The sequence below is a fragment of the Xenopus tropicalis genome, chromosome 6, assembly GCF_000004195.4.
Source record: "Xenopus tropicalis strain Nigerian chromosome 6, UCB_Xtro_10.0, whole genome shotgun sequence".
In the NCBI taxonomy this organism is placed as follows: Eukaryota; Metazoa; Chordata; class Amphibia; order Anura; family Pipidae; genus Xenopus; species Xenopus tropicalis.
This window is the reverse complement of record NC_030682.2, coordinates 7,605,783-7,749,961: the sequence shown is the minus strand read 5'-3', so window position 1 is coordinate 7,749,961 and position 144,179 is coordinate 7,605,783. Positions and strand designations below refer to the sequence as shown.

The 144,179-nt window shown below is 45.6% G+C and overlaps 2 protein-coding genes across 4 annotated transcripts; both read left to right on the top strand.

Moving 5' to 3' along the window:
• The first annotated feature begins 53,754 nt into the window (after nucleotides 1-53,754).
• Nucleotides 53,755-91,074, top strand: ctdspl (CTD small phosphatase like). 3 transcript variants are annotated; one of them, XM_031903502.1, is made up of 9 exons: nucleotides 53,755-54,702; nucleotides 54,886-56,204; nucleotides 80,877-81,034; nucleotides 82,172-82,204; nucleotides 84,461-84,562; nucleotides 84,915-84,971; nucleotides 86,074-86,166; nucleotides 89,007-89,192; nucleotides 89,996-91,074. In XM_031903502.1, exons 2-9 carry the CDS (start codon nucleotides 56,129-56,131, stop codon nucleotides 90,119-90,121), a joined length of 831 nt encoding a protein of 276 aa, XP_031759362.1. In that variant the 5' UTR covers nucleotides 53,755-54,702; nucleotides 54,886-56,128; the 3' UTR covers nucleotides 90,122-91,074. The 3 variants fall into 3 exon arrangements, with proteins under 3 accessions (XP_031759362.1, XP_031759361.1, XP_004915651.1); XM_031903501.1 differs by having other exon boundaries at nucleotides 53,755-55,067; nucleotides 55,250-56,204; XM_004915594.4 differs by lacking the exon at nucleotides 82,172-82,204 and having other exon boundaries at nucleotides 53,755-56,204.
• Nucleotides 91,075-108,503: 17,429 nt separating this feature from the next.
• vill (villin like) lies at nucleotides 108,504-142,235 on the top strand. The gene is given in 20 exon segments (NM_001005657.1): nucleotides 108,504-108,594; nucleotides 123,457-123,528; nucleotides 124,184-124,258; nucleotides 126,331-126,527; nucleotides 126,967-127,075; nucleotides 128,021-128,131; nucleotides 128,799-128,998; nucleotides 129,792-129,870; nucleotides 130,189-130,287; nucleotides 130,871-131,024; nucleotides 131,708-131,808; nucleotides 132,775-132,912; nucleotides 133,453-133,611; nucleotides 134,682-134,861; nucleotides 135,144-135,289; nucleotides 137,245-137,389; nucleotides 137,925-138,113; nucleotides 139,737-139,805; nucleotides 140,754-141,059; nucleotides 141,824-142,235. Coding segments are annotated over 19 exon segments (2,631 nt in total). The 5' UTR covers nucleotides 108,504-108,594; nucleotides 123,457-123,468; the 3' UTR covers nucleotides 141,938-142,235.
• Nucleotides 142,236-144,179: the final 1,944 nt, after the last annotated feature.

Below are 144,179 nucleotides of genomic sequence, written 5' to 3'. Positions count from 1 at the left end.
GTATTATACATGGAATTGGCACTGTATTTATCCTGCTGTGGGTTCTGGGGTATTATACATGGAATTGGCACTGTATTTATCCTGCTGTGGGTTCTGGGGTATTATACATGGAATTGGCACTGTATTTATCCTGCTGTGGGTTCTGGGGTATTATACATGGAATTGGCACTGTATTTATCCTGCTGTGGGTTCTGGGGTATTATACATGGAATTGGCACTGTATTTATCCCGCTGTGGGTTCTGGGGTATTATACATGGAATTGGCACTGTATTTATCCCGCTGTGGGTTCTGGGGTATTATACATGGAATTGGCACTGTATTTATCCTGCTGTGGGTTCTGGGGTATTATACATGGAATTGGCACTGTATTTATCCTGCTGTGGGTTCTGGGGTATTATACATGGAATTGGCACTGTATTTATCCTGCTGTGGGTTCTGGGGTATTATACATGGAATTGGCACTGTATTTATCCTGCTGTGGGTTCTGGGGTATTATACATGGAATTGGCACTGTATTTATCCCGCTGTGGGTTCTGGGGTATTATACATGGAATTGGCACTGTATTTATCCTGCTGTTGGTTCTGGGGTATTATACATGGAATTGGCACTGTATTTATCCTGCTGTGGGTTCTGGGGTATTATACATGGAATTGGCACTGTATTTATCCTGCTGTGGGTTCTGGGGTATTATACGTGGAATTGGCACTGTATTTATCCTGCTGTGGGTTCTGGGGTATTATACATGGAATTGGCACTGTATTTATCTGCTGTGGGTTCTGGGGTATTATACATGGAATTGGCTCTGTATTTATCCTGCTGTGGGTTCTGGGGTATTATACGTGGAATTGGCACTGTATTTATCTGCTGTGGGTTCTGGGGTATTATACATGGAATTGGCACTGTATTTATCCTGCTGTGGGTTCTGGGGTATTATACATGGAATTGGCACTGTATTTATCCTGCTGTGGGTTCTGGGGTATTATACATGGAATTGGCACTGTATTTATCCTGCTGTGGGTTCTGGGGTATTATACATGGAATTGGCACTGTATTTATCTGCTGTGGGTTCTGGGGTATTATACATGGAATTGGCACTGTATTTATCTGCTGTGGGTTCTGGGGTATTATACATGGAATTGGCACTGTATTTATCTGCTGTGGGTAGAAAATGTCTTTAATTAGCCTCCCCAAACATGAAAATTACCCTCTGTCTATGTTTAAAATACATTGTGAAATCTGAACCCCTAATGTGAGAGAAAATAACACAACACATTTAAATCTGTGTGAAAAAACGAAATAATGTTGTAAAAAGGGGGATTAATTAAGTCACGATTATCCCTTAAAATAGCAACTGCTATGGATGAACATAATATACCTTGTACTTGTGCGGCAAAAACAGGCCGGTGCTTAGGGAACCAATGGGACATTACAGGACTGATGGGTTTGAGTGAGATTGATTGTGTCTTAAGAGCACAGTTGGCAAGCACTGCCCTGAGGGAAGTCTTTATTAGATATGATCAAGGCAATTAGGATGATAGATTGGTGCAATAGACTGATCAATGGAAAGTTATATCAACAGATGGAGGTACTTGTTGGTTAAACCTCTGCACATATTGTAGGGCTGGCTCACAGGGTATCCGTCTCCTGCGTGCCCAGGTCCAACAACTGACTTGGAAAAGAGAATTAGAAGGAAATTTGTAATAAAAGGAGAGGAAAAATGAAAGACAAAAGTCAAGAGGAAGGGAGCAGGCAGCATTAAAAACAGAAGGAAAGATATGAGAGAAATTAAGGGAATAGGAGAGTGATCAAGTTAATCTGCTTCCATACTATCACTGACCAGATGGCGGCACTGGTGGGTCCCCATAGCCATAGCCGGAGCCAACTGCCCAGTGATTGGCAGGAACCAGATGGCGGCACTGGTGGGTCCCCATCGCCATAGCCTGAGCCAAATGCCCAGTGATTGGCAGGAACCAGATGGCGGCACTGGTGGGTCCCCATCGCCATAGCCTGAGCCAAATGCCCAGTGATTGGCAGGAACCAGATGGCGGCACTGGTGGATCCCCATCGCCATAGCCTGAGCCAACTGCCCAGTGATTGGCAGGAACCAGATGGCGGCACTGGTGGATCCCCATCGCCATAGCCTGAGCCAACTGCCCAGTGATTGGCAGGAACCAGATGGCGGCACTGGTGGATCCCCATCACCATAGCCTGAGCCATTCCATGAAGTGCCATTTTTCTGCATCTTCCGCCTTAATTTTTCTGTGTAGTAAACATCTTATTGGTTGCTATGGGATACTAGACCTAAACTTTTTCCTTGCTACACCATCTGTGTGTGCAGCAAATTGTCAAGTTCCACAGTCACTATTTATTGGGCTGGGGGGGGCTGTGTGTACTGTGAAATGCAGGGGCAATGCAGGGCCGGAACTTGGTGCTGGAAGAACGTGCCTAGGGTGCAAGGGAGTGGGGTGTACATACCCCTTCTACCTACCCCTAGTGGCAGTTGAAGATGCTGTCGGTAGGAGGAGCAAACGTCTGCATTTTTGTTAGGGAGGCACTACACCCACTATTTTGGGATTCGGCCGAACCCCGAATCCTTCATGAAAGATTCGGCCGAATTAAAAAATGTTCAGCTTCCGTATTTATCCGTATGGAATCCAAATCCTTCAGAAAAAGGCTGAATCTTGGCTGAATCCTGAACTGAATCCTGGATTTGGGGGGGGCTGGTCGCCAGTTGAGGGTGGGCACTCTCACAGCCTGGGCCGGCAAGTAAATAACCCCACAGCCGTCAGTGTATGAAGCACTTTAGGGTCACACACCACTTTTAAATTATTATTAATATTCCCTAATTGCCTGAAGCTCGTTTGCAGGAACTGAGCCTTTTAAAAAGACTTTTTAAAACCAAACTAAACCCAATAATAAAAACAAATAGGGGCCTTATAGAGGGGCCGGGGCGGGATATTTCCCAGCTGTTATTTCCATGCTCAGACAAGGGAGAAGGAGGCTAATTAGGGGGAAAAGTTTAATATTACACAATTGGAATCCTTTCATTGGTCTGGTATCCAGGAAGCAATTAATCTTCAGCCCATTAGCTGGATCTTCCCCAGGGCTATTAATCCTTATAAGAGACTGAGCGGGGGTCTCGGCTGTGTGAAGGGCACATGTACCCGTGCCAATAGCTCTACGCTGGGATGAACTGCATCTCTCATCATGGGAACCCTTCAGTGCCGCCTGGGGCCTTATTGCTACTTGTATATATATAAAGAACTGATGAAAAGACATGAAACACACATAGAAATACAAAGAGAAAAGACAATAAAGGTGGAAACATCTGAAAGCGCAGTTGATATAAATGATAGGAGCGTGCAGATCACTGGCATATCAAATAACCAGCTTCCTTTTGTTCCATAATACGGAACCTTCGCAATTATTCATGGGACGGACATTATCCGCAGGCGTTCAGGCTGAACCCACTTAAAACTGTTGAGAGAATGTTCTTGATAGAACAGCGGCCTGTTATAATTAATTTAGGGCACAGTGGGGCGTTACTGCATTGATTCCATTCAGATGGGGGGCGGGTTCAGAGCTGCTACTGAAATGTCTGTGTGGGACCCGGGGGGGCTGCTTTGTGCAAAGGAACGGCACTTACACTCAGTCGGCAGCACTGGGCTCTATAGGAACACATTACCTGCAAGGCTTACATTTTATTGTGACAAAATAATAGCTGCACGACAAAGTAATAGCCGCGGGTGACAAAATAATAGCCACTGGTAACAAAATAATAGCCACTGGTGACAAAATAATAGCCACGGGTGACAAAATAATAGCTGCACGACAAAATAATAGCCGCGGGTGACAAAATAATAGCCACGGGCGACAAAATAATAGCTGCACGACAAAATAATAGCCGCGGGTGACAAAATAATAGCCGCGGGCGATAAAATAATAGCCGCGGGCGACAAAAGAATAGCCGTGCAACGAAATAATAGCCCCGGTGACAAAATAATAGCCGCGGGCGACAAAATAATAGCCGCACGACAAAATAATAGCCGCGGGCGACTAAAGAATAGCCGTGGGCTCTCCCTCGCTTGTGGGTACATGAACAACTAGTCATGGGGTGAACGTAGACTAGACACCAACCTGTAAATTCTACAACCTGGCTGAAACTGTAGGTGTGGCTTAGCCTCACTGCACATGTGCAAGGGCCGCCCAACATCGCTGAACTGCACCGCCCCATCCACGCCACTGAAAGCTCTCGCCACGGGCCATCTATTAAGTAGGCTGGGGGGCTGCCAAAGCCGGGGGATAGTATATAGTGACGGGAGGTCAGGGGGCAGAGGTCTAAATCTGAAATGACATTTATATGTGGTTCATAGGGCAGTTGGTAATACAGGGCTCCATTGCTATCTGTTCATTGGGGGTCACTGACCCCAGCAACTACAAAACCTGATAACCTGCAAATCTTACATTTTATTGGGACTCTTTTATTGCTTATCTTTATTATTCATTTTCCATTCTGACTTTCCTGGATACATTATAATGAGGAGGGCTTTAAATGGGTCGTTCACCATTAAAGGGGAAGGAAAGGTACAAACTCAGTAGCTTTATCAGAAAGGTGCCATAAGCACTCACAAAAACGCTGCACTGAGTCCTCTATCAAAAGATTTGTTGTGTCTGTTTTCCTCTGCTAGAGACACGCAGCTCTTTCCTCTCTCCCCCCCCTTAGGAATGTGGATCTGAGCCAATCAGCAGGAAGCTGACTCATAGTCTAACTAACTGAGCATGTACACCGGTCTTGGTGCAGGAGTGAGGCATTATGGGAACTTTCTTTAAACAGCTCAGCGTTTTTTCTTCCTGTTTGGCTTCTGATCATCTGAACGGGTGAAATATGGGGAGACTTAAGGGCACTATTGAGAGAACTCAAGGTATGCCTGCATATACTCTTTATTAGCCTAACTTTTAAAATGTTATAGAATGGCCAATTTCAAGCAACTTTTCAATTGGTCTTCAGTATTTATTTTTTATAGTTTTTGAATTATTTGCCTTCTTCTAACTCCTTGTAGCTTTCCAATGGGGGTCACTGACCCCGGCAGCCAAAACCTATTGCTCTGTGAGGCTCCAGTTTTATTGTTCTTGTTACTTTTTGTAACTTTCTTTTCTATTCAGCCCCTCTCCTATTCATATACCGGTCTCTCATCCAAACCATTCTCTGGTTGCTAAGGTAACTTGGACCATAGCAGCCAAATAGATGCTGAAACTCCAAACGAAAGAGCTTCTGAACTGAAAATGAAATAACTAAAAAACTACAAATAATAAATAATGGAGACCAATTGCAAATTGTCTCAGAATATCATGTATTTCTCCGATACGCTGGTATCAACAGATGGAGCAGGCTCATGTGAATGGGTATCTGTTCCACGCAGCCACACTAAGCTGTCGGGTTCCATCTTCCCATATAAAGCTCCAATAGACTTCCTATTGCAATAAACAGTGCGCCATTAACATTATATGCGCCAGATGCACCAATAGCGTCGGCTCCATCTGTGAATGTCATCACCCACTATAACAAGATCCATTTTCCCTGTTACCCCTGAGGATCCCCTTAAGACATTGGCTATATAATCAGAGTATTACACCACGGCGATGACTTTCTGTACTGAATCGCTAATCTCTTTAGCAGAGCGAGGAGGACTCGGCGGTTTCTATCTCTACGGGCTTCGTCCTCCCTTTCCTGAAATTACACAAGAAAATGTTGTTTTTTTCATATAAATATAAAGCTGTCTAGTCTGTGGCATAGAAGGATGTGGGTCAAGTGGGGACAGTTGGAAAGGTATCACATTTACTGTGGGGGCCTTAGCAGCCATAGCACATACCTCCCCGTATTTCTGACAGTTGGTTTCACCCATTTCCGTCTAGACTGTTCCACTCTGTGTCCTATAATTTCCTTCAGTATAAAAGTCAATACAAAGACAACTACTGCCTCTTAGCTCCGCCCCTGAGGAGCAGTTTAACTCTAGGATATAGGGGTGACCCTTGAGATGGTAAACAACCCAGTGAGCAGCCTACTTCTTTTTCCATGTATGCCTATCCTACTACACTGTACAGGTGTAGGACATTTTGTCCAGAATGCTTTGGACCTGGGGTTTTCTTGATAAAGGGGTCTTTCTGTAATTTGGATCTCCATACCGTATAGCTACTAAAAATTATTTAAAACATTAAATAAACCCAATAGGGCTGTTCTGCCCCAATAAGGGGTAATTATATCTTAGTTGGGATCAAGTACAGGTACTGTTTTATTATTACAGAGAAAAGGGAATCATTTAACCATTAAATAAACCCAATAGGGCTGTTCTGCCCCAATAAGGGGTAATTATATCTTAGTTGGGATCAAGTACAGGTACTGTTTTATTATTACAGAGAAAAGGGAATCATTTAACCATTAAATAAACCCAATAGGGCTGTTCTGCCCCAATAAGGGGTAATTATATCTTAGTTGGGATCAAGTACAGGTACTGTTTTATTATTACAGAGAAAAGGGAATCATTTAACCATTAAATAAACCCAATAGGGCTGTTCTGCTCCCAATAAGGGGTAATTATATCTTAGTTGGGATCAAGTACAGGTACTGTTTTATTATTACAGAGAAAAGGGAATCATTTAACCATTAAATAAACCCAATAGGGCTGTTCTGCCCCCAATAAGGGGTAATTATATCTTAGTTGGGATCAAGTACAGGTACTGTTTTATTATTACAGAGAAAAGGGAATCATTTAACCATTAAATAAACCCAATAGGGCTGTTCTGCCCCAATAAGGGGTAATTATATCTTAGTTGGGATCAAGTACAGGTACTGTTTTATTATTACAGAGAAAAGGGATTTTTTAAATATTTTATTTGATTAAATAGAATCTGTGGGAGACGGCTTTCCAATAATTCGGCGCTTTCTGAATAATGGGTTTCCGGATTACAGTTACTGTTAAAGATTACTTAAACAGACATGTAGTTGCCTTGGGCCCTATAACACTACCCTGTGAATAAAGATGCCACTTTCCCATTATTCCAACCCGCTCGGCATGGCTGGGATTTAACTGCATACTATTTAATTTTAATGCTAATTATGTTTTTGCCTCTACATTCTTTATTAGCAACAGAAGGACAGGAAAGAAACATCATCTGCCATAGTAGGATCCAAGTCTTACATCTCCTGTCTGTGAAGCATCTGGCGCATTGCTCAACATACCCAATCAGAGCATGTTATATGCACCCAGTTTATAGAGACAGCCATGCCAAATAGCTCCATCCCCAGCTCAGATGGTCTGACGTTCCTCCTGTTAGATTATTGGCATTTTATCAATGCAAAGCAGAGAATAGAGTGTCAGATCAAATATATAGTTGGAAGAGAATAACGTGATGCATAGACTAAATACCCCATACCCCCCCCCCCCCATAGCAAATACAATATAGGGATCTCTTCCCTCTCCATTAGGGTTGCCACCTTCTGTCTTTGGCAACTCAGCGCAGGGAGTGGGTCGGTAATTACCCCTTATTGGGGGCAGAACAGCCCTATTGGGTTTATTTCATGGTTAAATGATTCCCTTTTCTCTGTAATAATAAAACAGTACCTGTACTTGATCCCAACTAAGATATAATTACCCCTTATTGGGGCAGAACAGCCCTATTGGGTTTATTTCATGGTTAAATGATTCCCTTTTCTCTGTAATAATAAAACAGTACCTGTACTTGATCCCAACTAAGATATAATTACCCCTTATTGGGGGCAGAACAGCCCTATTGGGTTTATTTAATGGTTAAATGATTCCCTTTTCTCTGTAATAATAAAACAATACCTGTACTTGATCCCAACTAAGATATAATTACCCCTTATTGGGGCAGAACAGCCCTATTGGGTTTATTTAATGGTTAAATGATTCCCTTTTCTCTGTAATAATAAAACAGTACCTGTACTTGATCCCAACTAAGATATAATTACCCCTTATTGGGGGCAGAACAGCCCTATTGGGTTTATTTCATGGTTAAATGATTCCCTTTTCTCTGTAATAATAAAACAGTACCTGTACTTGATCCCAACTAAGATATAATTACCCCTTATTGGGGGCAGAACAGCCCTATTGGGTTTATTTAATGGTTAAATGATTCCCTTTTCTCTGTAATAATAAAACAGTACCTGTACTTGATCCCAACTAAGATATAATTACCCCTTATTGGGGGGCAGAACAGCCCTATTGGGTTTATTTAATGGTTAAATGATTCCCTTTTCTCTGTAATAATAAAACAGTACCTGTACTTGATCCCAACTAAGATATAATTACCCCTTATTGGGGGCAGAACAGCCCTATTGGGTTTATTTAATGGTTAAATGATTCCCTTTTCTCTGTAATAATAAAACAGTACCTGTACTTGATCCCAACTAAGATATAATTACCCCTTATTGGGGGCAGAACAGCCCTATTGGGCTTATTTAAGGGCCGAGTGTCTCTTTCAAGCACATTTCACAGCCCAGCAGCCTCCATGATGAGACTGAGCCGGAGCCTCGGCGGTTTCCTGGACATTATCTCTAGCGCTGAGATAAATCAATTAGATTTCACAAACAATGAAAAGGAAAATAATTAGTAGATCTGAATAAGGAAAGAATGTGTTGTTCCTGGAGAGCAAGCGAGTAACCAGGCTGAACCATTATTCTCCTTTATCCCTGCACCCACTCTCAGCAAAGATCACATAGTTCTTTTCTTTCTGCATCATTGGAAATCCTGGCAGGGGAGGAGGGACTAAAACACTGATGTTACAAATTGTAACAACTTCCCCACAGCTTACAGACAGCATGCAGGAACTACATCACCCACAATGCATTGCACTGGGATGTTCCTTTCCTTATTGACATCATGTGTGCAGCAGGGGATTGTGGGATTGGGAGGAGGTAGGCTGAAGGCAGACTGAGGACAGGTGACTACTGTTACATTTTATTTGAGTCACGAAGTAGCCAGCCAGATCAGCAGGGGAACAGGGGGCGGGGCTTATGGAACAGGGGGCGGGGCTTAGGGAACTGTTCCAAACCATTTAAACATCATGAAAAGGCTGCAGATTGTTTAATTGATGTATATTGCAAAGTTGCTTGAAATTATGTTTCCTTTTCAAAAAGCTTAAGTTGTGTTTGGGTGGAGTTCCCCTTTAAAAAAGAAGTATTTAACAATATCTGAATACATAGTCAGTATTATAGAGTAGAATGGCTTTTATTGTACAGATGAGAAGGAATTGTTGCTGTGTGATCAAGGCTTGATCAGTGAGTTCTAACCCAGCTATCCCAGGTAACATTGCATCAGTTAGATACATATAAATACATACAAACACATATAAATATATATCTAAAAGCGTCTGTGTTACCCTGGGCCTCAAAGATACAGTTCAGTGTAAAAATGAAACAGTAAAATAGACAGACTGCGCCAAATAAAAAATGTTTTCAATATTAGTTAGGCAATAATATAACCTATAAAGGCTGGAGTGGGCAGATGTCTAACACAATAGCCAGAACACTACTTCCTGCTTTCATGTCTCTAAGCTGTTAGCAGTCCATAACCAATCAGTGCCTTGGGGAGGGGCCATATGAGACATAACTGTCAGTTAGTTTGCATTTGAATCTGACCTGTGGGCTCACAAACTGATTGACAGTTATGTCCCATTTGGCTCCCCTAAAGTCACTAACTAACTAAGAGGTTAGAAAGCTGAAAGCAGGAAGTAGTGTTCTGGCTATTATGTTAGACATCTGCCCACTCCAGCCTTTATAGATGACATTTTTGCCTAACTAACTGTATTAGAAATATTTTATATATTACACAGTCTGTCTGATTTACCCAGTTTTATTTTGACACTGAACTGTTCCTTTACGCCAAGCCCATCTCTTCACATGACCAGGGGACAGCGAATAGGCAGTAACTGGAACCATAGCACATGTTGAGCTGAGAATTTCCTGGAATCTACTGCCGTACGTAGGGAACGTGGCTTTTGTGGCCGCTCTTTCTCATGTATCTTGTTCCTTCCAGTTAAACTCTGCTCTTTCTCATTGGACCCAGCCTACGGTACCTGCCCATGGAACCATTTTGAAGCAATTCAGGACAATTCTGGTGAAACATTAATGAAGTTTCAGTCATTAACAGCGCTGTATAAATATTTTTTGCGGAGATGTTCCCTTAGTTACCGGCACTCATTAACTGAATCTGTCGGGTTGTTACGGTTCAACTTCCACTGAAGATCTTCCCTGCCTAGAAGTCCTGTAGCCTCTGCCTGTATCAGATATTATACGGGCACTATGGAAATATCTGCCAAACCTGTTTGCACAGGTTCCACACTTTAATTCACACTAATAGGCCTTGATAGTGAACACCTCCGTTTTCTGATTGGTCAAAGAACCCAAAAAGAGAATTGGTAACCAGGGTCCCGGTGGGCCCTGGCGGCCCAGACCTGACCCTTGCGGTGCTCCCCCTGCCTGCCCGCTCCTGCCCCAAAGTGTTAAATTTACACGCTCGGAGAAGGATGTTGGGTGGGGGGCCCTACGAGGGGGGTTAGGGGGTCCCTCCAGGGCGGGGGAGGCTATGGGTGCGGGCCATATGGGCAGGCTATGGGCGCAGGCCCTGGTGGGCCTTCACCCCCCAGTCCAACCCTGTTGGTAACCCCTCCACCCCATGAAGGATTACAAAGAGCAGGGTGGCCATAGTAAACACAGATAAATACAGGGTAAGGGCCAATTGGGATATGGTTACATGTAGGCATAACAAATGTTATGGGACATATAGTAACCATTGTTTCCATGTGTTTAATCTATGTGAGCACTTCTGCACCTCAATATTAAGCGCAAATATAATGGTAAAAGGAAGGTTCCTGAGCTGGGTTCCCTAGAATAAGGGAAAAGGAATTTATTTGTTTATTACAAGCAGTTGAACTGCAGCTCTTTTACTGACTTCCTTGTCTAGTGTGAAGCCCCGCCTCCTTTCTGAGAACTCCTTCTGTCTCTGACTATGAGATCAAAGAGGTGCCTACTGGGCATGCTCACTGCCTTTGCTCCAATTAAAATCAATCAAACATTCCCAGAAGGCACCTCTTTAAGGTCTTAATAGTTGGAGAGAGAAGGAGGGCTCAGAAAGCAAAAGGGGTGGAGCTTTGCATTAGACAAGGAAGTCAGTAAAAGAGCTGCAGTTCAGCTGCTTGTTATAGAGCAATTAAATAAATCTGCATGTAGGGAGAAAGTTATTTTATTCTGGGGGCTGTAGAGAATCATTTTAAAGATTAAAAACAAAATGTTACTTATTCTTTACAAGCCAGTCATCCCTTTGTGATCAGTTCCCTTCAGTGTTTAGCGAATCCATTCCATAAACAGTTAATAATAATTTCCCCTTGAAGTAGTACACAGCACAGTAATTAATGGGAAGTATCAAGAGTTCACCATCCGGCTTCTATATTAGTAGAACAGAGGATTTGTTTCCTGCCCTGAATATAACACATGGGAGCAGCCAGTCGATAACGGGGCCATGGGATGCGCAACGTGTAAATAGGCTCTCCCTTCCTCCCCAGAGCAGCCCTGTTTAATTTAATAATATGGTTTGGAACAGTCCCCTAAACCCCGCCCCCTGTTCCCTAAGCCCCGCGCCCTGTTCCCTATGCCCCGCGCCCTGTTCCCTATGCTCCGCCCCCTGTTCCCTAAGCTCCACCCCCCCTGCTAATCTGGCTGGCTACTTTGTGACTCAAATAAAATGTAACAGTAGTCGCCTGTCCTCAGCCTGCCTCCTCCCAATCCCACAATCCCCTGCTGCACACGTGATGTCAATAAGGAAAGGAACATCCCAGTGCAATGCATTGTGGGTTATGTAGTTCCGCATAGGATATACCCTCTCTAACTTCCAGCTGCCCCCCACGCACTACATGGGGCCCCAAAGGAGGGAGCAGCCATACAGATTAGCAAGCTATGAAATATAAGGATTGAATATATAGAGATTTTAATGAAGGATTAAAAGCTGCGCGTTGGGCTTTGGGCTGATTCAATGGAAATTGCCGCTGATAAAGGGAAAGTGAGGGGATCCGGAGAATTCCATGTCAGAAATGGGCTTCGCCCTCAACTGTGCAGTTATACGGAATTGGCTTATTCTTATACTGTAGCTCCCCGGCAGGTAAAGCCGATCTCTCTTCTCCCCTCTAGAGCCCTCAGAACTGTTACTGAGCTTATTAGTAATTACAGGAATTCTCGCTACAAAAGGGAGATACAGACGCCGCCTGTATTTAACCCTTTGCCTGAAGCTGAACCGGCTTTCTATTTACTGTCAAGATAAAAGATGCAAAATTCCATTTATTTTGCCCATAATGTTTCCTTTTCCAAGAATTCAAGTGCTGTTTCATGAGCTCAAGTGGCCTAACTTGTATGTGATTGGCCAATACAAACCAGCATCTCCTTTTATATTTGACAAGTAACCTGCATGGTGTCAGTAATGGCCTAGTGTGTAATTCCCAGTCAGAGATATACAGACCAACCGGGTGGATACTGTACATAGAAAGCTACATGGAGATAGTGCCTATAGTAGCAGTGGGGGGATAATAGCCTCTGGGAAGGGACTGGGGCTGTGGGATAGCAGGTATAGTAGGGAGAGATGGCGCCTATAGTAGCAGTGGGGGGATAATAGCCTCTGGGAAGGGACTGTGGCTGTGGGATAGCAGGTATAGTAGGGAGAGATGGCGCCTATAGTAGCAGTGGGGGGATAATAGCCTCTGGGAAGGGACTGGGGCTGTGGGATAGCAGGTATAGTAGGGAGAGATGGTGCCTATAGTAGCAGTGGGGGGATAATAGCCTCTGGGAAGGGACTGGGGCTGTGGGATAGCAGGTATAGTAGGGAGAGATGGTGCCTATAGTAGCAGTGGGGGGATAATAGCCTCTGGGAAGGGACTGGGGCTGTGGGATAGCAGGTATAGTAGGGAGAGATGGTGCCTATAGTACCAGTGGGGGATAATAGCCTCTGGGAAGGGACTGGGGCCGTGGGATAGCAGGTATAGTAGGGAGAGATGGTGCCTATAGTAGCAGTGGGATAATAGCCTCTGGGAAGGGACTGGGGCTGTGGGATAGCAGGTATAGTAGGGAGAGATGGTGCCTATAGTAGCAGTGGGGGGATAATAGCCTCTGGGAAGGGACTGGGGCTGTGGGATAGCAGGTATAGTAGGGAGAGATGGTGCCTATAGTAGCAGTGGGATAATAGCCTCTGGGAAGGGACTGGGGCTGTGGGATAGCAGGTATAGTAGGGAGAGATGGTGCCTTTAGTAGCAGTGGGGGGATAATAGCCTCTGGGAAGGGACTGGGGCTGTGGGATAGCAGGTATAGTAGGGAGAGATGGTGCCTATAGTAGCAGTGGGGGGATAATAGCCTCTGGGAAGGGACTGGGGCTGTGGGATAGCAGGTATAGTAGGGAGAGATGGTGCCTATAGTAGCAGTGGGGGGATAATAGCCTCTGGGAAGGGGCTGGGGCTGTGGGATAGCAGGTATAGTAGGGAGAGATGGTGCCTATAGTAGCAGTGGGATAATAGCCTCTGGGAAGGGACTGGGGCTGTGGGATAGCAGGTATAGTAGGGAGAGATGGTGCCTATAGTAGCAGTGGGGGGATAATAGCCTCTGGGAAGGGACTGGGGCTGTGGGATAGCGGGTATAGTAGGGAGAGATGGTGCCTATAGTAGCAGTGGGGGGATAATAGCCTCTGGGAAGGGACTGGGGCTGTGGGATAGCAGGTATAGTAGGGAGAGATGGTGCCTATAGTAGCAGTGGGGGGATAATAGCCTCTGGGAAGGGACTGGGGCTGTGGGATAGCAGGTATAGTAGGGAGAGATGGTGCCTATAGTAGCAGTGGGGGGATAATAGCCTCTGGGAAGGGACTGGGGCTGTGGGATAGCAGGTATAGTAGGGAGAGATGGTGCCCATAGTAGCAGTGGGATAATAGCCTCTGGGAAGGGACTGGGGCTGTGGGATAGCAGGTATAGTAGGGAGAGATGGTGCCTATAGTAGCAGTGGGGGGATAATAGCCTCTGGGAAGGGACTGGGGCTGTGGGATAGCAGGTATAGTAGGGAGAGATGGTGCCTATAGTAGCAGTGGGATAATAGCCTCTGGGAAGGGACTGGGGCTGTGGGATAGCAGGTATAGTAGGGAGAGATGGTGCCTATAGTAGCAGTGGGGGGATAATAGCCTCTGGGAAGGGACTGGGGCTGTGGGATAGCAGGTATAGTAGGGAGAGATGGTGCCTATAGTAGCAGTGGGGGGGATAATAGCCTCTGGGAAGGGACTGGGGCTGTGGGATAGCAGGTATAGTAGGGAGAGATGGTGCCTATAGTAGCAGTGGGGGGATAATAGCCTCTGGGAAGGGACTGGGGCTGTGGGATAGCAGGTATAGTAGGGAGAGATGGTGCCTATAGTAGCAGTGGGGGGGATAATAGCCTCTGGGAAGGGACTGGGGCTGTGGGATAGCAGGTATAGTAGGGAGAGATGGTGCCTATAGTAGCAGTGGGGGGATAATAGCCTCTGGGAAGGGACTGGGGCTGTGGGATAGCAGGTATAGTAGGGAGAGATGGTGCCTATAGTAGCAGTGGGATAATAGCCTCATACAAAACTGATAGATGTTATAATATACATTATGTATCAAACTAGAGAGACTGCAGAGGCTATTGGAGTGCAGATCTAGCAGTACATGATTTATTCAGGAGCCAATCGTAGCCTAGCGTGTAACAGATATGTAACCAATCCATGAAGCAGTCCATGTTCTACCTGCCCCAGAGCCCCGGTTACAATAGAGCGCAGATACACGGCGCTGCGAGACATTGGGCTCATTGGAGGTTTGTTGCAGAGACAGAATCCCACGCAGGAACAGAACCGCTTCCCTTACAAGTCGGCAGAAGTTAATTACATATTTTGATATTCTGGTTTCTGACTATTATGCAGCACAGCGACACGCGGCTGCGGTTACAGTTGGCAGAGCAGATGTCAAGAGCACTCGCAGTTCCAACGGTTCCAGGGGAATAGAACGAGAGTTCATCAAATCCGGGAAACGTTTGAAATGTGGGAAACATTCTCAGCCGAGTCAGTCACACTGTTACTGAACGCTGGTTGCTATAGGTTACTAGACCTGGAGCTTTGCTAAATTACCCCCGCCTCCTTAGATATTTGCTTTACCCATAATGATCCCCAAGCTGGGAAGTATTAAGGTCCAGTGCCGAGTTTTCGAGTTTTTTCTCGAAAAATTTGGATTAATTTATAAAAAAAACCACGAACATTCAAGATTTATGAAACTTTATGTGACTTTTTTAGACTGACAAAAAGCACGGAAGGTTTAAGTTCCGAGAACCATTGAGTTGTATGAAGGCTACGAAGAAATAGAATAGTTAAAAAACACAAAGAAATAGAATAGTAAGCGACAGTCTGTTCTTGACATATTTTCAAGGGCAACTTAAACACATTATTGTTTTCTATTATCCACATTTTTAAGTGGGACTCAAAAACCAGGAGTGCCCAGACTTTTTCCCCCAGCGATCGACTTTTGGCTCCTTACCGCGTACGCATAACCAATAACCAATGCGTGGTCGGACTGGAAAAATCCCAGTGGGCCCCGGATCTAGTGGGCCCCGGCAGCCCAGACCCGACCCTTGCCGGCGCTCCCCCTGCCCGACCGCTCCTGCCCTGACGCGTTAAATTTATGCGCTTGGGCTAGGATGTCGGGTGGGGGGGCCCTGCGATGGGGGTTGGGGGGGAACGTGGGCACCTGCAAGGCCCCTGGGGCAGGAGCACCGGTTGGCCCTTCACCCCCCAGTCCGACCCTGCGCGGAACCGCCACATTTCCCAGCTTCAACGCAGTCCCCCAGAAATCCATGGGGGATCGACCAGTGGACCAGGATCGACTGGTGGACCAGGGTTGACGTTGTGGCCACCCCTGTTCTAACCTGTCATACGATCAACTTACAAATTATTAATAAATAGATCATTATTCAAATGCTAAAAGTCGCAGACAAAAATCCGACCATTCGCCATCTAAAACTTGCCGAGTTCGCGTAGAAGTCAATGGCAGAGGTCCCTTCACTTGCCTGGAAGATCCTTCTTTTGTCTCGAAAAATTCTAGTTTTTTGCATCTTTTCCATAGACTTTTCCAACTGGATTTTTTAGTAAATGTTGGACATTCCAGGAAATGAGTTTAGTTTGAAAATTAAAAAAATTAAAAATGATAGAGTTTTGTTAAGGTCCCCATACACCTTCAGATCCACTCGCTTGGCGATGTCGCCAAGTGAGCGGATCTTCTCCCGATATCGCCACCTACGGGGGCCAAACGATCGATTTATAACGACGGGTATAGGCAAAGTCGGTCTGGGGACCGCATCAACGAGGCGATGTGGTCCCCGATACGACTAGATTTTTTAACCTGCCTGGTCGAGATCTGCCCGATTTCAGGCCAGATATCGGTCGGGCAGGCCCCTCGTTTCTGCCCCTACACGGGCCGATAAGCTGCCAAATCGGTCTAAGGGACCCATATCAGCAGCTACAATCGGCCCGTGTATGGGGACCTTTATAGAGTTTTGATAGAATAAATGTGCCCCTTAGCATTGAAAGGAGAGAGACAGCTTCTTCTTCATCCCCTAGTGTATTTCTGCACCAGTTGCTCCAGTGCCGCTGATGGCATTTATTGGTCCGTCCTGCGTTCATTGCCATCAGCCGTGACAAAGCCACCAAGCAGCCGTGTCATCATGAAACGTTCCATTTGTCTGGGGCTGACCTGCCAGGTCAGGTGGAACTTTTCCAACCAACAGGGATAACAGTTACCAAAGCAACTTTCCATTGTACGCGGTGGGAAGACAAAAGCTGAACGAAGGGAAGGGGAAGTTAAACAGAGAGCAGATAATGGGAATGGGAAAGCGCCGGAGGAAGGTCAAAGATTACAGCGTCCGGTTGGTTGGAAAATGATATCAATATGTAACATGAATCAAAGGAATGATTAGCACCTGTAAGTACAAGGGGGGCCCAATTCAGTAGGTACCCCAGTACTTGGGAAGGTTGGGTTGCACATCTTGCCTGTGCCGGACACATATGTACATTGTGAGGTGTGGCTTCCCAAGCAGAACGTATAGGGAGCTACATCTACACTTTTCCTATAACTGTACAACCGTTTGGAGTTGTGGGTTAGCCTTGGATAAAGTCATTGGTTACTATGGGTAACTAGATTTGATAGAACTTATTAAAATTGGAGGAGTAGGGTGAATATAGTTGACAAAGAAACCTCAGGTCACTGATCCGTCTCCTCTTGTCTGTTCCCTTACTTTCTGGTTTTGATCCAATTTTTAGATTGAGGGAAACGATCATATCATACAGTGGACCTACATGGATCCAATGAATGAGGACTGGTGATACTCATAGTAACATAGTAAGTTAGGTTGAAAAAAGACGTACGTCCATCACGTTCAACCATAATGCCTATATATAACCTGCCTAACTACTAGTTGCCCCAGAGGAAGGCAAAAACCCCATCTGAAGCCTCTCTAATTTGCCCCAGAGGGGAAAAATTCCTTCCTGACTCCAAGGTGGCAATCGGACCAGTCCCTGGGGCAACTTGTACTAAGAGCTATCTCTTGCGCAGGGCCCCATATGGCTCAATAAGTCAATAAGTTGCCAACTTGTTCTTCTTCCTCTGACTATGAAGACCTCAAAGAGGTGCCTACTGTGCCCGCCTGATTGATTTTAATGGGAGCAGAGGCAGTGAGCATAAGGTCTCCATAGTCAGAGAAAGAAGGAGGGTGGAGCTTCATGCCGTACAGAGTAATTTTAGGGATTGTAAAATAAAAGGCTTACTTAAGAGAGACCTTAAATTCCTACTTGTAGAGATCCCTAGAGCACAAATGGGTTTAGGGATGGTCACCAGGCTTAGGGACACACCATGTTGCAAATGGACAAGGGCTGCAGATGTCAGGCATATGGGTAGACTAGGGACCTACAGACTACTGAGCCCACCAGGAGATCCCCCGCTGTTCTTGCCTGTCCCTGTTGACCCTGTGAGAAGAAGAACTTTAGATAGAAATTCTTTAAATAGAGCAGTGCTCTTAGCAGTTATGGGGATCAGGGAACATGGGCTGGGACCACGGCCAATCAGCAGGGTAAAAATGAGGTTAATTGTTACACAGCAAAGGTTATTATATTCACCATTGCCAGGCAATCAATCTTCTGTTATGCAACACAACCATTGTGCCATTTAATATATTAGTATTGTTTTATTTATAGTTATGTCTAATTTTGGGTTGAAAGACTCAATTCACTGGCTTCTCACTCTTGCATTCCACTGGATAGGGATGAAAATCACAAGACACAACTTTATAATTCCATTGTACTCAGTGGCGCCGCTGCCATAAGGCGGCAAAAAGCTGCTCCTGTAATTTGTATATAGTAATTGGCCCAAAGCAGCTATAGGGAAGAGCATCTTTGGGCACAAGCACAACTGCAACAGTAGCTGTGGTGGAGGTGAATGAGTTCAGTTATTTTGCACTTAGCGTTGTTTGGGGGGGGGGGCGTTGTTGCCCAGATAAAATATAGGGTTAATAGATGACACTTCACCGGGATGTCTGCAGTGGCTAGCATTAGTACAAGGAGGTTGGCAGTAGGACAAGGTGGCTAGCAGTAGGACAAGGAGGTTGGCAGTAGGACAAGGTGGCTAGCAGTAGGACAAGGGGGTTGGCAGTAGGACAGGTTGGCCAGCAGTAGGACAAGGAGGTTGGCAGTAGGACAAGGTGGCCAGCAGTAGGACAAGGAGGTTGGCAGTAGGACAAGGTGGCCAGCAGTAGGACAAGGAGGTTGGCAGTAGGACAAGTTGGCCAGCAGTAGGACAAGGAGGTTGGCAGTAGAACAAGTTGGCCAGCAGTAGGACAAGGAGGTTGGCAGTAGGACAAGGTGGCTAGCAGTAGGACAAGGAGGTTGGCAGTAGGACAAGGTGGCCGGTAGTAGGACAAGGAGGTTGGCAGTAGGACAAGGTGGCCGGTAGTAGGACAAGGAGGTTGGCAGTAGGACAAGGTGGCCGGTAGTAGGACAAGGAGGTTGGTAGTAGGACAAGGTGGCCAGCAGTAGAACAAGGAGGTTGGCAGTAGGACAAGTTGGCCAGCAGTAGGACAAGGAGGTTGGCAGTAGGACAAGGTGGCCGGTAGTAGGACAAGGAGGTTGGCAGTAGGACAAGGTGTCTAGCAGTAGGACAAGGAGGTTGGCAGTAGGACAAGTTGGCTAGCAGTGGGACAAGGAGGATGGCAGTAGGACAAGTTGGCTAGCAGTAGGACAAGGAGGTTGGCAGTAGGACAAGTTGGCTAGCAGTAGGACAAGGAGGATGGCAGTAGGACAAGTTGGCTAGCAGTAGGACAAGGAGGTTGGCAGTAGGACAAGTTGGCTAGCAGTCGGACAAGGAGGTTGGCAGTAGGACAAGGTGGCTAGCAGTAGGACAAGGAGGTTGGCAGTAGGACAGGGTGGCCAGCAGTAGGACAAGGAGGTTGGCAGTAGGACAAGGTGGCTAGCAGTAGGACAAGGTGGCTAGCAGTAGGAAGTTGATTTGTTGAGAAATGTCCTTTAACAAATGGAACAAGAACAAATCCAACAAGAATGGAAATTTGCTCTTCTAGATACACCTGAAAGCCCAGCTTGAGGAATGATAAATAACCCAAAAACCTCTATAAAACCAGTGACAAAAACACTGCGTTACATACCCCAGTCATTCACTCATTATTCTCTTTGTGTCACATGGTATACCTGAATCAGCGAAGGCAAAATACACCCATCTATGATGACCACCTTGTATCAGTGCATCTTTGTCTGTTCACTAGTGTGCCTGCCTGCTGATTAGGGATGCACCGGATGTAAAGGATTTGGCCGGATCCTAAAATAGTGGATTTGGTGCATCCCTACTTTTTTATATGTTTGTTTGATATTCCTCTGTATCATCTGACACTTTAACAAGACAGAGAATTCTTTAGAAATTTACACTTCAATTCCAAGGACTGTCACTGTATCTGCACAAGCTGTATTTTATCTAGACGTTTCCTGCAGCGAACCCATCGGAACAATAACCTTTTGTCTTAGGATAATATTTTGCTTTGATCCTGACAATACATTCTAACCATTAGCTTGCATTCTTTGTGATAGTAATTACACAGCGTGCGTTCTGTGAGGCACTTGCCCGAGTGTTTATGTGCCGGAGGTGAGTCACAGCTCGCTGAACAACAATCAGACACACAGCAAATGAGGAATTTTTCTGAAGGATATTCTAAAAGGAGCCCACTCATGTTCCCAGACTGCCATAGCTTTTAACAGCATAGGTAGCAAGGAGTACAGGTACTGGGGTGGGGAAAACAAGCACAGTAGGGGAAATGGTGACAGTAGGGCAAGATGGAGACAGTAGGAAAAGATGAAGACAGTAGGGCAAGATGGGGACAGTAGGGCAAGATGGAGACAGCAGGGAATGATAGAGACAGTAGGGCAAGATGGAGACAGTAGGGAATGATAGAGACAGTAGGGCAAGATGGGGACAGTAGGGTAAGGTGAAGACAGTATAGAAAGATGGAGATAATAGAGCAAGATGGAGACAGTAGGGCAAGATGGAGACAGTAGGTCAAGATGGAGACAGTAGGGCAAGATGGAGACAGTAGGGCAAGATGGATACAGTAGGGCAAGATGGAGACAGTAGGGCAAGATGAAGACAGTAGAACAATATGGGGACAGTAGGGCAAGATGGGGACAGTAGGACAAGATGGAGACAGTAGGGCAAGATGGAGACAGTAGGACAAGATGGAGACAGTAGGGCAAGATGGAGAAAGTAGGACAAGATGGAGACAGTAGGGCAAGATGGAGACAGTAGGGCAAGATGAAGACAGTAGAACAAGATGGAGACGGTAGGACAAGATGGAGACAGTAGGGCAAGCTGGAGACAGTAGGGCAAGATAAAGACAGTAGAACAAGATGGAGACAGTAGAGGAAGATGGGGGCAGTAGGGCAAGATGGAGACAGTAGGGCAAGATGGAGACAGTAGGGCAAGATGGAGACAGTAGGGCAAGATGGAGACAGTAGGGCAAGATAAAGACAGTAGAACAAGATGGGAGACAGTAGGTCAAGATAAAGACAGTAGAACAAGATGGGAGACAGTAGGGCAAGATAAAGACAGTAGAACAAGATGGGAGACAGTAGGGCAAGATAAAGACAGTAGAACAAGATGGGAGACAGTAGGGCAAGATAAAGACAGTAGAACAAGATGGGAGACAGTAGGGCAAGATAAAGACAGTAGAACAAGATGGGAGACAGTAGGCCAAGATAAAGACAGTAGAACAAGATGGGAGACAGTAGGCCAAGATAAAGACAGTAGAACAAGATGGGAGACAGTAGGGCAAGGTAAAAATTGTATGTCAGTAACCTGTGGCCCTTCAGCTGCAACTGAAGTACAACTTCCAGCACCCAGTATCAGGCTGTTGAAGAAAGAGGATAGAAAATAATGCCGTCCCACAAGTGTGAACACAAGACAAGTTTTATGACACTTACACTCTCAGTAATACTATGTGGCACACTGAAACTGGTCAGCACCATACACAGCGCCTAAGGAGCGCTTTCGGCAACAGTTATTGTTTGGTAAAGCCGAACAACCGATCTGCCATTTTTTCCTAACAATACGCCCACAAGAGGGCACCGTTTCCTTATAGTTTATGAGCGAGGTAACAACATGGCTGCTCCCACTGATAGAAATAAAAACAAAAATTCAGATAAATGCGGCTCCCTGGGAGGAATAACCTATGCTAATATATTTTACTACGTAATTATGGGTAAAAAGAGAATATAAACCTGCTTTATAATTAAGAGCACATTTTCCCTTAAAGTGGGCCCAGTTGGTCTCTGCTGGTTTAAACTACTGTCCCACAGTACACAATGCTACTCTCCAAGCCACACAAATACACACCTACATTCCATTGCCCTCTCACACACACACACACACATACACACGGGTGCAGAACAGGTCTATTTGTATGTAGCTGCATAAGTGAAGTAGAAAAATGACTGCACATTGAATCCAGTGAGATAAAAGCAAAGGAATGTGAGCAGGCAGAAACAATGGTGTTATCTGATTCGGTGAGACAGGCAGGCGCTGAGGGAGGAAGCAGAGGAGGAGGAGGTGAAGTCAAACATCTCGTACTTAGCGCACTGCTAAATCACTTTTCTCCAGTGGGAAGGAATCTGTGACATTACTCTGTGTGTGTGTTTATCTCTCTTGAACACTGTAAGTATCACACTTAAAGGGGAACCCCACCCCAAAACAACTTGAGCTTTTTAAAAAGTAAAACATGTTTTAGTCCCTCCTCCCCTGCCAGGATTTCAAATGATGCAGAAAGGGAAGAGCTGTTTTGCAGCAGGATTTCAGCATATAAACATGGGATTTATTCCTACTGTTTGAAGGAACAGATTACAGGGATAGGGATATTAGGGGTTTCTGGGTTGTGTGGGGCTCTTTAACAAATTTTGGTAAAGATGTCGTAGTGTATTTTAGTCCGATTTACCTGTAATTCACCTTTTCCTGTCCCACTCTGAGCTGGGGAAATGCAAAGAAATGTCCAAAGTAAGAACTTTTCCTGCTGCTGCTGCCCTTGTTGTTGCCTTCTGAACCAGCCTTTAACATACACTGGAAGTACAAGCATGACAGAGTTTGCTTACAAGGCTCTAAAGGGGCTAACCCCTATGGGTGTAAAAGCTCCTTAGTGGCCTGGTGGTAGTCAGATAATAACCTCTATGGGCAGCATTAGCCAGGACTTCCTGGTACGGGCAGCATTAGCCAGGACTTCCTGGTACGGGCAGCATTAGCCAGGACTTCCTGGTACGGGCAGCATTAGCCAGGACTTCCTGGTACGGGCAACATTAGCCAGGACTTCCTGGTACGGGCAGCATTAGCCAGGACTTCCTGGTACGGGCAACATTAGCCAGGACTTCCTGGTACGGGCAGCATTAGCCAGGACTTCCTGGTACGGGCAGCATTAGCCAGGACTTCCTGGTACGGGCAGCATTAGCCAGGACTTCCTGGTACGGGCAGCATTAGCCAGGACTTCCTGGAACGGGCAGCATTAGCCAGGACTTCCTGGTACGGGCAACATTAGCCAGGACTTCCTGGTACGGGCAGCATTAGCCAGGACTTCCTGGTGCGGGCAACATTAGCCAGGACTTCCTGGTGCGGGCAACATTAGCCAGGACTTCCTGGTACGGGCAACATTAGCCAGGACTTCCTGGTACGGGCAGCATTAGCCAGGACTTCCTGGTACGGGCAACATTAGCCAGGACTTCCTGGTACGGGCAGCATTAGCCAGGACTTCCTGGTACGGGCAGCATTAGCCAGGACTTCCTGGTACGGGCAGCATTAGCCAGGACTTCTGGACGGGCAACATTAGCCAGGACTTCCTGGTACGGGCATGCCAGGACTTCCTGTACGGCACATTAGCCAGGACTTCCTGGTACGGGCAGCATTAGCCAGGACTTCCTGGTACGGGCAGCATTAGCCAGGACTTCCTGGTACGGGCAGCATTAGCCAGGACTTCCTGGTACGGGCAGCATTAGCCAGGACTTCCTGGTACGGGCAGCATTAGCCAGGACTTCCTGGTATGGGCAGCTAAACAAAACCATTCCCTATCTAAATACCTGGGACAGACAAAAGGAATTACATAAACAGAATAATCTTTGAAGCTATTTAATAAACACAACTTATAGAAGGTGCATAATGATATTTAAGTTGAGCATTCTGCATCTGTCCATATTTTGGCTTCAAACTCCCAGGATTCCAAGCCAAACCCCACTGGAGCAAAATAAAGCTAAAAGCCCCCCTAAACATTCCTAAGGCACCCACTTAAGTGCATGTGGAGCTGGCAGTACATTTCTAAACATTTTCTTAGAGAAACCGATTGGCATGACTCCTAGTGAAAGGAAATGGTTCACATGGCATGCATTTCAAAATGTCTGACATCACATGACTTCCTGTTTAGTCTCCCATCTGTTGCCAGGTAGTCATGGATATGGAATTCCTTGCTGCACATCAGTTGAAAACAGAGTACTGCCAAAATATGCTTGGCCTCAGTAGCATTTAGCAATGTCCCCCTATCCGGCCCCGTGATATCACCTGAGTGATGGTTTTACGCAGGTTGTTATTAAGGCTTGGCAGGGATCGAATATACAAAGAACTCCAAGATACGGGGGGCACCTTCAATATAAAAGTCCTTTATCATCATTTACCAATGATTATAATATCGACAAACAATATCAGTGTGTATAGCCATTTCAAGTTTCCCACTTACCTACCCTTCCCCCCTATTTTTCCCTTAATAGGTAACTCTTTATGCTATTTCAATGCCTTCCCAATGGCCTATATGTCTGTAGTAGTAGCCTAAGCCTATCCTGTATGTGTCCTTCCATCACAGTTGTTATCATTCTTTATTATAGACATTACATATTTTCCTTATATTTAAATACAGTAGTAGTTGCAGCTCTTAGAATGTTCAAAAAATGTGGCAACTTCTGCCTTCCACAAAAATGTATATGGGATATCATAGGCTGCATGCCCCCCCCCCCCCCCCCCATAAAAGCCCCTATGGCAGCCATATCCAAGAATATTCCTAGAAGTCATAATGGGAGCAATACAAAGCAGTCATAGCAAAGGTATGTGTGCGGGGGGAGCAAGGCACGTACCTCTTCTGTCTGTCTACCCCTAGCCCCAACCCGCTTATCACTTACCTCCCACCCCTGTGCCACCACTGCATGGGTGGGGATGAAGTGGCCAACTGGGTTGTCAAGGGTGCCTGTATGTATACAGTATGGTATATTTATGTATGTGTGTATGTATACAGTATGTGTATATTTGTGTATGTGTGTATGTATACAGTATGTGTATATTTGTGTATGTGTGTATGTATACACTATGTGTATGTTTGTATATCTATGTGCATACTGTATGTTTGTCTATGTGTGTGCATACTGTATGTTTGTGTATAGATGTATGTATATAGTATGTGTATACAGTATTTGTCTATCTATCTATCTATCTATATATGCTATATGCATACTGTATGTTTATGTATATGTGTGTGTATACAGTGTGTGTATGTTTGCGTATGTGTGTGCATACTGTATGTTTGTGTATATGTGTGTGTATACAGTATGTGTATGTTTGCGTATTTGTGTGTGTGTATACTGTATGTTTGTGTATATGTGTGTGTATACAGTATGTGTATGTTTGTGTATGTTTGCGGATGTGTGTGCATACTGTATGTTTGTGTATATGTGTGTATACAGTATGTGTATGTTTGTGTATGTATATAGTATGTGTATATTTGTATATCTATATGCATGCTGTATGTTTGTGTATATGTGTGTGTATACAGTGTGTGTATGTTTGTGTATGTTTGCGTATGTGTGTGCATACTGTATGTTTGTGTATATGTGTGTGTATACAGTATGTGTATGTTTGCGTATGTGTGTGTGCATACTGTATGTTTGTGTATGTGTGTGTATACAGTATGTGTATGTTTGTGTATGTTTGAGTATGTGTGTGCATACTGTATGTTTGTGTATATGTGTGTATACAGTATGTGTATGTTTGTGTATGTTTGCGTATGTGTACATACTGTATGTTTGTGTATATGTTTGTGTATACAGTATGTGTATGTTTGTGTATGTGTGTGTGTATACAGTATGTGTATGTTTGCGCGTGTGTGTGTGCATACTGTATGTTTGTGTATATGTGTGTGTGTATACAGTATGTGTATGTTTGTGTGTGCATACTGTATGTTTGTGTATATGTGTGTGTATACAGTATGTGTATGTTTGTGTATGTTTGCATATGTGTGTGTGTGCATACTGTATGTTTGTGTATATGTGTGTGTGTATACAGTATGTGTATGTTTGTGTTTGTGTGTGCATACTGTATGTTTGTGTATATGTGTGTGTATACAGTATGTGTATGTTTGTGTATGTTTGCATATGTGTGTGTGTGCATACTGTATGTTTGTGTATATGTGTGTGTGTATACAGTATGTGTATGTTTGTGTATGTTTGTGTTTGTGTGTGCATACTGTATGTTTGTGTATATGTTTGTGTATACAGTATGTGTATGTTTGTGTATGTTTGCATATGTGTGTGTGTGCATACTGTATGTTTGTGTATATGTGTGTGTGTATACAGTATGTGTATGTTTGTGTGTGTGTGCATACTGTATGTTTGTGTATATGTGTGTGTGTATGAAGATACAAGTTGCATTTATTTCTACCTTCTCTTTAAAATGGAAAATGAGCGCGTGCCAAGATAAAATGGCATCTGTTATAATCATTGTGTATCTATTGTCTTTCAGAAATAATAAATCTTACAACGGGCAGAAGTGCTTAAGTAGACAGAGGAGACCTGAACTAAAGGGCAGATAATATCTGGGGCTGAGCCGGGGGTGCTGCCGGGCCCCCCGTGCCACAGAGCAGCAGCAGGAAAGAGCACTCGGTACATTGGCTCGTGGCGAAGAACCACTGTTTCTGATTTGTTCAGGTTAAAATGATACAAATTGTGGCAATTTCCTGCAGATGTTTTTCTTGTCTTTACATCTTCTCCCAAAGAAGAGCGCACAATCAAAGCTTTAAACCGCTAATTATAACAGAACGTACGCGGAGTCATTTGCTGGGGGTATTTATCTGCCTGACTCACTGCCAGGTGGGGGCCAACATGGCTGCCTCCGAGTCACAAGCGCCGTGAAAAGGAACCTGAGGCTTAACCAGCATTTATCCTTATTCACTCTTACAGTATTAATGGTTCTGCTTTATTGTACACAAATTTGTCAAAGGGATATACATACAGGACAAGGGATATACATACAGGACAAGGGATATACATACAGGACAAGGGATATACATACAGGGCAAGGGATATACATACAGGGCAAGGGATATACATACAGGGCAAGGGATATACATACAGGGCAAGGGATATACATACAGGGCAAGGGATATACATACAGGGCAAGGGATATACATACAGGACAAGGGATATACATACAGGACAAGGGATATACATACAGGACAAGGGATATACATACAGGACAAGGGATATACATACAGGACAAGGGATATACATACAGGGCAAGGGATATACATACAGGACAAGGGATATACATACAGGACAAGGGATATACATACAGGACAAGGGATATACATACAGGACAAGGGATATACAGTAGGACAACTGCAAGATGTCCCTTGGGCTATCAGCCATGAAGGGCCTAAGTTCTAAATTCAGTTAAAGGAAAACTACACCCCCAGAATGAATACTTAACCAACAGATAGTTTATATCAATACAGTGACCCATAGGGTTTATATGCCCCTATGGCTTTAAACCCTACAACTTCCTTAGTTTGGGCTGTTACCGGGCAAAGACCCATGTATCTAGTTTATCCTTTGCACTTATGCCTTATTGGTTATTTGGTTGACCACTCCCTTTGCACTCCAATATAGTGTTTAGCAAAGGGGTGGGTCTTCCTCTTTGGCTGCCTCTGTGTCTCAGGTGAAGGTCCACTGAGCCTGGGATCAACAGGGCCCCAGTAAAGCCAGAATTTACCCTAAAGTCATCACCTACTCTAGTGAAGTCGGGGACAGGGACTCCGTGAACGAGGACCAGTTAGATAGTTACTCTTGTAGAGCACTTTCTAGGAGAGTGAGATAGAGAGGGAAGGAAGCAAGAGCAGTTTTGGCTCCACCAAGGAAAGTAGTTGGAAGTACCTTCCATACAGGCACTGTTGCCTCAGCATAGGACCACGGTTAAGACATAGGAGACAGGCAGTATCTCAACCCTGATCCACAGTTGGCTGTGGACTCTTAAAGCAAGAGGTATTCAACTTGAGGACTGAGGTATCTATCCTGACTGCTCCCATAGGGGTGCCAAGCTGACCAGGTGCATTTACCCTGCCCAGTCTCCCAAAGACGTGGGATAAACCGGTGTGCATCCTCTCTTGTTGTCCTCAGAGTGTACAGTACTATCATATAACATCTGTACTGTGAGTATATTGAGCTAACCCTGCATCTTTATTTGTCTCTGACAATAAACCCAGTTCTATTGTTCGACTGCAAGAACCTTCTGGCGTCCATTATTGCTAAATTACACTGCACACAGCTACAGTAAGTTGCAGTTACACTACACCCCTGGTTCCTGTGGTTACTTCCATTTAGCGAAGGCCTATCTTGAAGGATTGAGTCGCATGTACCCCATGCTCTAAACCTATACTAGCCGTGCTTTGACTGCTTTACAGCCAAATAGGGTTACATCATATTAAGTGACCTATTAAAGATCTGGTGTATATATATATATATATATATATATATATATTATATATATATATATATATATATATATATAAGTAAATATTGCCCTTTTACATCCTTTCCCTTGAGCCGCCATTTTGTGATGGGCTGTGTGTTCCCTCAGAGATCAGCTGACAGGAAGTGATGCAGCTCTAACTGTAACAGGAAGTAGTGTGTCCATTAATTGCCTGATGTGACCTAAAGTTTCCCCTTGGTTTGTTTGTGTGCACAGTGATTTGTATGATCCCAGGGGGCGGGCCATAGACCTTAAAAATGGCAGTTTTTTATTAAGGATTACCCAGTAGCACATGCTACTAAAAAAGTGTATTTTTATGAAAACAGTTTATTTACATGAAGCCGTATTTTACATATAGGCCATTTTAGGCAGGTATAGGTTTCCTTTATTTATTAATGGTTAGGTTATTCTTAACCAAGGGTAAGACCTCCAAACGGAAGAATCCCAGAGAGTCCTGTCCTTCTGTGTTTGTTTTGGCGGCATCGTCCCAATAGAGAGCATTGATGGCGATCTCCAACCAACCAGATTAAGCACAGAGAAGTCTGTGAGACATCACCCAGAACATTGGGAAACATACTGAGGAATTTCAGAAGAATTTCTAATGGCAGATGCTGCTCCTCATTGGGAATTTCTATTGGGCTGAAAAACAACAGGTGCTCTTTTGAAGTAGACGCTCAAAACAAAATACAGGAGGAGATGGTGGACAGTCGCTGTGTGCCCCTCGGTGTGGCATCTCGCTCGAGGCGCTATCTATAGCTGAACCACCTCATAGCTTGGCCACTTAGCTCACATATACCCTTAAACTGACAAGGAAGAACTGCTAGGCTGGGCCACGTTTAACTGAATGTAATTTAATGTCTGGGTATTTATATTATGCACCTACATAAGGGCATTGAGGCTGGGGAGTACCTGAACAGTTCCAAGACAGTGGCTTCCATACAGATGTGCCCATTGAACTGTGTTCCGTAAACTGACTAAAATCTGACCTCCCAAGAGAGATTTAAAGTTTAGTCTAAGTCCTTTAGACCAATTCAGCAGCTTATCTGGCCATGTATGGGGCCCCCCTGATCGATATATGGCCTAAAAATTAGTCGGGTGTCAATCGGGCAGATTTGATTTTGGGGGGCTGCATCAGCCACGTATAGGGCCACCCTGTATGGATTTAAGTCCTTTAGACCGATTCAGCAGGCGGGTATGGGCCCCCCCCCCCGATCGATATATGGCCTAAAAATCAGCCGGGTGTCAATTGGGCAGATTTGATTGTGGGGGGCTGCATAGGCTCATTGATGTGGTCCTCAGTCTGACGGCTCCTATACCCTTCATTGCAATTCAATCTTTGGCCCTAGGCCCAAACCACTGAATTAGCCCAATATCACCTACCATAAGTGGGCATATCTAGAGAAGATCTCTGGCCAAACAAGCTGATCTTAATGTGTATGGCCACCTTGAAGGGGACATATTGTGTGAAAAACAATGAATTGTGAACGTATAAGGAATGTTCTTTAACATTTATTGAAAATTGCTGTACCCTACTGATATCCCCCATCTGTGCCACTTCCTGCTGCCTCCTTTCCCGGGCTGTGCAGGGGGGGCGGCGGCACTGTAGGATAGGAACCAATCAGCAGCTAGGCTGACCTGATAGGGAACTGAAGCCTGTCTGTGCTTGTGTGACAGCAGGGCTGTGATTGGCTCTCCCCCTCCTACTGTGCTTCTGGCAGGGACCGTTTGGACATGCCCCACCCCTCATTTGAAGTCCTTACTTCACCCCATGGCAGAAAAGCTCTTTATTAATATATAGAAATACATACAGGATTGGTACAAGCAAAGGCAATTCAGGCACCAGCAAATGCACTTCCTTTCTTATGGAGGGAAATACGGTTCTTACAGATACATTTGAAAAACATAAGATATCATTAAATGGGATTTTACCGGCTGAATGGTTCATAAGGTACTCATACTAAGATAAATGCTATGATGGGGTTTCAAATCCCCCTACCTCCCACCTACCTATGGACAAATTGGTGGATGCCCGGAGTTATTTTATCATTCTCTGTATCAGTATAAATAGAAATGAATATATATACAGGTTCCCAGTAAGGTTGGACCTGATTAATGTGTGTTCTTTTTCAGTCTGCGATGTTACAAAATAACTAGAAAGCGCTTGTTGGCTCAGGTGGCTGCTTATTCAGCGCGGATCCCTCCCATGCAGCTGCATTGATGCATTATTGGGGATTATTTGCTGGCAGATACATATTCCAGAGCCCCGCATGGAAAGCTGCCTGCCTGAGAAGGTATTTGCTAAACAAATTCCTATTCCTTGATGGAATGCAGCCTGCGGTTGTACCCAGCGGCAGAGATAGGGGATCCCTTTGTGCAGCAGTTCTTTATTTCTCAGTCGGTATCTGGTAGATAAGATTATTTGCACTGTTTCCATGCTTCCTGGGATTGGTGCTGCAGAGATCTGCCCCCCTTGTCATTCAAATTGTGCCCCAGCATCTCCCAGGTATGCGCTAGGCACTGGCACAAGTTCTACGGCTACAGTCACAGCTAATCATCAGTATTGGTGTCCAATTATCTGCTGCGAAAGCCTCAGTGATGGCGAAACATTGCTGGCAATAGTAATTTTATTTGACATTAAAGGGGCAGTTCACCTTTAAATTAACTATTAGTATGTAGTAGTGAGAGCTATTTAGAGACGGTTTGCTATAGGAATCAAATTGTAGTCACACAGAGAAATAGTTTTTCACTGCTGGGGTCACTGATCCCCATTTGAAAACTAGAAACAGGCCTTAGAGAAAGGCAAATAATTAAAAAAACTATAATAAATATGGTATCTCTCTGTACAGGCTATGATAGAAGGCTGTTCCTGCTGAATTGTGCTTAGTACAGGGGACTCCCTATGTGCCATAGTTTTATGGTATCTCTCTGTACAGGCTATGAGCAAACTTAGGGGGCTGTTCTTGCTGAATTGTGCTTAGTACAGGGGAATCCCTATGTGCCATAGTTTTATGGTATCTCTCTGTACAGGCTATGGGCAAACTTAGGGTGCTGTTCCTGCTGAATTATGCTTAGTACAGGGGAATCCCTATGTGCCATAGTTTTATGGTATCTCTCTGTACAGGCTATGAGCAAACTTAGGGGGCTGTTCCTGCTGAATTGTGCTTAGTACAGGGGAATCCCTATGTGCCATAGTTTTATGGTATCTCTCTGTACAGGCTATGAGCAAACTTAGGGGGCTGTTCCTGCTGAATTGTGCTTAGTACAGGGGAATCCCTATGTGCCATAGTTTTATGGTATCTCTCTGTACAGGCTATGAGCAAACTTAGGGGGCTGTTCCTGCTGAATTGTGCTTAGTACAGGGGAATCCCTATGTGCCATAATTTTATGGTATCTCTCTGTACAGGCTATGGGCAAACTTAGGGGGCTGTTCCTGCTGAATTGTGCTTAGTACAGGGGAATCCCTATGTGCCATAGTTTTATGGTATCTCCCTGTACAGGCTATGAGCAAACTTAGGGGGCTGTTCCTGCTGAATTGTGCTTAGTACAGGGGAATCCCTATGTGCCATAGTTTTATGGTATCTCTCTGTACAGGCTATGGGCAAACTTAGGGGGCTGTTCCTGCTGAATTGTGCTTAGTACAGGGGAATCCCTATGTGCCATAGTTTTATGGTATCTCTCTGTACAGGCTATGGGCAAACTTAGGGGGCTGTTCCTGCTGAATTGTGCTTAGTACAGGGGAATCCCTATGTGCCATAGTTTTATGGTATCTCCCTGTACAGGCTTAAGAGGCTGTATCTTTGGGGGCTGTTTGACAACAACTTCCCTATTGTCACCATTTAGCCCTACTGTATCCCCTATTCCCCAGTGCCGGGGTATCAGCAGGCCCCCGTATTCCAATCCATAGCAGACAGCTCCCCTAGTCCGTAGGCCCCAATACGTTGTGTAAATGACTCGGCTCAGTTGTGCTTAACACACCGGTGCGTCAGTACAAAGTCAGAGCGGAGCATTAAGGCCAAACGCTGCATTTCGCTATCTCAGGAAGAGATTCTGTTTTATCTACAGACTCATTATTGGCTCACAAACTGCCTGGCAATCTCATGGCAACACATTGTGCCAGTGTCACGGAGCCGGGGAAGTTACAATAGAAAGTAATTACAGCGGAGAGATTCCCCACATGCGGCTCACAGCGACTGCAGGAAATCCATGCAAAGGCGGAATGCGGCCGTACACAATGCGCTCGCTAATTATCAGCCGGAGAAGAACATACTCTCTGTTGCCTACAGAAGGGATATGCAGTATATATATATTAAAAATGGCAAAAGATTCATTTTTTTGGAATTTTTGCTGCCATATATGACATACATTGTATATCCTGCATTGGAGGGAGTTCAAGTTCTATATTATTTTCTTGACTTCCCCTTTAGAACATTAGATTTAAAGGACAACTGACAAGGGAAAACATGTTTGTTACAAACCCATCATTCTGCATGCCTCCCCTAAACTTGTGCCGCCCTAGGCCCGGGCCTTTGTGGCCTTTCCACAAATCCGGGCCTCATAAACTTCACTCACACTTTACTGCTGCGCTGCAAGTTGGAGTTATATCCCCCCCCCCTCACCCCCAGCAGCCGATCAGCAGAACAATGGGAAGGGAGCAAGATAGCAGCTCCCAGTAGGTATCAGAATAGCACTCAATAGTAAGAAATCCAAGTCCGGCTTGGGACTCCTCCAGTTACATGGGAGTAGGAGAAACAATAGGTTAGCTGAAAGCAGTTCTAATGTGTAGAGCTGGCTCCTTCTGAAAGCTCAGACTCAGGCACACTTTACTGCTGCGCTGCAAGTTGGAGTGATATCCCCCCCCCAGCAGCCGATCAGCAGAACAATGGGAAGGGAGCAAGATAGCAGCTCCCAGTAGGTATCAGAATAGCACTCAATAGTAAGAAATCCAAGTCCGGCTTGGGACTCCTCCAGTTACATGGAAGTAGGAGAAACAATAGGTTAGCTGAAAGCAGTTCTAATCTGTAGTGCTGGCTGAAAGCTCAGACTCAGGCACACTTTACTGCTGCGCTGCAAGTTGGAGTGATATCCCCCCTCCCCCCAGCAGCCGATCAGCAGAACAATGGGAAGGGAGCAAGATAGCAGCTCCCAGTAGGTATCAGAATAGCACTCAATAGTAAGAAATCCAAGTCCGGCTTGGGACTCCTCCAGTTACATGGGAGTAGGAGAAACAATAGGTTAGCTGAAAGCAGTTCTAATGTGTAGCGCTGGCTGAAAGCTCAGACTCAGGCACACTTTACTGCTGCGCTGCAAGTTGGAGTGATATCCCCCCCTCACCCCCAGCAGCCGATCAGCAGAACAATGGGAAGGGAGCAAGATAGCAGCTCCCAGTAGGTATCAGAATAGCACTCAATAGTAAGAAATCCAAGTCCGGCTTGGGACTCCTCCAGTTACATGGGAGTAGGAGAAACAATAGGTTAGCTGAAAGCAGTTCTAATGTGTAGCGCTGGCTGAAAGCTCAGACTCAGGCACACTTTACTGCTGCGCTGCAAGTTGGACTGATATCCCCCCCTTCACCTACAAGTAAACTTTTAGTATGTTATAGAACGGCCAATTCTAAGCAACTTTTCAATTGATCTTCATTATTTATTTTTTATAGTTTTTGAACTGTTTGCCTTCTTCTTCCAACTCTTTGCAACTTTTAGGGGGTCACTGACCCCGGCAGCCAAAGCCTATTGCTCTGTGAGGCTCCAGTTTTACTGTTATTGTTACTTTTTATAACTTCTCTTTCTATTCAGCCCCTCCCCTATTCATATACCAGCCTCTCATTCAAACCACTCCCTGGTTGCTAAGGTAATGTGAGCCCTAGCAACCAGATAGCTACTGAAACTCCATACTGGAGAGCTGCTGAACAAAACATGAAATAACTAAAAAAATAAAATAATAAAAAATAAAGACCAATTGCAAATTCTTGGCTGGAGAAGAGATGACATCTGCATTACAGTAGTGCGTGTAGTCAGAACCAGCAGTGTCGGGAATATTAATGGAAAGACAGATACTGATTTAAGTAGTGATTCCAACCTGACAATCAGTGAAAATGTGTAATTAATGTATATCTGGAAGCTGATTAAAACAATTGAAAAGTGCAATGCCTGTACAAACTGTCTTTCCATTCACCAGTTCTTAAAAAGAACGGTTTTACTTCCCCTTTAATGCCATATAAATGGTACGGTTTAAGACTAGAAGCAGAGATGGGGTGCCCCTAGGCCATAGCTTGGGAAGTCCATTACTGGCCCTTACTAAGGACGGCATGATAGGCCCTTTAACTGTTGTTTAACCCTATAAATGCCTGTAAATGATGACTGTGTGGCCTTCCCCGGGGGAACGATTCCCAGGAACGCTTTATTGGAAAGGGGATGATTCGTTATTTCATTTTTCCCCTCTCGCAACTGCGCTTACACAGCTAAAAGGTGTTTTTTTTCTGGGAAAGGCAATGCTTAGGTTTTCCTTTGTGATCTTACTCAGGGTGATTTATCACTTTCTCGGTTCTTTTTGTAGAAAAAATATAATAAAGCTGACGGGGCCGTGCAGAAACTGGTTCTGCTGCTTAAAGAATATTTGTTCTAAGAATAGAAGGAAAATGCTCAGTAAACAGCTTAAAGCCATAGCAACACACAGCCTGCAGCCTTGTGCCTTTATATGGGCACAGAACCCCTCAGTGACTGCTAATATCCTTATCATTTACAGTAGGGGGTACATTATCCCTTATAATACATGAGTGATACTCAGAGTTCCCTGTATAACTCAGCCTGCAGCCTTGTGCCTTTATATGGGCACAGAACCCCTCAGTGACTGCTAATATCCTTATCATTTACAGTAGGGGGTACATTATCCCTTATAATACATGAGTGATACTCAGAGTTCCCTGTATAACTCAGCCTGCAGCCTTGTGCCTTTATATGGGCACAGAACCCCTCAGTGACTGCTAATATCCTTATCATTTACAGTAGGGGGTACATTATCCCTTATAATACATGAGTGATACTCAGGGTTCCCTGTATAACTCAGCCTGCAGCCTTGTGCCTTTATATGGGCACAGAACCCCTCAGTGACTGCTAATATCCTTATCATTTACAGTAGGGGGTACATTATCCCTTATAATACATGAGTGAGTACACTAGTGCCGCATCCAAATTCACAAGCATATGCTGCTTTCCAGACCTGCAGTTGGTCTGTTTAATGTCCCTTTAAGGTTGCTAACTGCCAGTTCTTTTATTAGCCCTTACAGTTGCTGCTGCCACCCTTCCCAGCGCCGGCCCCCTGACAGCACCCTACAGCCCCATTCCAAGCAGAGCCCACAGCTGGGCCGCTGCTCATATCTGTGGGAGATGCCTGTCACCATGCCCAGCGCAGTGCCCTTAGCAGAGACATATTAGATGGCAAGTTGGCCTGCCCGGAATGAGCGAGCGGGGTCACGGGACGCGCGGCGCTGCCAGTACTGACAGTACCATGTGCCCCACAGCCTGGGCTTCACACTCTCACCCACATATCTGTCACTGTTTGTCCCGCTGGCTATACTGTACATAGGGCGACAAACGGCCTAGAATCACTACGTGCGCCATTGACCTTAAAGGGGAAGCAACACCAACAAATTAATGTGCGATAAAAATATTAAATTCAATGCTGTCAATTTTTATTTGAAATACCTGTAGTTTTTAGGGTGAAGACACACGGAGCTACTAGTAGCAGCTACTTGTCGTGGCTACTAAAACAGACAATGCTGATCATTTACTGATAACTGTCTCTACATGTGTTTTATCAGAGGCAATTCCCAGTATTGTCTATGGCAGGGGATTTTCTGGAGTTTAGTAGCCGTGACTAGTAGCTGCTACTAGTAGCTCAGTGTGTTTTCACACTGGTTGTGAGTGTATATTATCTGTCGTTCTGTTGAACACAGTAGGCTGGGTTGGGCTTTGTTTAGACAGCAGATAAAGGCAGGGCTGATAACTAATACACTGATATAAAAATCTGGCCTTCTACTTTTATCTGCATGGGAATGAATAGTGAGTCGGCCCAGATGAATAACATTCCTTTCCGTTTTAACACATTTCTGGGGGTTTTGGGGTCTTGTTTTATGTGTTATTACAGTTCCCCCAAGACACCTGTTTAGCTTATTAGTTACATTTGTATCCTGTATTCTGGGCTCTGCCAAAAGCTACTTATCTAATTAAGTTTGAGAAACTTTGTATCTTTTTTAGCATTCAGTGCAAGGGATCAAAGGGAAATGAGGGACTTTTCAGCAAGCATCCGGGACTGGGGGCTGAGCTGTTAAAATCGGGACTGTCCTCCAAAAAATCGGGACAGTTGGGAGGTAAACACATGGCAAACACGTGGGCAGCTCAAGTTAGGAGTGCCTATGGGTATAAGGCGGGTTGCCATCTGCCTGGTTTTGTACCGGACGGTCGGGTTCTTACAGGGGCTGTATGGTTTGGAGTTGCCTGATTGGATTTCAGAAGTCTCAAACCTACACAGGACTCGCCACTGACTGACACTCTATTCAGCCAGTCACAGTGATAGTCCCGCCCTTGACACACCACGCCCTAAACTTCACCAGCCCATTGCTAGGGTTACCCACTCCGCTGCCTTGCCCTCACCCTATTCAGAGCCCTGTAGGTACTGCATTTTAAGAAGGGCATTAATTACAGGAGGCCTGGGCTGGCAATCTGTGCATTCTGGCAAATGCCACAGGGGGCTGACCTTACTATACACTGGGATGGTGGGGGCTGCTTAGTCTAGTGATGTGCTGGTTGGCACCCTACCCTAACCTGCCAACTCCCAAACCAACCCACGGATCCGTGTTTACTTATATACCTGCCCCTGACCCCCCCTATCTCTGACAGAGGGGGCGGGCAGGGCAGGCAATGGAAGCAGTTAGTTTTTGGGCCTCCGTGTAATTGAAATGACAGGGCCTATTCTGAATCCTAGTCTGGGGCTGAATTACAGGACTCCCAGCTGGTAACTCAGGTCCCCCACACAGGTCTGGACTGGGAGTCAAAATAGGCCCTGGCATTCCCAGTACACAGAGGCCCAAACAGCCCCCCCAGCCCAATAAATAGTGACTGTCTATGGCATCGTACAGCAGCCTCTCATATTGCCAGTCTGGGCCTGGACCCACAGGTCTTGGCCTCTGCCTCCCCCTGTGCTGGACGTAAGTGGTCCAGAACATGCAATAGGGGGTGGGCTATGAATCCTTCCTAGGCCCCCATTGTGTGCAGGTCCCCCTGCAGTGCCTACCGCCCCCTGTGACTAAGGGTTCCCTTACCCTACATTCTGCCCATTGATTTAGATGCGCCAACAAAGGCAGAGGGAGCACTGCAGTGCCTAAGCACTGGGCACTGGTCACAACTTGGCACCCCTTAGTGAGGTTGTACTTGCATCTATGGGTTGTGCATGGTGCATTTGTGGGTACACAGGTATGGGTGCATGGAGTAGGTCCCAGAGCTCCCTTGGGATAAGAAGTGTTTGCAGTAAAGCAAACATGGCGTGCTGTGCATATACCCCACAGTGAGTGCCACCTACACAAGCCGGAATATAGATACAGGCACTAACTCAGCCCCTCGCCGACTGCCCGTGCTGAAACGGAACTCAATCGTCACGCCTCGCATTCAGCTATTCTGCTTGTCATAATACTCGCCCGGCATCATTACCCGGACTGCATCGCACTAATCGGCAGCCTTTTGATGGGGAATAATTGTGTTTGGAAAGGGATAAACTGATTCAGTGCCTCTATGCAAGTGTAACCGAGTCATCCATCATCTCCATATCACACAATGCTAAACACTGAATGCCCCCCGCCCCCAAAAGTCTGGATTAATAAAAATAAATATTTAAGCCTTGCAAGAATAAAACTCATTGACGATTCTTGTTCTCACATCCTAATTGTTTTATAATGAGCCCTCTAGTCTGGCCCACACACGCACACACACACACACACACGCAAACCAGCATTGCATTATAGAGTATGAGAGAAAAAGCAACACTTTATAAACAGCTCTCTCTGTACAGGCTATGAGCAAACTTAGGGGGCTGTTCCTGCTGAATTGTGCTTAGTACAGGGGAATCCCTATGTGCCATAGTTTTATGATATCTCTCTGTACAGGCTATGAGCAAACTTAGGGGGCTGTTCCTGCTGAATTGTGCTTAGTACAGGGGAATCCCTATGTGCCATAGTTTTATGGTATCTCTCTGTACAGGCTATGAGCAAACTTAGGGGGCTGTTCCTGCTGAATTGTGCTTAGTACAGGGGAATCCCTATGTGCCATAGTTTTATGGTATCTCTCTGTACAGGCTATGGGCAAACTTAGGGGGCTGTTCCTGCTGAATTGTGCTTAGTACAGGGGAATCCCTATGTGCCATAGTTTTATGATATCTCTCTGTACAGGCTATGAGCAAACTTAGGGGGCTGTTCCTGCTGAATTGTGCTTAGTACAGGGGAATCCCTATGTGCCATAGTTTTATGGTATCTCTCTGTACAGGCTATGAGCAAACTTAGGGGGCTGTTCCTGCTGAATTGTGCTTAGTACAGGGGAATCCCTATGTGCCATAGTTTTATGGTATCTCTCTGTACAGGCTATGGGCAAACTTAGGGGGCTGTTCCTGCTGAATTGTGCTTAGTACAGGGGAATCCCTATGTGCCATAGTTTTATGGTATCTCTCTGTACAAGCTATGGGCAAACTTAGGGGGCTGTTCCTGCTGAATTGTGCTTAGTACAGGGGAATCCATATGTGCCATAGTTTTATGGTATCTCTCTGTACAGGCTATGAGCAAACTTAGGGGGCTGTTCCTGCTGAATTGTGCTTAGTACAGGGGAATCCCTATGTGCCATAGTTTTATGGTATCTCTCTGTACAGGCTATGGGCAAACTTAGGAACTGTTAGATTTTTTTTTTCCTGATTCAGATTTTTAGCGCTAAAAGCCACAGAAAAAATAGTTGTGACTTTTTCAAGATTTGTAATGTGTCCAAATGCCTAAAAATCTGAATTTAACTATTTGCTAGCTAAAAGTTGCAGAGATCGTGTAGAAGCCAATGGCAGAGATCCCTTCCCTTTCGTAAAAGATCCTTCTTTTGCTTCAAAGCTTTAGAGGTATCATTTTTTGGGGGGCAAAAATTGGAAAAGTCAAGGTTTCGGTGCAACAATTAGAAAAATTTGCACTTTTTTCAGCTTTTCTGACCCTGGTTTTTTTCCGTTTCGGCTTTTTAGTAAATGTCAGACATTCTTGGAAATGAATTTAATCAAATGTTGGGGAATCTGCTCCTTAGTGTTTGACTCGGTAGCTGTTAATATAAGGAGACTCATTCCTTCATTTCACACCCCGAGCTTCACAATGGGATTAGCGATATATATATATTAGCAAAATATATAATATCCTTATAATTTACAGCAGGGGGCACATTATCCCTCATATCTTTATAACATATTTTATTATCCCCACGTAGGGTTTCTGTTGCGGAGGAATGGGCTACGTTCTACACGAGCCGCGTAATTCAATGTGCAGAGCTGAGTAAGACCAGTAGCTTCTATGAGAATATGGGTGGCTCGGCTATTTTTACAGGGCAGGGGTTGCTCATTTCTGCTGAACTTTAATGCAATAACTAGTTTGCAAGCCACAAGAGAATGGGTAAACTCCATGCAGTCCCTGAGCGAAACCCCTGCCAAATACGCCTTGGCCGCAGCCGCGCTGCATGTCTGGGGTTTGGCCCGATTCGTCTTACGATCCCCTTGTACCGCTGCCCAGTTCCTTTTGGCAGTTCTTGGGATTTACTGCTAGGAGACCAATTTGTTGGAAATTCAAGACTAAACAATGAATTCATAGTGCCTAATGCTGAAATACACGGAGCAACATCATACTAAACACAGGCCCGGCCCCCAACATTTGTACCACCCAAACCCCCTGAACTAAAACATCACAGATACCTTTATATACTGATATATATATATATATTATTCCCAAGCAGAGTTTCTCAGTTGACAGCTGTACAAACAAGGTGGCAATCTATATGTTGTCAGTGGCAAATATCTAAAAAGGGGGGCAAACTGCAAAAAAACAGGTGCAATCCACCATGGTTCAGTCATTTTGCACCCCCAACAGCTCCCACAGTTGCAGGTTCCCATGTTTCCCCTATAAATACAAAGCTTCCTGTATTCAACAGCACTGTATTCATGAAGGGTAAATAGATACACCCCCCCCCAACTTGTCCATCATTAGGGTAGGGAGCACCTGTGTCTGCAAAGGAGACTTGTACTTACCTCCTGCCCTATGCTCTCTGTGTGTGTTGCAGTAAAGGGCTGCAAATTGGATCAGTACCTGTAAGCTACAGTCTTGCCAGAGGTGCGTACAAGTAAGGGGCAATATCACTAAACACAATGGAAGCAGGCTTCTGGGAAATTGATGAAAAGTTCTATATTTCTCCTACTATGCAGGATTTTGCTCCTAAAAAGAGAAAGAAAGGTAAAAACTTTATAAGAAAGGTCTATGAAAATACAGCCATAAGCACTCACAGAAATGCTGCTCTGAGTCCTCAGTGAAAAGAAACACCACATTTCTTTTCTTTGATTCTGTACACATGTTCTTCTGTGTCAGGCTTCCTGCTCTCAGAAAAATCCTTCAGGGCACGGCCTAAAGGTGGCCATACACCTTCAGATCCGACATCGCCAAGCCAGCAGAACTTCTCCCGATATCCCCCACCTACGGGTATTGGGAGAATCCAGGCTAAATTAGTCGTTTGGCCCTGGGGCCAAACGATCGAATTATAATGAAGGGTATAGGCAAAGTCAGTTCGGGGACCGCATCAATGAGCCGAGCCAATCCGACTAGATTTTTTAACCTGCCCAATCGATATCTGCCCAATTTTAGACCAGATATTGGTCGGGCAGGCCCATCGGTGGTGCCCATACACGGGCCGATTAGCTGCCGAATCGGTCTAAGGGACGGATATCGGCAGCTAGAATCTGCCCGTGTATGGGCACCTTAAGTCTGCTCAGTTTGCTCCTCTCTCCCCGTCCCTTCTCCTCCCATCTCTCCCCCTCCCTTTTCCTCCCATCTCCCCCTCCCTTCTATTCCACCCCCTCCCATCTCTCCTCTCTCCCCCTCCCAACTGTGCTGTTTAATCTGAGCAACCAAATCTGCAGCACAGAAGCTACTGAGACCAAGCTAAAATGGCAACTGCTATTTTAAACCAACAGAGGGGGCTTCTATGGCTCTACAGAATAAATATAGCATTCTACCTTGCAATATTGTGAATAATCTATTGGCAATAAAATGCCAAAATGCTTTTCCTTTTTCTTTAAAGCCAGTAAGCGTCTGTAGTTCTGCCTTTCACCCGGAACTTCGCTGTGGAGCTGAATAACTAAATATGTTTTTCATGATTTCATTTGCCTTTTGTTCATCGTTTAGTAACAGTGCGGATTCCTGCGTCATGACCGTTTCAGGGTTTTATACATTCACATGGAATGGTTATTGTTCATTGCACTGCGTTATGTAACTGTGTGCATTGCAGCTCTGGGGGGATTGCGACACAGATATCAATTATGAGCATCGAACAATACACTTCTTGTTTATTAGTACAGCACTGGGCGTCACTGGGTCAGATTTTCAGGTACTGGGAACCCATTGGGTGCCTGAGCACTGAGCAATGGGATATCTCTAGTGACTGCCCACAAATATATATAACTCTGGCTAAATGGGAGACATTATAACTGGGTGGTCGGGTATAGCTAATCTTGACAAAAAAAAAAGAGGGAAAAGAGATATAGAGAGGTTGTGGAAATGCTGCCAGAGAGACACACAGTAATACGTGCAGGACTGACAGCAGGCAAAGTGAAAGTAAGAAACCACTGTGGGCCTCCAGAATCATTGGTCCCTGGCAGTTGCCCCTATTTATTAAAGCAGCCCGGGTCACACTACAGATCTTGGTCAGATTACATATTGGGCTGACTGAAGTTTATAGCTTGATAGGACCCATTATCCAGAATGCTCGGGACCAAGGGTATTCCGGATAAAGGGTCTTTCTGTAATTTGGATCAATTACAGGTACTGTAATTAAAGGTACTGTTTTATTATTATTATAGGGCTGTTCTGCCCCCAATAAGGGATAATTATATCTTAGTTGGGATCAAGTACAGGTACTGTTTTATTATTACAGAGAAAATGGAATCATTTAACCATGAAATAAACCCAATAGGGCTGTTCTGCCCCAATAAGGGGTAATTATATCTTAGTTGGGATCAAGTACAGGTACTGTTTTATTATTACAGAGAAAAGGGAATCATTTAACCATTAAATAAACCCAATAGGGCTGTTCTGCCCCCAATAAGGGGTAATTATATCTTAGTTGGGATCAAGTACAGGTACTGTTTTATTATTACAGAGAAAAGGGAATCATTTAACCATGAAATAAACCCAATAGGGCTGTTCTGCCCCCAATAAGGGGTAATTATATCTTAGTTGGGATCAAGTACAGGTACTGTTTTATTATTACAGAGAAAAGGGAATCATTTAACCATTAAATAAACCCAATAGGGCTGTTCTGCCCCAATAAGGGGTAATTATATCTTAGTTGGGATCAAGTACAGGTACTGTTTTATTATTACAGAGAAAAGGGAATCATTTAACCATGAAATAAACCCAATAGGGCTGTTCTGCCCCAATAAGGGGTAATTATATCTTAGTTGGGATCAAGTACAGGTACTGTTTTATTATTACAGAGAAAAGGGAATCATTTAACCATTAAATAAACCCAATAGGGCTGTTCTGCCCCAATAAGGGGTAATTATATCTTAGTTGGGATCAAGTACAGGTACTGTTTTATTATTACAGAGAAAAGGGAATCATTTAACCATTAAATAAACCCAATAGGGCTGTTCTGCCCCCAATAAGGGGTAATTATATCTTAGTTGGGATCAAGTACAGGTACTGTTTTATTATTACAGAGAAAAGGGAATCATTTAACCATTAAATAAACCCAATAGGGCTGTTCTGCCCCAATAAGGGGTAATTATATCTTAGTTGGGATCAAGTACAGGTACTGTTTTATTATTACAGAGAAAATGGAATCATTTAACCATGAAATAAACCCAATAGGGCTGTTCTGCCCCAATAAGGGGTAATTATATCTTAGTTGGGATCAAGTACAGGTACTGTTTTATTATTACAGAGAAAAGGGAATCATTTAACCATTAAATAAACCCAATAGGGCTGTTCTGCCCCCAATAAGGGGTAATTATATCTTAGTTGGGATCAAGTACAGGTACTGTTTTATTATTACAGAGAAAAGGGAATCATTTAACCATGAAATAAACCCAATAGGGCTGTTCTGCCCCCAATAAGGGGTAATTATATCTTAGTTGGGATCAAGTACAGGTACTGTTTTATTATTACAGAGAAAAGGGAATCATTTAACCATTAAATAAACCCAATAGGGCTGTTCTGCCCCAATAAGGGGTAATTATATCTTAGTTGGGATCAAGTACAGGTACTGTTTTATTATTACAGAGAAAAGGGAATCATTTAACCATGAAATAAACCCAATAGGGCTGTTCTGCCCCAATAAGGGGTAATTATATCTTAGTTGGGATCAAGTACAGGTACTGTTTTATTATTACAGAGAAAAGGGAATCATTTAACCATTAAATAAACCCAATAGGGCTGTTCTGCCCCAATAAGGGGTAATTATATCTTAGTTGGGATCAAGTACAGGTACTGTTTTATTATTACAGAGAAAAGGGAATCATTTAACCATTAAATAAACCCAATAGGGCTGTTCTGCCCCCAATAAGGGGTAATTATATCTTAGTTGGGATCAAGTACAGGTACTGTTTTATTATTACAGAGAAAAGGGAATCATTTAACCATTAAATAAACCCAATAGGGCTGTTCTGCCCCAATAAGGGGTAATTATATCTTAGTTGGGATCAAGTACAGGTACTGTTTTATTATTACAGAGAAAAAGGAAAGCAGTTTTCAAATTCTGAATTATTTGATTAAAATGGAGTCTATGGGAGATGGGCCTTCTGTAATTCGGAGCTTTCTGGATAATGAGTTTTCCGGATAAGGGATCCCATACCTGTATAAAGCTAGCCAGCTGATTCGGCCACTCCAGACCAGTCAACAGCTTATAACAGCCAGCGCGACTGATTCCAGGCCAGGGGTTGCCCAGATATCTATCAGACAGCTTAGAAAATCCCATTGGAGAGAAACTACCTTCAGCTGTTTAAAGTCCTCTCCCAGCAGGTCTGCATAGGCCTCTGCTATCATACACAATCATTCGATGCTATGGTCCATAAACCTGTATGTCTGCTCCAAAGTCACTCTACGGAGGTGAAAGTCTGTGACAAGTTTGGGACATTGCATTTTTGCACTGGGGATAAATACTGGTCAAAAAAGATTTCAATTTAAAATGCCAAAGGCACAGTATGGCAAGTGAGCGCTGCGATACCTGGAGATACAGGGTGCCTGACGGCTCCATAATAAACCTCTAATAAGGCGGAATGTAAACATAAGCGGCAGAATTCCTTTTTTTTCCCTTTTACAAGAATGGACAGAATTTGGAAGACGACCAAGGACACAATTACAATAATGAATTCTGTAAAATATCCGTCCCAGACTGGCACAGGCATCACAATGTGTCAATCTTTATGGTGCAATTCTGCAATACCGAATCTTTAAATGAAACAATGAAATGAATGAATGAATGGCGCCCAGTGAATCGAGATAAGCCACGTTACACAGTCAGTGGTGTGATGGTTAGCTCTGCTGCCTTGGGCAGTTCCGGAGGCAAAGAGGTGGGGAATGGGACCTTTAATTGTCTGCTGAGATTTCTAAATTAGCTTATAACAAGTATTAATGCTTTAATTAAACAAAAATTGGGTTTCATAGATTTTTTTTCAATAATACCAAGATAATGTAGATAATAAAAGATGGCTGTGTTGTAAATAATAAAACCAAAGATCCTTGTAATTTGTCCATGGCAATTGTGTCAGCACATAGCAGAGATCAGACAGGATTGGGTTAAATACCTGATTCTGCATAGGAACCAGAGTGGGATTTAGCTTAGTTTGGGGTTGTGGTTTGACATGACTGGGTACAGTTAAGGCAGAGCTCAAAAAATAAGCAAATACAATAAATTAACAAAAGCTACTTCTGTTTCGGAAGTGACAGTCACACTTTAAAAAAGACTGGTTTTGAATTTCAAACACAACAGACCAACCTGTATCCAATCAGAGCATTAGAATGATCCCAGGGCTAGACCAACCTGTATCCAATCAGAGCATTAGAATTATCCCAGGGCTAGACCAACCTGTATCCAATCAGAGCATTAGAATGATCCCAGGGCTAGACCAATCTGCATCCAATCAGAGCATTAGAATGATCCCAGGGCTAGACCAACCTGTATCCAATCAGAGCATTAGAATGATCCCAGGGCTAGACCAACCTGTATCCAATCAGAGCATTAGAATGATCCCAGGGCTAGACCAACCTGTATCCAATCAGAGCATTAGAATGATCCCAGGGCTAGACCAACCTGTATCCAATCAGAGCATTAGAATAATCACAGGGCTAGACCAACCTGTATCCAATCAGAGCATTAGAATGATCACAGGGCTAGACCAACCTGTATCCAATCAGAGCATTAGAATGATCCCAGGGCTAGACCAACCTGTATCCAATCAGAGCATTAGAATGATCACAGGGCTAGACCAACCTGTATCCAATCAGAGCATTAGAATGATCACAGGGCTAGACCGACCTGTATCCAATCAGAGCATTAGAATGATCCCAGGGCTAGACCAACCTGTATCCAATCAGAGCATTAGAATGATCCCAGGGCTAGACCAACCTGTATCCAATCAGAGCATTAGAATGATCCCAGGGCTAGACCAACCTGTATCCAATCAGAGCATTAGAATGATCCCAGGGCTAGACCAACCTGTATCCAATCAGAGCATTAGAATGATCCCAGGGCTAGTCCAACCTGTATCCAATCAGAGCATTAGAATGATCACAGGGCTAGACCGACCTGTATCCAATCAGAGCATTAGAATGATCACAGGGCTAGTCCAACCTGTATCCAATCAGAGCATTAAAGGAGCACAAAGTGACCAAACAAAAGGTTAAAGGGCAAATTATGAAAGAGCCAACAGTGATAAAACCATGCGGAATGGCCCAATAACGAAGGCGCCAAACTGCTAACTAAACGGCGCTATGTTGTACCAACCGGCATTATTAGTCAGGCCGTTAGAGAAGCTTTGATTTATCACAACAAAACACTCAGCTGCCAAGATGTTCCACTTGTGGGATAATTATTACATAAATTCTGCCATTAGATGCGGAGACGCATTTAGCCACCGAGTTGTTCACTTTCATTTTAATGACAGTTCAGGTGCTGAATAAACCGCTTCAGAGGCGCAATTTGCGGTACTTGATCTAAACATGTCACTGCCGCCCTTTCCAAATCAGGCTCGGCGCCCTCCAATTATTCCCTCGTGATGTGTGGGCCGCTGGCTGGTACTGCCGGAACCGTATCCGCTACGGCGTCGCTGTTCCTGAAACAGAGGGCTCTTTGGTGATCAATGCGCCTAATGGCGAGACAGGTTACGGGGCACATTTACTAAAACTCTTTTTTATAAAAAAAAATGTAAAATTCATGTTAACTCGAGTCCATGAATGTTTTACATTTACTAAAAATTAGGGATGCACCGAACTCACACAGCAGGATTCGGCCGAACCTCTGAACCCACACAGCAGGATTCGGCCGAACCTCTGAACCCACACAGCAGGATTCGGCCGAACCTCTGAAACCACACAGCAGGATTCGGCCGAACCTCTGAAACCACACAGCGGGATTCGGCCGAACCTCTGAAACCACACAGCGGGATTCGGCCGAACCTCTGAAACCACACAGCGGGATTCGGCCGAACCTCTGAAACCACACAGCGGGATTCGGCCGAACCTCTGAACCCACAAAGCGGGATTCGGCCGAACCTCTGAACCCACACAGCGGGATTCGGCCGAACCTCCGAACCCACACAGCGGGATTCGGCCGAACCTCCGAAACCACACAGCAGGATTCGGCCGAACCTCCGAACCCGCACAGCAGGATTCGGCCGAACCTCCGAACCCGCACAGCAGGATTCGGCCGAACCTCCGAACCCGCACAGCAGGATTCGGCCGAACCTCCGAACCCGCACAGCAGGATTCGGCCGAACCTCCGAACCCGCACAGCAGGATTCGGCCGAACCTCCGAACCCACACAGCAGGATTCGGCCGAACCTCCGAACCCACACAGCAGGATTCGGCCGAACCTCCGAAACCACACAGCAGGATTCGGCCGAACCTCCGAAACCACACAGCATGATTCGGCCGAACCTCCGAAACCACACAGCAGGATTCGGCCGAACCTCCGAACCCACACAGCAGGATTCGGCCGAACCTCCGAACCCACACAGCAGGATTCGGCCGAACCTCCGAACCCACACAGCAGGATTCGGCCGAACCTCCGAACCCACACAGCAGGATTCGGCCGAACCTCTGAACCCACACAGCAGGATTCGATCCCAATTAACATATGATGATTAGGATCGGAAGGGGCGTGCCGAAAAAAAAAAATTTCACTGCCCATTTAACCCTTTCCGAATTCTAATTAGCCCATGCTAATTAGGATTCGGTTCAGCCGGGACCACAGATCCGAGCGAAACCGAATCCTTACAAAACGCTGGGATCTCAAACCGAATCTGGGATTCGGTGCATCCCTACTAAAAAGTCTGAACTAAAAAAGTCCACGTTAGAAAAGTTACAGAAAAATCGCAAAGATCCAGGATTTTTAGACTTTTTCAAACTGTCGCACAAATAAAGTTTTGGTTCTTTCGGGAAAGGGAAGGAACATCTGCCATTTACTTCTACACAATCTCGACAAGTTTTAGTCGGCAAGTTTCAGATTCTGATTATTAGCCGTTTGGTAGCATAGTAAGGGGCTGATTTATCAAAGTCCGAATTTCGGACATTAAAAACTACGAGTTGGCAAAATTTGTATTAAATACAAAAATTTCGGATTGCATTGTGGTCGTACAAAAATATTGTGGTACGATCCTAAAGTTCTGAAATTTTTGTATCTGAACAATCGTAAATGGCGTTTTTGGAAGCCTCCCAGACTCAATGGCACTCTGCAGCTCCAACCCGGCCCAAGGAAAGTCTCCCATAGGGCTCAATGGTACTCTGCAGCTCCAACCTGGCCCAAGGAAAGTCTCCCATAGGGCTCAATGGCACTCTGCAGCTCTAACCTGGCCCAAGGAAAGCCTCCCATAGGGCTCAATAGCACTCTGCAGCTCCAACCCGGCCCAAGGAAAGTCTCCCATAGGGCTCAATGGCACTCTGCAGCTCCAACCCGGCCCAAGGAAAGCCTCCCATAGGGCTCAATAGCACTCTGCAGCTCCAACCCGGCCCAAGGAAAGCCTCCCATAGGGCTCAATGGCACTCTGCAGCTCCAACCCGGCCCAAGGAAAGCCTCCCATAGGGCTCAATGGCACTCTGCAGCTCCAACCCGGCCCAAGGATAGTCTCCCATAGGGCTCAATGGCACTCTGCAGCTCCAACCCGGCCCAAGGAAAGTCTCCCATAGGGCTCAATGGCACTCTGCAGCTCCAACCCGGCCCAAGGAAAGTCTCCCATAGGGCTCAATGGCACTCTGCAGCTCCAACCCGGCCCAAGGAAAGTCTCCCATAGGGCTCAATGGCACTCTGCAGCTCCAACCCGGCCCAAGGAAAGTCTCCCATAGGGCTCAATGGCACTCTGCAGCTCCAACCCGGCCCAAGGAAAGTCTCCCATAGGGCTCAATGGCACTCTGCAGCTCCAACCCGGCCCAAGGAAAGTCTCCCATAGGGCTCAATGGCACTCTGCAGCTCCGACCCGGCCCAAGGAAAGTCTCCCATAGGGCTCAATGGCACTCTGCAGCTCCGACCCGGCCCAAGGAAAGTCTCCCATAGGGCTCAATGGCACTCTGCAGCTCCGACCCGGCCCAAGGAAAGTCTCCCATAGGGCTCAATGGCACTCTGCAGCTCCGACCCGGCCCAAGGAAAGTCTCCCATAGGGCTCAATGGCACTCTGCAGCTCCAACCCGGCCCAAGGAAAGCCTCCCATAGGGCTCAATGGCACTCTGCAGCTCCAACCCGGCCCAAGGAAAGCCTCCCATAGGGCTCAATGGCACTCTGCAGCTCCAACCCGGCCCAAGGAAAGCCTCCCATAGGGCTCAATGGCACTCTGCAGCTCCAACCCGGCCCAAGGAAAGCCTCCCATAGGGCTCAATGGCACTCTGCAGCTCCAACCCGGCCCAAGGAAAGCCTCCCATAGGGCTCAATGGCACTCTGCAGCTCCAACCCGGCCCAAGGAAAGCCTCCCATAGGGCTCAATGGCACTCTGCAGCTCCAACCCGGCCCAAGGAAAGTCTCCCATAGGGCTCAATGGCACTCTGCAGCTCCAACCCGGCCCAAGGAAAGCCTCCCATAGGGCTCAATGGCACTCTGCAGCTCCAACCCGGCCCAAGGAAAGTCTCCCATAGGGCTCAATGGTACTCTGCAGCTCCAACCTGGCCCAAGGAAAGTCACCATAACGAAGCTTGAATGAATCCCAAACTTTCATACTCGTTTCAACAATACGATTTTGTTGCACAAATTGTCGCAAAGCATAAAAAAGTTGTGGAAATTAATGAAAAAAATTGCAGAAAATACGCACAGTTCTAAAACTTACAAATTTTTAGCATTCGTAGCCAATCGTACTTTAATGAATATGCCCTTTAGTCTCAAAAAAGTCACAACTTTTTTTCTTTGTGACTTTAAGTGCTAAAAATCCAAATCAGAAAAAAAAAAATCTGATGGTTCGTAAATGGCCCCCTAAGTTTCCTAAACGCTCATTTCAATGGGTGTCAGCTGAGCATATCAAAGTGCATTTAGTACGACATTTAAATGCAATTAGCTGCACGTTAGAGAATTTAATAGGTGTTGTTGGGATCTCCAATATTTCCAACTAGTGATGAGCAGTGAATTTCCGCATTTCGCCACTGGCGAATTGTTTCACGAAAGTTCCGCGGCGAAAAATTTGTTGTGCGTCAAAAAGAGTCTTGGTCACATCAAATTGGGTGCGGTTGCGGCAAAATAGGCAGTCACGTCGAAAAAACTGCGGGCAACAAAAAAGTTGCGCAACAAGCGCATTTCGCTGATTTTCCACCGATTTGCGCATTTTATGCCAAAGTGAAACAGGACAGGTTCGATCATCACTATTGCCAATGTGTGCCAAATGCACAAAAATCGAGCACTGTGCACTAGGTGGGCTCATACCTTTGTCTCAGGTGATTTACGAGAAACGCAATTGTTTTGACAGAGCATCCTATGATTCCGTAGTATCTGATTATAGGGCAGATTTATTGACATTTGGATTTTCGAGGTTTTAGAGTTCTTTTAAACCACAACTAAACTCATTTTCACTAAAACCACAAATGTCTAGTTGTTTATTAAAAGATCCAAATTGAAAAAGCATGAACGATAAAAGACGCAGAAAAAAACACAAAAAACGCAATTTTTTTGAACTGTCGCACAAATGCAAGCATCAACCCCCCCCCCATAGAAAACCTCTAAAACCACGAAGCAAAGAAAGATCTTTCAGTTGTATAAAGGACATCTGCCATTGGCTTTTACATGATCTCGACGGCTTTTAGATGTTATTTTCTCTCGGATTTGTTGCAGTTTTGATGAATAATATATTAAAAAAATATGAATCGTGAAAATTTAAAAATCAAACGTTATTAAATGCCCCCCTATGTGTCCTTTTTGACAAGTTCATCTGCCAATGTACAATGTTTGCGAGTGCCCAGTGTATCTATAGTCAAGGCAGCTTCTTTTTACTTTCCTTGGCTCAGATTGAACAAGCCATCCAGAAATGAGCAGATCCAGATTGATTTAGAGATCACCAAATCAATGAATTTTCAGAAGGTCTGGCCACCCTAGTGATGGCTGATCCTGAGCCTAAGGCCATATCACATCGTTGCCCTGCCCAGGTTCATCGCTTAAGGACTTAATGCCACCAAAAGGTATAATTTTTCAGCCTTCCCAACCTTAACCTGGCCAAGATATTAATTGGGCCCTATACACAAGCCAATGGGCTGCTGAGTTAGGAAAGAGTGTACTCGTCAGCAGTGTACTTTGCCTTTTGGATCCATACCTACAATCCTTTTACCCTTTTATTTATGCCACTAGCCAGGGCACCAAAGTACTCACCATACCAAGTGGTGTATCTACCAAGAAGGAAGTTCTGGGAGACCCTGTGATGCTGGTGGTTCTTCCTTCACAGCAGGCCCCATCAAAGAAAGTTGAGTGCCCACGCCATTAGTCTATTATAGGAACTTAGTTAGTTAGGTTGAAAAAAGACGCAGGTCCATCACGTTCAACCATAATGCCTATATATAACCTGCCTAACTGCTAGTTGATCCTGAGGAAGGCGAAAACCCATCTGAAGCCTCTCTAATTTGCCACAGAGGGGGAAAAATTCCTTCTTGACTCCAAGATGGCAGTTACTGAATAAGCAGGACATATTTCATTCTAACCTGTGTACCTCTTAAGACGGATGCTACGATTGAGAGCAACAGACTACACGCGGTTAAGTTACCCCCCAAACTGGGCCCAAGTCATGCTTTCAGCTGGCCATACACGCACCGATAATCATAGGAAACGTAGTTTAATACAACTTTCAACAGTGTGGGGCTCCGAATTATCGTCCAAATAATTTTTGCACTATGGCAGCGGTTTTCAACCTGTGGGTCGGGACCCCTTTGGGGGTCGAACGACCCTTTCCCAGGGGTTGCCTAAGACCATCAGAAAACACATATTTCCGATGGTCTTAGGAATAATTTTATGGTTGGGGGTCACCACAACATGAGGAACTGTATTAAAGGGTCACCACTGCACTATGGCGATCAGTTTAGTCAGTTCGGCGGGTTAGAAAATTTCTGTGGGATAAGGATAAAATCTGTGCATGTATTGTGTATCTAACGGTACCCTTGGGGGGCCTACAATGGGGGTCACTTTGGTACGATTGGTGCCTGCAGACTATTTCATGTTCAGAACCTCCTCCCATTGGTTATTTTTAGTGCTTTCTCCTACAATTTGTCTAAGGGGCAGATTTACTATTCCACGAACGGACCGAAAGCGCCCGAACGCGTTTTTTCGGAATGATCGGTGTGTTTGCAACTTTTTCGTCGCCGTTGCGACTTTTTCGTATGTCCCGTGATTTTTTTGTCACCGTCGCGACTCTTTCGTATATTTTCCGCGACTTTTTCATCGCCGTCGCAAAAAATCGGATTGGTTTTTCCGCCGTTTACTATCGCTTAATACGAAAAAATTGCGATGGCGATGAAAAAGTTGCACAAAATATGATAAAGTCGCGACAGCGACAAAAAAGTTGCGACAAATACGAAAAATCGTGACAGCGATGAAAAATTCGCAAAATTTTCATTTCCAATACGATTTTTTCCCTTTCGGGATTCGTAGATTAGTAAATCTGCCCCTAAATGTTGGTTTTAGATTGTTGCACTTAAACATACGATCAATATCTAAACATTTGTTGGAAAAAGCCTAAAATATGAACTTGTACAGCCGCCTTTAGGCCCAGCCATTATTCTCTAACCCCAGCTTTACCTGTGGTACCTCATGAAACATGAACGGTCTTACTAAAATCATACAAGGCAAACTCATACTAAAACATTTTGTTTTCTAACAGTTCCCCAGATACTAGCCAACATTCCCCCCTACTACAAAGCCAGTGTTGGACTTGCCCCCCAGGATACCAAGTGGGCCCTCCTGCTCCTAACCATTTGGCCTGCTTCATGCCCTATGGGAATGGGAACAAATAAGAATAATAGATGGAAATAGATGTATGTAATGTACATATAATGTAATATAGCATAACAATGTTGAGGGAGGAAAGGGGAACAATATATTGGAGAGTGGGCCCCTGGGGTTCCAGTCCTACACTATACAAAACAACACCATAAACCTCCCTGATAAAACACCAAGCTAGCGTCATACGCAGTTTCTTATATATATCCGCAAGTTCCCGCCTCATTACTCCGCCTCTTGCCCTGTGCACCAATCACAAACCGCAACAGTCCGCGCCTTCTTCACACCCTCACAGACAACTCCGCTGACCTACCGCGTCGCCTCTTGCAAGGGGCAAACGGCGCTGATTGGCGCAGCGGCTGGGGAATGGTCTGCTAGCCACGCCTCTTGTTTATGTTGGCGCCGAGGTCGGCCCCTCTCCGCCTCCATGTTGGGAAGGTCAGGCGACAGAAGGAGGAGGGAGAGGCGGAGTCAGTGGCACAGAGAGACGCTAGAGGGGGAGGACGGAGAGAGGAAAAGGAAAGCCTGTCATACCCGCCCACCTCCTGAGGGAAAACAGGGACTCGCTGCGGGCTCCGTAACCCTTGGGACACCGAGCTAGCCGCCCCGGGAGCGCCCTCACACTCGCCCGCACATCCGCTAGGCCTCCGCCCGTTCCTCAGCCCTCCGTTATCGCTCGCCATTAGCAGTGTGTGCGCTCCCAGGGAACCCCCCTCCTTCCCTCACAGCGCCCCGCCTGGGCTTCATGCTGAGCAAGAGAAGGAAAGAGCAGGGAGCCGGCCCGGCCTCGGACATACGGGGGATCCTCAGCCAACCGACACTCTGGGACTTCTCCTCAGGCGGATAGGGCTCTTCCTCCATCTTTCATTTCACCCCTCATCCCCCCCCCCCCACTCACACTCACACTCACAGCATTTGTACCCACAGGGCATAAACACCATTTACTCACCAGCATCAACATACAGACACATATACACACAGTAGCACCTACACATTGCATACCTTACCCCCTCTCTATAAATATATATATATATACACACACACAGCATAGCCTCTAACCCACTATAATACATTGCCCACACCACAGACATTAGGAGTCCATAGATCCCCCCCCTGTGTTTATAGACACTATCAGTGAGTATATACTATACATTACATACCTGCACATACGTTATAGCTAATTGGTAGGTTTCATCAGTTCTCTACGTTACACACACACACAGTATAGCCTCTAACCCACTATAATACATTGCCCACACCAGAGACATTAGGAGTCCAGAGATCCCCCCTGTGTTTATAGACACTATCAGTGAGTAAGTATATACTATACATTACATACCTGCACATACGTTACAGCTAATTGGTAGGTTTCATCAGTTTTCTTGATTACACACACACACAGCATAGCCTCTAACCCAGTGTAATACATTGCCCACACCAGAGACATTAGGAGTTCAGAGATCCCCCCCTGCTGTGTTTATAGACACTATCAGTGAGTGAGTATATACTATACATTACATACCTGCACATACGTTATAGCTAATTGGTAGGTTTCATCAGTTCTCTACGTTACACACACACACAGCATAGCCTCTAACCCACTATAATACATTGCCCACACCAGAGACATTGGGAGTCCATAGATCCCCCCTGCTGTGTTTATAGACACTATCAGTGAGTAAGTATATACTATACATTACATACCTGCACATACGTTACAGCTAATTGGTAGGTTTCATCAGTTTTCTTGATTACACACACACACAGCATAGCCTCTAACCCAGTGTAATACATTGCCCACACCAGAGACATTAGGAGTTCAGAGATCCCCCCTGCTGTGTTTATAGACACTATCAGTGAGTGAGTATATACTATACATTACATACCTGCACATACGTTATAGCTAATTGGTAGGTTTCATCAGTTCTCTACGTTACACACACACACAGCATAGCCTCTAACCCACTATAATACATTGCCCACACCAGAGACATTGGGAGTCCATAGATCCCCCCCCCTGCTGTGTTTATAGACACTATCAGTGAGTAAGTATATACTATACATTACATACCTGCACATACGTTACAGCTAATTGGTAGCTTTCATCAGTTTTCTTGATTACACACACACACAGCATAGCCTCTAACCCACTATAATACATTGCCCACACCAGAGACATTAGGAGTCCATAGATCTCCCCCCTGTGTTTATAGACACTATCAGTGAGTAAGTATATACTATACGCTACATACCTGCACGTACATTACAGATAATTGGTAGGTTTCTCTACATTAGACACACGCACTGTTCATTTACTCTGAGCCTTCGTCCCACAGAATATACAGCATAAAACTGTAGCCCAGCTGTTCCTCCACTGCTCTTGGCCACCCTAGCTACTTATATAATCGGTATTTTAACTGTACGTATAGAATTGGGTCATTTTCCCTTAACATTCACATAGAGCTCACTTCTGGGCAGCGGAACATGTACAGATAGCTCACTGTTTAATATATACACAGCATTGTCTCACCTCCCTACAGACACAGTTTGCACACTGTTTTTTTTTAATTTTGCACATACACCGGCTACTCTCCCCGACACTCCAGGCAGACTGGGCTCCCCGGCAGCAAGCTCTTATACAAGAAACACCTGCCTAACAGCCTTCACCCTCACGGTTGCATCCCCCCACCCCAAAGGCAGACACTTCGTTTCATACATCCGCACCGCATCCCCAATCCAGTCGTCAACTACGGATAAGATAACGAGGACGAGAAGAAAAGCCAATTCGTTTCCATGGACAACACATCTATCATCACCCAGGTCTCTAACCCCAAGGAGGAGGGAATCCTGTCTTGTGCCCAGGAAAAGGGTGAGAATGGGGACACAGAGCTCAGGGGTGGGGGGGCTTAAACTGCTGTGATGGGAGAGGCCCACGGAGGCAGGATTTTGAGTGGCGGCTGTTAGATCGGGCAAGGGTGCATGATATAAGAGGCTTCATGTTGTCAGTAGTTGTTGATTTTTATATTCATGTTTATTTAAGACCTTAATCTGCTTTTATGTAGCAAATGGTGTATATATTTGTGAATACAGTATCATCCTGCTTCTATTTATATTACCCAAAGCTTTCTGCTATTTCAACTATATTCTGACTGTCGGCTGGATACTTGCTTGCTGTCAGGCTGGCGTTGCAGTTCTGTCTGCCTTGACTGGCAAATCTATTCTGTAGAGGCCGGAGACATAATTCAGTATGCACTATACTTATGTTGGTCCCACTGCTCGTCATATGGAGACCTGCTGGGTTTCTGTGATACAGTGGGCCTGTTTACAGTATGGATCAGATTCAGAAGGTTGCAGCCGGGCTTTTCATTCCATAGCGGGACCAGCTTGCTCAGATCAAGTTTCTTGAATGTTTGACAAAGGGCCTTCCTCTGAACTGCCAAAAATGATCGTTATGGCTTCTTAATGCTTGAAATAGTCGCCGAGGTCTTGGTCGGAACCGACTAATCTTTCTCTGACGTTACTGCTCCTCTCATGTTTCCCCCTCTATTGGGCACATATGCCTCTACAGAGGCAAATGTACAGGCTCGGTTAATTGGCTGCCCGGAAGGCCTGTAGTACCCAATCTGTGTGTGTGGGAGGGGCAGGCTTATTTTTATTTACGAGTCAGGCTTCTGGGTCATACCCTATTTTAACACATGACATAATATATTTAGTGTCGTCGTTTGTTGGCATTCCTTGCGCCGCCATCGGCGCTGACCTATGCACTACAGCGTCACGCTTATAGAACTGCCCCTTGGATTTGCCCCTGCACCTAAATGAATGTGCTGCAACGGGATAATTATAATTTATTCCCACAGACTCTGATTGTAATGAAATCATGATGTCGCACGCAAACATCAACAGAAGGGCTGGCAGCCTCAACATCACCTGGAGGTCGGCATCTGGCTGCCAGACTTCCCGCCAGCCCCCCAGACCTGTTCTCATGCCTTACTCATGGGGCGTGTTTTGCAAAATAGCCACACAGCAGCACAGGTGGATCGTTTTTATTTGAAAGTTGGCTAGACACGCTACAAATGACGTGTAATGGGAGGCTACAGACCTTTAACAGTAAAGATCTGTGCCTCTAAAGATGCCCTTGTGTTCAGTTGATTTACAGGACGTATCTTGGCATGCCAGAGGTTAAAGGGGACCTGTTGCCCACACATAAAAAGCTATATAATAGAAGTCATTTAAAAATGAAATGTACCTGATATAAGGGTATTTAAAAATCTGAGCTGTCAATCATATATTGCCTGCCCCACCTCTATGCCTCCAGCATAGAGGCGAGGCAGGCAATATATGATTCTCAACTCAGCTATTTCATTACAGTTACTTTTACTTTCCATTCAGCACTTCCTAGATATCACCTAGATGGCAAATGAATAAGATTTTGGGGGGATACAAAGCTACGGGTAGGCGATATCGGGGAGCGTGTAGACTAATTCCCTGGGGCCAAACGATCAAATTATATTGGCGGCAATGGAGCAGTTGGTTCGGGGGACTGCATCAACGAGCCCATGCGGTCCCCGATCCGACTGAATTTTTTATAACCTGGCCGATCGATATCTGGCCAATTTCAGGCCCCTCATTTCTGCCCCTACACGGGCCGATAAGCTGCCGAATCTGTCCACGGGACCCCTATCTGCAGCTACAATCGGCCCATGTATGGGGACCTTTACTTTAACTTCCCATTCAGCACTTCCTAGATATCACCTAGATGGCAAATGTATAAGATTTTGGGGGGATACAAAGCTTTGCCTTAAAATAACACAAGTGTATACAAAATGGCGCCGGCCTGCTGGCTGTGACTGTAAATTCCAAGACTGAAGGGGGGAAAAAAATGAAATTGTTTATGTAGTGTAAGTAAAGTTTATTTAGCTCAACTAGCGTGGTAGAAAAAAGATTTGGAATTATTTGTTAGGGTGACAGCTCCCACTTTAAAAAATATCAGGTAATATAGAATAAAAAGCTGCAATAAAATGCTCATTAGTAATTAAACATTGGCAGCTCAGTTGCATCAGCTTCCATGGCAGGTTAATTGTCATTTTTGACCCTAAGTTCTGCTCCTCAACTGCTGACCAGAGCAGGCTGGAGTGGGCAGATGTATAACATAACAGCCAGAACACTACTTCCTCCTTTACAGCTCTCTAAGCTGTTAGCGGTCCGTAACCGTAATCAGTGACTTGAGTGGAGGCCATATGTAACATAACTGTTTGCTTTTTAATCTGACTTATGAGCTCGCAAACTAACTTAACAGTTATGTCCCATGCGGGCCCCCCCCTCAAGTCACTAACTAAGAGCTTAGAGAGCTGAAAGCAGGAAGTAGTTTTCTGGCTATTATGTTAGACACCTATTATGTTAGCCTTTATAGATTACATTTTTGCCTAACTAACTATATTACAAATATTTTTTTATTTTGCACAGTCTCTGTCTGTTTTACCCGGTTTCATTTTTACAAAGTGGCAGCCATTTAACAGGAACACATTAGAACTGTTTCAGCTAACCTATTGTTTCTCCTACTCCCATGTAACTGGAGGAGTCCCAAGCCGGACTTGGATTTCTTACTATTGAGTGCTATTCTGATACCTACTGGGAGCTGCTATCTTGCTCACTTCCCATTGTTCTTGTTGTTGTTTTAAGCAGTTTAGCGTTTTGGTAAAAAAAAAATATGTACTTCTCCTTCTATGACTCCAAACCAGAGCTTAGTGCCATCTCTTGCTGTCAGTTGTGAGACACGTATGTTAACATGATTCCTCAGTGTCATTATGAGCTGCACAACATGTTGGTGGTCTATAAATCAATGTAACGGAGCAGCTGCGACAAGATGCCAGACACGGTTCCAAAAGGAAGTCTTCGGGGACCCTGTTGTAGTAAAACATGGACATTTCCATCTTGGAAAGTTGCCTGTACAGTACGCTCTCAGAATCAATAGCACATGTTCTGTCACGGGGACTTGTCCCTGGAAGGGTTCTGGCAAGGTTTGCTTCATGTAGCATAAGCCTCGAACACGTTCCCATTTCATATGAGTTTGGTTATGTGTACGTTGGGCGGGCGATCCTGACCGATGTCTGTAACGCAGATGTTTCATCACCAGACGCACAGTATCCACAAGTGCTCCATATTGGCAGATAAGGAAGCGCAGATGATTCTCGGATCCTATTGGTCTCCTGCTGTCACGATAATTTGGGCTTTTGCATTAAGAGGACCAATAAAAAGGTGGCCAAGCTAAGTAGAAGAGTATTGGCCTGTATGGCCCATATTTAGTCCCTGTTTGGCATTTATTCTAAGCAAATATACACAGGTAAAAGATGTATTATCTTGCTTGGAACCTGGAATTTTCCAGATAAGTGATCTTTCTGTAAAGCTGGCCATACACGTGGCGATCTGTCAGATCCGCCACACACCATTCAGGGCTGAATCGGCAGGTAAGGAGGTAGAAACAATAGGATTTCTACCTCCTTCTGCCGATTCAGCGCTGAAGGAAGAATTTTGGTCAGGCGCCTTCTATGGCGCCCAATCAAAATTTTCAAACTGGTCCGATCGGCCGATATCAGCAGCTTCCTGCGACTCGCCGACATACCATACACGCACCGAATTTCGTACGATATTATCGGTGTGTGTATGGCCACCTTTAGTTGGATCTCCATACTTTGTCTCCATTGGATTGTTTTCCCACCCATATGGATTTATGCAGCTTAGTTAGGGTCACGTAGAAGCTACTGTTTTATTTGCCCCTAAGCACTGGTTAGCCCACATACCTTTTTGTGAAGACCGTTACAGAAACTTGGAAGAAATGACAAATCCCCATAGGATATAAACCCAGAGAAACTTTAACTTGGAGAGTTTAATCCCAGCTCCAGGCAAGATGGAATTTTTCATTCTTTTTCATTTCTCTACGATAAAATTTGACCCCTAACAACTGATTTATTAATATAGTAATCCTTTGCTAATCTGCAGTGTTAAAGGGACACTGTTGTGAGGTTTATGGGGCACTTTTTATCTCTAAATGACACTGTTACACAGCAAATAATTCCCGCAGCCATTTAACCTTTTATTCTTGAACCAACAAATGTATTTGTAGCTGTAATATTGGTGTGTAGGCGCCATCTCAGTGCCTTGTGCCTGAGTCTGAGCTTTCAGCCAGCGCTACACATTAGAACTGCTTTCAGCTAACCTATTGTTTCTCCTACTCCCATGTAACTGGAGGAGTCCCAAGCCGGACTTGGATTTCTTACTATTGAGTGCTATTCTGATACCTACTGGGAGCTGCTATCTTGCTCCCTTCCCATTGTTCTGCTGATCGGCTGCTGGGGGGGGGAGGGGGGATATCACTCCAACTTGCAGCGCAGCAGTAACGTGTGAGTGAAGTTTATCAGAGCACAGGTCACATGGCTGTGGCACCCTAGGAAATGAAGAATATGGCTAGCCCCATGGGAATAACAGATTACAATGCAGGATTCTGCCGGAGAAGCTCTATTAACTGATGGGTTTTCCCATGACTGTGTTCCTTTAAATCTAATGTTCTAAAGGGGAAGTCAAGAAAATAAGCTAGAACTTACTTGATATTGAGAAGTCATTGCTTTGTTTTTATCTTTCCTACCTTCCTTTCTCTCTCACCCTTAATCTGGATATTTTTTGAGATAATGGGCTCTGTATAAACAAAACCCTTCCTTCCTTGTAAGCTGAAGCCCTCAGTCCTGTAATTGGTGCTTTCGGCTCACCCGCACAATGATGCTACAGTTGCGCTGTGTGTATAAGCAGAACACTATGGGACATTACCATCAGGCTGACCCTATTTGACCATTGGTGTTTCCAGCTGTAAGGCCTTGTCTCACTGGTGTGGGAATGTTACTGGCACTGCTCTTTATTTGGATATCATTACATAACGTAATAGTAATGTCTAAAAATTAACGTAAACATTTAAATCCGTGTCTCCACATCCAAATGTTACTGTTTGCATTTTTTAAAAGGCCTAATTTGTTAGAGTGTAATACAGTAATTCACTAGATTTGTCCTGGTGATTGGTTCCAAGGGGATTGTCTAATAAGTCTAAATGCAGTTGTTTGCCATGGAGGAAGGCTCTGAAATGCATTGGCCTTATTGGGGAGTTAAATAGGTCATTTCCTTCCTCGCAAGAATACAATATTTTGGGTGTATTTTACATCAGACACAGGTTTTGATCTCCCCTTCTGCATTCACTGTTATATATTATGTTTCATGTTCTGTCAAACACTCGGCACAGAACTCCTAGAGCTCAGCAGTCTGGCTTCTTAGTGAGAGCTTGAAAGCCATACAAGTTGTACTAGATATACTCACAGGCCTGTGCTATTCTGAAGCATTTATCTACATTTATATTAGTGAATCTTAAGCCATACATGGGCTGGTTCTAGCTGCCGATATCAGTCCTTCAGACCGATTTGGCAGCTTATCTGCCCACATATGGGCACAAACGACGGGCCTACCTGACCAATATGTGACATAAAATTGGCCAGATCTCGATCGGGAAGGTTTAATTTTCCCATCGGATCGGGGAACACATCGGCTTATTGATGCGGCCCTCAGTCTGATGGTCCATATACCCACCATTTTAATTCGATCTCTTGACCCTAGGGCCAGACAATCAAATTAGCCCGCTATCACCCACTGCTTGTTAAAAGTGACCCCGGCACAGACATGTTTTGATTGAAGCCCTTCTTGGAGGTCAAGCTCTTTTTATAGGTGATACCAAGAGCTCAGCTGGCCAATCACAGGTGGATCTACTCGTTAGTCGCCAGATGAGTGCACATGGGCCTGATTTGGCCACCCATGTGCTTGGATCATACAGAGGGGCCTACGGAGACCCACTGAACAAGCATCAAAGCACCAACGCACTCCTTGTCTGATAACCGGCCCAATATCACCCTAACTGTGGCCTTCACTCTGCCACTTTCTTCCTCTTCAAATGCCAACGCTACTGTTTGGGATCCACTGCCTAAAGATATTTAAATGCCCTCCATTTCATTGTATCTATTAACTGCAGCATGTAGCTAATAGATCTCCACTTGTTGATGTTCCCAGTTCAGTACCTGTGTGCCGTATAATTCCCATACAGTGTAGGATCAAATGCCCATTGGTTGTGCTCGGTGTATTGTTATTGCTGGATGTTTTATTATTCTATCGGATCAGGGACTGTATTGGCATGTTGGCCCCAAATGACCGAGTTAGCCACCTGTAGGTAGGGATATCTGTAGAGTTGAGCAGATCTTACTGTGTTTGGCCTTTATTAGCCAGTTTCAGATGAAAATGGCATTTTTACTAGAATGGCTGAACTGAATCCGTACCCCAATATCAGTTGACTTTTTTTTTTTTTTAATTGTTACAAGACTTTAGACTGGAATTCGACTACATTTTTCTGCTGCTCATTTTCAAATCGTTTGTGGTAGATTAAGTGTTCAACCCAATCCTAAAACTATATATTCCCACCTACTATAATTATATGGGCATAACGGGGCCTGTATTGGCCAGTTTGTCTTATATCCTGTGTAACCAAATTGGCTTCTGATGTGCCAACTCTCCTGGCCAATAAGAATTGGTTTTGCTCTTCCCAACCTCTTCTCAAAAGCACCGGTGAAATATATATATATATATATATATATATATATATATATATATATATATATATATATATATATATATATAATATATACACGTTCCAAATAGTCTTCAGCATTGAAATCCAGTGCCTAAGTGATTTATGTATTGCTCACCTCTGCAGTACGGAATGGGCTTAATGCACTTTCAATGATCCCTTTATAAAATGTTTTTTTTCTTTAAAGGTTCAATTTCATTAGGCCCCCGGCACATACTGCTAAAGGAAAGAGGCCTTGCCAGACTAAATTAGGTCTTACGGTTGGAGCTGATCCCAGTGATACATCTAACGGAATGTTCCAGATAATCTGGAGTGGTGGTTACTTTGCTGAATTTCTCTCTCCCAGCAGTGCTTTACTCCCTTTCCCTTCCTAAGATAAAGGATATGTTTAAATATCAGGAATTCAGGAATTTGGCATGGGAAAAATAAATGACATTCCCCTTTGTAACAACTTTCATTGACTTATGTATCTGGATTAAAATGATGGGGCCCACATAACCCCCTGTCATTTGTGCAAAGGATTTCCTCCCCTAGCGAATTCAAGCTCCGACGTGACCAGACAAGAGCCGAATTCTAGGTGTCTTCCGCTCCACACTCAAGCCTTGGGAATTGCCAAGCAATGAGATAAAAAAAACTCCCCAAAAGTCTATATATATATATATAATATACTGTGAGGTTTAGACCTTTGGTTTTTTGATAGAGGTCACGGGACAGACTGTATTAGTAATCGCTCTATTCCATTGCTACATTTTTTCTGCTGTTTTTATTACCTCTATGTGGTTCTCATTATGGTGTCTGGTTTTGTTTTCTCCTTGGTACTGGGTTCTTTCTGGTGTTTTAATATGACTAGAATAACTTGTGCCATTGGATGGGGGTTTGTGCTTTTAACTATTTATACCTTTGATGGTTTTTACATGTTTAAGGTCTTGACAAAGGCCCAAGATGGGGGCCGAAACGTTGACCTATTTTTCCATGTACTAAGTTTTTTATATATTACAATAATAGCTAATTTTTAAAGGATTCCTGGTGTGCACCGTTATACCCTTGGACTGTATATATATATATATATATATATGTATATATGTATATATGTGTGTGTGTGTGTTTATATAATCTCTAATTACAAGTATAGCTAGGCAATGATTTCATTTACTTTTTCCATTTTTTTTTTTTCAATTTGTAGGACAGATTTGATGCTTGATAGCACTAAGTGTCATATAAAGACTACGGGTGACGACACACGGGGCTACATAGTAGCAGCTACTTTTTCAGCTGCAAAACTCCAGAAAATCCCCTGCCATAGACAATAGTGAGAATTGCCTCTGTTAAAACACACGTAGAGACAGTTATCAGTAAATGATCAGCATTGTCTGTTTTAGTAGCCATGACAAGTAGCTGCTACTAGTAGCTCCGTGTGTCTTCACCCTAATTTTAAAGTGTGGCTTAGTTTAACTTTTTTTCCCTCTGACTGAGTTGCCCTTTTTGGTTTTCTATATGTTTGCTTCATGTACGTATTAAAGGGGTAAAACTAACCATATAAAATAAAATAAATTAGATTGTAATATACATGAATATAATGTAAATTATGTGCTTATAAAGATGTCATCAGTTATGATCTGGATGTAATTTGTGTCACATGGCTAAAACATTTCTGTCATAAAAACATTTTTATAAGGTATGAGGATATTAGAAGCCACTTTGGCATTTCATGACCTATAAAGAAGCACTCAGCCTGCAGCCTTGTGCCTTTATATGGGCACAGAACCCCTCAGTGACTGCTAATATCCTTATCATTTACAGTAGGGGGTACATTATCCCTTATAATACACGAGTGATACTCAGAGTTCCCTGTATAACTCAGCCTGCAGCTTTGTGCCTTTATATGGGCACAGAACCCCTCAGTGACTGCTAATATCCTTATCATTTACAGTGGGGGGTACATTATTCCCAATATAATACCTTGCTATGAAGATTGCAGTAGAGCAGAGAAATGTCCGTGGTTTTTGAGTATCTTCTTTTCCTTTCATTGTTTTCAGAAAACATGTGTGTTTGTTGTATAAATAGTGACAGTACCATACACAAGCAAAAGAACAATAAGAGATCCTGATAACTTCAGCTGCCTTCTAAAATTCTTTTATGAACTACCAGAAACCCTTGCGCCGTTGATGATCTACAGTTGGGGTGGGGGGGCCCCACTAAGAGCGGTCACTTGCACTGATGTGGCTATGGCTTGGTCAGTGGGGAGGAATTATTTTCAGTTTTGCTGCCGGTAACTCTCGGCGAGGAGTGTGTGTGTTTTAGCAAGTAATGGCTTGGCCAGCGCTCAGCCTCCTGAGACGTTACTGCTGACATCTCAACAAGACTGAAGCGCTATGTAACCTGCTTGCATTATGTTCCTAAATGATGATTGGTCTGTTGGATTGGAATCTCTCAGTTTGATGGCAGAATTAAGGTGCCCATACACCTTCAGATCCGCTCGCTTGGCGATGTCGCCAAGCGAGGGGATCTGAAGGTGTATGGGCACATTGAGCCTGAATTCTCCTGATATCGCCCATGTACGCGTGTGCGATATCTGGAGAATTCAGGCTAATTATAATTACGGGTATAGGCAAAGTCGGTCCGGGGACTGCATCAGCAATGCGGTAGATTTTTTTAACCTGCCTGATCGATATCTGGCCGATTTGAGGCCAAGCCCGTCGGTAGTGCCCATACACGGGCCGATAAGCTGCCGAATCAGTCTAAGGGACCCATATCGACAGCTAGAATCGGCCCGTGTATGGGCACCTTTAGGTCTTTTAGTTACGAGTGGCTAATTTTGACTTTCCCATCTTACTACTTTGGTTAAACACAAAGGAAAGTTGGCCATACACAGGTAGATTTCAGCAACCAATTCAGGTTCTTCATAGCGTTTCTTTCAAGAGTTGTTGATGGCCACTTTAAAAGTGGCCCCGGCACAGACATGTTTTGGTTAAAGCCCTTCTTTGAGGTCAGGCTCTTTTTATAGGTGATACCAAGAGCTCAGCTGGCCAATCACAGGTGGATCTACTCGTTAGGCACCCGATGAGTGCACATGGGTCTTATTTGGCCACCCGTGTACTTACATACAGAGGGGCCTACGGAGACTCATTGAACAAGCATAAAAGCACCAACGCACTCCTTGTCTGATACCCGGCCCAATATCACCCTAACTGTGGCCTTCACTCTGCCACTTTCTTCCTCTTCAAATGCCAATGCTACTGTTTGGGATCCACTGCCTAAAGATATTGGGTCAGTATTGGTTGCCTTCCATTTCATGGGATCTATTAACTACTGCATGTAGCTCACAGACCTCCAGCTTGTTCCAGTACCTGTGTGCCATATGGTTCCCATACAGTGTAGGATCCAATGCCCATTGGTTGTGCTTGGTGTATGATTGCCATTGCTGGATGTGAGGAGCCCGGTAGGCATTAATGTAATACATTATCAGCCAAGAAAGCTTAACAGCAGGCACTACATTAATTAGTGGTTTCTGGGACTGGAATATTTATGGTCTTGTCGATTATATATTTATTGCATTTTACAAAACATTTCAATAACAATCGGCTTGTATCTACCTTGGGATATTGCATTGCAATGGAAATGTATTACTTTGTTATTAATTAATAAGTAGAGTTTGTTGTCCATTTATTTCACCTTAGAATAGGCCTTACAGTAAGGGAAATGCTGGTTGTGTGCCCAGAAGATGATTTTTCCACATATTTGCAGAGCGGAAACAATTAGCCATATTCTCATGCGCTAATTCCTCATGGAAAATAAATGGGGTGGATAAGCTTCACCCATAAAAAGGCTCTTTTTTCCTTAAAGTCCTGTATTAACGTGCGTTTGATTTGCTTAATGTCGGCGGCACGCCTAGAGCCGATAGAAACTGGCCTTGGCTTGGGATTTAGCAGCTTCTGACTTGGCATAGGCTTTGAGCAGTATGTTACAGTTTGGCCATATTCACATACATGGAAATCCAGAGGAATTTTTAAAATGCATATTTGATATACTGTTTATTGATTGGTGATAAACACAGCCATATTAACCGTTAAGACTTTTGGTTTGGAAGAGGGAGCAAGTGTAAAGGTGGCCATACATGCGAGCTCGCCAAGCAAGCGGATCCCAGTAATCCCCACCTATGGGTGGGCGATATTGGGGGCCCCCCCAGGGCCAAATGACCGAATTAGAGTGGTGAGTATAGGTGCTGTCGGTTCAGGAACCGCATCTGTACGAGTTACAGAAACCGCCCCGCTTGTGCTCTGTTGAATTTATCAAGGAACAATGAAATGCGTGTCACTCACAGCTGCTCATCCTCCCTTTGTTCAGTGGGTCTGCATGGCGGCTATTCATTCCCTGAATGGAGGGGAAGGAGAGTGACAGTTCTGCTTGCAGCTATTTGGCCCACACTAAGGGCTGTTTGCTTAGTCCCAATCTCAGCTTTATAATGACGCAAACAGTGGGGGCCCTGTTTAATGTGACAGAAATTGCCTTTAAGCATTATTTAGGGTCTTAATAGGCAGTTATTAGGTGACAATGTTGGGTTGGCTTCTCCTGACCAACTTGGCAGTTGGTTGGCCCATGTATGGCACCAAGACAATCCTCTTTCGCTCTCGGGTAGGGGGCTTATTAGGCATGGACTCTCATACATGGCCCAATGGGAACCTTTAAACCATATTACTTTGTGCCCCACTGGAGAGGTTGTATTGGGCAACATCCTGGCATAATAAAAATTACATTTTGATTAAATGTACAGGTATGGGATCAGTTAACCAGAAACCTATTATCCAGAAAGCTCAGAATTACAAGACCATGTCCCATAGACTCTACTTTAATCAAATAATTCAAATTTTTAAAAGTGATCCCCTTTTCTCTGTAATAATAAAACGGTACCTGTACTTGATCCCAACTAAGATATAATTACCCCTTATTGGGGGCAGAACAGCCCTATTGGGTTTATTTCATGGTTAAATGATTCCCTTTTCTCTGTAATAATAAAACAGTACCTGTACTTGATCCCAACTAAGATATAATTACCCCTTATTGGGGGCAGAACAGCCCTATTGGGTTTATTTCATGGTTAAATGATTCCCTTTTCTCTGTAATAATAAAACAGTACCTGTACTTGATCCCAACTAAGATATAATTACCCCTTATTGGGGCAGAACAGCCCTATTGGGTTTATTTAATGGTTAAATGATTCCCTTTTCTCTGTAATAATAAAACAGTACCTGTACTTGATCCCAACTAAGATATAATTACCCCTTATTGGGGCAGAACAGCCCTATTGGGTTTATTTAATGGTTAAATGATTCCCTTTTCTCTGTAATAATAAAACAGTACTTGTACTTGATCCCAACTAAGATATAATTACCCCTTATTGGGGGCAGAACAGCCCTATTGGGTTTATTTCATGGTTAAATGATTTTTTTAGTTTGAAGATCCAAATTATGGAAAGACCCCCTTGGAACACCCCAGCATTTGAATAAAAGGCCCTTTTTTAATAAGAGATATAGAAGGAGGAGCCTGGCTCCCTATTCCCTGATTGTTCCCACCAGGCCACACATTTTGCATTGGATTTCATTTACTAAACAAATGTCCCAAAATAATAGCAAAAGCCCCACTAACTGGTTGTGTTTGTAACGTTAGATGATGAAAGAGCTGCTTTCAGCGCCACTGCTCTCTGTTCCACTGATGTATTTCTAGATTGCGAGGTCGCGGGGCCACATATCTCGGCCATGTCATCCGAGCAGCTGTTTTCCTGTTTCCAAAGCTGAGCCGGCCCATGTCATGCCTTCCTGATACAGAATGTGTAGCCAAGCGCCAGTCTCTTTCCCTTACAACTGCCGGCCCATGGATACCGAGCCGCTCCAGTGATTGACGTCGGTCAGATGGAATGCGTGTTAAAATGCTGTTATAAATACATGGTACGAGTGCGACATGTATTTATGGAATAATAGTGTTCATGTGTGTTGAAATTGTATTGTGTTTGACATATTCTAAATGCAGGTTGTGGGTGGCTTTCCTGGTGGAGAATGCGCTTACGGCAGTCTAATAGCCAATAAGGAGGTTACGTGTGCGGGGTCCCCATGGGTGCTCATGTAGCTGCCCTTGTGTGTTGCAATTTGCCCACCATTGCCCCTTTTAAAGGGGACACACACTTGTTAGCAGAAGACGTTCTATTTAAAAATGTGCCCATCCTATGTGGTTACCCCTAGAGTACTTTAAAGGGGAACTCTGGCTTCCTCTGAAACCCCACAAATTATATCACTGTAATCTGTTCCTTCAAAAAGTAGGAATAAATATCAATTTTTATATGCTGAGATCCAGCTGCAAAACAGCTCTTCTCTTTCTGCATCATTGGAAATCCTGGCAGGGGAGGAGGGACTAAGGCGTTGAGGGACTAAGGCGTTGAGGGACTAAGGCGTTGAGGGACTAAGGCGTTGAGGGACTAAGGCGTTGAGGGACTAAGGCGTTGAGGGACTAAAACTTCTTCACAGCTTGTAGGCAGGAACTACATAACCCACAATGCATTGCACTGGGATGTTCCTTGCCTTATTGGCATCACGTGTGCAGCAGGGGATTGTGGGATTGGGAGGAGGCAGGCTGAGGACAGGCGACTGTTACATTTTATTTGAGTCACAAAGTAGTCAGCCAGATCAGGAGGGGGCGGGGTTTAGGGAACTATCCAAACCAGATTATTACATTAAACATTGGGAAAAGGCTGCAGATTGTTTAATTGATGTATATAGCAAAGTTGCTTGAAATTATGTTTATTTTTCAAAAATCTGAAGGTGTGTTTGGGTGAATTTCCCCTTTAGACACAGAGCTCTCCATACTGGGGCTATGGGAAGGTGCAGCAGAGAAGCTTGGCAGCTGCCACTGACACAATGTTCTGCCCTTAGGGAACCAGGGCAACTGCAGGGCAAAGGCTAAAGGTCCCGTTTATGCCTATTTTAGGGTTTTAGTGCCCTACAAGCACCTACTGACCTTTGTACCTCAGGGGCCGGGCACTTTATTTCCCTGGCTTCTCCCATGTATTTAATATTGTCTCTGCTGCCAACTCAGGCCCCGTGGAGCCCTATGTGTTTGTCAGGGGGAATAAAAGGTAAATGATTGGCCGTGGTGACAGAATAGGGGCAGTTTGTAGCGGGCCAGAGAAGCCATTGAGCTTTGAGATGGAATATGTGCTGGATGAAGCATCTGGCAGCCCTTGTATCGAGCAGCTGGAACATTGTGTATTCTGCCTTAAATCATAATTATACAATTTAAAAAATCATTTTTTCCTGCTTTAGTGTGTGTGGCAAGTGTAGTTTTTCAGTGATATATTACACTGTGAAGAGTTTATGTATAACTATATCAATTCCTTATAGGCATGATTTAAGTAACCTTATCCCTGCATGTCCTTTACAGAAAATCATTCAGCCCCAAGTCTTCCAGCCATTGCTTCCTTTAGCCATGATGGATTGTTGCTCCCATTCCCATATACAAGCGGCCGGCAGCTGAGGTGTCTGCTGGAAAGTTTTATTATTAATGTAGTTTATGGTATCTCTCTGTACAGGCTATGAGCAAACTTAGGGGGCTGTTCCTGCTGAATTGTGCTTGGTACAGGGGAATCCCTATGTGCCATAGTTTTATGGTATCTTTCTGTACAGGCTATGAGCAAACTGAGGGGGCTGTTCCTGCTGAATTGTGCTTAGTACAGGGGAATCCCTATGTGCCATAGTTTTATGGTATCTCTCTGTACAGGCTATGAGCAAATATAGCTGACTGACCCTGCTGAATTCTGCTTGGTACATGGCACCTGACATATATTTATGTATGTATAATTTTATTTATAAAGTGCTACTTATGTACGCAGCGCTGTACAGTAGAATACATTAATACAAACAGGGTTAATAAGATAAAAGATAAATACAAAGTATAACAATAAATACAAATAAATACAAGTTACAGTTGCAATAAGTTAAGAGTCAAAGACTCAAGAGGATGGAGGTCCCTGCCCCGTAGAGCTTACAATCTATATGGGAGGGTAACTTACAGATACAAATAGGCAAATATAAGTGCTGTAGGTCACAGTGGGTGACACTACAATATAAGTGCTATTTCCCAGATCAGGTGCTGGGTGAGTGCTCCAAAAGGTAGTCTTATAGTAGACTTATTTATGGAATCTTTCTGTACAAGATAAATGAGAACCTACTGAAATGGTCCCTATAATGGTGCTATAGAAACCTATTTAGCAGGTAACACAGAAGGAGGCCTGTGGTAAGATTATTGTGACCAGCCTGAGAGGCAATTGTATTTTTTTTTTTATTTCCTTTTATATTTACCTCTGATAAATCCATTGGAAAATATAACTATGCTGGGAATCCTTATACCATCTGAATATAAAGTGAACAGTTTTACAAAAAGGAGAAATATAGTGTTTAGATGTAGCACTTTTCCCCCTTAGACTTTGCCAGACCTGTTCGGCTTTTATCTTTTATATCAGCGGCTCTGGACCATGTAACCCACTTAGGTGTTATTCTTGGCAGGGCTGTTACTAGCGAGGGGGGGGGCAGAGCTTCTCTTGCCATGAAGGCTGACAGTTAGCAATGATTTAATTGCTCAGCACCAAACATTACTTAACTGGGTAAAAACTGACTGTTTGTTTTCCACCAAAGCCTTAAGGAATGTCTGGAGAAAGATGTTTAAATAACTACGGTGTGGGGGCGACTGTGAGTGGGCGGTCTTTCCTGGTTTGGGCTAAATTATAGCCTATTAGATCAGTCAGTAGGGTTTCCAGGAGCCAAGAGGACTCGATACCTAACCTTTTCTTAGCAACTTTCTACTTCATTTCTTAAGGGGTTTAAGCTATTTGTAAGATGGAAAATGGCTGCCTAGATCACTGACCCTGGTAAATCCAGAGAACATTAAAATCATTTTCTGTGCAACTTTTCAGTTGGTCTTTATTATGATTTATAGTTTAATAGATTTATAGTTTTTGAACTATTTGCCGCCTGCCTTCTCTTTCCAGCTTCCAAATGGGGGTCACTGACCCCTGAGCCAAAAAAACCTACTGCTCTGTGAGGCTTCAGTTTGTTATTGCTACTTTTTATTACTTATAGTCCTCTCCCATTCATATATCAGTCTCTCATTCAAACCACTCCCTGGTTGCTAATGTCATTTGGACACCAGCAACCAGATCGCTGCTCGAAATTCCTAACTGGAGAGAAAAGTGAAATAGTTAAATAAACTACAAATAATAAAAAACGAAGACCAATTGCAAATTGCCTCACAGTATTGCTCTCTACATCATACTAAAAGTTGCAAACCCTTTAAGAGTTATTAGCCTTCCTTTTCTGGCACGTTTAAGCCTTCAGATATGAATGCAATCTGTCCGTCGGGGTCACAGACCCCGGCAAAGTAAACCTGTGAGATTTGAGTTAATATTTTCATATTTTGCATTGCTTGTCCTTCATTTTGGGCACTCTCCTTCCATTCCAATAACTACTGCCTAGTTGCTAGGGTAATTAAGTCATTGTAACCAAGAAAGCCGTTAAGATTCCCCATTATAAAGATGGGTACCATACTGTGTACTCCTATGTGTTGCCCCTAGAACCCGCAAGGGATAGTATCGGCTATCCTTATAGCTGCAACTACAGGGCCAGTTTGCCCAAATGACTCTATATAATAAGCTCCATTTATATCATTGGCTGATATCCCACCATGTCTGTCGATTAAGTTCTATTTAGAAGCCGCTGCCGCTGCTTTATCACTACTGGTCGGCACAACCCTGATGCCCTAATGGCAATGTCGTTGGGATTTCTATCTTTTGCCCTGAATGCCTGTCACCTAACATTTCCACGCTCTCCACCGATGACAAGTTGTCATTTCCAATCCAGTGACTTTGTTGCAGTTATTAGAGTAGCCTGTTAGGGTTCAGCAGTGTGTATGATGTGGCCCGCACCCAGCCGTCACACAAGCACTGATTGCTTCTCCCTAGCCAGGCATCTATGGGCATCTACCATTGCTTTCTATTCTGCCCATTGGCCGGAGCCGTTACCCCTCCAGCTTCCATCCAACCGCAGAGCAGAATTGGGACTCGACAGGCTGTAACGTAACAGCTGGGGGGGCCCCCACTTTTGAAAAATGACCAGCAGGCCCATCACCTCTGTTAAAAAATAAATAAATAAATAAAAAAACACATATTGCTTGTTTTGAATTTGAGTTTGTTTTTCTGATTCAATTAAACTCTCATGTCCAATGGATTATCAAAGCGGTAAACTCGTACAAATAAGAAAAAAAACCTCGAATACCCGAACTTGCGACTTTCAAATTCGAAACCCGAATAAAACTTGAATGTAACATACAGCTTGACTTTGCCTAGGATGAACCCGCATTAAAGGAAAACTAAAAGAAAATCTATTCTACCCTGCCCCAATAATTGCCCTATCCTGCACACCATTTATTATTTTGAGCGCTTTATTAGAAAATACCTGCTTAAACTTGGCTTCTGGTCATTTGAAATACGGCGATGCAGAAGGAGCAGAATCCACTATGCGACGATCGACTTCTCCTTCTGTATAGGAAGGAGTCGGGCTAGGATCGGTCAATCGATCGCCGCATAGTGGATTCTGCTTTCTTCTGCATCACAGGTATTTTCTAATAAAGCGTTCAAAATAATAAATGGTGTGCAGGATAGGGCAATTATTGGGGCAGGGTAGAATAGATTTTGTAATTAAAAAATGTTAGTGTTACTTTTCCTTTAACTTTTATAGAAACTCGAAAGCCTTTAGAAGTTTTACATTCGAGGACTATTAAACACCAGACCTTCGAACTGTAACTCGAATTCGAGCTTAAGCACAAAAAAACTTGGCTTTAAGGTGGCCATACACGTGCCACTTACCAGCCTTCCTGTGGCCATTGGTCTGGAAAGATAGTTCATTCCCTCATCTAACGTTTAGGGCTGAATCATCGGATACAGTGGTAGAAACAGTAGGGATTCAGCCCTAAATGCAGATCAGATGACTTCAACGGCGCCCAATCAAAAACTTTCGTCCTACCCGATCAACAAATCGACTGATATTCAAAGCTTTTGTGATATGGGTCAACCCATCGATCCGCCATACATGTGGCGAATGTCGTTTTGTCCGATAATATTGGTGCATGTATGGCCAGCTTTGGAGAATGTTAATACATCTGCCCCTCAGTTTGCCCATGTGCAGTAACCTATAGCAGCCAATCAGCAGGTAGCATTTACTGGTCAGCTGTCCAAAAGCAAACATCTTATTGGTTTCTGCGGGTTACTATCAGGGATGCACCGAATCCAGGATTCAGTTCGGGATTCGGCCTTTTTCAGCAGGATTCGTATTCGTCGGAATCCACAATCCTGGCCAATCCCGAGATCCCCAAATCTGAAAAAGTGGATATGGTGCATCCCTAGTTACTATACCTGGGCAAACTAAGGATATTTTATTACATGTGGGGGTTAATCTTATAAACGCACATTTGTACCAGGGACCCTTTCTATGTATAGTAACCGCTGCCCTAATGGAAAGATGTTACTGGCTCCCACCTGTAGTATAAATACCTGTGGTGCATCGGCCAATGAGGTAGAGAAGAGAAGCCACACCCCCTCCGCCGGTCCAAATGTTCAAAGCGACAGAAAGGCAGCCATAGCCTGGGGGGCACCCATTGGCTTATTATTACTTATAATTAGGATTATTATTTATAAGCATTTATTATTATACAGTACAGGTGAGAGTAGTACATATACAGTTTTATAATTAATACTGACTGACGGTGGGGAGGGCCCCACTCCCGGGACTTTGCAATTAGCCCCCCACTCCATTGACAAATTGCTATTACTTGGACTAAAGAATTTGCGGCCCTGTTAGTCAGCCGAATTCTCAAGATGCCTGACCAATAGTAAAAAGGAGAAATAATGGGAATGTTCACGCAGGAAGTTTCCCAGCAATTAAAGCAACATCGAATATTTTTATTCCTCCTATCGCCATGGAAACACAGCTTGTTGTTAGTACATACGTATGTAGCCTCTTTTTAAAAATATACTCGGGCAGTTTCTATTTTTGAAGTTTGTGTAAATTCCACTCTTTGCGGATTCTTGTTCCTGCCCAAAGCCATTTTGCCCCATCTTCAAAGGATTTCCCCAGGATTTATGGCTTTGGTGCCCCCTCGACAGGATCGGCTTACGTGCCCTCGCCATTTGTTTGTAGTGCCCCCTCTGCAATGTGCTACGTTGCCCCCCAAAATGATTATCCACTGACAAGCAGGGGCAGCTGTTGGAGTCAGCGTGGAGCCCCCGGGGCCACACACATTTCCTAAATGGAAAAAACATCACACTCTTTCCCCTGTGACTTCACTGCTGCCCTATAAATAAGATTCATGTATGATAAATGCCAAAAAATTTACTTTATTTTTCTCCTATTATTGTAATACAGGGAGCCAGAAGCAGCCTTCCCCCGGCAACTGTAAATGGTTTTATATTGTAATTGTTCTGCCATATGTGTTCAAATGGATTGGGATAGGTTACAAGGAACGTTGAGGCTCATTTATCAACAACCAATCAAGTTGTTGCTTTCATTGTTTTATCTTCAGCTGGCTGCAAAAAGCCAATCACTGATTGGTTGCTACGGGGAAATGCCCACGGGCAAATTTGTGTTGATAAATGAGCCCAGTTGTGTCTTGATGTTCGGCTATATGGGTGGGAGCTGCCATACTGTTTCACTGATGTCATGGCTTTCAGTACTGTGATTGCTTAGAATTCACACGTAAAGGGGTGCTTTACCTTTAAGTTAACTTTTAGTATGTTATAGATTGGACAGTTCTAAGAAACTTTTCAATTGGTCTTCAGTATCTATTTTGGTATAGGTTTTGATTTATTTGGCTTCTTCTAACTCTTTAAAATGGGGGGTCACTGACCCCGGCAGCCAAAACCTATTGCTCTGTGAGGCTCCAGTTTCATTGTTATTGTTACTTTTTAATTACTCGTTTTTCTTATTTTGCTATCCAGGTCCTTTCCTATTTATATATCAGTCTCTCATTAAAACCACTCCCTGGTTGCTAAGGTAAGTTGCACCCTAGCAACCAGATAACTGTTTGAAACTCCAAACTGGAAAACAGCTGATCAGAAATTCATAATTTAAAAACTACAAATAATAAAAAATGAAGACCAATTGCAAATTCTCAGAATATCACTCTCTACATTATGCTAAAAGTTAACTCAAATGTGAACAAACCCTTTACACGGACCAATTTCAGCTGCCAATATTAATCTTTTGAACCGATTTGGCATCTTATCTTCCTGTGTATGGGCCCCTGACCGACTCCTGGCCTGAACTTGGGCAAATCTCAAATGGGCAGGTTTGGTTTTTCCGTGTGATTGGGGGGATGCACCAGCTAGTTGATAGGGCCCCTGATCCAATTGCGCCTATACCTGCTGTTTTCATTTTATCGTTTGGCAATATCTCTATCCCTTTAATCTGTTCCTTCAAACAGTAGGAATAAATCCCATGTTTATATGCTGAAATCCAGCTGCAAAACTGTTCTACTCTTTCTGCATCATTGGAAATCCTGGCAGGGGAGGAGGGACTAAAACACTGATGTTACAAATTGTAACCACTTCCCCACAGCTTACAGACAGCATGCAGGAACTACATCACCCACAATGCATTGTACTGGGATGTTCCTTTCCTCATTGACATCACGTGTGCAGCAGGGGATTGTGGGATTGGGCGGAGGCAGGCGACTACTGTTACATTTTATTTGAGTCACAAAGTAGTCAGCCAGATCAGCAGGGGAACAGGGGGCGGGGGCTTAGGGAACAGGGGGTGGGGCTTAGGGAACTGTTCCAAACCATATTATTACATTAAACATCAGGAAAAGGCTGCAGGGTGTTTTAATTGATGTATATTGCAAAGTGGGGGGGGGGGGGGGGGAATATTTGGCCCCATGAATGCCCCCCGTGACATTGCCTATTCTCACAGTATGAAGAGCCTGAGCTGAGCGTAGCGCCTCGGCCCAGTTCTGCATGTACTTTAGCCCAGATTTGCTACATCTGTAATTATATTTCTTAATTCCCCAGTTACCTAAATCCTAATTAAAAACCGCGCTTGAGTAATATAAGCAGAGAGTGAGTTGGAGCACGGGGCAGGAGGTATTTATCACCGTGCCGCCGCTACGAGCCCATTAAGCGTCCGGATCTTCCCATTGTAACGAGAATCCCTTGGGAGATCGAGCCTATGATGTAATGCAGCCAGTCACAATGCCAGCCCGGCCGGCCGCCCCCGACACCAACTGCGATCTGCTAAACAGAATTGATCTTATCGAAACCGCATCCGTGTTTCTTTTGTGCCGACGGAGAGAATTGTGTTTAACTATAAACTTAATCATAACAATCCCACAAGCCCCGGGCTCGTGGCTTCCCCGGCTCCTCACTGCCATGTACGTGGGCAGAGAATCTTCTCTGTCAATTATAGGCTGCTTCCGATAAACGGGCGTCTCGTACAGTCTATATCGAACAGTCTCTCTTTGTATTCTTCTGCCACTCCCAGCACCCTCTGTGCTAGGGGCTTCTGTCAGGTTAGAGGGCTGTTCCTGCTGAATTGTGCTTAGTACAGGGGAATCCCTATGTGCCATAGTTTTATGGTATCTCTCTGTACAGGCTATGAGCAAACTTGGGGGCTGTTCCTGCTGAATTGTGCTTAGTACAGGGGAATCCCTATGTGCCATAGTTTTATGGTATCTCTCTGTACAGGCTATGAGCAAACTTAGGGGGCTGTTCCTGCTGAATTGTGCTTAGTACAGGGGAATCCCTATGTGCCATAGTTTTATGGTATCTCTCTGTACAGGCTATGGGCAAACTTAGGGGGCTGTTCCTGCTGAATTGGGCTTAGTACAGGGGAATCCCTATGTGCCATAGTGTTATGGTATCTCTCTGTACAGGCTATGGGCAAACTTAGGGGGCTGTTCCTGCTGAATTGTGCTTAGTACAGGGGAATCCCTATTACAGGGTATTACCTATTACAAATTTGTAATGACTATATTGCAAAGTTGCCTAAAATTTAGTTTTCTTTTATTAGGCAAAATACGATAGCAGCCGGGCACGTGTTTGGCTCTCAGAGCTGAGAATGAATAGAAGAAGGTGAAATCTGATCTCGTAGCCAACCTGTGCTCTTGTTACTAGGGTAACTCATCACGGGTTGGGGCTTTCTAGATAATGGGTTTCCGGATTACAGATACCATATCTGTAGAGGGCAGGATCAATGTAAAGCTTGGCCTTGGGTCTGCCTGAGGCAGTGGTTGCTTATACTGGCTCATATGGGGCCTGTGTACGGCTGCTACTTGCTACCCTGCAGCTGTCCCTGGCCAGTTGATGTGTAGGGGCTACTGGGAGTTATAGTTCATTGTTTAGGCTGCAGGTTTGACTCCTCTATTAAAGGGTGATGAGTAAGGCTGTTTGTATGGGAGCAGTGCAAACACTGTTTGGCAGGCAGAAGGGGGGGGGGGGGGCTAATGATAAGCGTGTGTTTGTTCAGTGGTAGCCAGGTGACTAATGTGCCCCCCCCCCCATACAGCTGTGTGTATTGCTATTGGGAACCGGCTTCTGAGCGATAACTGTAACAACTTACCCACAGCTTACAGACAGCATGCAGGAACTACATCACCCACAATGCATTGCACTGGGATGTTCCTTTCCTTATTAACATCACGTGTGCAGCAGGGGATTGTGGGATTGGGAGGAGGCAGGCTGAGGGGAGGCAGCTACTGTTACATTTTATTTGAGTCTCAAAGTAGTCAGCCGGATCAGCAGGGGAACGGGGGGTGGAGCTTAGGGGACAGGGGGCAGGGCTTAGGGAACCAGATTATTACATTAAACATCATGAAAAGGCTGCAGATTGTTTATTTGATGTATATTGCAAAGTTGCTTGAAATTATGTTTCCTTTGCAACCATTGGTGGCGCATGGGCAGGGCAAATGTGGGGCGCATGGGCAGGGCAAATGTGGGGCGCATGGGCAGGGCAAATGTGGGGCGCATGGGCAGGGCAAATGTGGGGCGCATGGGCAGGGCAAATGTGGGGCGCATGGGCAGGGCAAATGTGGGGCGCATGGGCAGGGCAATGTGGGGCGCATGGGCAGGGCAATGTGGGGGGCAGGGCGTTTGGAAAGCTTCCAGCAAAGGCAAAGTTTGTTGCCAGATGCCCCTGTAAGTAACAGTCATTCTTATACAAACTATACGCCCAAAACATTTTCTCATAAATATACACGGCGTGTGTAGCGCCGGCCCCCTGCCATTGCCGTGGCCCCACCGTACGTAGGGCCGGCCAGAGCCGCCGGGGGGGGGGGGGGGGGGGGGGGTCTCGCTTACTGAGCCTGGTGGTGAATTCTTGTGTTTCTAGCAATGGTTTTTTTTCCCTTTCTGGTTACAAGGGAGGTTTTGTTTGTCAGCCTGGCTTTCTGGGTGGAAAAGGAATGCCGGGAATGTACCCAGTGCCCAGAATTTCCTCTTCCTGCCATTCCTAAGCTGGGTTCATGGCAAGCGCCCAAATGGGCCACATAAATCCTCTGTGTACAACATTTCCAGGGGCCCTTATAATACCGGAACCAGATGGGGGCATTCATATTGCATACAGGCCGGGCAGCACGGTTACAGGGAATGCTGGGAGCTGTGAAGGGGACATTCGAGGTGCAAAGTTTACTGCTGGTCTAGTAACTCATAGCAACCAATCAGCAGGGATCGTTTATTGCACAGCTGTTCAAAAACATCTCATTGGTTTGCTGTGAGTTACCTGACCTGGACACTTGAACATTACCGCCAAAGATTCCCATCTTAAAGGGACGGCAACCCCAAGGTCCCACTCCCCGCGTTAAGAGAGGAGACAGGAAGTCAGAGTCTGTGTAAAGAGATTCAAGGCCCTCCTCCCTGTGGAGAAGAGCAGTTGCACATTGCGGCTGTTGGGGGCGCCAGAGTCCCTGTGATTTTGGCTAGCATAGCCCAGATTTGTGAGCCATTGCTAAAGCTGTATTCCCTCACAGCCTTCCCACTTCTACTCTGCTTAGGCCACAATCAGCCGCTTTATTGCTTTGTTTGCATCCAGCTGGAAATAAAAATAAATAAAACCTCAATGCCAAAGACCTCTATCGGAGCATGCTAATTATGAGTAATTATGGTTTTATATTTATGTTCCGTGGGCCTTACCCCTCTACTTTCAAAGCAAAGCCTGCAGGATCATTTAGTTATTTAGGGCGGCAGCGCCACTTAGTGGCAGATAAGCAGCACTGCATAGACAACTGGTGTATCATTTGTCTGGGGAAGATTGCTCTTGCCAGGATTATTGGATTTTCCTGGGCCTTAAGGGGGGAAAAGGAGCAGAATAAAACATTAAATAAGATTTATATGGTCAATAAATGGATATGAAAATTTGAGCTGCTTACTCTGCAAAGCTCCTTATTACACTTTTATACAGTGTGGGCCTATTTAGTGGCTTTAGCAGGCTGAATTACATTAATAGCTAGTTTATATGATTTATATAGACTGCCAGGGGAAATGCTATAATATGGACCTTTGCAAGATGCTACTTGGGTTCAATTCCCACACGCTCCCACTCACCACCATATCTGCTCATTTATAAAGGTTATTATAATTTATTGACATTTCTTTTTTTGCCAATGCAATATTAAGTAGCCCTGGCTTGCCTACACTCTACTCTAAATTGCATTTATTAAATTGCTGCCAAAGAATCCTATAAACTGGGTTATACGGTTAAATCACTGCTGCTGTGTGTTTAGCTTTCAGATTTACTGTAACCTTGGCTATTACTCCTATTAACATACAATTCTCTTCTGTTTGCCTTTCAGTCTCCCAATGCAATATTAGCCTAAAAAAGCAGCGGAACAGAAGCATCTTCAGCTCCTTATTCTGCTGTTTCCGCAGTTACAGCGTAGAGCCACCAACCTCAAATAATAACAGTAGCCCCCTTCCTCCGCTGGTGGAAGAAAATGGGGGCATTCAGAAGGTAAGTGGTTGTTTTTTTTTGTTTTTTGTTTTTTACCTGTTTTAGGGCAGTGGCATAAGGGGTGATTAGTCGCCCTTGATAAATCTTCGTTACCGTGGCCGACTAATCTCCCCGTAATGCCACCCCCCCAGCAAGAATGTAAATCGTCGTGGGATGGCATACGTGTCTCTTCGGTTTCCCGAAGTTTCCTTGAGAGGTGACTTCAGGAAACCAAAGCTGTTATGGAGTATATTGCAAAAACCATTGGTTGAACAGCTGTAATCTACTGATCAACAACCTAAGGCTTATCTGCCTGTGTATGGGCAACCCCCAACACCTACCCGATGACATCTGGCCTAAAATTGGGCAGGTCTCTATCAGACAGGTTTGATTTTCCCATCGGATCAGGGACCACCTTGTCTCATTAATGCAATCCTTGATCCGCCATTTTAATTTGATCATTTGGCCCTAGGGCCACCTTATATGGGCATATTGGGAGAACATCTGCTCGTTTGGCGAGTTCGGCAAATGAGCGGATCCGAAAGTGTATGGCCAACTTTACTATCTTCCTTTTGGCTAGCCCTTTTAAAAGCCTCCGTGTAGTTTCATAACCTGTTATTTTTCCCGATACTCAAATTCTTTATTGGAATGTAATAGCAGCATTATGCAGTGTGGCATTCAGTCATGGCAAAGCCAACTATGAGGCGTTAATGGCACCCTTAGTACCAGCTTCTGCTCTACCAGATGGTTTGTTGTTATAAGGTGGCATGCATGGGCCCCCAGGGGTGGGGGGTAGTAGCACTGGTTCCCATCATTTAGGCCAATGGCAACAACAAGCAGGACTTGGAAGAGCCGTCGGCAGATGAATTCTACATGTTGTACATTGGATCACAGGATGGTCTTTCAGAACTGCGCCTCTGAGGTGCCAGATGGTAAGGCACAATGGTCAGTTAAAGGGCCGGCCAAATGCGGGTATGAGCGGCCAACATAACAGTGAGGGAAGCCAAATAGCTTTTATTACAGTTAATGTTAATGCTGCTGCCTGTAAAGCCTCTGTAGGCTGCGAGCTCGTTATACTGCTCCTGTTTTATACCCACCATTTTCATTTTCTGTTTTCTCATTTGTTTGTTAAACCATCTCCCTTTTCTTCTTCCCCAGGCAGATCAGACTCAAGCCCTTACCATTCCTAGTGTATGTATTTTTATTTCCCTTACATCCTTCACTTACCCTTTATTCTTCCTCTTTGTTACAGTTTTATTTTCATTTGTTTCTTTTAATCCGAATGCTCAGAAAAGGGTGTGTAGTATGTTATTGAGCTTGGGTTGGGGTGTGTGCTGTCTGTTTGCGCACTGCTTCCACCGCATGTTAAAGGGGTGCGGTTCACTTTTAGTATGTTATAGAACCACCCCTTTAAAAACTGCAAAGAGTTGCAAAAAGGCAGCAAATAATTAAAAAACTATAACAAATAAATAATAAAGACCAATTGAAAAGTTCCTTAGAATTGACCATTCTATATTTGTTATAGTTTTTTAATTATTTGCTGCCTTTTTGCAACTCTTTGCAGTTTAGTTTTTAAAGGGGCGGTTCACCTTTAAATTAACTGAGTATGTTATAGAATGGCCAATTCTAAGCAACTTTTCAATTGGTCTTCATTATTTATAATTTTTTAATTATTTGCCACCTTCTTCTGACTCTTTGCAGCTTTCAAATGGGGGTCACTGACCCCGGCAGCCAAAAAACCATAGTTCGGTGAGCCTCCAGTATTATTTTTGTTACTTTTTAAAACTTCTGTTTTTATTCAGCCCGTCTCCTATTCATTTATCATCCTCTCAGTCAAACTGCTCCATGGTCGCTAAGGTAATTTGGACCCTAGCAACCAGATAGCCGCTGAACAAAAAGTGAAATAACTAAAAAAAAAAAAAAAAAACTACATATAATAACAACTGAAGACCAATTGCAAATTGTCTCAGAATATTCTCTACATCATACCAAAAGTTAACTCAAAGGTGAACAAGCCCTTTAAAGGGGAACTAAACAGCCAGATATGCCATACACATACATAGGATACATGGAGGTTTTATGCAGCCAACCATATTAGTAGCAGTATTGCTGGGACTTACCCCCATAAGGTAAAACCATACCAGTGGGGGATCCAGCACAACATGGAAACCCGATGTGATAGGAATTCTAGCAGCCACTTATAACCGTGTCACCAGAAAACGACAGGCTTAATGGAAGGCATTCATATAAAAATAACTCGCTGATAAGAGTTCCTTTGTGTAGGAAAATGTGTTCTTTTCTTTCTTTTACTTCCCCCCTTTTAAGTGATTGCAGCTGCAGTTCATATGTAAATATGTAGAGAATGTTCCCTGTATGGGAGCTGGAGCTTTACACTGGCTCTGGGGGGGGTATTAAAGGTACCCAGGAGCCTGGAACAAGATGGTGATGGCCCCACCCATCTGTGCCACTTCCTGCTGCCTCCTTTCCCAGGCTGTGCAGGGGGGCCGGCGGCACTGTAGGATAGGAACCAATCAGCAGCTAGGCTGACCTGATAGGGAACTGAAGCCTGTCTGTGCTGGTGAGACTGCAGGGCTGTGATTGGCTCTCCCCCTCCTACTGTGCTTCTGACCGTTAGGACACGCCCACCCCTCATGTGAAACCCAGACAGGGACCTGAGAGGATCTATAGGGAGCTCCAATAAAGGGGCCATTGTTACAGATAGGGTTAATGTTTAGCCCAATGGGAAACCAGCACCGTATATTATTCATAATTGCCTACAGGGTTAGGGTTTTTTTCGTTTATCCTATATGTCTCCTTTAAAGAATGGCCTATTGGCAAGTTTTTAATTTTTTTTTTTTTTTTTAAGTTTTTGAATTATTTGCCTTCCTCTTCTAAATCTTCGCAACTTTTAAATGGGGTTCACCGATCCCGGCAGCCAAAAAAAATGATTGCTCTTTTTGGGCACCCTACTCAATATAAAGCCCCCATTCTATACCTATTTATATATCCTCTTCAGACTGTAAAGTAAAGGCGGCCATACACGGGCCCTGCAGAGCGATTCAGCAGCTTATACCCACTATTGTAATTGGATTGTTTGGCCCTAGGGCCAATACTATCGAATTAGCCCAATATCTCCCGCCTTAGGTGGGTATATCGGGAGAAGATCTCGCCAAACGAGCGGATCTTATTGCTTAAGTGAGGCAGGGGAGGATGGATTGTAAGACAAGCTGCAGGGATGCTAGGGATGTATGAATAGTTTGCAGTGCCTGAGCCTCAGCTTAGTGTATACAAACCATTGCTGGGCTGCCCTGAAGGGGTATAAATGCTGCTGCTGAAATGCATCTGCTAAATAACTTGAGCTCCTAACCCATAGTGCGCTGGCAATGGAACCCTTTGTGCTTACTTTTGTATACAGAGATAACCATTTTTTTTTGTATTTCTCTATAGCCACCTGCTAAATACCTCCTCCCTGAGCTGAAAGTATCCGATTATGGAAAGAAGTGCGTGGTCATCGACCTGGATGAAACCTTAGTGCACAGTTCATTTAAGGTATCCTTTACATTGCTTTCCCTGTCTTCTTCTCCTACTTTTACTTTCCTTCAAATCACTGCTGAAGGCAGCACACACAGTCCTGCCAGGAATGGATTGGTACCATAGTGGCTGAGCCTGGCAAGGGCCGCCCTTGTCACATCTGGCTTTATTGACCCCACTGCATTAGCAGCGGCACCTCTCTTTACTGTTGACTGTGTATAAGATTCTGTGTATAAGATTCTGTGTATAAGATTCTGTGTATAAGATTCTGTGTATAAGATTCTGTGTATAAGATTCTGTGTATAAGATTCTGTAAATACTTTTATTATTATTATCATCAAATATACTAACCCCATTCTCCTATCTGTAGCCTATAAACAATGCAGACTTCATAGTTCCTGTTGAAATAGATGGAACAATACACCAGGTACGTCCCCTGTAGCCCTTTGTGCATTTATTTTTATCAGCATTCATTTTGTTTTAGCTTTCTCCCCCCCCCCCCCCCCCCCCCCCCCCAAGCACTGAGTTCCAAGCATCAAATGAAGCAAGAAGCCGCCGACCCACAGGAATGCGGAACTGGCAGTGGCCCGGTTCAAGTAATCCAGGATAGGCTGTTCACATTCTGCGTGGCCTATTCTTGATTACTTGCATTGGGAGGCAGCTATTCACGTCGGCGAGCTCCAGCAATGTGTGTATATATATATATATATCTTCAATACCTGGTACGCTGTTGGGTGCCATATTTCTCTTGTCTTTTTAAAAATTATTCATTTTCTTCTTTGGATTCAGTCTTTCATATTTACATAGTGAATTTCTAATTTAAAGGGGAACTCCACCCAATTTAAGCTTTTTGAAAAGTAAACATAATTTCAAGCAGCTCTGCAATATACATCAATTAAACAATCTGCAGCCTTTTCATGATGTTTAATGTAATAATATGGTTTGGAACAGTTCCCTAAGCCCCGCCCCCTGTTCCCTAAGCCCCGCCCCCTGTTCCCCTGCTGATCTGTCTGACTACTTTGTGACTCAAATTCAATGTAACAGTAGTCGCCTCCCCTCAGCCTGCCTCCTCCCAATCCCAAAATCCCCTGCTGCACAGGTGATGCCAATAAGGAAAGGAACATCCCAGTGCAATGCATTGTGGGCTATGTAGTTCCTGCATGCTGTCTGTAGGCTGTGGGGAAGTTGTTACAATTTGTAACATCAATGTTTTAGTCCCTCCTCCCCTGCCAGGGTTTTTAAATGATGCAGAAAGAGAAGGACTGTTTGCAGCTGGATTTCAGTGTAGAAAAATGGGATTTATTCATGTTTTTTGAAGCAATAGATTAGAGTGATAGGTATATTAGTTGTGTGGGGCTCTAGTGTAGACAATTACTGTAAACAATAAATGTTGTCTTTAATTGTGCCTTTATACCTCACCCCCCAAAAACCCCCAACACCCCCCTCTGCATCATGACATTTTTGCAGCAAAACACGTACGCTTTCTGTTCTTCGCCCTCCCATTGGCTGACTATCATGTTGCTCTGTAGGTCTATGTGTTAAAGAGACCTCATGTGGATGAATTTCTCCAGAAGATGGGCGAGCTGTTTGAGTGCGTTCTCTTCACGGCCAGCCTGGCCAAGGTGAGCGGCCAACGTTTCCTAACCTGCCCCCCATTGACGGCTCCATTAATTCACTTTTTCTTTATGTACCCTCGTTTCTGTGGGCACGTGTCTTACCTTTTTCCCTCTTTTTTTCTTCCCCTTGCTTTCTTTGTGTACCAGTGTGTCTTTGTGCTTTCCGCTAGTTTGTGGGTAAGTGTTCCCATGGTAACGACAACATACGGGCTTTGCTCATGAAGCCCGTATGGAAATATGGCCCGTTACCATGGCGTTTATAGCGGGTTTGTTTTTGTATGGGGAGACAGATTGTAGATTGGTTTTCTAATAGACTTCCCCTGAGTGAGGAGGGGCCAGTGGTGGTGCTGGTTCCTTACTCCTATGGTTTCCAGTATTATCCGTAACAAATCCTATAGGCAGTTGGGTTAGTAAATAGCCTTGTAGTGTATAGTACTATAGATATAATAGTGTCTATTAAAGGGGGGGGTCACCTTAGTGTGTTATAGAATGGACAATTCTAAGCAACTTTTCAATTGGTCTTCATTATTTATAATTTTTTAATTTGCCGCAGCTTTCAAATGGGGGTCACTGACCCTGGCAGCCAAAAACCTATTGCTCTGTGAGGCTCCAGTTTTATTGTTATTGTTACTTTCAGTACTTTTTTTCTATTCAAGTCCTCTCCCCTATTCACATACCAGTCTCTCATTCAAACCACTCCCTGGTTACTAAGGTAATTTTTGGACCCTAGCAACCAGCTAGCTGCTGAACAAAAAGTATAATAACTACAAATAACAGAAAATGAAGACCAATTGCAGATTGTCTCAGAATATCACTCTCTATGTTATACTAAAAGTTAACTCATAGGTGACCAACCCCTTTCAAGGGGAACTGACATCATGACGATGAAGAAATTCTGTACGATTGTTAATCGTCTTTTTTCTGCACAGGCGCAAACATTTTGCATGGGCAGCCCATGTACCAATGCAAGGGGCAGTGGAAAGTGCAAAATACTTGTGCATATATGTATTTAATAAAAACACAATAGCCCAGGCACTTCACCCCAGAGAAGACATAGGAGAGACTTTATATAAAAATGTCAAATCACCACGGGTTGTTTAAAGCCAATGCCAATATCTGCTCATATCCCTTAAAGGGGTGGTTCACCGTTACATTAACTTTTAGTATGTTATAGAATATCCTATTCCCAGCAACTTTGCAATTGGTCTTCATTATTTTCGTCATTTGCCCTTCTTTTCTACATCTTTCCAGCTTTCAAATCAGGTCAATGATCACAACTTCCAAAAACGATTGCTCTGTGAGGCTACAAGTTTATTGTTATTGCTACTGTTTATTACTACTTTCTATTCAGTCCCTCCCCTGTTCATATTCCTGTCTCTCATTTAAACTGCTGCCTGGTTACCAAGGTAAACAAGACCCTAGCAACCAGATAGCTGCTAAAATTCCAAACTGGATAAACCATAAAACAAAATGAAGACCAATTGCAAATTGTCTTGGAATATTACCATGTACATCATGCTAAAAGTTATGGTGAACAGCCCCTTTAACCCCTGCATATAAGATTGTACTAGGGGCTCCTCACAAAGCCCTTTTAGTTTCTCCTGCGGCTTAATATCCAATTATTTGTGCCCATGGGGACCTGTAATATGCCCCCTGTAGGCACCATTCTTACAACTTGGCTGTCCAGGGCAGTGACGCATGGGACGTCTTGTTTTAGGGTAGCGCCAAAACCGAATCCTAATTTACATATGCAAATTAGCACAAGGAAGGATTAAAGAGAACCGCTTCCGTGTGTGTGACAAAAGGTCACATGATTTTAAAGGGGAACCTGTCACCTTGAGAAATAATTCCAAATCCTTTTCTATCAGGTTAGTTGAGCAAAATAAACTTTACTGAAGGTGGCCATACATGTTCAGATACGCTTGCTTGGCCAAGGTCGCCAAGCAAGCGGATCTTCTCCCGATATCCCCACCTACGGGTGGGCGATACCTGGGGAATTCAGGCGAATCCAGGGCCAAATTATAGAATTAGAACAACGGTAATAGGCTCAGTTGGTTCGGGGACCGCATTGATATCTGCCCCATTTCAGGCCAGATATCGGTCGGGCAGGCCGGTCGTTACTGCCCCTACACTGGCCAATAAGCTGCATGGCCACCTTTACACTATATACATTGTTTATTTTTCTTGGAATTTACAGTCACAGCCAGCACGCCGGAGCCATTTTGTGTGCACTGTTATTAAGGAAAAGCTTTGTATCCCCCCAAAATCTTATACATTTTCCATCTAGGTGATATCTAGGAAGTGCTGAATGGAAAGTGAAAGTAATTGTATATACATTTATAAATACATTTATAACCGGTATGGATGATTCAATTAAAAAAATTGACATTATTGCAATTTGAAGGACACGATAAAGGGTTTTTTATCGCGGGCGGACTTATCTCCTGGTGTGCCATTGCCCAAACAGTAGACATAGGGGGCGCTCTGTTTGTTTTTGTAATTCTGTACACAACCATTTATTTACTGTGTTGTTTGTAACTATTTCAGTGCCGGAGTTATGGCTCGCTGCTACTCCACTCAGCTTAGGGTTAATTAAAAGACCTGAACCGAAATCCATCTAATCTGTGTTTTGTACATTTCTCTCTTTCTAGTAATCTAGATGCCTTTTAGTTTTTAGCCATCCATGTGCCTGATTTTGGCCTCATTTTTCTGTCGTTTTCTCATTTTTCGCAGAACCTGGAAATAGCAAAGTTCCTAAATCCTTAACTCCTTGACGTATGCAAAGTAACTGCGACATTCCTGTCTAACGTCTCTTTTTCTCTTCTCACTCACAATTGTTTTTATAGTACGCGGATCCCGTGGCCGACCTGCTGGACCGATGGGGAGTGTTCAACGCAAGACTCTTCCGAGAATCCTGTGTTTTTCACAGGGGAAACTATGTGAAAGATTTAAGCCGTTTAGGAAGAGAACTGAGCAAAGTCATTATAATCGATAACTCTCCGGCATCGTACATCTTCCATCCAGAGAATGCAGTAAGTATGCTGGAAAGGTTACTGGTGTAAGGTTTCTCCCAGGTATTCCCAGCACAGCCCTGGGCAGGTACATGCACCGTACAGATCTTTTCCTAAAGGAATCCTGTCATAGGAAAACATGTTTGTTACAAACCCCATCAGTTAATAGAGCTTTTCCAGCAGAATCCTGCATTGTAATCTGTTTTTCCCCATGGGGCTAGCCATATTCTTCATTTCCCAGGGTGCCACAGCCATGTCACCTGTGCTCTGATAAACTTCACTCACACTTTACTGCTGCGCTGCAAGTTGGAGTGATATCCCCCCCCCCCTCCCAGCAGCCGATCAGCAGAACATTGGGAAGGGAGCAAGATAGCAGCTCCCAGTAGGTATCAGAATAGCACTCAATAGTAAGAAATCCAAGTCCGGCTTGGGACTCCTCCAGTTACATGGGAGTAGGAGAAACAATAGGTTAGCTGAAAGCAGTTCTAATGTGTAGCGCTGGCTGAAAGCTCAGACTCAGGCACAATGCACTGAGATGGCGCCTACACACCAATATTACAGCTACAAATACATTTGTTTCAAGAATTAAGGGTTAAATGGCAGAGGGAATTATTTGCTGTGTAACAGTGTCACTTAGAAATAAAGTGCCCCATAAAAATCATGACAGAATCCCGATTTTCAGCCAGATATCGGTTGGATAGGCCCATCTGAGGGACCCCATAGACGTGCCGATAAACTGCCAATTTGGACTATCAGCTTGTGCCTTAAGGAAGAGACTAGATATTTTAACCTTTTCCCCACTGACCTGTCATCCTTTCCCTCAGGTTCCCGTACAGTCTTGGTTCGACGACATGACGGACACAGAGCTGCTCGACCTCATTCCCTTCTTCGAGGGACTGAGCAAAGAAGACAATGTTTACAACATGCTTAATAAGCTATGTAACAGGTAGCCCTGGCCAAGCTCTCCCGCTGTGAAAAAGCTGCTCCCTGCAGCCGCTTCAGACTGAGCCCCGTCTCTGACTCTTACCTTCTCCACCCCGACATGTTTTGCTCCGAACCAATACGCTCTGCCAAACACAGAAATCCGCCACAAGAAGTTCCGCTCTTGTTCTTCCGGAAGGGTGCGAGTGACGCAGCGCAGCCTTTTCGGGACTCCGTTCAACTCAATTCTGTAACCAGTCGAGCCGAGCGAAACATTTTGCCGATGGAACGGACAAAGCAGCTCCGCCGATCCTCCCGGCATCTCCGGGGGTTGCCGAGCAACGGACAGTGGAAAGAGAATATTTTTTAAAATAAACTTTTTGTCTCTAGTTTTTTCTTAAGATTGATAAGGACTTTTCAGGCTTTTATAACCAGAATAATAAAAAAACAACACACCAAATGAAACCGAATCTACAAAGAAGATTATAGGAAATGGTCGATGCTAAATCATCTACCCCCCTTCTCGCCTGCTATGGTTGGTCCCTACACTATGCAGACTGTGCGTCCCCCCCCTTTGCTTGGAGCAGTTGACCTGACTCTAGTGCTTTTTTTTTCCTTTTCGTTTGTTTCCTACAGGATGAAGTGCCTTTTTGAGTGTCAAATTAAAACAAAAAAAAAAAAGATAAAAAGTTACATTTTCTACAGACCTGTAATCTTTCTAACATCGACGCGCTTGGAACCTTGATATAAAAGCACTCTCACTTACGCCGACGAACACTCGCGGATACAACTAACCGGTGCAGTGCGGGTTGCATGACACCAAAACAATAATACCTTTTAACGATTGACATATCGAGATTCCTTCAGCAGTTGCTCTTTCAGTTTTGTTTATCGGTGCCGCTCAGATTTCACTTATTATTATCCGACTGCCGCCCCCGCCGCCATATTTTTGTTCTGGACGGCCTACATACAAAGTTCCATATTCCCCCCCCCCGCTTCCGCACAATCTCCATTCCTAGTTTATGTTTTCGTCTCCCCGCCCCAATGTTTATTTTGTTTTTTGCTTCGGAAGAATAGGAAGGACCGGAGAAACCTTCAGTGCTAAGATGTAAAGAAAAATGGTCTCGGATAAAAAAAAAAAAAAAAGAATCTATTTATTGATAAGGAGTTTTTTCCTTTTGCGATGGAGAAAATAATAAGCTGGATGCTTCGGATTATTTGTACAAGGTTTTATTTTTTTAACTGCTGCTACTTGTTTAAGTCGCCAAATGATGTTGACTACCGGCTGTCAAACTGTTCTTTGCCACTGTGCCTACGCTTTGAATACATTCACAGTTTGCTGCAAACTCAGGCAGTACATGAAGCAGACAGATACCCCCCCAGCCCACCAAATCTACTCCGTAGATAGTATACCCTCTCTCCTATCTTTACCACAGGTATGTGTATTTTCCTCAGGAAAAATTCCTCCGACATTTTTTTCCCCCTTTATTTTACAGCAGTGAAGAATTCCAGTGGGGATATATTTTCCTTCCAAGCACTGGACAGATTACTCTCCTCTTACAGGGAAAATATACCCTATTTGTAGTTCATTTTTGGTTCATTTTACTGTAACTCATATGGGCATAGTGTGTGTGCGCAGTCTGCTTTTATTGGTTATTATTAGTTTTCCTTAGCCTTGCCATTCTCTGTGGACTACACCGTCTGGTGGTTAAAAGTAGATTGCACTTTGGAAAGGTGGCCACACACGTGGCGATTTTCGATCGTTCAATCCGTCACTAACGTTCAGGGCTGAAACGGCAGATAAGGAGGTAGAAACAATAGGATTTCTACCTCCTTCTGCCGATTCAGCCCTGACGGCAGATTTTGATCAGGCGCCTTCTATGGCGCCCGATCAAAATCTTTTAACCCGCCTGATCGGCGAGTCGACCGATATCAGCAGCTTCCTGCGATATCGGTCGACTTGCCATACATGCACCGAATATCGTACAAAACAAGGTTTTGTACGATATTATCGGTGCGTGTATGCCCAGCTTTAGGGTTATGGCCCACAGGAAGATTAGTCGCCGTGGGTAATCTTGGCTACTAATCTCCCCGAAATGTCTTTACTCTGACAATAAAGTAAATCACCGTTGGAAAGGCGTACGTGTTGCTTCATTTTTCTAAAGTTGCCCGGAGTTTCCTTGCAAGGAATTTCGGATGAATTGGCGATACTAATGCCTTCACACTATTGCCGGTGGAAAGGCATTTTGGAAAGATTAGTCACCCACAGTAGTGCCAAATTATCACAGCCGACTAATCTCTGTGTGGGCCATAAGCCTTAAGGTGGCCATGCACGGGTGGGTGATATCTGACTAATTCAGTTGTTTGGCCCTGGGGCCAAATGATTGAGTTAGAAAGGCAGGTATAGGTGCCGTCGGTTTGGGGACCACATCAACAAGCCAATGCGGTCCCCCGATCCAAAGGAAAAAGCAAGCCTGCCCGATTGAGATATGGCTGTCGTTCCTGCCCATACACGGGCAGATAAGCCACCGAATCGGTGTAAAGGACTGATATCGGCAGCTAGAATCGGCCCCTGTATGGCCACCTTTAGGGTGAAGACACACAGCTACTAGTAGCAGCTACTTGTCACGGCAACTAAAACAGACAATGCTGATTATTTACGGATAACTGTCTCTACGTGTGTTTAGCAGAGGCAATTCTCAGTATTGTCTATTGCAGGGGATTTTCTGGCGTTTAGTAGCCGTGACAAGTAGCTGCTACTAAGTAGCTCCGTGTGAGTTCACCTTAATGTCTGTGGGGAATGTCTCTGCAAGGCAAGCAATATACAACAGCAGCTGCTGCTCACAGGAATGTATATAGGCAGGTACACAGAAAGCTGCCCGGCATACTCGTTTAAGAAACATTAGAAAATGGGGTTTATTTTGCCTTTAACATTCAAGTGTTATGTTGCAGTTGCTAGCGAAAATCCACCATTCATTCGCCATATCCTTAATTTCCCATCCCTCCGGCAAAACTAAAGGGTTTTGTTATTTTTTTTTTCTTTTTAATTATAAATATCCAAGTTTTTTTTTGTTTTTTGCCACTGTACTGGTCTCGGTTTGCAGCGTTTATCAGTGAAAGTCTTGTAAACAGTATCCTGACGTTTGTAATAAAACTCGATGGTGCATATACATCGTTTTAAAAACCCCCGTTTTATGTTTTTTTGCTTGAAATCTTTATGTTCTTACAGTGCAGATTCTTTTCCTGCTTATTCGCCAAATGATTCTGTTTCCCCCCCCCCCCCCCCCCCCCCCCCACCGAGGATTGTACATTTGGGTTGATTCTGTTTTATGTATCATTTAACTTATACAGTGCCAACATTGTATCATGCACTTTACAACTGGCAATAAAATAAAAGGCAAGAAGTGTAATTACATGTGCAAGGTTCCTCCGCGCTTGTACTACTCATTTTCAGGCTGATGGTGGATGGCCAGGCTGACTGGGGGGTCCCCATAGACAAACCAATAAGCTGCTAACTTAAGGTCCCCATACACGAGCCGATTCTAGCTGCTGGTATGGGTCCCTTAGACCGATTCTGCAGGTAATCGGCCCGTGTATGGGCACTAACGACTGGCCTGCCCGATATCTGGCCTGAAATCGGCCAGATCTCGAACGGGTGGGTTAAAAATTCTAGTCAGATCGGGGGCCACATCGGCTCGTTAATGCGGTCCCTGAAGCGACTTTGCCTATACCCATCATTATAATTAGATCGAATTAGCCTGGATTCTCCTGATATCGCCCACCCTTAAGGTGCCCATACACCTTCAGATCCGCTCGCTTGGTGACATCTAAAGGTGTATGGGCACCTTAAGGGTGGACTGACCATATTAGAAGCGCTTATTGACCTGTATATGGCCACCTTTACTTTTTAGTATTTTTAAGCTGTCTTACCCACAGCCTCTTCTTAGAGTGGGACCCCACTATGTGTGTGTGGGTGTGACTCTTCCCTATACAGACAGCATTGGTCCCACATACACGAGGCCCCCCTCTGCCCACCCAAGGCCGTAGACTTGGATATCCCATTGGCATTGTGCATAAATAAACATAGGCATATGTATATAGTTCCCTTATGTTATTCCAACTGCATAATGAGAAGTAAGTGGGATCAATTACAAGATGGCCGCCTCCATAGCATGGGTGCAATGGGTATTAAACGACATATTTGCATTCCTGTGTGTAAGTGTGGGAAGGGAACACTATCCCCCATCTTAAATTGTAATTCTACTCTCTTTGTTGGTTCAGAAACAATGCTTGTCTAGCACATTAACCTTATTCTGTCTAATGTATAGGTTGTAGACGGCTAGGACAAGGTGTGGAGCATCCAATCCTCCATTCACGTGCTAATAATAGCCAGAGATCCCGTTTCATACCCCTTCAGAGGAACTCTTGAACTATAAAGTATAATGCTGTTAAAGGGGAACTCCGGCTTGAAGAGATTAAGACAGAAGCCCCTAATATTCCTATCCCTGTAATCTGTTCCTTCAAAAAGTAGGAATAAATCCCATGTTTATATGCCGATATCCAGCTGCAAAACAGTTCTTCTCTTTCTGCATCATTGGAAATCCTGGCAGGGGAGGAGGGACTAAAACACTGATGTTACAGATTGTAACAACTTCCCCACAGCTTACAGACAGCATGCAGGAACTACATAACCCACAATGCATTGCACTTAGATGTTTCTTTCCTTATTGGCATCATGTGTGCAGCAGGGAATTGTGGGATTGGGGAGGCAGGCGGAGGACAGCGACCACTGTTGATTTTTATTTGAGTCACAAAGTAGTCAGCCAGACCAGCAGGGGCCAGGGCTAAGGGAACAGTTCCAAACCAAAAATGTAATAATCAGAAAGATGTTGAACAAGGCAAAACCACATATAAAGCCTCCTGCCCCAGTGCCAGGGACCCGGCTAGTGAGAGGCTGACTTGAGGGTTAGCGCTCTCGGGAAATGGAACCGATTGGGTCTCTGCGCTGCATTTCATAAAGAGGCGGGACCGGCCGTGCATCAGATGGCCCTACTCCCCTCCCTATTGTCACTGTGTGACTGCTCTGGGCCCACAAACAGTCTTTGCTTACTTCATGGTCCCAGTCGGACACCCAGTGGAAGCGCAATGGCAGCACCCACTCTCGCCCCACTGAAACCGGTCTCCAAACAAAAATGCATGTGCTCTATGTGAAGTCAGAACCAAAGTCAATTGTGATCAACTCTGAAGCAACAATAGTAACTTCTGTAGCCAGATGCACCAACTATTCCTTTATATACAGGCATCTGGCAGCGGGGGCTCTGCCGCACCCATTGGCACTGAACTTTCTTATTAAGAAAGATTAGCTTGTTTGGCGAGGTTTCCAATGCATGACTACCTTTAGGAACCAGTGTCATCACAAGAACTTCATAAGGGGCATGGGTAATCAAAGCAAACCCTACATCACCAAGTGTTGGCTGGAATTGTCTGTGGGCGCGGCCATTGAACCCTGAGGTGGTGGAACTGCTTCCTTTGGTAAATGGGGTTTCCATATCTGGTGGGAAAGTCCAGGCTTGGGAGGTGCCTGAATGCACAATGCCAATGTTTAAGTTTGAAGGACTTGGATTAATGGTCTGTGGTTGTGGGGTCCCCGGTTCCATTGGAGGCAAACCCTAAGACTGATTGGGGTTGTTGAGATGGGAGTGGAAGAACTTGACTGGTCTCTACAAAGCCTTGATATGTCCCCAACTGAGCACCTGTGGGATGACTGGAACCCCAACTGAGTGCCAGGCCCAACATCACTGCCCAACCTCACTAATGCTCTAGTGGCTGAATGGAAGCAAATCCCACCAACCACGTTCCAACATCTAGTGGGACCTTCCCAGAATGAGACGTTGGCCAAGCAGGTGTCCCTATACAATGGGCCAGGCAGGCGTCCCCGTACCGCGGGCCAGGCAGGCGTCCCCGTACCGCGGGCCAGGCAGGCGTCCCCGTACCGCGGGCCAGGCAGGCGTCCCCGTACCGCGGGCCAGGCAGGCGTCCCCGTACCACGGGCCAGGCAGGCGTCCCCGTACCACGGGCCAGGCAGGCGTCCCCGTACTATTGGCCAGGCAGTGCATCTAACGTGCCACTTAATCACACTACAAGCCAACGTTCCGATGAGCTGCCCATTTTCTTGGTGCATAAACAAAGTGCGAGTAATTTTATCCGGCGTTTATCCTTCATTATACTTGTAGGAGGTCAGCCGTGGTTTGCCATTTATTGTGCCGCGCATGGAGGAGCTCCACCTCGGCAGCATTATTCTTCATGTTAATAATTCATGCCATGTTTCAGTGCTTCTCAGCTCAGTGCCTCCCCGCCTTGCCCGAGCCTCCTTCCACCGAGCCCTATCAACCAGCCGCCCGCTCCCGCCGCTGCAAGGCACCATGGGAAGTATAGTAAGTATGAACTGGGATTTCTGCCCAATGGGATCTGATTGCTTGGCCATGTCTGTAAGGATAACTGCTCTGCTGGTGAGTATGGCGGCTGCCAGGTACAATCATGTTTCTTTACATGTAGTTTGTTATGTTGAGGCTCGTATTTTGGTGCAGATGAACTTCCAAAAAGGGAAAGTGTCGGGGGGTCACGGGGGCTGCAGCTAATGATAAAGTTATGTTCCGCCAGCCCACAACTCAACTGTTACGGGGAATAAGTGGCTGAACGTAGCTTTAAAGGAGAACTAAACCCCTATACAGGTGCTTTATGTATCACATGCCTTACTAAAGCTTGTGTATTATAATAAATAATGTACCTCTGTGTTGGAACATATGAAGATATTAAAAGTTACCTTGGAGTTCCATGGCCTGTTTAAAAGCCTTTATATACTTGTAGAACCCCTCAGTGACTGCTAATATCCTTATCATTTACAGTAGGGGGTACATTATCCCTTATAATACATGAGTGATACTCAGAGTTCCCTGTATAACTCAGCCTGCAGCCTTGTGCCTTTATATGGGCACAGAACCCCTCAGTGACTGCTAATATCCTTATCATTTACAGTAGGGGGTACATTATCCCTTATAATACATGAGTGATACTCAGAGTTCCCTGTATAACTCAGCCTTTGTCAAGCAGTCGGTATCCCGCTGACACTTCCATAGCGGAGTGTTGTTTTCAATATGACCACTAGGTGGCAATGTTATATCATAGCGTTCTTAGGAGCCTGCTTATCAATCTGTGTAAAATGATTTACCCCAAATAAGTGAATGTAACATGTATGTATGTATGTATATAACTTTATTTATAAAGCACCACAAGGGTACGCAGCGCTGTACAGTCTTACAGAATACAAAATTACACACAGGGAGGACAAGTGATATAATAAATAAATACAATAAATACATATATGTATACATATATATATATAAGTGCCATGTGGTATGAGACACAATGGGAAGGAGGTCCCTGCCCCGTAGAGCTTACAATCTGAGTGGCTGGGTAACATACAGGCACAAACTGGAAGGTAAGAGGCACCAGGTATGGGCATTTGCCCTTAAGCGCAGGACTGGGCAAAATAATGTCTTAGTGCCCCAGAAGGTAACAGCTGAGTTTTTTCTTAAAGAGAGTGGGTGAGTTTTCCCTACGGAGGGATTCAGGGATAGAGTTCCAGAGGTAAGGAGCAGCGAGATAGAAAGGATTAAGACGAGAGAGCGCAGTGGGTGTGGATGGTGTAAAGAGACGGAGGCTCTGAGAGGAGCGGAGGAGACGACCAGGAACATGTAGGGAGACCAGTGAAGAAATGTAGTGAGGAGCAGAGGAGTGAAGGGCTTTGAATGTCAGGAGAAGGATTTTGTAAGCTATCCTTTGCTTGACAGGCAGCCATGCAAGAGAGCTTAATTGAGGCTGAGCAGGATCCCTCTTAGGAGAGAGCAGGAGGATCCTGGCAGCAGAGTTTAAGATTGATTGCAGGGGAGAGAGGTGGGAGGCCGGTTAGTAGGAGATTGCAGTAATCTAAGCGGGAAAGGATAAGGGCATAGATTAGTGTTTTAGCTGTTGCTTGTGAAAGAAAGGGGCGTATCTTGGCAATATTGCGGAGGAAAAAGCGGCAGGTTTTGGCAGTGTTATTAATATGGTTAGAGAAGGAGAGGGACTGGTCAAAGATAACCCCAAGGCAGCGTACAGAATTTACAGGGTTGATGGTCATGCCATCAATAGTAATGGTGAAAGGAGGAGGAGGGCCAGGTTTGGGCGGGAAGACCATGAGCTCTGTTTTAGCTAGGGTAAGTTTGAGCTGGCGTCGGTTCATCCAGGAGGAGATAGCCAGGAGGCAGTTACCAATCTGGGTTTGGACATCAGCAGTTAGTGCAGGGGTGTCTAAATATATCTGGATGTCATCTGCATATAGGTGGTATTTAAGACCAAAATAAGAAATAAGGTCTCCTAGAGAGAGAGTGTACAGGGAGAACAGCAGGGGACCAAGCACAGAGCCCTGAGGCACCCCCACACTGAGCGGAACCCCCACACTGAGCGGAACCGGGGTAGAGGATTTGTTAGTAAGAGCGACAGAGAAGGAGCGGTTAGAGAGATAGGAAGAGAACCAGGGTGCAGCCTGATCCCGGATACCCAGAGAATAGAGAGTTTGCATAAGAATAGAATGGTCGACAGTATCAAAAGCAGAGGAAAGGTCTAGGAGAATGAGGACCGAGTAGCGTCCTTTGGCCTTGGCAGTCTGGAGATCATTTGCCACTCTACATAAGGCCGTCTCAGTGGAGTGCGCAGGCCGAAAACCAGACTGCATAGGGTCCAGCAGATTATGGGTGCAGAGGAAGTTAGTGACACGAGAAAAGACAAGACGTTCCAGGAGTTTAGAGGCTGGGGGGGCAGGAGAGAGACGGGACGGTAGTTAGATGGGTCCAGTGTAGCCTTTTTAAGAATGGGTTTGACACATGCTTGTTTGAAGAGAGAGGGAAAAGTACCAGAAGCCAGAGAGGAATTGAATATGTGGGTAAGAGCTGGAGTAAGGGCAGGGGCACACTGTTAGTAGGGATGAGGGCATAGGATCCAGCGAGCAGGGAGTAGGCGGAGAGGAACTGAATATGTGGGTAAGAGCTGGAGTAAGGGCAGGGGCACACTGTTAGTAGGGATGAGGGCATAGGATCCAGCGAGCAGGGAGTAGGCGGAGAGGAACTGAATATGTGGGTAAGGGCTGGAGTAAGGGCAGGGGCACACTGTTAGTAGGGATGAGGGCATAGGATGCAGGGAGTAGGGGGAGAGGGACTGAATATGTGGGTAAGGGCTGGAGTAAGGGCAGGGGCACACTGTTAGTAGGGATGGGGGCATAGGATCCAGCGAGCAGGGAGTAGGCGGAGAGGAACTGAATATGTGGGTAAGAGCTGGAGTAAGGGCAGGGGCACACTGTTAGTAGGGATGGGGGCATAGGATCTAGCGAGCAGGGAGTAGGCGGAGAGGAACTGAATATGTGGGTAAGAGCTGGAGTAAGGGCAGGGGCACACTGTTAGTAGGGATGGGGGCATAGGGCCCAGTGAGCAGGGAGTAGGCGGAGAGGAACTGAATATGTGGGTAAGGGCTGGAGTAAGGGCAGGGGCACACTGTTAGTAGGGATGGGGGCATAGGATCCAGCGAGCAGGGAGTAGGGGGAGAGGGACTGAATATGTGGGTAAGGGCTGGAGTAAGGGCAGGGGCACACTGTTAGTAGGGATGGGGGCATAGGATCCAGCGAGCAGGGAGTAGGCGGAGAGGAACTGAATATGTGGGTAAGGGCAGGGGCACACTGTTAGTAGGGATGGGGGCATAGGATCCAGCGAGCAGGGAGTAGGGGGAGAGGAACTGAATATGTGGGTAAGGGCTGGAGTAAGGGCAGGGGCACACTGTTAGTAGGGATGGGGGCATAGGATCCAGCGAGCAGGGAGTAGGCGGAGAGGAACTGAATATGTGGGTAAGGGCTGGAGTAAGGGCAGGGGCACACTGTTAGTAGGGATGGGGGCATAGGATCCAGCGAGCAGGGAGTAGGCGGAGAGGATCGGAGAAGCTGAGAGACTTCAGACTCAGTTACGAGACTGAAGGAGCTGAATAGGGAGAGAGGAGATTTAGAAAGGTTGAGATTACCGGTATCTGAGGGTTGGGAAAATTGATTGCGGATAGAATCGACTTTGCTTTTAAAGAAGTCAGCAAAGTCCTGGGGGGTGTGTTCAGATACGATTGATTCATTAGGTGAGGGATGAAGTAGCGCGTTAAATATGGAGAATAAGCGCCGCGGGTTTGATTTATTATTATTTATAAGTGTGTTATAGTATGCTTGCTTGGCCTGGGATAGGGCAGTATTGAGGCACACCATAAGAAATTTATAGTGGAGGAAGTCAGCTTTAACGCGTGATTTCCTCCAAATGCGCTCAGCAGATCGTGCACAGGAGCGCAGAAATGGCGTCTGAGGGTTAAGCCAGGGACAGGGATTGCAGGCACGACTGCGTTGGGGCTGCAGGGGGGCATGGGTGTTAATTGCAGATGATAAAATTGAGTTGTAGGTATTTACCAGTAACTCAGGATCAGAGGAAGCACAGGAGGAGGAGAGGCTAGAACTAAGAGAGTTAGAGAGAGCAGTTATATCAACCATTTGCGTGTTGCGAATCAGGGTTTTAGGCTGAGAGTTAGAGGGAGAATGAGACATGTGCGAGATAGAAAAGGAGGAAAACATAAAGGTTTTTTCCCCTTATATTTTATATTTATTTTATATTTTACGCCATTTCAGATTAAATTAATACAGACACCAGCTTTATAAGTTTGTGCATCAGGCAATGTGTGGAGTGTGTAACATGCTGTTATTGGGTATAGCTATTAGCAGCTGCTTTATATACACATTGCTATGTATTCTATAATATAAACATTTTAGCGGAGTCCAGTGGAACAGTGCCCCTGAATGGGCCCTCATTACTGCCAATAGATTTGCCACATCAGTACCACCTAGAACCCTAGGGGAGGGAGGGGCTGCTGAGCAGTGCATAAGTCAAAGGAGGAGGGGTTGCAGGCCGGTGCATCAGAACAAGGAGGGGGGGTTGCAGGCCGGTGCATCAGAACAAGGAGGGGGGGTTGCAGGCCGGTGCATCAGAACAAGGAGGCGGGGTTGCAGGCCGGTGCATCAGAACAAGGAGGGGGGTTGCAGGCCGGTGCATCAGAACAAGGAGGGGGGGTTGCAGGCCGGTGCATCAGAACAAGGAGGAGGGGTTACAGGCCGGTGCATCAGAACAAGGAGGGGGGGTTGCAGGCCGGTACATCAGAACAAGGAGGCGGGGGTTGCAGGCCGGTGCATCAGAACAAGGAGGGGGGGTTGCAGGCCGGTGCATCAGAACAAGGAGGGGGGGGTTGCAGGCCGGTGCATCAGAACAAGGAGGGGGGTTGCAGGCCGGTGCATTCAGAACAAGGAGGGGGGGGTTGCAGGCCGGTGCATCAGAACAAGGAGGGGGGTTGCAGGCCGGTGCATCAGAACAAGGAGGGGGGGTTGCAGGCCGGTGCATCAGAACAAGGAGGGGGGGTTGCAGGCCGGTGCATCAGAACAAGGAGGCGGGGTTGCAGAGTGGCACAGTAGTGCAAGGAGGCGGAGTTGCAGTGTGGCACAGTAGTGCAAGGAGGCGGGGCTGCAGTGTGGCACAGTAGTGCAAGGAGGCGGGGCTGCAGTGTGGCACAGTAGTGCAAGGAGGCGGGGCTGCAGAGTGGCACAGTAGTGCAAGGAGGCGGAGTTGCAGATTGGCACAGTAGTGCAAGGAGTTGGGGTTGCAGTGTGGCACAGTAGTGCAAGGAGTTGGGGTTGCAGTGTGGCACAGTAGTGCAAGGAGGCAGTGTTTCAGGGTGGTGCATCAGTACCAGTACAGGGTGTGTTCCAAAGTAAAACCAGCTGTGACTGGGGGCAGGTTAGGGCTGTGACTGGGGGCAGGTTAGGGCTGTGACTGGGGGCAGGTTAGGGCTGTGACTGGGGGCAGGTTAGGGCTGTGAGTGTGGGGGCAGGTTAGGGCTGTGAGTGTGGGGGCAGGTTAGGGCTGTGACTGGGGGCAGGTTAGGGCTGTGAGTGTGGGGGCAGGTTAGGGCTGTGAGTGTGGGGGCAGGTTAGGGCTGGGAGTGTGGGGGGCAGGTTAGGGCTGTGAGTGTGGGGGCAGGTTAGGGCTGTGAGTGTGGGGGCAGGTTAGGGCTGTGAGTGTGGGGGCAGGTTAGGGCTGTGAGTGTGGGGGCAGGTTAGGGCTGTGAGTGTGGGGGCAGGTTAGGGCTGTGAGTGTGGGGGGCAGGTTAGGGCTGTGACTGGGGGCAGGTTAGGGCTGTGAGTGTGGGGGCAGGTTAGGGCTGTGAGTGTGGGGCAGGTTAGGGCTGGGAGTGTGGGGGGCAGGTTAGGGCTGTGAGTGTGGGGGCAGGTTAGGGCTGTGAGTGGGGGCAGGTTAGGGCTGTGAGTGTGGGGGCAGGTTAGGGCTGTGACTGGGGGCAGGTTAGGGCTGTGACTGGGGGCAGGTTAGGGCTGTGAGTGTGGGGGGCAGGTTAGGGCTGTGAGTGTGGGGGCAGGTTAGGGCTGGGAGTGTGGGGGCAGGTTAGGGCTGGGAGTGTGGGGGGCAGGTTAGGGCTGGGAGTGTGGGGGGCAGGTTAGGGCTGTGACTGGGGGCAGGTTAGGGCTGTGACTGGGGGCAGGTTAGGGCTGTGACTGGGGGCAGGTTAGGGCTGTGACTGGGGGCAGGTTAGGGCTGTGACTGGGGGCAGGTTAGGGCTGTGACTGGGGGCAGGTTAGGGCTGTGACTGGGGGCAGGTATGTCCGGCCTCACTATTATTTTGGATATTTAAATGATAATGTGCAGCAATAAAGGCCGGAACTGCCCTGTCATCTGGGAACCTGCCCTTCCGGCCTCTCTGCTCTGTGCGTAGCCTCAAGGCTTTACTGTCTGATCAACAGGGCTAGCGGCCAGGCACCGGGCAAGTGGGGCAGGCACTGATTCTACTGGCACTGATTCTACTGGCACTGATTCTACTGGTGCTGCCCAATTGCACGGCACTATGTTCCTCCTGTGTGGCACCGGGGGGGGGGGGAATGGGAAGGATCATGTGTAACCGCTTCACATTGTATCCCCACTCGCCGAATTCTCTCCTGTATCCGGTTCAGTAACCAAAATCCCCATGGGGAAGCCAAGGGACATTTCAGCATCTAATATCCTTATCATTTACAGTAGGGGGTACAGTATCCCTTATAATACATGAGTGATACTCAGAGTTCCCTGTATAACTCAGCCTGCAGCCTTGTGCCTTTATATGGGCACAGAACCCCTCAGTGACTGCTAATATCCTTATCATTTACAGTAGGGGGTACATTATCCCTTATAATACATGAGTGATACTCAGAGTTCCCTGTATAACTCAGCCTGCAGCCTTGTGCCTTTATATGGGCACAGAACCCCTCAGTGACTGCTAATATCCTTATCATTTACAGTAGGGGGTACATTATCCCTTATAATACATGAGTGATACTCAGAGTTCCCTGTATAACTCAGCCTGCAGCCTTGTGCCTTTATATGGGCACAGAACCCCTCAGTGACTGCTAATATCCTTATCATTTACAGTAGGGGGTACATTATCCCTTATAATACATGAGTGATACTCAGAGTTCCCTGTATAACTCAGCCTGCAGCCTTGTGCCTTTATATGGGGGGCACAGAACCCCTCAGTGACTGCTAATATCCTTATCATTTACAGTAGGGGGTACATTATCCCTTATAATACATGAGTGATACTCAGAGTTCCCTGTATAACTCAGCCTGCAGCCTTGTGCCTTTATATGGGCACAGAACCCCTCAGTGACTGCTAATATGTGTTCTGGGATTCTGGGTAAAAATGTATGGCCAATGGCATAGGTGGCTTCTGAGTAGCCCATTTAATAAGTGCACCCCCCCACCTGTGACTCACCTGTACCCCTGAGCTCTTCTTATTGGCTGCGCATCTGTATGAATACATACACCCTCCCCCCCCCACACACACCTGTGACTCACCTGTGCCCCTAAGCTCTTCTGATTGGCTGCCCCTGTCTGTATGAATAAGTGCACCCCCCCCCCCACACCCGTGACTCACCTGTACCCCTGAGCTCTTTTGATTAGTTGCCTCTTCTCTGATTGCTCTTAGTTGGTGCATTAACCCTTTGTAGCCCCCTGAGGAATTGTCTGTGGGTTTATAGAGCAGAGTCAACATGTGCCTGTGCCGGGAAACTTTAAAGGGCAACTTGCCCTTAGATTAGCACATCAAGTCATGAAAAGCTGAGTCTGCATTTGGGGGCAAAATATGTAGGTTCCTACAATCCTGTAGCATTCTGAGATCCCACCAGGCTCAGTTCTGGTGGTTCTGGTGGCATTGTGGGTCGGCTAGCAGTGTAGGGCAGGGCTGCCCAACGTATTGGACATAGCGGAACCATTATTCCTCATACAGCATCATAGGGTTGCCACCTCGTGGGTCCATATTATACCAGCCTTCAGGGGGGGGGGTGGAAATATGGGCAAATGGGGGTTGGGGTGGGGAAATGGGCAAAGTGGAGGTGGGCCTGATTTTATTGGGGGAATTGGGCAGTGGAGAAGGTGAGGGTCTTACACCAGTACGTAGCTGGAAAATGTGTAATACTGGCCCTGGCACTAGTTGGTGTTTACCGGCAAGGAAACCCTATTAGGTAGGCAATGCTATTGCCCCCCCAGCTGGGCCTCCTCCTACGGAACAAGGAGTTCTGGTTCTTGCTCAGTGGAAGCGCCGGGTTATCCTGTCCTACAGGCACCCATGGGCCCTATAATAACCCAGCACTAAATCTGAGTATTCTTTATACATGGCTCAAGGCAAGGGATCCATGTTGTGAGTAAATACTGTGTATATTGGTGTAATGTGTGTGTGTGTGTGTGTGTGTGTGTGTGTGTGTGTGTGTGTGTGTGTGTGTGTGTGTGTGTGTGTGTGTGCTGGTTGTGGCCATATATGGAAATAAAGCCCTAACACCTAACGTGAGCGGAATAAAGTGCTTGTGATCCACAACCCGAATTTCCAGTTTCCCCCCCCAACCTGTTTCTGCACAAAGTCAATAGTAAACACATAAAAAGTCCTCGTATTACATGTTTTCAGCCACACCTCGGGCCGGCATTGCATAATCTCTGGGTTCCAAAGGATAGCGGCCCAAGCGCCGGCCCAGGGGGCCCCCACTCACATTCCTGCCTGGGGTTCCTTGGGTCAGAACCACTAAATTGGTTCCACTTCCCCTGGGGGTCTAGTTAATGGCATCAAAGTTGGACAGTTCTGCCAGAGCCCCAGATGTTGTCCAACTGTGCCCCTACCCAGCCTACAACTCCCATCAGCCTTTTCTTAACTCTAGGAGTATATAGAAATCCAGATATTGTCCCATTGTCCAACAGAACTTTCCATTGTCCTTGTACCCAGAGCACCATACAGTGCATAAGGCGATGGCACCCTGGGCACTTGCCCACTGGGAAATCTCCTCTCCCACAGGTGATAATGTGCCCAACAATACCTGCCTCCTTCCGCATTTTTGGGCGATTACCACGGATTGGCGCATATAATGTGTTTCACCTGCGGTGATTGGAAGGGGCAGGTATTACTGGGTGCTTCATTTCCCATCGGGCAAAAAAGGTGCCCCATGGCCATGTCCCACCAAGTTGGCAGTCAGTTGGCCCATGCAAGAACCAGAAACTGTTCCACCCCACCCAGTATCTGACCAAGCCAGACAAAGATCTACATATGCCCCCTAAGTGAAGCCATTGTTGCCCCAAGGGCTGAAGGATCCAAACCTAATTTGACTCATTACTTGGTGGAACCCCGGCAATAAATCCAACCCATTCCTAACTCCAGGTTGGCCAATAGCCCAACACTCTGATTGGGAAATGTCAGCAGACTCCCAGCAATCCCAGTAGTTCGCCCTACATACAGATACATGGCTTTTGAATTGAAACTGGTTGGATGAGCTGATCGCTCTGTGTGTGGCCAGTTACGACTTCTAGAACGTCCCACAGAAGCTTCTATGGGCTCCTAATAAGCATCTCCCCTTTCAGTTATAGGAATGTTTTCTGTGGCTAATTTTGCCCCCAGAATTCTGCCCCCATAGCTAGCTAACTACCCTCCTCTCATTGCAATTGTAGAGGGTATAAATGGGCAGGGCAGTTATTCCTGCTACCTCTCCTGGGGGCCACTGCCATATAATGATATATGTAGGGAAGTTCTGGTCCAGTTAAGGGAGTGCAATGAACATATCAATATATTGAGTGCAATCCCACAGGGCGAGACTGCAGATTAGGGTGCCATTAGCCTAAATGTGTTATTTGCTCCGCTATGCAATTACCTAGATCCCATAGTCTTACTGAATTTCCACCTGTTTAGGAGACCTCTCCCACCTTCCAAGCTAATTGCACCGTGATCCCTCCTCATCCTGCCCAGCACCCAGGGATTACTGGAAAGGGACCCCACCTTAACAGCTGATCCCCTACCCCCACGCCCTGCCGCTGCCTTTGTCTCTTCTCTTGCCCCAAGGGAAATGCTTTAAATATTCTTTGCATAAAGGTTTCATATTATCTGTTGTTTTATTGCGTAGAAATAGAACCTTGGCAAGGCTGGGGACCTGGGGCCCTTATCGGGGGGGGGGGGGGGGATACATTATTGACAATATTGTATTATACAGGGTGTATTTGCTCCTCTAAGGGGTCCCTTGAGCAAGTCCGGAAGACTTAAGACCACTGTAGACATCAGTTTGCTCCAATCAGCTCCAACTGGCCAATCAGAATAGAGAAGTTGTGTTATATAATGAACCTGTTCCCTGTGCTGTACTCTGATTGGTTATCCAGACCTGGTATAGAAAGGAGAGGAAAGGCACTCTAGGGGGCAGAATGTTAATGGGATAAATTAGAGGAAAATATCATTTATTTCATTATGAACACGGAAGAGACAGAGACTTTGGGGCATAGAAATATAATCATTGCCCCTGCTGTTATAGGTAGATTTTATACAGCCCGTTTAGAAGGGCACTCTAATATATTGTTATTCATACCCATTCCGGTACCGCCGGTGTGACCCAGAAATGTGCTGCTCCATTGCACCCTTAGCCCTCGCCCCTCTGTGCCAATAATGTCAATATTTAACCTTATACCCAAGCCGGGCACTAACGGGCCGCAGACTGAGGAGTCTCCTTGTAACCTTTGCCAAGCTGAACGTATATCCCTAGGGGGGGCAACTACCCTTCAGGCACAGACAGGGACATTGATACCCCTTTACATGACTGCTTGCAGGCAGTGGGGGATAAATTCTACTTCCTGGGGCCACCGAAGTGCCAAAGTGTCCAAAATCAACTTGTTTGCTTTGACCAGGGGTCTCTAAGGTATAGGCCTACGGGGGGGACCCCTGGGAATGGCCAAGATACTGACCCTCCCAAGCCCCTAAATACCCAAGAAAGACCCAACCATTAATATTGTAACTTATTAAGGAGGAGCCCTGTGTCTGTCCCAGGCTTCCTTTCTACTTGCCTCCAAGCTGGGGCACCCCCAAATCAGCCGACTGGCCCATTGGGTATAGGGTTGGCCCCAGTATCAGTGTGGTCCCACTGCCTGGCTACTACCCGCCACCGGGCCACTTTGCCTGCGAATGCACCCAGGGGGTAATCACTTGGCTTAATGAAGGAGGAGCTCTGTGTCTGTCCCAGGCTTCCTTACTACTTGGCTCCAAGCTGGTGCACCCCCAAACCAGCCAACTAGCCCATTGGGGTGTAGGATTGGCCCCAGTATCAGTGTGGTCCCACTGCCTGGCTACTACCGGCCACTGGGCCATTCAGGGGGTTATCACTTGGCTCAATGAAGGGGCAAGATCTGTGTCTGTTCCATGGTTCCCTTCTACTTGCCTCCAAGCTGGGGCACCCCCAAACCAGCCGACTAGCCCATTGGGGTATAGGATTGGCCCCAGTATCAGTGTGGTCCCACTGCCTGGCTACTTAAGGCCACCAGGCCATTCAGCCTGCGATTGCTCCCAGGGGGTTATGAGGGGGCAATTCCTAGTGTTGTGCTATGAGCCCACTGAGCTGGCAATCACCCTGTGTGTCATTGCCTTTAGGGTCATGGTACTTAATTGTAAAGAAAACAAAAATTTCAGTCATTATGTAGGGGTCCCTGTATAGTAACAGCACTCACTCCTATTAACCGTCTAATACGAGACATCTCCAGTGGGGTCTCCCTGGCCAGTGACTGATTTTAGCAACACAACCTTTGCCCAAGCAGCGAGACAGTCTCACCAATGCTAACGGCTTAGTGAGTGTAGGAGCACGGCCGGCCCCTGTTGGGCGCACACTTGGAAGGTGCAGAGGGGCCGGACCATTGAGCAGGTAGAGGAGGTGGATCAGTGCTGTTCATTCTGAGCTCCTGTTACAGTCTAGTGAAGCTCTGCTGCTGTCAGTGGAACAGCCCTGGAGTTGGGAGTGTGAGCCCTGAGACTAGAAGGGGGGTTTTCTGTCATCTCATCTGCCATTCAGGTAAGTCTTACTAGGTCTGGACCCCTGGGAATCATTTAAATGGAATCTGCCTTCTTATAGACAAAACCAAGGGGCTTGCTGGAGGGGGGAACTTATTAAATATCTGCAGAATTTAATGACCTGATAATTGTGAGTTGTACCTGAAAACCTCTGTCTTGTGTGTAACTGGCACCCTAATGAAATGCCACTCCCAGCACCCTACCCACGGCTGATGGGTGTCAGGGGCTGCGGGGAGTAGTACTTCAGCAACTTGTGGGGGCCCAGGTCTAAATGCATCAATATATTGACTTATATCTCATTGTACGTAGATGTTATAGTGGGATCCCTGCCCCAAAGTCTCTTGTGAGACACCCAGAAAGGAAAGTTCTAGACTTGACAGCCGAGGGGTTTGGGAAGGGTGAGGCGTGTTGTCACTGGCACAGAGAGAGGGGGACCCGCTGGCTACACCCCCATTGCAGCCGTACAAACATCCGCCCTATGTCAGAGGAATTTCTATTCCCTGCAGGCAGCTGTCTCACACAAACAGGGACTGGGCGGCTCAGTGCATGCTGGGAAAATGGAAAATGATGAGCAAAGTGTCAGGTTTCAGCCAGAGAGGATCATGGGCCCAAAGTGCTCAGATGAGCATAAAGGCAAGGTGCCCCCGGCTACATGCAGAGCTCTGATTGCTGCAGTTCAGCCGTATTTCCTCTCCCAATAGGGCCCTGCAGGTCTCACAAGCCCAACCCAAACCCTACGTAGGCGGCTCCAGAAATGTGGGGCCTGGTTCCTAAATGTACGTTAGTCACCGGTCAGATTTCCACTGAGCCCCTCATTGGCCTGTGATAGAATCTATCATTTATTTACCTATCTATTGGTCTATTGGTCTATCTGTCTATCTATCGGTCTATCTGTCTCTTCTATTTATCATCTCTCTTTATATCTATCCATCTATCTATCTATCTATCATCTTTTTATCTATCTATATATCTATCATCTATCTATCTATCTATCATCTTTTTATCTATCTATATATCTATCATCTATCTATTATCTATCTATCATCTATCTATCTATCTATCTGTCTATCTATCTATCTATTATTTATCTATCTACCTATCTATCATCTATCTATATCTATTATCTATTTATCTATCTATCTATTATCTATCTATCATCTGTCTATCTATCTATCTATTATCTATCGGTCTATCTACCGATCTATCATCTGTCTATCTATCTATTGGTATATCTATCTCTCTGTCTCTTCTATTTATCATCTCTCTTTATATCTATCGGTCTATCTACCTATCTATCATCTGTCTATATGTCTATCTGTCTATCATGTCTATCTGTCTATCATCTATCTCTCTTCTATTTATCATCTCTCTTTATATCTATCTATCCACTATCTCTAATTATCTTTATCATCTATCTATCTATCTCTCCTATTTATCATATCTTATATCTATCTATTATCTATATTTATCTAGATATTTATTATCTACCTTTCTATCATCTCTAATTATCGATCTGTTTCTATCATCTATCTATCTCTCCTACTTATAATCTCTCTTTATATCTATCTATCTATCTATCTATCTATCATCTATCTATCTATCATCGGTCTATCAACCCTAATTATCTATGCCTATCTATCTCTCCTATGATCTCTTTATATCTATCTATATCTATCTATCATCTGTCATCTATCTATCAATTACCTTTTCAGCTACAGAATCTATTATCTATCTATATCTATATACACACATATCTCTATTATGTACTTATGTACCCAGCGCTGTACAGTAGAATACATTAATACAAACAGGGGGTTATTAAGAGAATAATAGATAAATACACAGTATAACAATAAATACAAGTTACAGTTGCAATAATATAAGAGTCAAAGACACAAGAGGATGGAGGTCCCTGCCCCGTAGAGCTTACAGTCTATATCCGATCTGTCTGTGTATCAGTAAGTGATGGAGTAGCTGATATTACAGTGACCCCTGGTTCTCAGTTGGGGGGGGTGAGACCCCCAGGACAGTGTAAGCACAGCACAAATTTAGGACAAATCTCGGCCGATTTAATTCAGCCCTTGATTTTTGTGTGTTTTGAATTATTGACCTTTCTATTTTGCATCTTTCCGAAATGAAACTGAAAATGCTGCCTTGGTATCTAGGGTAAATAACCTTAGCAACCAGACAGCAGCAGCCAGAGAACAGTTTAGGGTGAGATTTGAGGTATTTTGCCAATGGAGCTGACTGTAGGGGAGTTGGCACAGCAGGGCACGATGGCAGTGGTGCCACTTTATACCAGCCTCACCCAGCCTGCAGGGCTGCCTTTGCCATTGAGTTACAACTCCCAGCACCCACCCACAAGCAAAAGAAGCTGTGTTTCAACAGCAGCTGTAGGGTTAATATACATAGGGTGCCCAGCTGGTCTTCCTTGCCCCAATTACCACCAACTGAGATGGCACTAAAGGCCACTTAGGGTCAGATTTAGGGTCTGCTGCCCCCGGCAGCGACTGGCACCACAGTGTTGTTATATCTCTGTTAGCGGGTACTGCCCTAACCTTGCACCCTTAGGGGTGGCTGGCACCCAGGCTGGCACAGAGCACCCCGTTTTTGGCTTGTGGCTGGCATTAGGGCACAGTCCCATTGTGACTATTTGTACTTAGAAGGGAATTTATCCGTGTGCTAAAGGCACGGCACATTCTGTAACCCCAAGACAGTTACACCCTTGGGCAGGCCGCCCAGTCCTCCCCACTCCTTACTGTCTGCTCGAAATCTGTACTGTGTGTGTCTCTAATATGCAATGCACTACATTTCCCATCATCCCCCTGACATCCGAGGCTTCTGGGAGTTTAATAACAGTCAGAACAGTCAGTTCATTAGGGCAGTGGGTTTGGGTCCCATGTCCCGCAGAGCCTCAAGGCCCAAGTTAAACATTAGTAAGGTCCAGACTGGGTTAGTTAGTGCATGACTGTACTAGTAATGGCTAACCCAGCTATTTGTTACATGTATCTACGGCTGTTAACACTTTCCATAGATCTTCGAATATAAATTGTCTGATCCCCCCCCCCCCCCCCATTGTAAGCAGCAGTCCTGCCCTGCTTTATGGCTGAGATTCTAGCTATCTGTATAACAGAGCATTCTGTCACAGTGGCACAGATCCTATCTGATCCCCCCATTGTAAGCAGCAGTCCTGCCCTGCTTTATGGCTGAGATTCTAGCTATCTGTATAACAGAGCATTCTGTCACAGTGGCACAGATCCTATCTGATCCCCCCCCCATTGTAAGCAGCAGTCCTGCCCTGCTTTATGGCTGAGATTCTAGCTATCTGTATAACAGAGCATTCTGTCACAGTGGCACAGATCCTATCTGATCCCCCCCCATTGTAAGCAGCAGTCCTGCCCTGCTTTATGGCTGAGATTCTAGCTATCTGTATAACAGAGCATTCTGTCACAGTGGCACAGATCCTATCTGATCCCCCCCATTGTAAGCAGCAGTCCTGCCCTGCTTTATGGCTGAGATTCTAGCTATCTGTATAACAGAGCATTCTGTCACAGTGGCACAGATCCTATCGGATCCCCCCATTGTAAGCAGCAGTCCTGCCCTGCTTTATGGCTCAGATTCTAGCTATCTGTATAACAGAGCATTCTGTCACAGTGGCACAGTTCCTATCTGATCCCCCCATTGTAAGCAGCAGTCCTGCCCTGCTTTATGGCTGAGATTCTAGCTATCTGTATAACAGAGCATTCTGTCACAGTGGCACAGATCCTATCTGATCCCCCCATTGTAAGCAGCAGTCCTGCCCTGCTTTATGGCTGAGATTCTAGCTATCTGTATAACAGAGCATTCTGTCACAGTGGCACAGATCCTATCTGATCCCCCCATTGTAAGCAGCAGTCCTGCCCTGCTTTATGGCTGAGATTCTAGCTATCTGTATAACAGAGCATTTTGTCACAGTGGCACAGATCCTATCTGATCCCCCTCATTGTAAGCAGCAGTCCTGTCCTGCTTTATGGCTGAGATTCTAGCTATCTGTATAACAGAGCATTCTGTCAGAGTGGCACAGATCCTATCTGATCCCCCCCCCATTGTAAGCAGCAGTCCTGCCCTGCTTTATGGCTGAGATTCTAGCTATCTGTATAACAGAGCATTCTGTCACAGTGGCACAGATCCTATCTGATCCCCCCCATTGTAAGCAGCAGTCCTGCCCTGCTTTATGGCTGAGATTCTAGCTATCTGTATAACAGAGCATTCTGTCACAGTGGCACAGATCCTATCTGATCCCCCCATTGTAAGCAGCAGTCCTGCCCTGCTTTATGGCTGAGATTCTAGCTATCTGTATAACAGAGCATTCTGTCACAGTGGCACAGACCCTATCTGATCCCCCCCATTGTAAGCAGCAGTCCTGCCCTGCTTTATGGCTGAGATTCTAGCTATCTGTATAACAGAGCATTCTGTCACAGTGGCACAGATCCTATCTGATCCCCCCCCATTGTAAGCAGCAGTCCTGCCCTGCTTTATGGCTGTTGTTCCTATGGGGCCCGTGCTTATGAGTATGATTGGAGACTGAGTAAAGTACAATTTATGTAGGAGATTTTTTGGTTAATTGTTTTACCACAGCTCAGCACTCAGTTCTATCTCAAAGCTTTCGGGTCAGGCAGCCTCCACCCAACAAATCTCTGCTGCTCACTCCCTGGAGGGAACAGTGTGGGATTGTGTGTCAGGCCGAACCCACAGGCCGGACAGGGGACCCATATGGACTGGGTGCAGTTTAACTACAGAATCACCTGTGAGGAACCTTCCCACACGCCCGGCTGAGTCTGACAAGTGCCAAGCTGACATTCACTTTGAGCAAACAAACCCCCCCCCCCCCCTCCTCTCCTCTCCTGACGATACAGGGCCTATTATTTGTCAGGCCAGGCTCCATGGCAACCGTTGTCATGATGTGTCAGGGGCGGGACCTGCCAGTAAAATGAAAGCAATGAGGGCAGTGTGAGGTAAAACTGTAAACTCAGAGGTGATGAGGAACCTAAATGTTTCATTTCCAACACGTTTTGCCTTTTTTATATCTTATTTCGTATTAAATCTGCTAATATCTGTGAAATTGCTACTAACAGTTGATGCTCAGAAGAGAATGTTTCCTTTTATTAGAGTTTTTGACTTTGGAACTAGATCCCCTTTGATTGGTTTCACCTGGCCCTGTCATCCAGGGTTGGACTGGGGAATGCAGGGCCCACCGGGGCTCATGCAGGTGCCCCCGCCGGCCGCGTCCCCTAACCCCCCCCGCAGGGGCCCCCTTAACCCCTCCAAAGGGTCCCCCACCCGACATCCTCCCCCTCCAGGGGAGGAACGGTCGGGCAGGGGGAGTGCCGGCAAGGGTCGGTTCTGGGCCCCCGGGGCCCACTGGGATTTGTCCCGGTGTCCCAGCGTCCCAGTCCGTCCCTGCTGTCATCAGCCCCCCTCACCCAAAGTAGGGTTGGGGGTACATAGTAAATATTTGATAGAAACCAAAAATATATTCAACCATGATACTGAATTAGGCCTCGTTGCCACGCTCGAATGGTAGAACCCGCAAAGCTGTCAATCATATCTGATCAATCTGGGGCAGTGTGTGAGTTTATCCTGAAATACCAGATTGCTGAGCGCGAGCGAGATATTCATGACTTGCCGCTGGCAGTTTTGTGTCATATAAAACTATTCCCCCAAACAATGTAGGTCTCTAAAACAAATATATCTCATAAACAGCTTATATATAAAACCCTGCTTCATCTAAATAAACCATTTTCATATAAATATACTTTAGCAGTATGTGCCATTGGGTAATCCTAAATAGGAAACTGCCATTTTAGGTACTAAGGGCCGCCCCCTGGGATCATAGGAGTCACAGTGCACACAAACAAGCCAAGGCACACATACATGCTAGGCCCCATCAGCCAATGAATAGACAGAGTTCTGCCTTTTGCTCCCACACTACTTCTTGTTACAGTGAGAGCTGCATCACTTCCTGTCAGCTGATCTCTGAGGGAGCACACAGCCCATCACAAAATGGCGGCTCAAGGGAAAGGATGTTAAAGGGCAATATTTACTGATATATAAATTCCAGTTTGGCAAAATTCTTTAATAGGCCACTTAACATAATATAAACTGTCTGTTACGTATTCATTCTGGGGGTGTAGTTTCCCTTTAAGCCAGGCTGCATGGAGCCAGGCTGGCAAATTTGGAATGGGTCAGGGGACTTGTGACGACTCCTTGCCTCCTGATAATTAAATCCCCCCCATAGTCTCAACAGGGCACCTGTTGTTTGTTAGGCAGAGATTCCAGGGTTTCTCACCACAGGAAATGGCTGTGTGAAGCGGTTTCACTTCCAAGTGTGCACAAGTTGGGCGTGCCGGCACGAAGCATCCAGGGTGGCTGGCATCTGTACAATAGTACCGCACACTAGTAAAGACTAAAAAAAGGCACAAAGGGACAGCAAAGCAAATACACAGGAGACACACGGCTTTTGTGATGGAACCTGCTAAGATCTACAAACATCATAACTGGGAGGGGGAAAGAGAGAGGTCCCACGCCACCCCCAAGCCGCCTTCAGTTACCTGACTCCCTGAGCAATATTTCTTTTTTCTGTAGTAAAAAATGCCCCAAGGCTTAGGGAACACCAGAAATTTTGAACACCACAGGGCTCTCAGAATGGTGGTCAAAAGCCTTTTCCCACCACTCCATGGCCCAATCACCTGGTGTATGATAGGCCAGGCAATAACCATTCAAGTGAATGGAAATGACCCCCAAAGTAAGCTTAAATTGCTGATAACTCTTTGGGGTTTAGCCAATATCTTAGGGGTCTCAAGGTCTATGACCAAAGTCTCAGTCCTGTAGTTCTTTGTACGATTTACTGGTGTTGGCAGTAGTGCTAGACTTCTTGGGTGTCCACAGTGGATTTATTTAATTGCATGAGGGCAAAAAAGGAATCATTAGGTCCAAAAAACCAAGGAGCTGAGGTCTTCAGACCTCTTGGGTTCCCTCACCCTGTTTAAAGTTCAACAATGGTCATTTGATCTCATATATATACATCTTTATCCCAGATCTCACCCTAACTAAACTTCAAGCTGGGCTTTCAGTTGTGAGATCTTTGAGATCAAATGACCATTGTTGAACTTTAAACAGGGTGAGGGAACCCAAGAGCTCTGAAGACCTCAGCTCCTTGGTTTTTTGGATCTAATGATTCTTTTTTCCATCACATTGGGCTTCCGACATTCGGGCCCATTACTCTACTGGTTGGTTGTCCAATATGAACTATGGTCATTAATTTGTGGCCCTGACTGTGGACACTTGGGGCGCTAGTTGAAAAATGAAGAAAAAGCAAAATGGTTTCTGTAGAACTCAAGTGGAACCTTTGTGGCCAGCAGCACTGACCAATATGATTTAACCACAGTAGTGATGAATTATTCATTATGGATAAACTAGAATGGCGAGTTGACAAACAGTTGAGCCTCCCCGTAGAATTCAAGTTGGTCTGTCCAAACTCTGCTGTTGGTATCCCCCAACCCTCGTCCCTATGGTGGGTCATTTAATGACCTATAAGTAACAGGAGCCCCACTTGCATCCCCTTTCCTTGGGGCCTAGTGGGGAAACTGTTACCACCGGTTTGTGCAGCCAAATCACTCTCCAGTCCCCAGTCAATATCCGAATACATGGATTTTTTTAAGACCAGGCCTAGGGCACAATGGTTATATGGTTAATGTTTTATCATACGTAATGTAATATGCATTGGGTTTAAAATCTGTGAGTGGGGTTTATTACATTCCAGTTATGATTATAGCCCGGCTCCGCCTCCCCAGCCTGGCAAGAAAGAGACCATGAAATCCGATTCTCTTTACCTTTTGGAAATGGAATTCGCCGGTATGAGTGGGAATGTAGATCCCTAATCCTCACTAAAATAGCACGTGAATGACACACTAGCAGAAACCATTGTCTGCCAGAGGGGGGGTTCCCGACTGCATCACGCAAAGTACTGGGGTCATGTGATAACAGAACAATGCCCCCATAATCCTTGGTGGGTAAATAGAGCGCACCTGGCGTTCCTACATGGGAAAGTGCATCCTGGCGCTTCCACAAAACATTTCAGTATTTCTGTTCAACTTGTTGTTACCCAATGGTTTCACAGGGCTCAGAGTTGGGGGGAAAGGGAGTCCCCAGAGAAGAGAGCTGAGATAGAAGAGACCCCAGAGAAGAGAGCTAAGGTAGAAGGAACCCCAGAAAAGAGAGCTGAGGTAGAAGAAACCCCAGAAAAGAGAGCTGAGGTAGAAGAAACCCCAGAGAAAAGAGCTGAGGTAGAAGAGACCCCAGAGAAAAGAGCTGAGGTAGAAGAGACCCCAGAGAAAAGAGCTGAGGTAGAAGAGACCCCAGAGAAAAGAGCTGAGGTAGAAGAGACCCCAGAGAAGAGAGCTGAGGTAGAAGAAACCCCAGAGAAAAGAGCTGAGGTAGAAGAGGCCCCAGAGAAGAGAGCTGAGGTAGAAGAAGCCCCAGAGAAGAGAGCTGAGGTAGAAGAGACCCCAGAGAAGAGAGCTTAGGTCGAAGAGACCCCAGAGAAGAGAGCTGAGGTCGAAGAGACCCCAGAGAGAGAGCTGAGGTAGAAGAAGCCCCAGAGAAGAGAGCTGAGGTAGAAGAAGCCCCAGAGAAGGGAGCTGAGGTAGAAGAAACCCCAGAGAAGGGAGCTAAAGGTAGAAGAGACCCCAGAGAAAAGAGCTGAGGTAGAAGAGACCCCAGAGTAGAGAGCTGAGGTAGAAGAAACCCCAGAGTAGAGAGCTGAGGTAGAAGAGACCCCAGAGAAGAGAGCTGAGGTAGAAGAGACCCCAGAGAAGAGAGCTGAGGTAGAAGAAACCCCAGAGTAGAGAGCTGAGGTAGAAGAACCCCCAGAGTAGAGAGCTGAGGTAGAAGAACCCCCATAGTAGAGAGCTGAGGTAGAAGAAACCCCAGAGTACAGAGCTAAACTTGTTGTTACCCGATGGTTTCACAGGGCTCAGAGTTGGGGGGAAAGGGAGTCCCCAGAGAAGAGAGCTGAGATAGAAGAGACCCCAGAGAAGAGAGCTAAGGTAGAAGGAACCCCAGAGAAAAGAGCTGAGGTAGAAGAAACCCCAGAGAAGAGAGCTGAGGTAGAAGAGACCCCAGAGAAGAGAGCTGAGGTAGAAGGAACCCCAGAAAAGAGAGCTGAGGTAGAAGAAACCCCAGAGAAAAGAGCTGAGGTAGAAGAGACCCCAGAGAAGAGAGCTGAGGTAGAAGGAACCCCAGAGAAAAGAGCTGAGGTAGAAGAAACCCCAGAGAAGAGAGCTGAGGTAGAAGAGACCCCAGAGAAGAGAGCTGAGGTAGAAGGAACCCCAGAAAAGAGAGCTGAGGTAGAAGAAACCCCAGAGAAAAGAGCTGAGGTAGAAGAAGCCCCAGAGAAAAGAGCTGAGGTAGAAGAGACCCCAGAGTAGAGAGCTGAGGTAGAAGAAACCCCAGAGTAGAGAGCTAAACTTGTTGTTACCCGATGGTTTCACAGGGCTCAGAGTTGGGGGGAAAGGGGGTCCTTGGGCAAAGCAGCAACTAGAAAACTAGAAAATGATTTATTTGCATAGAGCAATCCATTTCCTGGTGATCGAGTGACTATTTCTATTTCCTTTCTGACATTCAGAGTCAGAGTCAGTTCTGTTTATCTGAGCATTAATGTTTAGTACTGCTGCTTTCCCTCGCTAATCCCTCACAGAAATACGTCATTCACTTCTATGACATCAGCACACACTCTATGATATCACCGGCACGTTTGTTTTCTGGCAACGCAATGTTCATGAGCCCTATAGAGATTGGCAAAGTGAAAGGGTGAATATCCCATTATGGCTCCTGGGAGGAGAGGCTGAAACCTGGGGTCTTTGGGTCGGAACTTAGCAAAAACTAATTAAAGATAAGAATGGCAGGGGCGGGACCGGCACATTGCATAAGGTGGATCAGAGTCGCTCCTGCCTAGGAACAGATCCCTGATGTAGAGAGTAATATTCTGAGACAATTTGCAATTGGTCTTCATTATTTATTATTTGTATTTTTTTAGTTATTTCACTTTTTTGTTCAGCAGTGCTTCAGTTTGGCATTTCAGCAGCTATCTGGTTACTAGGGTCTGAATTACCTTAACAACCAGGGAGAGGTTTGAATGAGAGACGGGTATATGAATAGGAGAGGGGCTGAATAGAAAAATCAGTAATAAAAATAACAATGATACTGGAGTCTCACAGAGCAGTAGTTTTTTGGCTGCCGGGGTCAGTGACCCTTATTTGAAAGCTGCAAAGAGTCAGAAGAAGAAGTCAAATTAATAAAAACCTATAAAAAAATAATTAATAAATGAACTTGAACCACCCCTCTAACACCCGGCAGGGCATCCCCAATACTTTGGGTTGGGGGAACATGTTATTTGGTGGATTATTTTGTGCAAAAAGGTAACAATGGAGTTGAGCCAAAGTACAATTTGTATTGCTCCATGTGTAACTATGGTGTAAGCACAGAGCCACTAGCAGGTTACTCAAACCAACCTCTCCCCTATGGCTTCCCCCCCCCCCCCCCCACCATATAACTAGGGCGCTACTGTTCTTGTGTCCCAACAAGGGAGCTTTGTTCCTCAGGGACTGACAGTTGTTATTAAACAGCCAGTTTATTTTGCAGAAGGTTTTCCAAAGTAAGAAAATTATTATTTCCAATTACAATAGTAATTTGTCTTCCGCTTATTTCCCCAAAGCAGTAGGCGCCGCGCCAAGGAGAACGCTCAGTACTCAGATTTAATAGGAACACTGGGTGGCATTTATGGAGGGCTCAGCCCCCCTGAGAGAGGCAAGATGGAGCCCATAGCCAGGGGGTGGGATAAGCTGAGAATGACTGAATGGCTGAGCCTATAACAGCCTATCACAGCTTAGAAACCAAAGGGATATAAAGTGACCTTTACAACTTCCAGACTCAGCAAATGGATCTACAAGTATTTTGTCCAAATAAACCTCCCAGCTGGAAGAGGGATGTGGGTGAACGAGCCCTGGGCACAAAGAAGTCCCATAGAAGAGAGCTGAGGTAGAAGAAGCCCCATAGAAGAGAGCTGAGGTAGAAGAGACCCCAGAGAAGAGAGCTGAGGTGAAGAAGCCCCAGAGAAGAGAGCTGAGGTGAAGAAGTCCCATAGAAGAGAGCTGAGGTAGAAGAGAACCCAGAGATAAGAGCTGAGGTAGAAGAGACCCCAGAGATGAGAGCTGAGGTAGAAGGAACCCCAGAGAAGAGAGCTGAGGTAGAAGAGACCCCAGAGATGAGAGCTGAGGTAGAAGAAGCCCCAGAGAAGAGAGCTGAGGTAGAAGAAGCCCCATAGAAGAGAGCTGAGGTATAAGAGGCCCCAGAGAAGAGAGCTAAGGTAGAAGAAGCCCGAGAGTAGAGAGCTGAGGTAGAAGAGACCCCAGAGAAGGGAGCTGAGGTAGAAGAAGCCCCAGAGAAGAGAGCTGAGGTAGAAGAAGCCCCAGAGAAGAGAGCTGAGGTAGAAGAAGCCCCAGAGAAGGAGCTGAGGTAGAAGAAACTCGAGAGAAGAGAGCTGAGGTAGAAGAAGCCCAAGAGAAGAAGCTGAGGTAGAAGAAACTTGAGAGAAGAGAGCTGAGGTAGAAAAAGCCCCAGAGAAGAGAGCTGAGGTAGAAGAAACTCGAGAGAAGAGAGATGAGGTAGAAGGAACCCCAGAGAAGAGAGCTGAGGTAGAAGAAGCCCCAGAGAAGAGAGCTGAGGTAGAAGAAGCCCCAGAGAAGAAAGCTGAGGTAGTAGAAGCCCCAGAGAAGAAAGCTGATGTAGAAGGAACCCCAGAGAAGAGAGCTGAGGTAGAAGAAGCCCCAAAGTAGAGAGCTGAGGTAGAAGAGACCCCAGAGAAGAGAGCTGAGGTAGAAGAAACTCGAGAGAAGACAGCTGAGGTAGAAGGAACCCCAGAGAAGAGAGCTGAGGTAGAAGAGGCCCCAGAGAAGAGAGCTGAGGTAGAAGAAGCCCCAGAGTAGAGGGCTGAGGTAGAAGAGACCCCAGAGAAGAGAGCTGAGGTAGAAGAGACCCCAGAGAAGAGAGCTGAAATAGAAGAAGCCCCAAAGAAGAGAGCTGAGGTAGAAGAAGCCCCAGAGAAGAGAGCTGAGGTAGAAGAAACCCCAGAGAAGAGAGCTGAGGTAGAAGAGACCCCAGAGAAGAGAGCTGAGGTAGAAGAAACCCCAGAGTAGAGAGCTGAGGTAGAAGAAACCCCAGAGTAGAGAGCTGAGGTAGAAGAAGCCCCAGAGGAGAGAGCTGAGGTAGAAGAAGCCCCAAAGAAGGAGCTGAGGTAGAAGAAGCCCCATAGAAGAGGTTGGTGGGAGCTAAAGCGATACGGTAGGGCAAAGTGAGGTTATCCCTGTGTAATACAAGGCTTGGGAGCGCTAGCTAGAAAGGGTAACTAGTAAGCAACTCAGAGCAGGATTGCTGCAAGCGGTAGTCCCCAAGGCCTGCAGTAAGTAGCTGTTACACAGTCGGTGTGTTGGGAATCCTTGTGACACCATTATAACCTAGAATTAGAATCCAGGCTTAGAGGGAACCCTGGGAGCAGCTGATCCTGCCTGAAGCTTCTGTACTAATTGCCACTGGGGCAGTGGAGAAAATGCAGGCGGAGAGAAGTCAATGTGCTCCTGTCTGCTCTGCTGTGTCTCAGGCACGGAGTCGGCCTACGTACAGACACACGGAGTCGGCCTACGTACAGACACACGGAGTCGGCCTACGTACAGACACACGGAGTCGGCCTACGTACAGACACACGGAGTCGGCCTACGTACAGACACACGAGTCGGCCTACGTAAACACGGAGTCGGCCTACGTACAGACACACGGAGTCGGCCTACGTACAGACACACGGAGTCGGCCTACGTACAGACACACGGAGTCGGCCTACGTACAGACACACGGAGTCGGCCTACGTACAGACACACGGAGTCGGCCTACGTACAGACACACGGAGAGGATATTGGTACCCAGTGCGCCATTACCCGCACAATTACTAAGCCGGTGCCAAATATCTGCACAATTCGCCATGTCTTTGCCCCCTATACAACACTCCAACCCAGGAATCCAGTGTATAGGCACTTGTGCAACAAGTGTGCGCAATGCAACCTGCGCCTGGTCTGTACACAAAGGGGCAAAACCCCTGCCCATGAGTGCAAACTGTGTGCAATAATAGTGAGCGTCAGTGTAGCACGGTGCAACACTGTCATCGGATCGCACCTTAATGTGCCTCTGTGCCACTGATGCACAATAGTGTGCCCACGCCCGGTGGCACCAACCCCAGCAGTTTATATAGCCACGTATACAGCCATTCTGTTCCACTGCTGCAGAATAGTGTGCCCACACCCCGTGGCACCAACCCCAGCAGTTTATATAGCCACGTATACAGCCATTCTGTTCCACTGCTGCACAATAGTGTGCCCACACCCCGTGGCACCATCCCCGGCAGTTTATATAGCCACGTATACAGCCGCTCTGTGCCACTGCTGCACAATAGTGTGCCCACACCCCGTGGCACCATCCCCGGCAGTTTATATAGCCACGTACACAGCCGCTCTGTGCCACCGCTTTACAATAGTGTGCCCACACCCGGTGGCACCAACCCCAGCAGTTTATATAGCCACGTATACAGCCGCTCTGTGCCAAAATCTCTGCACTGACACCAGTGAAAGGGAAAGGACTGCGGCTTCCTTGTTATTTTATCTCTCAGCCAAACCTCCCACTGCCCTAAAGCAACAGGCTTTGTTATAGGAAGTGTGTTTGTGTGTCTTTCTGCCGGCGTGTGTGTTTGTATGGACTTTATTTTCCACTTCAGCCTGTATAGACTGAAACTGGATAGAAAGTAATTTCCATCTTTGCATTATTTCCTAATGGGAAAAGAGTTTATTTGTAACCCTGGGAAATAGTTAGCTCTGTAGGGTTGGGCCCCCTTGCTGCAAATAACTAGACCCAGTCAGAAGGCCAGTTACACCCCAGGAACTATAGCGGGGTGACTGTTACCCCAATGTTTCTATATATCTGTAACCTTGTTATGGGCTAAGGGGGCCCAGCCTGAAGGCCAGTTAGGGGGGGATTTGGGGTGAGTGCTTATTTGTGCCCTGGGTACCCCTGGAACTATAGCAGGGTGACTGTTACCCCAATGTTTCTATATATCTGTAACCTTGTTATGGGCTAAGGGGGCCCAGCCTGAAGGCCAGTTAGGGGGGGATTTGGGGTGAGTGCTTATTTGTGCCCTGGGTACCCCTGGAACTATAGCGGGGTGACTGTTACCCCAATGTTTCTATATATCTGTAACCTTGTTATGGGCTAAGGGGGCCCAGCCTGAAGGCCAGTTAGGGGGGGATTTGGGGTGAGTGCTTATTTGTGCCCTGGGTACCCCTGGAACTATAGCGGGGTGACTGTTACCCCAATGTTTCTATATATCTGTAACCTTGTTATGGGCTAAGGGGGCCCAGCCTGAAGGCCAGTTAGGGGGGGATTTGGGGTGAGTGCTTATTTGTGCCCTGGGTACCCCTGGAACTATAGCAGGGTGACTGTTACCCCAATGTTTCTATATATCTGTAACCTTGTTATGGGCTAAGGGGGCCCAGCCTGAAGGCCAGTTAGGGGGGGATTTGGGGTAAGAGCTTATTTGTAGCCTGGGTACATATTTTGGACAGGGCACCTCATTAGACTGGGCATATCTTGCATGATTCTTATTAAGTTGAGAGACTGTTAGTAGGGCAGTAATTACTGTGTCACCTTAAAGGGAAAATTTATGTTTCATGATGTTAAATCTGCCTTAAAAAACCATGAATCACTCACGTTAAATCTTCCCTTTCAGTTTTCCCGCAAAATGACTCAGAATCTGGAAAACATCTGTCGGAAACCCGGCCTGCAGATATGGTCCATGGAGGTAAGTGATACTATAGGGGGGCTCCATCCCTGGGCTGCAAGAAAACTCAATAGAATAAGCCACAGGGCATTCCCATAACACCCTACTGACCCAGACCAATTTATTATGCTTTATATGAGCCTTATGGTTAAATTAAGGGGGACAGAACAGCCCTATTGGGTTTATTTCATGGTTAAATGATTCCCTTTTCTCTGTAATAATAAAACAGTACCTGTACTTGATCCCAACTAAGATATAATTACCCCTTATTGGGGCAGAACAGCCCTATTGGGTTTATTTAATGGTTAAATGATTCCCTTTTCTCTGTAATAATAAAACAGTACCTGTACTTGATCCCAACTAAGATATAATTACCCCTTATTGGGGCAGAACAGCCCTATTGGGTTTATTTAATGGTTAAATGATTCCCTTTTCTCTGTAATAATAAAACAGTACCTGTACTTGATCCCAACTAAGATATAATTACCCCTTATTGGGGGCAAAATGAGCCTATAGGGTTTATTCAATATTTAAATGATTTTTAGCAGACTTAAGTTATGGAGATCCAAATTACAGAAAGATCCCTTATCCGGAAAATCCCAGGTCCCAGCATTCTGGATAATAGGTCCCATACATGTACTTATCCACTAACAAACCTCTCATATGTTCTTTTCAGAAAATGAAAATGGTTCCCATTCCTGAGAAGGCCTACGGAAGCTTTTTCGAAGGCGACTGCTACATCCTCTTGTATGTAAGTATCTGAGGCCACATAGAACCTGTAGAACCTGTAGCAAAGAAAGTCCAGTGGGAAGGTTTTATGTGCACCTAGGCCTAGAACAGAAGATCCAAAACATCAATCCTGAGAAACTTCGTAGGAAGTTTTTAGGGGAGATCTTGGACTTATGGGTTCCATGTCCCACAGGTTCCAAGGCTTTGGTGGTCCTACTGAAAATTCCATTTTCCATAATCTACTTTATGAATAAAAGAACTCAATATTGGGGGATTCAGGATTAAAAAGCCAGTTTGTGGGAGTTTTTATTATGGGATAAGTGAAACAACATGGCTGTAAGCGCATACCATCAAACTAAAACTCAGCGCACAATAAAGCTCATAGTGCACCTAATGCACTCCCTGTCCTGTGTAATTGCTCCGAGTAAAATTGATTTCTTCTGAAATATGTTCCACCCTAATTATTCTGCCTCCATCTCTGGAGTCTCACTGTGCAACCGCTTGGCCTCAAACCATTTCAGATTAATATCGGAACAAACAATGACTGGTGCCTTGAGTCATCCATTGTGCCCCACACCGACCGGGATTTCTGCCCCATTACTCACAGTGATGTAGGAGCCACTGGCATAATGTGATTCTGTCGGTATAGAAACATTGGGGTAACAGTCACCCTGCTATAGTTCCAGGGGTACCCAGGGCACAAATAAGCACTTACCCCAAATCCCCCCTAACTGGCCTTCAGGCTGGGCCCCCTTAGCCCATAACAAGGTAACAGATATATAGAAACATTGGGGTAACAGTCACCCCGCTATAGTTCCAGGGGTACCCAGGGCACAAATAAGCACTCACCCCAAATCCCCCCCTAACTGGCCTTCAGGCTGGGCCCCCTTAGCCCATAACAAGGTTACAGATATATAGAAACATTGGGGTAACAGTCACCCCGCTATAGTTCCAGGGGTACCCAGGGCACAAATAAGCACTCACCCCAAATCCCCCCCTAACTGGCCTTCAGGCTGGGCCCCCTTAGCCCATAACAAGGTTACAGATATATAGAAACATTGGGGTAACAGTCACCCCACTATAGTTCCAGGGGTACCCAGGGCACAAATAAGAACTCACCCCAAATCCCCCCCTAACTGGCCTTCAGGCTGGGCCCCCTTAGCCCATAACAAGGTTACAGATATATAGAAACATTGGGGTAACAGTCACCCCGCTATAGTTCCAGGGGTACCCAGGGCACAAATAAGCACTCACCCCAAATCCCCCCTAACTGGCCTTCAGGCTGGGCCCCCTTAGCCCATAACAAGGTTACAGATATATAGAAACATTGGGGTAACAGTCACCCCGCTATAGTTCCAGGGGTACCCAGGGCACAAATAAGCACTCACCCCAAATCCCCCCCTAACTGGCCTTCAGGCTGGGCCCCCTTAGCCCATAACAAGGTTACAGATATATAGAAACATTGGGGTAACAGTCACCCCGCTATAGTTCCAGGGGTACCCAGGGCACAAATAAGCACTCACCCCAAATCCCCCCCTAACTGGCCTTCAGGCTGGGCCCCCTTAGCCCATAACAAGGCTACAGATATATAGAAACATTGGGGTAACAGTCACCCCGCTATAGTGAGTATAGTTGGGGATGTCAGACATGAGTGGAATGACTGGGAGTTCAAGGCGAGGATGGAATGTGTGTATTTGCTAAAGGTGACAATGAATAACACCAAATGTAAATATAAACATTCCCAGGGGTTGGCACAAGTCCCAGACCAAAGATCAAAATGCACAGTCCGGAGCGTTCTAGAACCACGGCACGCTTAGCCTTGCGAGTTCCAGCCGGTATTGGGCGCCTCCCAGTTGCCCGCCCACTCTGGGGGGTCAGTTGCATGACATGGATTTTGTTGGGTTAGTTTATGAGAAACAAATAAACCTGTGTAATTCCATAACCATCTCTCACTGGCATCATGCCATGCCTTCCGGCTTCTCTCAAGGGTAACTAACCCTATAATAAGGTTATAATAGCAATTGCAATTCTCTTGTGGTCATTGGAGAAGGTCCAAGAGTAAAGTTCAATCTTCATTCCCTTTATTTCCTACAGAACAAACAGACCCCCAATGGCTTGATCAGTGATATTCACTACTGGATAGGGAAGGACTCCTCCCAGGATGAGCAGGGCTCGGCCGCCTTCTACGCCACACAGATCGACGGGCTCCTCGGGGGAGGCCCAATCCAGCACCGGGAAGTGCAAGGGCACGAGTCTGCCACCTTTAAAAGTTACTTCAAGAATGGCGTCATGTAAGAGTTGTCAACCAACTTGATCTAGACCAACGGTGGAGAACAACATGGTGCTCTCCTGAGCGTGTCCACCATCAGAAACCCAATTGGGCCTGTAGATGTGGGATACCAAGGGTGCCCCTGACTTGGAATGCTGAGAACTTGTTCATCACAGCTAGGGGTGGAACAGGGGGTCAGCAGAACCAGCGGCTATCGGGGGTTCTAGAAGTTCAGCTCTCCTACTGTGGATCTCAATCTATGGGTGCAAATAGATCATTTTCGTGAATGTTTTGGGGTGGAGGCTGCTACTGATCTGTGGGGACACAACTAGATCCACCAAATCCTCTGTAGAACCCTACGTGCCCTTTTACTGCTGATTGGGCCGGTTCTTTAGCTTTTGCTTTAGGTTTTGCAATGAAGAGAATAACGGTTGTTCTCCCTCTGTTTCTCTCCCCTCCAGCTACAAGAAAGGAGGGGTGTCGTCGGGGTTCAAGCACGTAGAGACAAACATGTACAACATACGGCGCCTGCTCCACGTGAAAGGGAAGAAGCACGTCACTGCCACCGAGGTGGGCACAAATGTTACAGCCGTGGCCAATAGCCCTTCTGGGCCTCATCTCTGGTTCTGTCTCACAGTGGCACCGGCTCTACAGATATATAATCATCAGTGTCTGTTCCTCCAACGTAAATCCCTCTCAGATCCATTCTGCCCATGCCAGACCCAATGCTGTCAGATGCATTACAGTTCTTCCCATGCCAGACCCAATGTTGTCAGATCCATTACAGTTCTGCCCATGCCAGACTCAATGCTGTCAGATGCATTACAGTTCTTCCCATGCCAGACCCAATGTTGTCAGATCCATTACAGTTCTGCCCATGCCAGACCCAATGCTGTCAGATCCATTACAGTTCTGCCCATGCCAGACCCAATGCTGTCAGATCCATTACAGTTCTGCCCATGCCAGACCCAATGCTGTCAGACCCATTACAGTTCTGCCCATGCCAGACCCAATGCTGTCAGATCCATTACAGTTTTGCCCATGCCAGACCCAATGCTGTCAGATCCATTACAGTTTTGCCCATGCCAGACCCAATGCTGTCAGATCCATTACAGTTCTGCCCATGCCAGACCCAATTACTGTCCTTGTCTGAGCCAAAGACTGATTGTGCAGGTACCCTACTCTAGTTCTTGCTCCTACACAAGCTGATAGAACTAGTTCTACCACTAGTTAAACCTACCCAGCTTACTCAGGGCTCTCTAACTCTTCTCTATACTGACACTCACCTCCTAGAAGAACACACTCCAATACAAATAGATATAACAGGGCTTTCCCTACCCTTCCCACCTGCATTAGTAGGACCTATAGACTCGCCACCTCCCATGACTTGATTGCCTTGATAGGAATCCCCTAGTCTCACCCAGTACCTCCGCTCCGGATGGGCCAGAATGAGAAGGTCAAATTATGGCGGCTGATTCCAGACTTACTAAAGGCTGATCTTTCCTTCTTTCACAGGTAGCGATGTCCTGGAACAGCTTTAACAAAGGAGATGTTTTCCTACTGGACCTCGGCAAAGTGATCATCCAATGGAACGGACCTGAGAGCAACAAGTCTGAGAGGATCCGGGTCAGTGAGTAAACAAATAGGAAACCATAGAGTAGTTCTGTGGAATAACATACATAGACCCCTGAGTGTGGGAGGGTTGAACACAAGGTGTTATGATTATCTTGGATTCTTGATTGGATTCTTGATTATCTTGGATTCTTGATTGGATTCTTGGATTCTAGATTCTTGATTATCTTGGATTCTTGATTGGATTCTAGGATTCTTGATTATCTTGGATTCTTGATTGGATTCTAGGATTCTAGGATTCTTGATTATCTTGGATTCTTGATTGGATTCTAGGATTCTAGATTCTTTATTATCTTGGATTCTAGGATTCTTGATTCTTGATTATCTTGGATTCTTGACTGGATTCTAGGATTCTAGATTCTTGATTATCTTGGATTCTTGATTGGATTCTTGGATTCTTGATTGGATTCTTGGATTCTTGATTGGATTCCAGGATTCTAGATTCTTGATTATCTTGGATTCTTGATTGGATTCTAGGATTCTAGATTCTTGATTGGATTCTTGGATTCTTGATTGGATTCTTGGATTCTTGATTATCTTGGGTTCTTGATTGGATTCTAGATTCTTGATTATCTTGGATTCTTTGCCTGGGCTGCTAGATCTTTCCATGGGGGTTTATGAAACAGAACATTTAAAGTGAATGTCTCTCCCCTCCCCCCAGGCCTGTTCCTTAGCGCAGAGCATAAGAGACGACGAAAGAGGAGGAAGAGCCCAGATTGGGGTCATAGACAACGAGCAGGATTCCCCCGATCTCATGCAGATCATGGTGGCAGTGCTGGGGGCACGGGCGGGGGAGCTGAAAGATTCGGTTCCAGACGAGAAAGCGGATGAGCAACAAAAAGCAAATGTCAGACTCTATCAGTAAGTTATCCAACAGCAGCGAGGAACCCAACCAATGGGATAATAAGTACAACATAACCTCCAGTCTGTCTGCTGAAATGGTTAATACTCACTGTTGTAAACTGGGGGTTATACAGGTATCACTCATGTATTATAAGGGATACTGTACCCCCTACTGTAAATGATAAGGATATTAGCAGTCACTGAGGGGTTCTGTGCCCATATAAAGGCACAAGGCTGCAGGCTGAGTTATACAGGGAACTCTGAGTATCACTCATGTATTATAAGGGATAATGTACCCCCTACTGTAAATGATAAGGATATTAGCAGTCACTGAGGGGTTCTGTGCCCATATAAAGGCACAAGGCTGCAGGCTGAGTTATACAGGGAACTCTGAGTATCACTCATGTATTATAAGGGGTAATGTACCCCCTACTGTAAATGATAAGGATATTAGCAGTCACTGAGGGGTTCTGTGCCCCCCATATAAAGGCACAAGGCTGCAGGCTGAGTTATACAGGGAACTCTGAGTATCACTCATGTATTATAAGGGATAATGTACCCCCTACTGTAAATGATAAGGATATTAGCAGTCACTGAGGGGTTCTGTGCCCATATAAAGGCACAAGGCTGCAGGCTGAGTTATACAGGGAACTCTGAGTATCACTCATGTATTATAAGGGATAATGTACCCCCTACTGTAAATGATAAGGATATTAGAAGTCACTGAGGGGTTCTGTGACCAATGTAATTTGTGTTCCTGAACTGATAATTGGACCGTAGTCACCTGACAGATGAATACTTTATGTTCCAGTGTATTTGAGAAGGACGCCAATTTGGTGGTACAAGAACTCGCCACAAAGCCCCTCACTCAGGATCTCCTGCAGCACGAGGTGAGTCAGGGAATTAATGGATCATTTTCTGCCAATGGGGGGGGGAGTTGGTGACAGAGTTGGGGGCAGTTGGGGCAATGACTTCCCATGTCTCTGTTATGTATAAGGCCCTTAACTTCTCCATGGCCCCTGATTGGTGCCTGTAAGAATGGCTTCTATAGGAGGGGCCCAGGCAATGGGAAAGCCGAGGGTTAATGTTGGGGCTGATGTGGAGTCGGCGTTACCCACCGAAAGCTTCTCCACGTGCCAATAACCAAACCCCGGCCTGACCCAGACCTGGGTTCCGTGTTCTGAAGCCGCACGTTCATGTTCCTGCAGGACTGTCACATTCTGGACCAGGGCGGAGTGAAGATCTACGTTTGGAGGGGTAAAAACTCCAGCCCGGAGGAGAAGTCGGCAGCTTTCAGCAGAGCCGTGGTACGTGGTCTCCATGTCCGACCCCCAGAGCCGCCCAATATACAGAATATAGGAGCAATATGTGCCGTGGCCTTGCCAATGGCTTCCTATTACATAAATAACAATGACATGTATGGCCAGGGCTTACGACTAATTTGGCCACACTGCCCAACTGTCTGGGCATGTCGGTGGTCAGCTTGGACAGAACATTCTACCTACCTATTGGATCACAGTTGATCTGTCCAAAGCACCTTATTAGGGGGTGCCTGGTGTTCGGTCCAATCAGTTGGCCACTCAGCCCAGATGAACAATAGAGTTTGTCCATCCCTGTCCTATCGTTTCCATCCATTTAGTCTACAGACCCATTGGCTGGATACACTCAAGGGTCCACAGGGCTTAAGGCCACTTAAGAACTGCATTTACAAGGGGTCGGTGGGTGGGGCTTGTAACTTGCACCTCATTCAAAACAGACCACAATGCAGCCCTGTACTTGTTGCCCCGTCCAATGGCAAGTACAAGGTCTTGGGTCACAATAATTGCCCCCTCCAGTGCACATATCCATAGGGTTACAGAAGCTCAGTAGGTTGCTCTTTCCCTCCTTTAGGGTTTCATACAAGCCAAGGGCTACCCCCCGACTACCAATGTGGAGGTGGTCAACGATGGCGCTGAGTCGGCCATGTTCAAGCAGCTGTTCCAGAACTGGAGGGACGTCGGGGAAACACAGGGCCTGGGAAAGACTTTTAGCGTCGGCAAAATCGGTGAGATTGACGTTGGATGTAAAGGGGAAATTGACTTCAGTGTTGGTTGAGTGAATAATAGAATGAATGGATGCAGTAAACATTGTGGTTATACCTGATTGTATTGCTGTCACTGTAGAGGTTTTCTCCATAGAACTTAATGCTACCAGGCAGTGGTCATCAATAATGGGGGGTCTGTGAGGTCTTCTTCTACTCAAGCAAAGAGTAATGGGGGCTTTCCTTATACAGATATTGACCTTGACTCTTGGGCTGTACATTGGGCTTGGGTAAAGCATGGCAGAGTGTCTCCATCTTGCTATAACACCTTGGTCTTGCCCGACTCTACAGGGTCTTGGGCAGCAACCAGCTATAGACAGATTTACCCTACCCACAGCCATATGAACCCACATACATGCCAACCTGCCCATGATACCTCAGGGGGTAGAGGGACGTACCAAAGGTTCATAGCTAGGGGGATGGTCCATTTTCACAGTCTGTTCCAGGGTGGTCCCTATTCTGTCTCATTGGTGCTGCTGGACCAATACACATAAAGTTCCCTTCCAGTTGGGTGTTGGGTTCATTTCTCCTACAAAACTGATGACTTCGGAGCAGATGAAGCAGTTACCAATCCAATCACACCTTACCCTTCCCGTATAACTTCCAACAACTGAATTCATTTGATTCCATTTTAACTTTCACTTTAGCCAAAGTGGAACAAACGAAATTCGACGTGAACCAGCTCTATGCCCGCCCGGAATTAGCCGCCGAGCAGCGGATGGTGGACGACGCGTCTGGGAACGTTGAGGTGAGGATGAGTGTGGCACCAGTAGATGCAGTAGATATAAGTGGCTCATCAATAAAGACCCTGTTTATTTGTGACTTGTTGTATCTTATGGCAAAGTTCCCTATAGGCCACACTGACAAAAAGTATATTCTGGGATCTTGTGATCTTTGATGAGATTCTTGGAGACTTCCTGGGTTTTTGGTTCCTCAGCAGGTTCCTCGGAGATTGGTGCTCAGTTCTCCTTCTCCTGTAATTGCTGTGAATGCCCAATACTCATGGGGTACATAAAACTTGACTGTCCTCTCTCCCCTCAAGCAGAAGAGCCACCAATCATGGGAGAATACTGGTGTGGAAGGAAGATCTAGAACTTCTTTCTTAAATCAGTATTAATGAGTTTATCCATGTACCCAGAGATATTTCTGGACCCTCTCCATTTTCCCTTCATTGGCCAGTGGGCAGATGGCATGAAATATCTTCTTCTTCTTACTGGCCATGGCAGGGGGCATGTCAGTGGGGGAGGGTCCATGACATCAGGGGCAGAGCAATGGCGTTAATGGGGTGGGGCATGAATTAGTGAGGGGAAATAGTTTGAGGGTGGGCTAGAAAGGGAGATGGGATAGGAGGTGGGCTCAGGGACAGATCAGAGTTGGGGTGGGAGTGCATTGGAGGCAGGCCTGGGTCGAAGGACCAGTCCAGGCTCGTATTTTACCAGAAAGGCCGGTGAAGTTCTGGCCAGGTGGCACAAGTAGCCCAGAGCTAATGTTTTTCCTAAGTATAGTCATAGGCTACTTGGGGCAACTAGTGGTGTTCTGCACTAAAGCAGCCCCCTATCCACCAGCCAATGGCTGAGCCCATGAAGATCAAATAACTGAAGGGCCCTTGGTTACAAATCCTTGGTTGGAAATCTATCCCATAGTCCCCTCAGATACTTCTCCTTGTAGATTTCCAGTTTCACCCAATGATATCTGTGAATTCCCTTCTGCCCAGGTCTGGAGAATCGAAAAGCTGGAACTGGCAGAGGTGGAACCCAGGACCTACGGACAGTTCTACGGGGGAGACTGCTACTTAATTCTCTATACGTATATGAAGTCTGGGCGGCCCAATTACCTTCTCTACATGTGGCTGGTAAGTCATTTTATTGCCATTCTAACCAATCAGAGAAGGTGGGACAGATCTGCATAGACAATTATTGGTAACAGAGAGAGAGAGAGAAAGTAAGAAAGTTCTATGGATTTTATAATATCTAGAACACTCGAGCTTCATTGTATTCTATTGGGTAATGTGATAACAGGCACAAGAGGTCAAACAACCCATACCCGCCAATAACCACGTAGTGTTTATTGCTTACTGGTATAAAAGAAAACATCAGATTGGTTGCTGGGGGTTAGTAGACCTGGTTGAATTTAATTACATTGCAGTGTGACTGCAGGGCTGTGATTGGCTCTCCCCCTCCTACTGTGCTTCTGGCAGGGACCGTTAGGACACGCCCACCCCTCATGTGAAACCCAGACAGGGACCTGAGAGGATCTATAGGGAGCTCCAATAAAGGGGCCATTGTTACAGATAGGGTTAATGTTTAGCCCAAAGGGAAACCAGCACCAGTTGTTCTATTACTGGCGCTGCCCGATATCTGTTATTTACTGAGATTGTCCTGCTGTACCCTAGGGCCGTCACGCCAGCCAGGATGAAATTACAGCGTGTGCGTTCCAAGCCGTCCAACTGGACAAGAAGTACCATGACCAACCAGTCCAAATCCGAGTCACTATGGGAAAGGAACCCAGACATCTGCAGGCCATGTTCAAAGGGAAAATGATTATATATGAGGTAAGTTCTTAATATACAGTAGGGGGTGACTGCTAATATCCTTATCATTTACAATAGGGGGTACAGTATCCCTTATAATACATGAGTGATACTCAGAGTTCCCTGTATAACTCAGCCTGCAGCCTTGTGCCTTTATATGGGCACAGAACCCCTCAGTGACTGCTAATATCCTTATCATTTACAGTAGGGGGTACATTATCCCTTATAATACATGAGTGATACTCAGAGTTCCCTGTATAACTCAGCCTGCAGCCTTGTGCCTTTATATGGGCACAGAACCCCTCAGTGACTGCTAATATCCTTATCATTTACAGTAGGGGGTACATTATCCCTTATAATATATGAGTGATACTCAGAGTTCCCTGTATAACTCAGCCTGCAGCCTTGTGCCTTTATATGGGCACAGAACCCCTCAGTGACTGCTAATATCCTTATCATTTACAGTAGGGGGTACATGACCCCTTATAATACATGAGTGATACTCAGAGTTCCCTGTATAACTCAGCCTGCAGCCTTGTGCCTTTATATGGGCACAGAACCCCTCAGTGACTGCTAATATCCTTATCATTTACAGTAGGGGGTACATTATCCCTTATAATACATGAGTGATACTCAGAGTTCCCTGTATAACTCAGCCTGCAGCCTTGTGCCTTTATATGGGCACAGAACCCCTCAGTGACTGCTAATATCCTTATCATTTACAGTAGGGGGTACACTATCCCTTATAATACATGAGTGATACTCAGAGTTCCCTGTATAACTCAGCCTGCAGCCTTGTGCCTTTATATGGGCACAGAACCCCTCAGTGACTGCTAATATCCTTATCATTTACAGTAGGGGGTACATTATCCCTTATAATACATGAGTGATACTCAGAGTTCCCTGTATAACTCAGCCTGCAGCCTTGTGCCTTTATATGGGCACAGAACCCCTCAGTGACTGCTAATATCCTTATCATTTACAGTAGGGGGTACAGTATCCCTTATAATACATTATAATCACTAGACTTCTAGTTTGCTGACACCATTCTAAACCAATTTTACTTGATTTTGTTAATAATCTTTGCTTAGGGTGGAACGAGTCGATTGGGGGTGCATGAACCAGAGGCACCAATCAAACTGTTCCAAGTGAAAGGAACCAATGAGTACAACACCAAAGCCACAGAAGTCCCGGCAAGAGCATCTTCCCTTAATTCCAACGATGTGTTTGTGCTGAAGACGGAGTCTATGTGCTACCTCTGGTGTGGCAAGGTACTGGCGGGGGGGTATTACAGTCCTGTTCTATTGGAGTTGGAGCCCTTCAATTTTCATGGTCCCCGGGCCCCGGGGACATCTCTGCCCCTTTATTACAGCCCTGCCCCTAGGCCCCTGCATGGACCTAAAGGGGGACATTTCAATTACCAAATGCAACCACATCACTCCATTTAAATTGCATGTTATCTCCACATCTGATTGGCCCGCTATAGTTGGGCAGATATTAGCCGCCATCGGGTTTGTGGGTTAATAGTTGATCCAATCTCCTTACTCACAAAGGGCTGCAGTGGGGACGAGCGGGAAATGGCAAAGACCGTGGCAAACATCATCTCCAAGCAGGACAAGCAGACCATCCTCGAGGGCCAAGAGCCCGCAGAATTCTGGGTCGCCCTCGGAGGGAAAGCCCCCTATGCAAGTGATAAAAGGTAACAATGGGATTAAATTCCCCTTGAAAGTGGGTGAAATAGAAAACAATGATGGGATCAACTTCCCCTTGAAACTGTGAATAAAACAATGATGGGATTAACTTCCCCTTGAAACTGGGTGAAAAAAATAATGATGTGATTAACTTCCCCTTGAAACTGGGTGAAATAGAAAACAATGATGGGATTAACTTCCCCTTGAAACTGGGTGAAATAGAAAACAATGAGGGGATTAACTTCTCCTTGAAACTGGGTGAAATAGAAAACAATGATGGGATTAACTTCCCCTTGAAACTGTGTGAAATAGAAAACAATGATGGGATTAACTTCCCCTTGAAACTGGGTGAAATAGAAAACAATGATGGGATTAACTTCCCCTTGAAACTGGGTGAAAAAAATAATGATGTGATTAACTTCCCCTTGAAACTGTGTGAAATAGAAAACAACGATGGGATTAACTTCCCCTTGAAACTGGGTGAAATAGAAAACAATGATGGGATTAACTTCCCCTTGAAACTGGGTGAAATAGAAAACAATGATGGGATTAACTTCCCCTTGAAACTGGGTGAAATAGAAAACAATGATGGGATTAACTTCCCCTTGAAACTGGGTGAAATAGAAAACAATGAGGGGATTAACTTCCCCTTGAAACTGGGTGAAATAGAAAACAATGATGGGATTAACTTCCCCTTGAAACTGGGTGAAATAGAAAACAATGATGAGATTAACTTCCCCTTGAAACTGTGAATAAAACAATGATGGGATTAACTTCCCCTTGAAACTGGGTGAAATAGAAAACAATGATGGGATTAACTTCCCCTTGAAACTGTGTGAAATAGAAAACAATGATGGGATTAGCTTCCCCTTGAAACTGGGTGAAAAAAATAATGATGTGATTAACTTCCCCTTGAAACTGGGTGAATAAAACAATGATGGGATTAACTTCCCCTTGAAACTGGGTGAAAAAAACAATGATGGGATTAACTTCCCCTTGAAACTGGGTGAAAAAAAATAATGATGGGATTAACTTCCCCTTGAAACTGTGTGAAATAGAAAACAATGAGGGGATTAACTTCTCCTTGAAACTGGGTGAAATAGAAAACAATGATGGGATTAACTTCCCCTTGAAATTGTGTGAAATAGAAAACAATGAGGGGATTAACTTCTCCTTGAAACTGGGTGAAATAGAAAACAATGAGGGGATTAACTTCTCCTTGAAACTGGGTGAAATAGAAAACAATGATGGGATTAACTTCCCCTTGAAATTGTGTGAAATAGAAAACAATGAGGGGATTAACTTCTCCTTGAAACTGGGTGAAATAGAAAACAATGAGGGGATTAACTTCTCCTTGAAACTGGGTGAAATAGAAAACAATGATGGGATTAACTTCCCCTTGAAACTGGGTGAAATAGAAAACAATGATGGGATTAACTTCCCCTTGAAACTGGGTGAAATAGAAAACAATGAGGGGATTAACTTCCCCTTGAAACTGGGTGAAATAGAAAACAATGATGGGATTAACTTCCCCTTGAAACTGGGTGAAATAGAAAACAATGAGGGGATTAACTTCCCCTTGAAATTGTGTGAAATAGAAAACAATGATGGGATTAACTTCCCCTTGAAATTGTGTGAAATAGAAAACAATGATGGGATTAACTTCCCCTTGAAAGTGAGTGAAATAGAAAACAATGATGGGATTAACTTCCCCTTGAAACTGGGTGAAATAGAAAACAATGAGGGGATTAACTTCCCCTTGAAAGTGTGTGAAATAGAAACAATGATGGGATTAACTTCCCCTTGAAAATGGGTGAAATAGGAAACAATGATGGGATTGGACTGTAAATACAGGGGTGTATGATGGGTACTGTGCTTGGGTTCTGCCCTTGATATATTGCCCCTCAGAGGGTAAGAAAGTGAGTACAACCCTTCATTGGGTTGTTACCGTGACTACTTGCAGGTTCCAGGAGCAGGCAGTGCAGTACTCGCCTCGGCTCTTTGAATGCTCCAACCAGACCGGCCGCTTTGTGATGACGGAAGTGGTGGATTTCTGCCAGAGTGACCTGGATGAGGACGACGTCATGTTGCTGGATACCTGGGAGGAGGTTAGTGGACAACATGGCGGATTCTGCTCCCTGTGGCATCCCCCACTTCTCATTCTCACAAGGAGCCCATGGGGATACGGCGCACTCTGGCAAAGCATCAGATTAGCTGGTGTTTCCCCTACTGGGGCACTTAGGCTCCTACTTGGGCACCTACTTAGGCTCCTGCTTGGGCACCTACTTGGGCACCTACTTGGGCACCTACTTGGGCACCTACTTAGGCACCTACTTAGGCTCCTACTTAGGCTCCTCCTTAGGCTCCTACTTAGGCACCTACTTGGGCACCTACTTGGCCCACCATCCTTTGTCCCTCTTGGACCCTTGGGCTTTACAAGACATCAACTGTAGTGTCTATATCCCAATTGTAGAGCTCAAGACCAGACTTCTTTCTCTTAGGGTCTAGTACCTTCCTCACTGAGCCCTTCACCCCCTAAACAGTGACCCCTAATCAGTCAGCCCGGGCTGAGGGACCTCCCTATCGCTTCTGAGCCAACGCTACTGCAGACCTTCAAAATCCTCTATTTTTTCCCCTCTTCAGATTTTTCTCTGGGTTGGTAAATCAGCGAATGACTATGAGAAGACGGAGTCGGTTAAAGCATCGCAGGAGTATCTGAGGGCACATCCTGCGGGACGGGACTTGGCCACACCCATCATTCTGGTCAAACAAGGACACGAACCTCCCACCTTCACCGGATGGTTCAACGCTTGGGATTCCCATAAGTGGAGTGTAAGTGCAGCAGGGTACATACAGAGTTGTGTGTGAAGGTTTATGTCCCACAAGGAGCCTCATTGGTAGTGGGAACGACATTCTACTGATGAACAAAGACAGAAAGTCATGTGATGTTCTTGGGGGCAGGGGCAGCTGAGAGACCACAGTCACAGAAGATGAGATGCTTAGTACAACTATAGATTATGGGTGGGATACACAAAGAGACAACAAGTAGAATCCACATGCCCAGAACCTGCCATGGAAGTCAGTGAGATCCAACCTGTAGTCCTCCATCTACAACTCAAGGGTCCTATTTGGGACATTCCTAGGGAATATGTAGAATAAGAATTCACCAAGAGCTTCTTCTGGCCAGTTTGATAAGTTTGGGACTTTTCATTGTGCTGTAACACAATCCCTGCCTGGACTACTACGGCCAGAATCAGTCTTACATCCTTTCCATTCTTTAAGGATGAAGACACACAGAGCTACTAGTAGCAGCTACTTGTTGTAGCTACTAAAACAGACAATGCTGATCATTTACTGATAATTGTCTCTGTGTGTTTTAGCAGGGGCAATTCTCAGTATTGTCTATGGCAGGGGATTTTCTGGCATTTAGTAGCCCTGACAAGTAGCTGCTACTAAGTAGCTCTGTGTGTCTTCACCCTAAGGCATTTAGCTTGTAGCGTGGCCTTTATGGGGTTAAGCATAGATGTTGCCCTTATTACAGCTTAGTGTTCTTTCTTATCATCATCACAGATCATACTTTGATCTAGTGTGTGAGAAAACTAGGGGTTAAGGTGGCCATGAATGTGATTGGACAGTTAGTCTTATATTGGTCTCTCTGCCCAACCAGTGGTGAAGAGGTTTTTAAAGACCTCCCTGTAATCCCTTGGGAGAATAAAAACGGGATCAGTGTATCTTGTATAAGTAAATCTAGAGCAACTGGGCTGAGTAATCATTGAAGACGTTTGCTACTCCTGACCTGAAGAAGCTGAATGACCTGAAGAATGACCTGAAGAAGCTGAAGACCTGGAGAAGCTGAAGACCTGGAGAAGCTGAAGACCTGGAGAAGCTGAAGACCTGGGAAGCTGAAGACCTGGAGAAGCTGAAGACCTGGAGAAGCTGAAGACCTGAAGAAGCTGCTCGGATGAGTAGAGAAATGTCTCCAGTTGCTCTAGATTTACTTCTACTAGATATACCATGACCTTGATGAATGAAAATCTTCATAGTCAAAGGGATCAATGGTTCTTAGTGGGTGAGCAAGGAACATCATCAGGTCCAAAAACCAATAGAACATTCAGCTCCTTTCATCTCTGGGGAGACACATTTCTTGACCCATGATTCAGAGCAAAGTTATTATCCATCTGTGAGGCCCAATAATACCATAACTGTAGTTTAGGGCTTTGGGTTGATTAGTCAGAAACCCAGGAACCATCCCCAGTGAGGCCACCTGAAGCCCTATACCATGGACCTTGAATGGTCATCTATGGTCTATGGGTGGAGCGCGAGTCTATAACACCATGTACTATAGGCCTGATCTGTATCACTTTTCATTGTATTCACTGAATATAAGGAAGTATAAATGTTATTGAATGAGAAGTTTTGGGTAGAACATGAGCACAATGTCATTTTGTCCTTCAGTCGGACCTGTCGTATGAAGACATGAAGAAGACCTTGGGTGATGTCTCGGCAATCTCACAGATTAGTGTGGTGAGTCTGTGCCTAATGTCTCAACTAAACAAGTGGCTGAGCTTAGTACAGGGAAATACCGACAGTTCCAGGATATCTCTCATTATGAGAACACTTTGTCTTGTCCTTCTCATGTTCTAGATTCCTTTACTATCCAGAACCCCATAATGCTGATCATATTTCAGACCCCCCGTTGCATGATGGTGTAGGGCTCATCTGGTTGGCCCAGCAGCACCATCTAACTTCATTTAAGGTCAAGAAAATGGAACACTATGCCTGTTCCTCATGTTCTGTTATTATCTAATGAAGGTCCAACCATGGTCTGTAGGCCACTTCCTTGTGAGACAAATAGGCCTAGACAATAGTGTGAGGGTAATAGTTCCGCTTCAGCCCAATACAAACAATAATATCTGTCAGAGGTTACCAGCACTCCTTATGCTAAAGTCTATTGGATGATTCCCAGGCCTATCGCAATGAAGGGGGTCTCGGGGTTTGTTCCCATTGTCATCAATAGGGAAGCCCCCGGGGGCAATACACAGCATTTGCCTTATGTGCCCTTGAGTCTGGGACTCTCTGTGTAATTTGGGCAAAAGAGTTGCCACCTTTTGTAGCTTCTAATATTGGCCAGGGTGGGGGTGTGTCCATGAGAGGGCGGGATGATGATGCTGGAGGCAGGGTCATGACAGCTAGCAAACTTAGTAGCGCTTAGTAGGTTTGTCCAAAATCCCAAAATAAGGATTCCGTGTTCAAGTAAAGCTTCTACAGTGTTGGACTGGGGTGTCCAGGGCCACTGGGGTTGCCACCTTGAGGGCCCCCCCACCCCAGTTGGGTTACTTCCTGGTGTCCCACCGGCCCACTCCGACCCTGTAGAGGATACATGGAAATGCCACTAATGAGATTTGGCTTAATCCCTACAATATTATTCGGTTTCATTGCCGTCAGTACGATGCTAATCTGGGCTTCTTGTAGGACCTTCAAAACACCAACCTGAACAAGAAGAGCACGAGCAATGCCCCCCCCACGAGCAGTGCCCCCCCCACGAGCAGTGCCCCCGAGAGTGTCCCCATCCCCATGTACAGGTCCCACAGCCAAGAGAACCTGCAGTATAACAACGGTCACCAAGCAACGACCAATGGGAGCCAGGTTCCGAACCAAGTCAAACAGAACCCCGAGCCCCTGCCGGAGAGCAACGGCAACCAATGGTTTGACAGATCTTTCCTGATCAACAAGGTCACAGAGGACTTGCCCGACGGAGTGGATCCAACCAAGAAGGAGGTAAAGGCAACTTTACAGGGGAACATTCTTTATTCTTTAGTCCTTTGTGTTATGATGTTGTTTTGTGAAGTTCCTCTTCCTCTCTGAGCAACCTGTCTCTCTACTCACAGCTGTGTCGGAGCCGGTTATTCTGATTTGAAAGTCACAATTTGACTCTGACTCCTGAATGTAGAGAGACTGCTTGCTGAGAGCCCTAGACATGTGGCCCTGCTATCTACCCTGACCCCACACAAGGTTTATGTGGAAGATGGAGTCCAGACATGGCAACTCCCCCACATATTTAAGCCTCTTCCCCCTGGTTACCCATAGTAACGAGTCCGTCTCCGAACAGTCAGTCATTTACTCCTGAAACCTAACTTACTTACCTGCTCCATTGCGCCCCAAATATTGTCTGAAGCAATGATACATAGAGCATAGCAGGGGCGGGGCATGGGCGGAACAGGGGCAGGGCCAGGGCTCCTCTGGATCTCTCCCAGTCTGGGTTGCCATCTTTGTTAGAGGCCAATTTATTAATTTTTGACTAATTTAGAAGAGATTGATTGATAAATCTCGTAAATTCAAGTTTAGAAAAAAAAATTTCAATGAGAAAATATTTCAGCGAATAATTTTTTGCCACGATTTTCTCAAATTGCGTCAAAAAACTCAAATTCCGATGGGATAAATCCGCCCGTTTACGATCCTTTCAAACGCGGGACAATAAAATGTGAAACCAAATGCTGAATGTGTCACATGACCAATGCTTTCTCCGCCTTCTCCCCCGCCAGATGTACTTGTCCGACGCAGACTTTGCCGCCATTATGGGGATGCCCAAAGCACAGTTCTACCAGATGCCAAAATGGAAGCAACAAAATCTGAAGAAGCAACACGGGCTGTTCTAGAGAAATTGCTTCGCTGACGAACTTAATGGTCCCTCCCCCAGCCCCGCCCCCCTTTCCCCTGAAATATGTTTATTTACAAGAAGCCCCGCCTTCCCCTTATGCTTTATACCCCGTGCCAGCGCAGTCATGTGACTAATGTGTGAGGAGCCCTGACTTCGCCGGTGCCATATTGTTACTGGATGTTCATAGGTGGAGCAGAGGAGGCGGGATCATATGAGGGCAGCCATATTGCATCGCTGTAAGGGTCACTGCACATCGTCAGGCAGCCACGTGCAAAATAAATCTAATAATATATAAAGTTTATATGTGGGGTCACTTTTTGCCAATTCTGAATGATAATAATATTGCCCCTCCCCCCCGAGATATTATGATATAACAGGAGTCACATGGTACGAGGGCGGAACCTTCCTTACATTTCATATTTGTATTTACGGGCGCTGCCATAGTTATTTATCCATCTAGAGGTGCTCGTTCGTCTGCTTATGGGAAGTGTCATAAAGCAAATGGCAGCTCCCGCTCTTGGGTAGAACTGCAACTATACACGGGGTTTTTCAATAAACCACAACTTTGCTTAGGGCTGAAGGTGACATTATCCTTGTGACTTTCTATTCAGTGATAATGATATTATATGATCGAATAAAACATTTTGAGAACAGAGTTTGGGTTTTATTTCTCTCTGTACAGGCTATGAGCAAACTTAGGGGGCTGTTCCTGCTGAATTGTGCTTAGTACGGGGGAATCCCTATGTGCCATAGTTTTATGGTATCTCTCTGTACAGGCTATGAGCAAACTTAGGGGGCTGTTCCTGCTGAATTGTGCTTAGTACAGGGGAATCCCTATGTGCCATAGTTTTATGGTATCTCTCTGTACAGGCTATGAGCAAACTTAGGGGGCTGTTCCTGCTGAATTGTGCTTAGTACAGGGGAATCCCTATGTGCCATAGTTTTATGGTATCTCTCTGTACAGGCTATGAGCAAACTTAGGGGGCTGTTCCTGCTGAATTGTGCTTAGTACGGGGGAATCCCTATGCTGCCATAGTTTTATGGTATATCTCTGTACAGGCTATGAGCAAACTTAGGGGGCTGTTCCTGCTGAATTGTGCTTAGTACGGGGGAATCCCTATGTGCCATAGTTTTATGGTATCTCTCTGTACAGGCTATGAGCAAACTTAGGGGGCTGTTCCTGCTGAATTGTGCTTAGTACAGGGGAATCCCTATGTGTCATAGTTTTATGGTATCTCTCTGTACAGGCTATGAGCAAAATTAGGGGGCTGTTCCTGCTGAATTGTGCTTAGTATGGGGGAATCCCTATGTGCCATAGTTTTATGGTATCTCTCTGTACAGGCTATGAGCAAACTTAGGGGGCTGTTCCTGCTGAATTGTGCTTAGTACAGGGGAATCCCTATGTGCCATAGTTTTATGGTATCTCTCTGTACAGGCTATGGGCAAACTTAGGGGGCTGTTCCTGCTGAATTGTGCTTAGTACAGGGGAATCCCTATGTGCCATAGTTTTATGGTATCTCTCTGTACAGGCTATGGGCAAACTTAGGGGGCTGTTCCTGCTGAATTGTGCTTAGTACAGGGGAATCCCTATGTGCCATAGTTTTATGGTATCTCTCTGTACAGGCTATGGGCAAACTTAGGGGGCTGTTCCTGCTGAATTGTGCTTAGTACAGGGGAATCCCTATGTGCCATAGTTTTATGGTATCTCTCTGTACAGGCTATGAGCAAACTTAGGGGGCTGTTCCTGCTGAATTGTGCTTAGTACAGGGGAATCCCTATGTGCCATAGTTTGATGGTATCTCTCTGTACAGGCTATGAGCAAACTTAGGGGGCTGTTCCTGCTGAATTGTGCTTAGTACAGGGGAATCCCTATGCTGCCATAGTTTTATGGTATCTCTCTGTACAGGCTATGAGCAAACTTAGGGGGCTGTTCCTGCTAAATTGTGCTTAGTACAGGGGAATCCCTATGTGCCATAGTTTTATGGTATCTCTCTGTACAGGCTATGAGCAAACTTAGGGGGCTGTTCCTGCTGAATTGTGCTTAGTACAGGGGAATCCCTATGTGCCATAGTTTAGGTGAGATGTGGAATAACCCCATAGAATCAGTAAAAGGGACACACAGCGCTGGATTTCTAAATGACGCACCCTGAGGCCGCCCCCATTCGGCGCCCCCTACCGCCCCCACCCGCCATGCGAGCGCGCATGCGCAAACCACCTCCTCCTCCCCTGCCGCTGCGCTA

Coding starts and splice junctions, on each gene's coding strand:
- ctdspl (XM_031903502.1), top strand. CDS start 56,129: ATGGACAACACATCTATCATCACCCAGGTCTCTAACCCCAAGGAGGAG. Junction 81,035..82,171: donor AAAATGGGGGCATTCAGAAG/GTAAGTGGTTGT, acceptor CTTCTTCCCCAG/GCAGATCAGACTCAAGCCCT. Junction 86,167..89,006: donor TCACGGCCAGCCTGGCCAAG/GTGAGCGGCCAA, acceptor TTGTTTTTATAG/TACGCGGATCCCGTGGCCGA.